Source organism: Tenrec ecaudatus, chromosome 10 (genome assembly GCF_050624435.1).
Source record: "Tenrec ecaudatus isolate mTenEca1 chromosome 10, mTenEca1.hap1, whole genome shotgun sequence".
Classification (NCBI taxonomy): Eukaryota; Metazoa; Chordata; class Mammalia; order Afrosoricida; family Tenrecidae; genus Tenrec; species Tenrec ecaudatus.
The window spans coordinates 84,090,920-84,227,866 of NC_134539.1; the positions used below are offsets into that span (position 1 = coordinate 84,090,920).

At 52.3% G+C, this 136,947-nt stretch overlaps 9 protein-coding genes and 1 pseudogene across 18 annotated transcripts; 3 read left to right on the forward strand and 7 right to left on the reverse strand.

Moving 5' to 3' along the window:
• Positions 1–7,555: 7,555 nt before the first annotated feature.
• On the reverse strand, positions 7,556–10,849 carry LOC142458054 (asialoglycoprotein receptor 1-like). Of its 2 annotated transcripts, XM_075559108.1 has the most exons (8): positions 10,780–10,849; positions 9,238–9,354; positions 9,003–9,098; positions 8,528–8,599; positions 8,252–8,338; positions 8,015–8,166; positions 7,835–7,941; positions 7,556–7,712 (listed from the first exon to the last, which is right to left on the reverse strand). In XM_075559108.1, the coding sequence occupies exons 1-8, from the start codon at positions 10,847–10,849 to the stop codon at positions 7,556–7,558; spliced, it is 858 nt and encodes a 285-aa protein (XP_075415223.1). The 2 variants fall into 2 exon arrangements, with proteins under 2 accessions (XP_075415223.1, XP_075415224.1); XM_075559109.1 differs by lacking the exon at positions 9,238–9,354.
• A 17,491-nt stretch (positions 10,850–28,340) lies between these two features.
• On the reverse strand, positions 28,341–51,786 carry DLG4 (discs large MAGUK scaffold protein 4). Of its 5 annotated transcripts, none has more exons than XM_075560796.1 (20): positions 51,328–51,786; positions 42,350–42,514; positions 39,207–39,260; positions 39,001–39,051; positions 38,662–38,786; positions 38,405–38,574; positions 38,168–38,304; positions 37,876–38,020; positions 33,956–34,251; positions 33,700–33,802; positions 33,478–33,592; positions 32,085–32,261; positions 31,735–31,771; positions 31,609–31,636; positions 31,455–31,502; positions 31,277–31,378; positions 30,791–30,963; positions 29,814–29,923; positions 29,250–29,341; positions 28,341–29,135 (listed from the first exon to the last, which is right to left on the reverse strand). In XM_075560796.1, exons 1-20 carry the CDS (start codon positions 51,355–51,357, stop codon positions 29,029–29,031), a joined length of 2,265 nt encoding a protein of 754 aa, XP_075416911.1. In that variant the 5' UTR covers positions 51,358–51,786; the 3' UTR covers positions 28,341–29,028. The 5 variants fall into 5 exon arrangements, 4 of the variants coding, with proteins under 4 accessions (XP_075416911.1, XP_075416910.1, XP_075416913.1 ...); XM_075560795.1 differs by having other exon boundaries at positions 39,001–39,059; positions 39,206–39,260; positions 51,328–51,785; XM_075560798.1 differs by having other exon boundaries at positions 42,449–42,514; positions 51,328–51,784.
• A 2,343-nt stretch (positions 51,787–54,129) lies between these two features.
• Positions 54,130–59,661, forward strand: ACADVL (acyl-CoA dehydrogenase very long chain). The gene is made up of 20 exons (XM_075560804.1): positions 54,130–54,280; positions 54,363–54,438; positions 54,641–54,706; positions 54,816–54,888; positions 54,976–55,040; positions 55,126–55,260; positions 55,714–55,858; positions 56,046–56,175; positions 56,266–56,391; positions 56,907–57,105; positions 57,467–57,571; positions 57,971–58,057; positions 58,144–58,206; positions 58,327–58,428; positions 58,508–58,605; positions 58,691–58,763; positions 58,851–58,923; positions 59,013–59,085; positions 59,191–59,266; positions 59,348–59,661. Exons 1-20 carry the CDS (start codon positions 54,219–54,221, stop codon positions 59,486–59,488), a joined length of 1,968 nt encoding a protein of 655 aa, XP_075416919.1. The 5' UTR covers positions 54,130–54,218; the 3' UTR covers positions 59,489–59,661.
• A 79-nt stretch (positions 59,662–59,740) lies between these two features.
• DVL2 (dishevelled segment polarity protein 2) lies at positions 59,741–68,759 on the reverse strand. 4 transcript variants are annotated; one of them, XM_075560803.1, is made up of 15 exons: positions 68,325–68,759; positions 65,815–65,884; positions 65,398–65,543; positions 65,182–65,261; positions 64,913–65,048; positions 63,647–63,737; positions 63,435–63,504; positions 63,219–63,358; positions 63,064–63,140; positions 62,261–62,328; positions 61,962–62,090; positions 61,752–61,883; positions 61,444–61,623; positions 60,844–61,062; positions 59,741–60,726 (listed from the first exon to the last, which is right to left on the reverse strand). In XM_075560803.1, exons 1-15 carry the CDS (start codon positions 68,516–68,518, stop codon positions 60,278–60,280), a joined length of 2,181 nt encoding a protein of 726 aa, XP_075416918.1. In that variant the 5' UTR covers positions 68,519–68,759; the 3' UTR covers positions 59,741–60,277. The 4 variants fall into 4 exon arrangements, with proteins under 4 accessions (XP_075416918.1, XP_075416917.1, XP_075416915.1 ...); XM_075560802.1 differs by having other exon boundaries at positions 65,170–65,261; positions 68,325–68,758; XM_075560800.1 differs by having other exon boundaries at positions 65,182–65,279; positions 68,325–68,758.
• A 454-nt stretch (positions 68,760–69,213) lies between these two features.
• On the reverse strand, positions 69,214–73,824 carry PHF23 (PHD finger protein 23). 2 transcript variants are annotated; one of them, XM_075560805.1, is made up of 5 exons: positions 73,598–73,824; positions 72,000–72,031; positions 71,734–71,826; positions 70,072–70,912; positions 69,214–69,961 (listed from the first exon to the last, which is right to left on the reverse strand). In XM_075560805.1, exons 1-5 carry the CDS (start codon positions 73,629–73,631, stop codon positions 69,747–69,749), a joined length of 1,215 nt encoding a protein of 404 aa, XP_075416920.1. In that variant the 5' UTR covers positions 73,632–73,824; the 3' UTR covers positions 69,214–69,746. The 2 variants fall into 2 exon arrangements, with proteins under 2 accessions (XP_075416920.1, XP_075416921.1); XM_075560806.1 differs by lacking the exon at positions 73,598–73,824 and adding an exon at positions 72,595–72,615.
• Positions 73,825–74,954: 1,130 nt separating this feature from the next.
• Positions 74,955–77,053, reverse strand: GABARAP (GABA type A receptor-associated protein). Its single transcript, XM_075560809.1, has 4 exons — positions 76,818–77,053; positions 76,122–76,200; positions 75,897–76,015; positions 74,955–75,450 (listed from the first exon to the last, which is right to left on the reverse strand). The coding sequence occupies exons 1-4, from the start codon at positions 76,905–76,907 to the stop codon at positions 75,385–75,387; spliced, it is 354 nt and encodes a 117-aa protein (XP_075416924.1). The 5' UTR covers positions 76,908–77,053; the 3' UTR covers positions 74,955–75,384.
• A 1,137-nt stretch (positions 77,054–78,190) lies between these two features.
• On the reverse strand, positions 78,191–84,742 carry CTDNEP1 (CTD nuclear envelope phosphatase 1). The gene is made up of 8 exons (XM_075560808.1): positions 83,936–84,742; positions 80,924–80,990; positions 80,708–80,826; positions 80,455–80,526; positions 79,889–80,005; positions 79,569–79,680; positions 79,080–79,164; positions 78,191–78,654 (listed from the first exon to the last, which is right to left on the reverse strand). Exons 1-8 carry the CDS (start codon positions 84,035–84,037, stop codon positions 78,594–78,596), a joined length of 735 nt encoding a protein of 244 aa, XP_075416923.1. The 5' UTR covers positions 84,038–84,742; the 3' UTR covers positions 78,191–78,593.
• A 188-nt stretch (positions 84,743–84,930) lies between these two features.
• Positions 84,931–90,929, forward strand: ELP5 (elongator acetyltransferase complex subunit 5). The gene is made up of 8 exons (XM_075560807.1): positions 84,931–85,309; positions 85,475–85,535; positions 85,625–85,705; positions 87,019–87,239; positions 88,930–89,111; positions 89,568–89,657; positions 89,785–89,885; positions 90,561–90,929. The coding sequence occupies exons 1-8, from the start codon at positions 85,264–85,266 to the stop codon at positions 90,673–90,675; spliced, it is 897 nt and encodes a 298-aa protein (XP_075416922.1). The 5' UTR covers positions 84,931–85,263; the 3' UTR covers positions 90,676–90,929.
• An 864-nt stretch (positions 90,930–91,793) lies between these two features.
• Positions 91,794–93,923, reverse strand: CLDN7 (claudin 7). Its single transcript, XM_075560811.1, has 4 exons — positions 93,281–93,923; positions 92,418–92,582; positions 92,229–92,313; positions 91,794–92,135 (listed from the first exon to the last, which is right to left on the reverse strand). Exons 1-4 carry the CDS (start codon positions 93,501–93,503, stop codon positions 91,973–91,975), a joined length of 636 nt encoding a protein of 211 aa, XP_075416926.1. The 5' UTR covers positions 93,504–93,923; the 3' UTR covers positions 91,794–91,972.
• A 40,663-nt stretch (positions 93,924–134,586) lies between these two features.
• LOC142458055 (BTB/POZ domain-containing adapter for CUL3-mediated RhoA degradation protein 3 pseudogene) lies at positions 134,587–135,503 on the forward strand (annotated as a pseudogene).
• Positions 135,504–136,947: the final 1,444 nt, after the last annotated feature.

Sequence of the window (136,947 nt, forward strand, 5' to 3'; positions counted from 1 at the left end):
CAATTTTCAGCCAAATAATCGAAATCACTCATGATATAACCCAACCTGATGTAATCAGCTCCCCTATGGGATCTGCTGTGAGCAGCCAAGCAATTGTAAGAAGGTTAGCATGTCACGAAGCCATCCACACCTTCCTCCGGTCAGCAGTCCTGAAGCAACTGGAAGTTTTCCTCAGGAGCATGGCATACTTCCTATGTGTACGAAGACACTGTGGGGAAGCTTGCTTGGTTTTTACTGGGTCTGGATCCTCCATTTGACTTGTGGACGTCCAAGTCTTTGGACTTGAACCCCTAGGCTACCGTAATACCTGCTAATCCCTGGAGTCATCAGTGGCCTGCCATCTGACCTTCCAGCCTCGGATCCATTCACCTCTCCAGTCACAAGCCTGGCTTGCTGACCTTGGATCCATCCACCTCTGACGGCTGTGGTGTTCCTGTCAATCCTGCATTCTCCAACCCCCAACGCTGTGCCAGTCAAGGGAAACCTCCAACCGAACATCTGACCCAGGACTTGAACCTGCATTGCACTCAATGGCTCTACAGCTGTGTGAACCAACTTCTTGATATACATTCTTCTGTTAGAGTAGATAGACAGACAGACAAATAACCTCACTGAGTCTGCTTCCTAAAGTTATATACCTGTTTTCTTTTTCCCCTCCTATATGTTTGTTTATTGAACCTTTATTTCCCTCCCAATGTCATCATGTTGTACTCTTAGACAGAAGCAAGACTGTTTTCATTTTGCTTCAGGCTCAACTTTCAAACACAATTATATACAGAATGAGAAGAGTAAAACTGAAGCCTTATTGGCCTTTTCAAAGAATTAGTTTCTCTTTTGTTGATATTTACTGTCTTATTTTCTATTTCATGAAGTTTTGCTTTTATTTTTATAAGATCCTTCTATTTTGTTCTTTGAAAAACTCTGGTGGCACATTGTTTAAGTACTCAACTCGTAGCTGGAAGGTCCATGGTTCTCATCCACCAACTTCTCCAAGGGATAAAGATGCAGGCGTCTGAATAAAGATGTTTAGCCTTAGAAGGGGATAAGGGGGAGCTGATGGCATTGATGACTGTAGAACCCCAGTCTTTGGACTCAAACAACAGAACTGTGTGTGAATGGATATGTGGGATTGTGTAAGATATGGAAATATATCGATATATATCCGGTCTGGTGGGGGAGGGAGGGAACAAAGGGGAACCAATATCAAGAAGAACTAAAATGTTTTGAAACTGATTGTGGTAGCAATTATACAGTACCGCTTAATGTTGTACAGTACTCCTTGATGTTGCACAGTACTCCTTGATGTTGCACAGTACCGCTAGATGTTGCACAGTACCGCTTGATGTTGTACAGTACTGCTTGATGTTGTACAGTACTCCTTGATGTTGCACAGTAACGCTTAATGTTGTACAGTACCGCTTGATGTTGTACAGTACCGCTTAATGTTGTACAGTACTCCTTGATGTTGTACAGTACAGCTTGATGTTATACAGTACCGCTTGATGTTGTACAGTACTCCTTGATGTTGTACAGTACCGCTTGATGTTGCACAGTACCGCTTGATGTTGTACAGTACTCCTTGATGTTTTACAGTACCGCTTAATGTTGTACAGTACTCATTGATGTTGCACAGTACTCCTTGATGTTGCACAGTACCGCTAGATGTTGCACAGTACCGCTTGATGTTGTACAGTACTGCTTGATGTTGTACAGTACTCCTTGATGTTGCACAGTAACGCTTAATGTTGTACAGTACCGCTTGATGTTGTACAGTACCGCTTAATGTTGTACAGTACTCCTTGATGTTGTACAGTACAGCTTGATGTTATACAGTACCGCTTGATGTTGTACAGTACTCCTTGATGTTGTACAGTACCGCTTGATGTTGCACAGTACCGCTTGATGTTGTACAGTACTCCTTGATGTTTTACAGTACCGCTTAATGTTGTACAGTACTCATTGATGTTGTACAGTGCCGCTTAATGTTGTACAGTACTCCTTGATGTTGTACAGTACCGCTTGATGTTGCACAGTACCGCTTGATGTTGCACAGTACCCCTTGATGTTGCACAGTACCGCTTGATGTTGCACAGTACCGCTTGATGTTGCACAGTACCGCTTGATGTTGCACAGTACCGCTTGATGTTGCACAGTACCACTTGATGTTGCACAGTACCACTTGATGTGATTGAACTGTGGAGTGTTATGATTCCTGTAAGAGCTCCCAATAAAATGGGGGGGGTTGAATTTTTGTCTTGGAAACCCTGTGGGGCAGTTATACTCTGTCCTATGAAGTCGCTGAGTCAGAATGAACCTAGTGACGGGTCTTTTGTTGTTATTGTTTTGTTCTTTGAGGTCCCTAAGTTCACACGCCATCATTAACGTAACAGTTGGCAGTTTGAACCCCCTGAGGAGCACTTCCAAAGAACACAGACTGGTTGATATGCGTCTGTAAAAATTACACCCACACACATGCTCACACACACGCTCACACACAAATCCACCCCTGGCACATCCTCTCAACTCGTACACAGTGCTCCTATCATTAATCCTAAATCCCTTCACTTTTTCATTTTGGTTTTTTCCTACACTCAAAATTATTCAAAAAGAAAATGAAAATGTTCCGTGTTGATTTCTCTTTGGGGGCTGGGTCCTGTGAGCGTTCCCCCTGCTGTGCGCGCCTCTTGTGGGGATGGGCTGAGGCTTCTTTAGGGAATCACACGTGCTTGCTCATAATCTTGTCAGCGTCTGTTAAACCCAAAAAGAAAAGAAAAGAAAGAAGATTTGTTTTGTTGAGTTTTGTTTCTTTTGCCCATGAGGCCCTTGCGGTAACAGAAGATTGCTGTGCGATGGGGTGCTGGAAGATGGGCACCCCACGCTTGGAAGGCGCTCAAAGTACTCCGAGATGGACTCGAACAGACCAGGGATCCTGAAGATGGCACAGCAGGTGGTGATGTTTCATACGGCTCTCTGTGGCATCTGGAGTCCCTACTGATGTGAAGGCAACTGACAACCACAACGCCCTCTCCCCATGTCGCCCACTCCCCAAGTCTGAGTCCAACCAGAACCTCGCTATATGATGACTTCAAAAGAAGACAAAGGGTCATTTATGTCCTCAATGTCTTCTCTCAGACTACGCGCTCCCTGCGTGGAAAATAGAATTCACTTACTGGGCGTGCAGAAGAACCTTCAGCCATTTGGGATAAAACCCCAAACTGGACTAATCATGTGTTCCATCTCCTTGGGTCTCTGACTGGGCTCTGCGGAGGAGGGATTGTCTCATGTTGCTGGGCACTCTGCCTTGAAAGGACTCCAGGGGGTGGGGTGAGGCGGAAGCTCAACATGTATTGGCTGACTGGGGAGACACTGCTCCTGTGCAGGTGAGAGGGACCGGGACTAGTCCGTCAGAAAGCTTGCTAAGCACCCAGGACAGAGACACTACTGTGCCTGGCCAGGTGAGATAGGGCGGTGAGACCCTCCTGAATTCACCGTTCATAGGCAGCAAGCCAAATAAGCAAATTCTGCATTTAGAAAACCATGAAGTCCCCAGAAACTGTTTCGAGGGAATGAGGAGCTCTTTCGGAGCAAAAACAGAGGGGCTGGAAGGATGCATCGCTAGCAGTGCCGGAGGGCTGCTGCAGCCACGTTTGGAAAACCAGGTGGCTTTGAAGAACACAAGTTTGCCTTCTCACAGAGCTGGCGGCTAGTGGTCCAGCCCAGCCCAGCCCATCTAGGGAGGAGCCGTGACCTCTTTCCCTTGCCTCTCTCTTAAATAAATACCTCGCTCAGATTGGATTAGGACCCACCCTGCTCCAGGCTGAACTCATGGTACCTGCACTGTTCATCTCCTCTCAAACCCTGTTTCCCAACAAGGTACAAAGTGCACGAGGTTAAACTGTCAACATCAATTTGCTTCCCTCCCCTTCAACCTAAGTTTTGTTTGTTTTGCTAAATCTTCATCTGTTTGTCCCTCACCTCTGCTCTCTGGTGGCTGATTCTGTTTATTTGGTGCTTCCTGCTCAAGTGTGGCATCGTTCTTGGGTGGGGGTGGGGGGCTCTCTCCGACTATCAGGTGCCCTGTGACTGGAGACTGCCATGCATTTCGTGTGGGGCTTTGGCAACACTCCAACCTGGGCGGGACTACAGGTAGGACGGCAGCAATTTTACAGCTGAGTCCCAGAGAGCAGAGTCACTGCTCCTAACTCACCAACAGGAAATAACCAAACTGGCATCTAACCCAGGCCACCTGGCTCAAGCTGGGGCAGTTCTTATGACCCCGCCTGCCTTTCCAAGGCATCTATCCCAGACCACTCCCAACCCTCAGAAATGCAACCCTCAAACCCACTGCCAGCGAGTCACTTCTGACACAAGCCACCCCCATAAAGCAGGTAGAACTGATGCTCACCCTCCTGACACAACTGCTGAAGCCAAAGCGGGTGAACAAGTAAATGTGGTGAAGAAAGCTGATGGTGCCCAGCTATCAAAAGACATAGTGTCTGGGGTCTTAAAGGCTTGAAAATAAACAAGCGGCCATCTAGCTCAGAAGCAACAAAGCCCACATGGAAGAAGCACACCAGCCTGTGCGATCACGAGGTGCCAAAGGGATCAGGTATAAGGCATCATGTAAATATATATATATATATATATGTATGTATATATATATGTATGTATATATGTGTATATATATATATATATATATATATATATATACCATAGTGAATGAAGGGGGGAGTGTGGAGTGGAGACCCAAGGCCCATTTGTCAGCCACTGGAGATCCCCTCATAGAGGGGTTTAGGAGAGGAGATGGGTCAGTCAGGGTGCGATGTAGTACCAATGAAGAACACAGCTTTCCCCCAGATCCTGGATGCTTCCTTCCCCCAACTACCATGATCCGAATTCTACCTTGCAGGGCTGGATAGGGCAAAGGTTGTACACTGGTACATATAGGAGCTGGAGGCACAGGGAATCCAGGGTGGATGATACCTTCAGGACCAGGGGTGTGAGGGGCGATGCTGGGAGAGAGGAGAGTGAGTGGGTTGGAAAGGGGGAACTGATTCCAAGGATCCACATGTGACCTCTTCCCTGGGAGATGGACAGCAGAGAAGGGGGGGAAGGGAGACTCCGGATAGGGCAAGATATGACAAAATAACAATCTGTGGATTATCAAGAGCTCATGAGGGAGGGGGGAGCGGGGAGGGAGGGGGAAAAAAGAGGACCTGATGCAAAGGGCTTAAATGGAGAGCAAATGCTTTGAAAATGATTAGGGCAAAGAAGGTACAGATGTGCTTTATACAACTGATGTATGTATATGTATGGATTGTGATAAGAGTTGTATGAGCCCCTAATAAAATGTGTTTTTTTTTAAAGCAGGTAGAACTGCCCTGTGGGTTTCCCAGACTGCAACTCTGTTTTTTTCTTAATCTTTTTTCTCTTTTTAAAATCATTTTATTAAAGCAACAAAGCCCACGTGGAAGAAGCACACCAGCCTGTGCAATCACGAAGTGTGGAAGGGATCAGGTATCAGGCATCATCAGAACAAAAAATCATATTGTGATTGAGGGGGACAGTGCGGAGTGGGGACCCAAAGTCCATCTGTGGGCAACTGGATATCCCCTGACAGAAGGGTCACGGGGAGGAGACGAGCCACTCAGGGTGCAGTGTAGCAACAATGAAACATACAACTTTCCTCTAGTTCTTTAATGCTTCTTCGCCCCCCCACCCCCACTATCATGATCCCAATTATGCCTACCAAATCTAGCTAGACCAGAGGATGTACACTGTTACAGATAGGAATTGGAAACACAGGGAATCCAGGGCGGATGATCCCTTCAGGACCAGTGGTGAGAGTGGCGATACTGGGAGGGTGGAGGAAGGGTGGGGTAGAAAGGGGAAACCAATTGCAAGGATCTACATGTGACCTCCTCCTGGAGGACAGACAATAGACAGGGCAAGATATGACAAAATGATAATTTATAAATTATCAAGGGTTCATGGGGGGGGGGACAGGGAAGGAGGGGGAAAATGAGCTGATGCCAGGGGCTTGGGTGGAGAGCAAATGTTTTGAGAATGATGAGGGCAATGAATGTACAAATGTGCTTTACACAATTGATGTATGTATGGATTGTGATAAGAATTGCATGAGCCCCTGATAAAATGACAAAAAATAATAAGCTCAAGAAAAAAATAATTTGCTTAGGGGCTCATACAACTCTTATCACAATCCATCTATCCATTCATCCATCCACTGTGTCAAGCACATTTGTACATTTGTTGCCATCATCCTTTTCAAAACATTTGCCTTCTACTTGAGCCCTTGGCATCAGCTCCTCATTTTGCCTTTCACTCCCCCACCCTCCCTCCTTCATGAACCCTTGATAGTTTATAGATTAGCGTTATTTTGTCATGTCTTACACTGACCGATGTCTCCCTTCCCCCACTTTTCTGCTGTCCATCCCCCTGGGAGGGGGTTCTTATGTAGATCATTGTGATCGGTTCCCCAGTTGCTGCCCACCCCACCCCACCCCCACCTTCCCCTTACCCTCCTGGTATGATTACTCTCAATATTGGTCTTGAGGGGTTTATCTGTCCTGGATTCCCGGTGTTTCCAGCTCTTATCTGTACCTGTCTACATGCTCTGGTCTAGGCAGATTTGTAAGGTAGAACAATTGGGATCAGGATAGTGGTGGGGAGGAAGCATTAAAGAACTAATGGAAAGTTGTATGTTTCATCTGTGCTATACTTCACCCTGCCTGGCTCATCAGCTCCCAAGACCCTTCTGTAAGGGAATGTCCAATTGCCTGCACATGGCCTTTGGGTTTCGTCCACTCTGTGCTCCCCACTCATTCACATGTCTTTGGTGCCTGATACCTGATCCCATCAACACCTCATGATCACACAGGTTGGTGTGCTTTTCCATGTGGGCTTGGTTGCTTCTGTGCTAGGTGGCCGCTTGTTTATCTTCAAGTCTTTAGGACCCCAGACTCTGTATCTTTTGATAGCTGGGCACCATCAGCTTTCTTCCTCATGTTTGTTTGTCTTCGGCGATCGTGCTAGGAAGGTGAGCATCATGGAATGCCAGGTTAATAGAGCAAAGTGTTCTTGCGTTGAAGGAGTACTTGTGTAGAGGCCCAATGCCAAGACTGTGACTCTGGATGGGAGTTGAAAGCCCCATCCATCTCCCTCAGAGCAGCTGGTGTTGCGGCTGCAGGCTCTGTGGTTGGCAGTCACACATGACACCGGGGCATCACTCCCAACTCTGGTCCCCAATAACCAGACAACTCCTAGAATTTTCAGGTCAATTTCTCTTCTTTTTACTCTTTAAAAAAAAGGGGGGGTTGATCATAATAGCCTTTATGATGGATTACAGAAAGTGACTGGTTTTAATTTCCCCACACCTAGACACATCATTCTACATTCCTCAGATATACTTCCTCCTTCCCTTCAAATGGTAGTGGAAAATCCCTGAGAAGGTGGAGGAGGCTCCCAGAGGAGTCCCACTCCTAGACCCCTTAGGCAAGTCAAGACATGGAGGAAATAAACAAGGGGGAGGTGGCTCCTAGCTGCCCTTGTTCAGCGCCATCTCGCAGACCCAGCGGTAGGGCCTCAGGCAGACGTCATCATTCCAGTCGCCATTCGCAGTGAAGTGAGCGCAGTCCTCGCCTCCGCCCAGGCCGTGCCCGTACCAGTTGTCCGGCTGTTCTGGCATCCATTTCCTGAGGACACGGAACAGATGTGGGCTTCAGGAGATCCACCCTTAGCTAATTCCCCCGGGAGTCCCTGGGACCTGCCAGGCCAAGCAGAGGGAGCAGGGCTGTGGGAGAAGACACACACTCACTTGAAGCCTGACTCATAGTCCGTCCCATCCACCCATTTCCAAGGCCCGTGTTCATCCGTGAGGCCCATCCAGGTGTTTATGGAGCCTGTGTGATGTTTGATAAAATTCTGGGGAGAGAGGACAGTGGTGGTAATTTTTGCCTCAGCCAGTCACCCTCCTGGGGTCTTCTGGGGCCCTCACCTGCTCCTCCAAGGAGGTAACAACCACGAGGTGGGCATTCTCCAACTTGCAGTACTCCTGTGCCTCGTGCCAGCTACTCCCAGAGCGAGAGAACCAGTAGCAGCTGCCTTCACGCTCCACCCAGTTAACAGGGCAGCAGGGTTTTTCTGTGCCTGAGAGGAGAGGAGAGGGGCTGCAGCAGTGCCGAAAAGGGGACTCGGGACAGGCAGAAGGGAACTGGACATCGGACCTCCTCACCATTGCCTTGAAGAACAGCTATCTGGCAGCTCAGGCTGCGCAGGTCAGACACAAAGTTCCTCACGTGGAGCATCAGGTTGGAGTGATCTGAGGAGACAGAGGGCAGCAGACTGGGTGCCAGGAAGAGGAATGGAGGATGAAGTCAGGATGGACATGGGGAGACCAGACATGTTGAAGAGCCAGAGGTCAATGGTTGATGGCCCTGCCCCAAGACCCCTTTGACTGGAGGGAGCCCCCACACCCTTCCCACACATGTCCTCTGGCTGTCCATCTGACCTTCGCTCATGGCCTGCTGCTGCTTCAACACCTGAGACTCCAGGTTACTCATCTTGCGGCCCACAGTGCTTCCTGAAAGAGAGACTGGTTCAGTGTCCCCATAGCCACACCAGCTCCAGGTGCCCAGCCAGTCACATAGCCCTGGGGTGGGGGGATGGGGGTGGACATTGGGCTGTTCAACACCAGGTGAGTGGTTCAAACCCACCAACTGCTCTGAGATTATCTAATTCCATGGAGGTGGATCTAGGAGAGTTTGGAACCTGATTGTGGTGGCAAATGGACAATCCTGCTGGACTGGACATTTGATTGAAATATGGCAATGATCTGATTAAGCCCAATTCATCATCATCATAAGATCGCCAGGAGTCAGAATCCACTGAGTTGGAATTGACTTGGCAGCGGTTCGCCCCAGCCCAGCCCGCGCGCGCGCGCACACACACACACACCATCCCCCTCGCCCAGCGCGCTCGCTCACCATGCGAGCTCAGGGCCTGAACCTCGGACTCCGTGCTCTTGGTGAAGTTGCTGAAAGTCTCTCCCAGGGCCCGCAGCTCCTTCTGCAGCTGGGAGTCTGTGCGGGGAGAGGGCGTGTGCACATCCAATGAGAGGGCTCCGTCCACACCCCAGTGCCACTGCTCCTACTCATCATGTCTCCCTGGAGCCTCCCCCCATCACTGCCCCTCCTCCCTGCCCACCCCTGGGACCCTCACTTTGGGATCGGACCACAGAGACGACCACCAGCAGCAGGAGGCTGAGGGCCAGGGAGAGCAAAAGAAGACAGGGTACCGAGCAGAGGCGCTTCCAGAGGCCCTGGCGAGGAGTGGGCCCTGCGAAAGAAGAGGGTGTCAGGGAGCTCTGAGCAGCTTTGGGGTCCCGGGAGGGGTACGGGTCAATGTTCCTCTGATCGGCTAGGGAGACCCAAGGAACTGCTATTGAGTCAACTGCAATTCACGGCGGCCTCACGGGCACCACCCAGATAGGGGAAGAAGCCTGGGGCTACTAGAGCCGGGGAGAAGCGGGCGACCCCCTTCTCCCTCCCCCCCCGCCCCCAGACCCTGGGCTTTGTCTGCCATCTCGTGGCCTGACTGTGTCACTGCAGCCGATGAACCTCGGACCCCGTGCCCATGCGGGAAAGGTTTGCAAACTGGGCGAGACTGGAGGCCACCGGGGTGTCGGGGTGTCGCTGCTCCCACACCACGAAAGGGCACGAGAAGGATTTCTTTCTCACCAGGAATCCCTTCCCTCCTCGGCTGAGGACAAGAAGACAAGGCAACGTAGGCAGATTCCAGCCCCCTCCTGTTGATCTCAGGCAGAGAAGAGACCGACCTGTCTCCCCTGGCCTGGGGAACCCGAGGGCGGAGCCTCGCTTTCGGGGCGCCTTTGCTCTTCTCTCTCCTCCCCTCCCCCGCGGCCCCTTCTTCCTTTCACTGCCCACCCTGACACCCCAAAAGCATTGTCCTCGCCCAGCCAAAACAACCTTCCCTGTCTGTGTGAGGTGTAAGAGGGGCTTGTTTGGGTTTGGTTTGGTTTTTTCGTTTTTGTTTCTTTTGTTTTGAAGGAGATAGAACTTTATCTCTGTCGCATACTAATCTGGTGTTTCTGATGAAGGAGGGCCTCATCCACCCCCAGATCAGAGGCCCCAGGAGACCTAGCTCTCCTCCCCAACTCCACCCCCGCCCCTTGAAAAGTTGGTCCAGATCCCTGAAGCTGAATCGTCCACCTCTAGGTCTCTCTAAGCCACTGCCCAAAGACCCCTCGGGGAGTGCCCCTTTCCCCTGCACCCCTGTGCTCTAGCCTCTCCCTCCCTGACAAGGGTTCCCTCGTTCTGTCTTCTGCCTCCTCTCAGACACACCCCGCAGCAAGTGAGCCCTGATCTCTCTCTCTCTCTCTCTCTCTCTCTCTCTCTCTCTCTCTCTCTCTCTCTCTCTCTCTCTCTCTCACACACACACACACACACACACACACACACACACACACACGCTCACTGAGTCTCTGAAGAGGAGCGAAGTTGGGGGCTCACTTTTTCACACTAGGAGGTCAGGTCATCTTTCCAGCTTCCAGCTGCCCCATACCCATGAGCGCACCCTCCCCGGTGTGGGTGTGCTGAGGTGGATGCCAGGCTGGTGGAGTGACCAGAGGCCTGGAGCACCCGGTACCCAGAAAGAGACTCCAATCCCACTCTGCCCAGAAAGAAGCCAGCCCGGGAGCGGACCTAGCAAGAGCAACAAAGGCTTGTCTCTCTGTCCCCTCACCTTTTCCGCGCTGATGGGGGTCAATCTCCTCATTGTCCAGATGCTGAAGGTCTTGATACTCCTTGATCATGATTGCACCAGCGGCCCTGGCCTTGGCTGAGGTTGGAGCAGAGAGTGGGGCTGAATGGAGCCAGAGCTGGAGTGTAGGGACTTACTTCTAAGGGGCTCAGGAGACACCGTCCTCTTCCCTCCATCCCCGCCCCATTTGAACATCCCCAACACACCCTGATAAACTAGTGCAATACAACCCCCTCCCCACGCCTGCCCCTCACCTACTCCCCCTTGCCTTGCTTCCCACGTTTTACTGGAGGAAGATCTCGCGGTCTCTCTCCTGCGTCCCGTGATGCAGTGCAGGTCCCAGGCTAAAAAGAACACTAATGGTGGAAGGGCGCAGAGGCCTACAAAGGCCCTGAGCCTGCGAATCTGTGTCTGCGTGTCCCCGTGCACACCTAACCAGCAGCTCCTATGCCCAGGACTTTGGACAGTAAACAGAAGGGGAAATGCAGTTGGTACTTGGGGGTGAGTGGGGGTGGAAGTGGAGGAGGGGAGTGCCTCTACACTCCCCTCCTCCCCCTCCCCCCCAGGAGTGCTCCCTGGTCTATGTTCCCCCACTCCCACATGCCCAGTCTCTGCACCCTTATTGCCTGACTTGGGGAAGGGGGCTGGGCCGGGAAGGGGGTGGGGGCACGGGACCAGAGAACAGTGTGCTCTTTGCCCTCTGCCCTCCCCCCGCACGTCCTGCCTCCGGATTTCCCAGAATGATCAATGCCTCCAAACACAGCTGGCCAGGTTCAGAGGATCCTTTTCTGTACTCTTGCCCAATCCCAGCCCTGTGACCCTAGTATCTGAGGCCAAGCCCACATTTTCCGGAGGGACTCAGCCTAACCGCTTGGGCCTGACCACTTCCCTCTCAGGAAAGCAAGGGGCTAGGGAGACAGGGAAGGGGCCAGCACACCTCCCCTGGTGCCTCCAGTGAGCTCAGGGTGAATACCTTTCCTCCTCACTGGATGCAACTCAGCGCACAGGTGAGGAACCTGAGGCCCTGGAGGGTGGGTGTCTGCTCCGATCCCAGAAGGAATGGAATTGGGGCTTCCCTGAGAACCACCCCCCGAAACCATCCCCTCCACGCCACTGAGTCCCAGAGATGCTGGAACATGGCGGGCCGGCGGTGGGCAGTGTCCGGGGTGGGGGGAGCTCAGCAAGGAGCCCATGAATTAGAATGATGCTCACTGGATGGTGTCAAAGATACTAACAAGTCTCGCCCGCCCGCTTCTGGTCCCTAACGGGAGCCAGGCCAATTCCACCTGGCAGTGATTCCCGGGGGAAATCGAACTCTGCCAGCACGGTGCTAAAGATTCAGGAACATGCCCCTGCATCCTGTGTGGCCGCGTGGGTGGCCCAGTTCATTGGGGTCGTGGACACCAGGCTGTTGTTTGTCTCCATGCTTGGGATGGGGGCCAGCCACACTGGTGACCCCTGGGCTGTTGGTTTAAGGTTCTCTAGCACGAGTGCTTGAAGCTAGTGTCCTTCGGCCAAGGCATCACACGGTCAGCGGTCAGTGCAGCAGCGGGGGTTGGAGGGGCCACAGCGGGCTGAGGGCTTCCGGTGATGGATATGTCTTGCTTCGTGAACCGGATGCTGGCTCCCCAGTGTGTTGTGTTTGGAAACGTGCAGAAAATTGTCCACTGTCCACATTGTACCGATGTGATACTGGAACAGGAAGTTTTAAAAATCTGTCCAGTACCCATATAATCAACCCCCTCTAAAAATCAAACTCACTGCCAATCAAGTCCATTTTAATTCATGGTGACCCTATAGCACAAAGTAGAAGGACCCCCGAGAATGCAAATATTTACAGGACGAGAAAGCCTCATCTTTCTCCTGGGGGAGCAGCTGGTGGTCCCAAACTGCTGACCTTGCAGCCAGCAGCCCAATGTGTAACCACGACACCACCAGGGTCCACAGGCGGGACAAACCGTTTGCACTGTAGTGTTGCCACCAATGTTTGAAATCCCCCAGGGGCCGCGTGGACGATCCCCTGGCGGTTTGCTTCTATTGAGATTACACCAAGAAGCCAGGATCGGGATCAACTAGACCAACAATCACAAATGTCGTCTGCAGTGCAGGTAGTTTGCCCCGGAACGCTGCAGCCAATTCACCCACTCCCAGGCAGGGGAGAGGAGAGGCGTGTCGGCCAGCGAGGCGACCACAGCAGTGCATAGCAGGCGGTCTTTGGGTGTCTTGTTTGAAATCAGGACACACAGAGAATCTGTGCCCTGGCCCTGGAATGCACACTTCGGGGAGGCCTGTAGAGATGGTTTACAGTAAGTCAAGTTTCAGGGAAACCGCTGCTGACCATGAGCAAGCCAACAGAATGAAGGCTCAGTAACCCCTAGCCCAGTGGCAGGATGTCTTGGCTGACAAGCCAGATAGCGGGGTCCAGCTCTTAGCCCCCAACAGTCAGGGAAGTAAGAGAAGCCTCTCAGCAGTGTCTGGCCTTTTGGGGTGATGTCCACAAGCAACCCGTCTGCTTTGGAGCATGTGGTGAGTTACACAGATTCCCTAGAAACTGCCCTCAGGAAAGTGCCTCAGGCAAAGTGGATCTTGTAAGAGGGATCTTTCAAACTACATTAAGTAAGGTAACCTAGGCTACCTAACAACAACCCCTATAGCCACGTTCCCCAAGCTCTGTGATTAGGGACAGTGTATATGATGGGTACCCCAAAAAAATACGGAATTGTTATTTCAAAGCTATGTATTTAATTTTTTTATACAACAACCTTATCATCTTCAAAGTACTCTCCATTACACTTCACACATTTGTCAAATCTGCGATTCGTTCTTAGAAACATTTTTCAGACTCATCTGTTTGGATGGCTGACAGCGCCGCCTTTGTTTTTTCTTCACCTCTTCTTCGTCCTCAAATCGCTGTCCTTTCATGTCCCTCTTCTTTCGAAGAAACAAAAAGAAGTCTCATGGAGCGAGATCACATGAGTAGGGTGTGTGGAGCAGGTTTTTACCAAAAACTGGTGCACTGAGATGGCTGCATGAGCAGGTGCATTGTTGTGGTGGCAAAACCACTCCCCCGGTCTGCCACAAATCAGGCCTTTTTTGTCACACACTGTTATGCAATCTTTTCCGAACCTTTACCTAGAAAGCTTGATTAACAGTCTGACCTGGTGAACGAACTCCAAATGCATGAATCGATGTTGTTTTCTGTTTGGGAAGTTGTCTAACATCCAATGGGAGTTTTGTCATCAGTCAGCATTTTACCTTTTTTGAAATGAGAAAACCACTTGTACACTTGGATTTTTCCCCATAGTGCTGTCCTTGTAAGCTGTGTTCGACATCACAACAGTTCCTGAGGCATTTTTCCCCAGAAGGAAACACAATTCCACAGCTGCACAGTTCCCTTAAATCAGCCATCACAAAAAATGAGGTTCGAGCGAAACTGCTTCTATGAAAAAACTCACTGTGACCAGAGAGAACCTTCCCAGGCGACACCACTGGGTGCACTAACTCAGAGTGAGTTGCTTGATGCTCGCGTAGCAAGGAAAAATGCAATGCATACTATGAAACCTCTGCCCAGTGGAGCCTTCTTTCGTTTTGGGGGGAGGTAACTCTCATCGACCATGGGTGAAAGACACCTTCTAGCACCAATAACTTTAGAATGGGAGTTCGAGGTGATAAAACCTTAGGGAAAGTCAAACACATAGCATAATACACATATAATGTCCTAGGTCGCCATTTACAAGTAAACCTCTCTGCGCACTCCCAGAGATAACACTGGGAAACAAAAAAGTGACTAAAATTGAAACTATGCCCCCAGTGGTGGTAGATATGTCAATACCAAACACTGCCATCAAGTCGATTCCAACTCATAGGCACCCAACAGGATAGAGTAGAACCCCCCTGGTAGGTTTCTGAGGCTGTAAATCTTTAAGGGGTTAGAAAACTCATCTTGCTTCCATGGTTCCAAACCGCCGACCTTGTGGTTAACTGTCGCCCAGCATGTAACCCACTGTGCCACCAAGACCTTTACAGATAACTATCCTTTCAAGACACCCACCTGGGATTGTGCAGGGCTTTCAGGGACAGTGCCTCCCACCCTCATTTCCTGACGCTGAGTAACAAAGATTTACAAGCGGAGTGACTGAAAACAGCACCCATTTATTAGCTCATAGTTCTGTGGGTCAGAAGTCCAGGGCGGCTCGACTGGCTTCTCTGCTCAGGGGCTTACTGGGCTGAAACCAAAGAGATGAGGACCCACCCTGGTCCCACCCCTGTCGGCAACAAGTTCTTTTATGATCTAGCTGCAGAAATAACACTCCATTGTTTCTACAACATCCTACTTGTTACGCCATAAATAAAGATAATCAAGTGGCCATCTAGCTGAGAAGCAACAAAGCCCACATGGAAGAAGCACACCAACCTGTGTGACCACAAGGTGTCCATGAGATCAAATACCCTGAGCAAAGTCATATGAATGTGAATGAAGGGAGTGCGAAGTGGAAACCCAAAACCCATCAGTAGACAAACTGGACATCCCCTTACAGAAGGGTCATAAGGAAGAGATGAGCCAGTCAGGGTGCAGTATAGCACCGATGAGACATACAACTGTCCTCTAGTTCTTTAATGCCGCTCCTCCAACTTTCATGACCTCAGTTCTACCTTACAAACCTGACTAGACCAGAACATGCACACTGCTACAGATAAGAGCCCACAACACAGGGCATCCAGGACAGATAAACCCCTCAGGACCAGTAATGAGAACAGAGATACCAGGAGGGGAAGGGGAAGGTGGGGGAGAAAGAGGGAATCGACCACAAGGATCGACATGTAACCCCCTCTCCCCACGGAAACAAACAACAGAAGTGTGAAGGGAGACAGCAGACAATGTGAGATGTGAAGATAATATATAATTTATCAAGCGTTCAGGGGGGAGGGAGGGTGGGGGGAAATGAGGAACTGATATCAAGGGCTCAAGTAGAAAGAAAATGCTTTGAAAATGATGATGGCAACATATGTACAAATGTGCTTGACAATGCATGGATGGATGGATTGTGATAAGCGCTCTAAAAGCCCCCAATATGATTTCATTTTTAAAAAATCAAAATATAAGATCCACTGCCGTTGAGTGAATTCTGACGAACAGTGATCTTAAAAGACACAGTATAAATGTTCCTTGGGGTTTTCAAGACTGTAACCCTCTTTGGGAGCAAACAGCCTCATCTTTCTCCCACGTAGCAGCAGAGTTTGAACCACCAACCATTAGGTTAGCAACACAGCACCATCAGGTCTCCCTAGGCCAGCCCTATGGACTGTGGGTAGGGACCACTCGGGATGGGAACCACAGCAGGAAGCCATTGAGGGGCACCTTAACGGCTGGTTGCCACAGGTATGTGTGAATAGATGAGGAAACATAGATTAAAAAACAAGTCACCATTGAATCAACTTCCACATAGGGCGACTCCATGTGTTTGTCTTCGTTATCCGGAGCTACTTGAACAAGAATATCACACGTGGTGGCTTCCACAAACCGAAATCATAATTTGATCATCGTTTAGGAAGTAAGTCTGAGGCTTGGGCAAGGCTCAAGGAGGTGGGTTTCTATCCCTGTTGGCTCTGCAGAAAGGTCCTTATCTCTGCAGACTCTGCTTCCTGGTTCCTAAGAGGTCTCCCCGCCTGTCAGCACTCGTTCCCCATCTCTGATCACCTAGTCCTACTTCACCACCATAAAGAAAACACATTCCCAAGGGAATTATAAACTCGGGCATAGAGTTAAGGATTTACCACACGTATTTGGTGGTGGTGGTGGCAGGGTGGACCCAATTCACTCCATAATGTTGCACCCTTTGCCCCCTCCCCAAACTCACATCTTTATCACATGCAAAACGCAATCACTTGATCCCCTCATCCCAAAGGTCGTAAACCAGCTCCAAGTCCCAAATCTCATCTTCTGAATCATCCAACTCCAGTATGGATCACGGGCTAGGTGTGTTCCCACCTTGCAGCAAAACCCTTCCCCTGGGAACCTGCAAAATCTACAGTCCAAGCTACCTGTTTCCAAAGGTCCCAGGTGGGGCAGAAAGGAGGCAGACATAGGATAAGGAGGGATCATGATAACAACAGGCACCGGACAAGTTCAAACCCAGCGGAACCATGTTGGCGCTCCAGGTTTGAAAAGAATTCGCCCCTGTGAGATCACGTGGGCAACGGACCGCCTGACTCAGTGCTGTGGTCACGCCCTCAGCCTTCTGGGTGGCGGCCCTGCGCTCACCACCCACCGGGCTCAGCGGGTGCAGGTGAGGGTCATTCCTAGTGACACTGTCAGAGGGGTGACACCAAAAGGATCGATAAATGTTTTGTGTACTCTTTGGGCAGAAATCTGTTGGTTTTTTTTTATTAAAATGACCCTGTAGTTATAACAGCAAAAGCATTTGTGGTGGAGGACTGAAGATTGGGGGCCCAAGACACATCTGTAGGCAACTGGACATCCCCTTACAGAAGGGTCTCGGCAATGGGGAGGGGGGGAGAGAGAAGTCGGGGCGATGTAGCAACGAGGAAACACACAACTTTCCTCCAGTTCTTAAATGCTTCCTCCTCCCCCACTATCATAATCCCAATTCTACCTTACAAGTCTGGCTAGACTAGAGGATGGATGTACACTGGTACAGATGGGAACTGGAAACAAGGGAATCCAGGGCGGATGATCCCTTCAGGACCAGTGCTGAGAATGGAGATACAGGGAGGGTGGGAACCGATTACAAGGATCTACATATAACCCCCTCCATGAGGAATAGACAACAGAAAAGCTGGTGAAGGGAGTGTGTAATATATCACAAAATAATTTTTAAATTAACAAGAATTCATGGGGGAGGGGGAGCTGGGAGGAAGGGGGGAAAATGAGGAGCTGATACCAAGGGCTCAAGTAGAAAGCAAATGTTTTAAGAGTGATCATGGCAACAAATGTACAAATGTGCTTGACACAATGGATATAACGTGTGGATTGTGATAAGTTGTACAAGCTCCCAATAAAATGATTAAATATATGTGTGTGTGCCAAGTTTATAAGAATTGTATCTAAAAAAAAAAAGCATTTGTGGTAAGCCCATCTTACATGTGCAAATATACCTGCAAGACTAGAACTCTTTGCTGATTTGCTTTTCAAACCTGGGGTCAGAGCTGTTCCAAGGATGCCCCAGTCAGGGGCTGTATCTGTGTGCACTGTACACTGCGGCCAGCGCTCTTCCTTGAGTTGCTGCTGGTTTTTCATCACATTGTTGCTATTGAGTTATCAAGTTTTTAAAAATCAAACTTGGATTAAAAATGGACATTTTTATCAATAACGTCGTTTTGACAGGTCGCTGGATCAGGGGCTACATTAGAGAGACAAAGAGGGGGTTGTCTTCCCGAATGCCTGAGCTAAACGAAAATTAGCTGTCCATGCCACAATAAAGGGGCTGGAAAAGAGTCAGACACCCATTAGACACCTACAGGAAAATCCAACCTGGGCCCCCACACAACGCTAAGCACCAGCGACGTGACATCACACAGGTGCGCTTTAACAGCCAATGAGATCAGCCAGTACCCTCAGCCACGCCTCCCAAGTCAGTAGGGATACAGGCCCCGCCCTTGGCTCTCATCTGCCTTGTTCCGTTAGCTTGCAAGCGGAGGCTTCTACGCTGTCCTATAGGGCCACTGAGTCAGAATTGACGCCGAGGTCAGTTGAAGGAGCCTTCTGACTGTATTTTTTTTTCCAAGCAGAAACCACTGGTAGCAAGGCAGGCTCCATAAAACCAACAATAGCAAAACTATTGCTTTGAGACGATCACTTTCATAGCAATGGTCTTCATTGAACAAGTTTTCATTGAACAAAGGGAAGTTTCCTGGGCTGTTTGCGATGCTTTCAAAATAGGATGCCGTGCTGAAAGGGCGTGTGATGAGATTAAAGCGAAGCACTGGTCTCTGACACCCCCAACTCCAATCAAGTTCAACGGCACACCCAACATATCACCCACTGACCAGATGTCCAAAGCAATCTGACATGTAAAACTCGGTAATAAGTTAAGGCGGATGAGGGGGGCGGGAAGCTGCTGGCGTCGATTGACATTTTTTTAATCATTTTGGGTTCATACAACTCTTATCACAATCCATACATACATCAGTTGTGTAAAGCACATCTGTACATTCATTGCCCTCATCATTCTCAAAACATTTGTTCTCCACCCTCGCATCAGCACCTCACTTTTTCCCCTCCCCCCTCCCTCACGAACCCTTGATAATTTATAAAATTATTATTTTGTCCTATTTTACACGGTCCAACGTCTGACATTTTTAAAGCTGGAAAAGTGACGGTGTTGCTGGGTGCCACAGAGTCGCATCTGACTTCTGTCCACCATGTGCGCAAGAGAACGGAGCTGCCAGCCCACAGCAGGCCCATCATCAGTGCTACATGCAAGCCCATTACTGTAGCTGCGGTGCCAACCTAGCTCATTCAAGGTCTTTATTTTGCATACTCTGCCAAGTACGGGTCCTTCTCCTGGAACTGGACCCTCGTGAGACCATCCAGAATGAGGAAGACCGTCTCAGCACCTCACGTCTGAGGAGCACTCTTTCTGGCTGCGCTTCCTCCAAACTCCTCCATCTCCTGGCCGTCCACGGTCTGGTCCATATGCTTCACCAATGTAACTGGGTGTAATGGTGGGTGTACTTAAGAGTCACATATGACAGTGCTGTCGAGATAGCTGAAAATAATGGAAGGGTGCAGCCATTCTTAAAGGAAATGCAAGAAAAGGGGTATTTTTAAGGAATATGTAGATCACCTGCTTTAGCCTGTGTGGGTCAGCACTCTTGTGCTGAAAATGTACTGCGTGTGGCATTTGGGGGGGACTCTTAAGAAAGCAATGTGTGGTCTCTCTGCCGGCTTCTACCCATCGATGGGATGTGTTAATAGACCATGCAGGAATGTCTTTGAAAAGCCAACATGCCAGAATGCTCATTGTGCCAAGCAAGTCAATGAGAGTCGATAGGTTTCTGGTGGGGTTTGAAGCTTTGGTTGGTGGTGATCCAACTAGCAGGCCGAGGAGCAGCAGCACAGGCCTGTCTGCCTGCTACGCGTGGTGTCACTTTCCTGTGCTACCTGGACTTGTGATGTCATGCACGCCAGAAAGTTCACCTCCCCTGTAGACGAAGGGCTTGCACCTCCCCTGTAGACGAAGGGCTTGACTCTCGACAAGGCAGTGACAAAGCTAGAGGGACCAAGACTTTTTGTGCACCAGGAGCGCAGTTACTTAGTGGAGCATGCAACGGAACACACATACTTAAAAGCAGACCAATGTGCAGTCGCAGAAGAGAGAAGACCTCGTTCCAAGATGTTAGGGGAGAGGGGCACGGGCAAGCGGTGCTTGAAGAACCCACGAGGACATCAATTGCTGTCCTTCTGAACTGCAGGTCAGATCAAAGCCACCAAGGAAGTGGCAGCCATGCTGGAGTGGAAGGTATCCAAAAGCGACCACTTTCTATGATGAGGTAGCCAGGGGCAAGCTCTTTACTAGAAATGCCAAGGCTGAAAAAGCACCTGAAAGCAGCAGAGTCTGATCTGGAAGAAGCCCAAGGTTGGACAATGGAAGGCATTTTGACCATTCATAGCTGAAGGGGACTTTCACTAAGCCCAAAATGATGGCTGGTAATCGATATGCCTGACTTCATGGGAAAGTTTATAAAATGCTATTTGCGATCTACCGTGGGCAAGTCAAGGTTTCTCCATCTTGCAGTATCACCAATTGAAAGTGAGTTGCCCAAAGGCACAGCTTTGAAGGCCACGAAAGTCAAGTTCGGATCTGGTCCCAAGATGTTCACTGAGGGCTGAAATACTTGTGCACTTGTTCCTGTATGTTTGTATGGGATTATTCAGTTTTTGAACATATTTCTACAACTTCTACATTACATGAGCCATGATTGATTCTGCAAACCTAATCCATTCATGTATCTCACAGAACGGTAACGTTTAAGGTTTATTACTTTAGAGGAACATAATTTTGGTGTGATTCTTAAAAGGTTTTTCTTTTGAATTGTTTCTTTGCTGGTTTCTCACTTTTAACAAGAGACTATGTAAATATAAATAAGTACGTTCAGTCTGTACCTAAAGGTGTCACTTAAAGGCCAACAACTTAATTGTGCTGCTATGTCACTGCTATTGCCTTTATCTTCGGTGGCACATAGGAATTATGAGTTACAGGTAACAGAAACACACACAAACAACCTGGGGGCCCTTGGTGAAGGAGCAGGGGCCCTAACACCAGGGGCCACTACACTGCATCGCACCAGCCCTATAGTGGCACCACTGTCCAGGTTCCTCGAGTGGGCGACTCTGCCCCTGCAGGTTTGGGCAGCCCTAGCCTCCTGGTGCATGTGAGTGGTGACCCCACCCCCTCAGCCTTGGCAAGCCCATTCTTGGGGCTCTTGAGCCCAGCAGCAGCAGCCCCTCAGCTTTCGGAGGTAGTCTCTTCTCCCTGGGACACCTTCACGGCAGCCAAGATTCGACTCTTTGACACCTAGGCAGCCGTGTCCCCACCGTTTGAGGATCAGAAGCCCACGGCGGACCCCCCTCTGGGACCTAAAAGGCCTTGCTTCCCACACTCCTTCCAAGAGTTTTGCTCTCTCGGAACTGTCCCAAGGATGGCTCCTTGCTTTCTGCGGAGATGAACAGAGGTGGCCCCGGTTCCAGTTTGCCGCCTGTAGAATTCCAAGAGCGTGCTTTCCTTCCACTCCTCCTGTGCCCTCTTCGGACTGAGGGTGTGTGTGTGTGTGTGTGTGTGTCTGTGTGTGTGTGTGTACTGAGGGTGTGTGTGTGTGTGTGTGTGTACTGAGGGTGTGTGTGTGTGTGTGTGTGTGTGTGTGTGGTGGTGGTGGTGGTGGTGGTGGTGGTGGTGGTTAGTCAGAGCCACCTGTCACAGGCTTGCTCTCTAATAAAAGACGGTGGGGCCACTTCCCACGTGAGCACTCTGGGACACATGTCCTTCATTTATGCAACAGAACGGTCCATGTGGCTTAAGTTTGGTTTTCCATTCCACCATCCATTGTGAAGTCTTCCTCTTGCTTCTTGGGTTTTACTGTCAACGCCAGGGAGAAACCACATGACCCATGTGAAGATCTTCCTCCGAAGTCTCATCACTCATCCATTAAGGCAGTGGTCCTCAAACTTCCTCATGCCAAGACCCCATTTTCGTTGCTACTTCAGAACTGTCATTTTGCTACTGTTATGAATCAGGAAACCCCTGCTGATCTAAGGTCATCGCTTACAAGGTCTACTTTCCACGCAACAATTACAATTCAGACAAGGCTTTGGTGTCGCTGCACAGAAAGGCTTTCCCTTCTTCCATGGTCCCATTGCGCATTAGTTTCCCTTCAAAGCCTCCCCAGAAGCACATCTCATGTCTACATTTCTGGCAACATCCTGTCGCTGGAACTGTAGGGATTTCAAAGATGATGGAGGCTTTCTCTATCGTCCTCGCTTCCCTCTGAGTTTTCGGCAGCAATGCCTGGGAGAGCCGTACTTCTTCCAACAGTCTCAGGGGAAATCTCGGCTTTCACGATTAGGCCTCTGAACTCGTCCAGCCCTATCCATGACCCAAGCCCAACACTGGGTCCACATCTTAGGCATCTGTCCGGTGCCAAAATGTGTCCCCATCATCTTGTGTTGCTATAACAGAAACACCACACTGAATGGCTGTAGGGAGCAGAGCATGGGAAGAGGGTGGACACGGATGGATGGATCCTTTAGTCTCATACATGAAGACGCCTGGCAGGCTGGGTTTCTGGGGTGGAGGGAGGCCTTCACCCTCGTGAGTTGGAGGTGAGTCCCAATCATAGTCTCATAATGAATCTAGTTCCCCACTAGATCCTCCCATAACAGTGCTACCTTAAAGTTACCGCTTACAAGCACACGGCCGATTGCCGTGTAGTCGGCAGCTTTCTCGATAGTAGATGTGTGCTGTCCTCTTAGTCTCTGAGGACAGCCACTCCCCTTACCTGCCCCAGGCACAGGTGTTAGGTCACTCCTCCAATATACTCAGGGGCCTTTAGGGTTAGGGTACAGCCCACTTTGTTGTTACCTGTCATAGGGGGACTTGCACACCTGAGTGTATATAAGCCTTGGTTGGAAATATCTCCTCTCTCTCTCTCTCCACAAACCTGGCTCCTGAAGTCATGGGAATCCCAGAGGTGAGTACTTGCACACTTTATCTTGTCTGTCTCTTTAATTTTACCCTCGATTACACAACTGCCCCCTTGGACCCAATCAATCGTGGAGGCTGGTACCCCACAAATGGCTTCGAGCAAAATCTTTTCTCACAGCTTAGGGATCTGGAAGGCTGAGCTTCTCTCCTGTTGACTCTGCAGGAGGGTCCTTCTCGCTTCCGGCTTCTGTGGAGGGTCCCATGTGGCTTGGCATCCATCTTTCCCGTTTGCTCACCTAAGGAGCTCCTTTGTTTCTTTTAAGAGCATAACTCCAGACACACGCTACACTTGTCCTGCTTCTTCCATGGAAGAGACGACTCCTCCCCCAACGAGATTATAGCCTCAGGCGTACAGGCCAGGATACACAACACACACAACCCACTACGGTGTCAAAACAGAACACTGTGCTACAGGATCCTCGGGGGTTGATTTTTTTATTTATTTTTGGCAAGTAAACTGCTAGGCTTTTCTTCCAAGGTAATTTTAAGTGTGCTGAAACCTCCAATATTTCATTTCGCTAAGTATATATTTTAGGAGCCTCTGTGGGGTACAGAAGAGTTTAGTGCTCAGCTGCTAGCCAATAGGCTGGAGGTTCAAATCCGTCCAGAGGTGCCTCAAGAAGAAAGTCTGGCCATCTACTACCAAAAACTCAGCCACCGAAAGCCCTCTGGAGCACAGGTGTACTCTGACCCGTGGGGTCCCCCTCCCCCATGAGTCAGAATGAGTTCCACAACACTGCGTTTTTTTCATTAAATATGTACTGGAATCGGGGAGCGCACGCGCTGTGGTTCAAGGCCACCAGAGTCTGAGAGAGAGGAGCAAGCAAGCGGGCCAGGGAGGGGAAGCAGTCCTCAGGCTGGTTAGGCCCGAGCGGCCGGCCAACAGGAAGAGCTGGCAGGAGAGCGCATCTGGTTGCTGAGAAGGAAGGAGGTATCTGCAAGCTGAGGTCTCGGGGAGGGATAGGGAGGGCCGGGGTGCCCAAGACTGGCACAGCAGCAAAGGCCTGGAGTCTAGCATCATCTTAACCACATGGGAAAGCGGGCTTGGTGTCCACTCTGAGAGCTGTCCGGGTCAAACGAGAGAGTAAGAGATGCTTAGCCCAAGTGCCTGGCGCTTGCCAAATGCCCAGTGACTGTTACCTGCCTTGCTCTTCCCTGCCACCGTTGGCAGTACACGCCGAGTTAAACCGCCAGGGCCTCTGAAGAGGGCACGGGGAAGGAGGGAGGTTCCGGTCAGGAGAGACTCGAGCATTTCTCTCTCTACTCCACGGGATGGTTAGCAACTTCCCTGGCACAGAGCTCAACCAGCCGGTAGCTCGGCACATGCAGCTCCCCCCACCACCACCCCCCCCCCCCCGCCTCAGCCCCCACCCTAAATTCTGAGTAATCCTATCCTTTGGGCACCTCCCCCCTCCCCGCCGAATGCTTCTGAGCAGCCTCACAGTAAGCCCTAAGTGTCTGAGTGGAACGGGTTTCTTTGCACCAGGAGGTCACCAGAACTGTCTGCCCACGTGCTCGGGGCTGCCCGGGGCCACCGAAACTCTTCCCAGCACCCAGGGTCTTGTCCCAGACCTGGAGAATTGGGACCCCCCCCCCCACGACCAGCCCCGCAGAGGGCCTGGCCCAGCAGATCTCAAGAACCAGTGCGTGCACACAGGGCCGGGAGACGGAGAGGAGGCCAGACGCTGGCTTCACAGGGGCGGCCTGTGCGTCCATACACGGACAGCAGAGGCGTGTTGAGATGGACCAGAGCAGAAGAGGAGGGCTCAGCACCTGGGGCACTCACACCGGAAAACCCCCACCCACCCACCCCAACACACACACAATCTGTTTCAATGTCAGCTGATACAAGTTTCCATGTCCCCATCTCTCAGACCTGGCCTGTGGCGGTGGGGGAGACTGACACATCCCCTTCCACTATCTTTCTCCACCCTCTCTCCAGCCCCACTCTGCACTCCCCAATGTCTCAGGGTTGGGGACACTAAGACTGTGTGTCCCTGGACCCTCTGCTCCAACTTTGAGAATTGTTGAGCTCCGCACGTCCCGGCTTACCTGCCGCCTGCCACAGGTCCTCTCCGTTGGCATTTCCCACCCGGCACCAGGTACTGGTCTCATGGCATTGCGTGAACGAACACCTCGGAAAGCTCTTTGCCCCGGGATGACGGCGCCTCCGCCTCACCTTCACCTCGGCAAATTACCTAGCTCTCCATGCCCTGTGCTGTCCGCTCTCCACCAGCACCCAAGAAGAAACCAACCAGACTCCTGCCACCAGGCGATGCCCACTCATCGGAGCCTACAGGACAAGGCGGGGCGACCCATGAGCATCCAAGACTGCACCGGTCTCCGTGGAGTGAGCGGCTGGTGATTTCAAACTGCTGACTCTGCAGATCACAGCCCAACCCGTAACCACTATGGTACCAGGGTGCCTACCAACACCTAGGGGAAACTTTCCTGGCACTGAGTCTGTTCTGGCTCACGGCCACCCTACAGGACGAGGCAGAACGCCCCTGGGGGTTTCCGACACTGTAACTCTGTACAGGCGTAGAAAGCCCCGTCTTCCTCCCACTGGGCGCTGAGGGGCTTTGAACTGCTGACCTCGAGGACCCTGAAAACCAAAACTTCAAATCTATTGTTGTGGCGTCCACTCCAGCTTGACAGCGCCATGGGACAGAACTTCCCCCGTAGCACTTCCAACACTGCCACGTCTTTCTCCACGGAATGTCTGGGGGGCTTGAAGCACCAACCCTGTAGTCAGCAGCTAAGCAGTTCATGCAGAACCACTGTCTCGGCAGACTAACCTTGAACCCACTACTACCAGCCAAGTCAATTCTGCCTCACAGTGATCCTGCAGAACCGAGCCGAGCTGTGCCTGTGGGCGTCCGAGGCTGTAAACTGCCACAGGAGCTGACGGCCTCATCGTGGAGGAACGCTGCACCCCAATCCCTTCGCTCCCTCAAAGTGCTCTGGCCGCCTCCCCTGGCCCTTGACCATAACGCAACACTGCACGTCGTCCCACCGGACCATGCCCGGCCTTGTCTCTCCCGCTGCCTCTGCCATCCCACACCACCCCAGGCCCACCAACGGCCTTCTGTCCTCCGGTACTCCCAAAGCACTCCCGCCTGGCCACGCCTCTTGCTCCCTGCACAATCCTTCCACCCTCATCTTGCCTGCCTGCCTCTGGTGGGCCTCTTCACCACCAGCCGCAGCCCCCCCCACCCCCACAGCGAGGACGTCTCTCTCTCCCCCCGCAGCAGTTTCTAGAGAGCACTCCTGGGTGTACAACGAACTCCACCGTCTGGCACCCCCCCCCCCATGTTCCCGGCACTGAGAACAAGGCCCTGCACTACGGAAAATCAAATTAAGTCATTGCTGGAAAAACACTTGGGAGAGAGGAGGCAGAATCTGAACCCAAGTCTGTTTGGGAAGCCAGGGCTCTTGCGCATGGAAGCACCTTACGTGGCCAGGGAAGTGCGTCGTGGATTGGTAGACCAAGAGCGCCATCCAACTGCGACCACCGAGCTGCCTGCTGGGTGTGAGGGATGAGATTAGGTGTTGTGTTGGACTCTTGCTAAGGTCCATGTTTTGTTTCATACATGGAGACATACACATGACAGACCGCGAACAAGGGGGATTCAAGCAATTCAGTCCCTTCTAGCTTCCCTCACGCCTTAAATGCAGAAACGGTACCTGCACGTCTTCCTCAGCTCACAGGTTGTCTCCTTCAGCCAGCGCTGGAAAACAGCCACACAGCCTCAAACACCTGCTGCTTAAGCATAACCCGAGCTGAGGGGAGGTTACAATCTCACAAGCATCCTCTCCAACAGTGCTTCTCCACCCGGGGGGCGGGGAGGGGGTTTTGGGGCCCCACCCAGGAGCCAGTGGGCAGGATTCTGTTGCCTACGGTACTGGTACCACCAAGAAATCCACGCAGAGCAGTCCCCCACGGAGGCGCGCAAGCTTAAGCGACCCACTTTCCGCTTTCGGAGCTCTGTCCTTGGGCCTGTTGAGGCCAGGCTGGAACCACTGCACCCTCCGCAGAAGCGCTGCCTCAGGGGCTTTCTTGGCAGCAGGTAGCTACAAAAACGGCCGCTTGCATGCTCCAGACTCCCCGACAACTCTTCCCCCGCAGCCCGGGGTGGGGAGGCGGGAGGGGGCTGAATCCTAGACAAATGGGTGCCATCCCAGCCCAGACTTTCATGACCCAAGTGTCCAGCACAACACGGACAGTGACAGATGCAGGCTGATACTCTACACGGCCACGTGGTCCCACAGGGCTGCATCTGAGGAGCCGAGGCCTTGATGAGGGGGAAGCTCACTTCCCGAGGGAACTGGAATCCCTCCTCCTGGGTCATCTCCGTCTCCCCCTCGGTCCGTATGCAGGAAGCAGAGATGAGGACCCTGCCTCACTGGTGCGCTTGTTCCTGCCCGTCTGTCCAGTCCTGAGGTTCTTTCCTACCCTCAGGCTGAGCCTCCTCGCATCTTGCCCACAAAGACGTCCACTCAGTCCATGTTTACAAAGCGCACCAGTGAGGGCCCGGGTGGCAGTGGGGAAGCACCGCGCTGCCAGTCTCAAGGCCTGCAGTCCGAGCCCACCAGCCGCTCCTCCTTGGGGAACAGGAGACGCCCTCCTCCCATGAGTTAGTCTCAGGGACCCCATTAGTGTCCCATTAGTCTCCGGGATCCAGAGGCAGTTCTCCCTGTCCTTGAGGGTCCTTAGGAGTCCGGATCCACTCGCTGGCAGGGGCTTGGTCTTCCTTCAGTTTCTCGGTCAGCCAGCCTCTCCAAAAGGCATCTCCGGTCAGGCTCTGGGTACAAGTGCAGGGACATTAACGCACAGATTCCTCTCATTTCCTGCAGGAAGTGGTTCTGCTTCCCAACAGGAGGCCGTCCATCCAGGGGAATAGTCAAGGTGGGGATACAGTGGCAAGAGAGGGCTCTCTTTCAGTGGAGACCTCTGACCAGAGCCTGCCGACCTTCCCACACCTGTTCTGCCCTCCACCAACATGACACCCTTGATTCACAGGGTCCCCGGAGTTCCCTTCAAGTGCCCTCTGTTCTCCAGCATGGGGCTGAAATCCCATCTGCCGGTCCCAGCCCCACACCTGCAGCCCCTCCCTGTGCCCCTGCACACCACACCGGGGGCCCCAAATAACCAGGCCGCACACAGAGTTTCAACTATCCATCTCTTCCATTCACTCTCTCAAAAGAAAAAAATAAATAAGTTGCAGAAGGCGGCAGCATTTCCATCTTCTGGCTCCCAGACCCCTGCCCCTGACCCCTGGTCCCCCCACCCCCTCCCCACAGTCCCACTCCCTAGACCTATCCCTCCCCTTTCCCCCAAAAAAAAGAAAGAAAAGAAAAGAGAAAAAAAAAAATCCCAGGAAGGGGAAAAAAAAAGCCACAATTAGACCTTCCACTCATGCAAACCAGCAAAGAAAAAAGGTGGGGGGGGGCATGTGGAAGGCAGGGGGCCCACAGTGGAGTCCCCCCACGTAGCCCCCCCCAAAAAAACCACCTTTGAGGGGGGGGAAATGGAAAAATAAATGAGAACTCAGGGGTATGGGGAGTTATGATGGGTGCAGGGGGGACCCCCAGACCCTGCCTCAGGAGAGAGTAGGGGCCTGCAGCCTGTGTCCCTGCAGTGGGCGCTCAGTGTCGGGGGTTGGGGGGTGCTGACTTCTGGAATGTGTGGGAGAAGATGGGGGAGGGTAGGCGGCCCCCTGTGGGTCTGTCTGTGCGTTGGGGGCGGGCAGGGATGGGCGTCCTGAGGAGCACAGGCTTGGGACCAGAAGCCCGGCTCCCCGCCAGACCCCAGGTTCCTGGGGTTCAGGAGCCCGGCTCTGGGGTGCAGGGTACATGCAGAGGCGTTCTCCCCCTCCAGTGGGCTGGATCCAGTTAGAAAGGAAATAAATAAGAAGGGGTGGAAGGAGGCAGGGGGCACGAAGAGCGCGCGGGCGGTTCAGTCCAGACCAGCGGCCCGGGTGGTGGAGGCAGGTGAGTCCAGGCAGGGTCAGAGTCTCTCTCGGGCTGGGACCCAGATGTAGGGTCCTGAGAGGTCTTCAATGACACGCTTCACCTTGTGGTAAATCTCCTCGAAGCTGTCGCCCTCCACGATGGCTGCGGGCGGGCGAGCGGGTGGGTGGGTAAGGACTTTTGGCCAAGTGGGTGCCCCCACCATGCACCCAAGGATCTGCACCCACCCAGCGGGGGCCCCTGTTCTCCAATGCACACCTGAGAAGCACTCGGTGAACTCCTGCTCCAGCTTGGCAGCTCTGTCGAAGGCTTTGCGGGCTTGCTCCTCCGTGATCCTCTTGTTAATCTCTCTGTCAAAAGACAGGGAGCCCCAGGCGCTCATCCGGGGCCCAGCCTTCCTTTTACCACCCCCCTCCAAGCACATTAGGATGCAGCAGTGTTTTCTTATTCAGAGCTCACAAAAACAACATACAATTCCCAACAGTTTCTGGGGCCACAGACCACTCCCTATCCACAACCCACCCAGCCAATGCAGCTGGAAATCAGATACTAATGCCCAGGGTCCCAAGTCCTGACAGCTCAGGTGGTCTGAGGCCCAGAGGCTGCTGGGAGTTGTAGTCCGGCCTAGCCCAAAGCAGGGGTATAAAGGGAGGCTGGGATTCCCAGTCTCCTCTGGGTTCCAGTTCTCTGCGCAGATCCCCCTTCAAGGGCTGCAGGAGTCGAGATCAGGGGTTCTGAGAGGGCAGGTCAAGGAGCAGCTTTCTGAAGGCCTGGGCCTGCGGTGTGGGGGCGTGGAGGGGGCACCCCCGGGGCCATACTCACAGCACATTCTCCAGGGAGCGGGGACGGATGAAGATGGCGATAGGGTGCAGGTGGGCCGCCTGCAGCCGCCGCACGGCATTGGCTGAGACATCGAGGATGCAGTGCTTCCCCTGGGGCCAGCGGGGAGGGGGGAGCAGGCAGGCAGGTGGTGGGAAAGGACAGACAGGACACAGTGGGAGGCGGGCCAGAAGACAAGTGTCAGGGATGCCCAGGAGACACGAGCACAGTGGGGTGGGCAGAGACAGGGACAGAGAGCAGGAGAGAGGAAATGGGGGAGGAGAACCAAGGAGGCCAAAGCCCAGGGGGCCGGGGAGAGGAGGAAGCCCCCGAGAGGGCAGAGATGGCACAGGTGGGTAAGAGCCAGGTGGAAGAGAAAGGAGGATTGAGGCGGGAAAGAGGGCATGGAGGACAGACAGAGGACAGACAGATGGAAGAACCGGGGAGAGACAGATGGGAAGGAGGGGAGGCAGATGGGGAGGAAGGAGCAGTGGAGGGCAGGCGGAGGGTGGGGAGCAGGGTGGGGAGCAGGAGGGAAGAGGTATCAGCAAAGGGGTGGGCGAGGGGACAGGGACCCCCGGACAAGGTAGAGGGCAATGGGAAGCAGACCAAAGGGAAAGCGGAGAGAGGAGGGAGCCGGGGGGGTGGGGGGTGATCAGCCACCCAAGATAGGGCCGCAGGAGAAGAGGAGAAATGGGGCACAGTGGGGGGACCCGGGGTCGAGAACAGATTTGAGAACGGGCGTTGGGGACAGATGGTGTTGGGGAGTTTGGGGTCAGGACAAGAGGGAGGCGAGGCATACGGGAGCAGGCAGTCAGACAGAATTGCCCAAGAGGAGGATGAGAAGGTGGAGGAATAGCACGGAGTCCAGACCCAGCCAGGAAAGAGACAGAGAGAGAGAGAGAGCATTAGAGAGCTGGGGAAGACAATGGGGGGAGGGGGGAGGAGAGTAAGAGGGCCGGCTGCCCACCACACCCTACCTGCTCTGCCACCTCCCGCACAGACTGGACACTGGTCCCGTACAGGTGGCTGTTGTACTGGCCAGCCTCGATGAACTTGTGCGCCTGAATGTCCTTCTCCATCTTCTCCCGGGACGACACAAAGTGGTAATCCCGGCCATCTATTTCATACTCGCGCTTGGGCCGTGTAGTATCTGCCAGGAAGTCACCCCCACCCCCACAGATCTAGCCACCGGTGGTCTCCAGCCCAAGCCCTCCCCCACCAAGCCCACCCTGCCCAGCTGGCTCCACCGGGGTTGCTAGGGAAGATGTAGACCAAGTGAGAGAGAACCATCTCGCCCAGAGCCCTGGGGTCCCTTGAGTCACTGGTCTGGGGTCAGTCAAGTTGGCTAAGAGGCACCCTGGTGTCCTCCTGAAGCCCAATGCCCACAGATGACTCTGTCTGCAGCCCAAGAGTGGGGCTCCTTGCCCCAGGTGGGCGTCTCCATGCACAGACCCCGCACTCACGGGGAACGCAGGATCCAAACTTGTCGGGGAACTCGGAGAGAAGGTCGTCGTTGGTGCGGTCCTTGGTGGGGCCGAGGATGATGATGGGGCGCGCATAGTGCACTGAGGACAGAGAACCACGCTGCTCAGCAGAGAACAGCGTTGGGGGGGGGGGAAGGGGGCCGGGGTCGGGGCTCACCTTCCATCTGTGTCACTGTCTCATAGCTCAGAACCGAGTCTTCTCGACCTGGTGGGAGGGAGGCCATCTGTGAGGGGCTCTGCCTGGGGGACCGGAGCCCCTGAGGACACGGAGAGACACTGAGGGCTCCTGTCCCCGCAGGTCCCCTACCTACCCTGCGATCCGGAGCTGGAACCCCAGTCCTAGAAGAAAGAGCGGCTGTGAGGTTAGTGAGACCTCAGCCCCACCAGCCCCCAGCTCTTCCACTCCTCCGGGCTCATTCCCGCCCGCCGGCACCTACCTTGGCCTTTAACCTCGACCACTCCCGTCGCTCAACCCTGTGAGATACAGAGGTGGGGGGGGAGCGGGGTGGTGGTGAAGGGAGGGCAATGGCAAACAAGGAACCCTACTGGCCCCCACCCCCTAGACCAGCTGGCTACCCCCACTTCCCATCAGCCCCTAAGCTCCCTAAAGAGGAGTCATCTGGCCCAACGCTCCTGGGAACCGTAACTCCCACACGATGGCCCTGCAGTCAGACCCTCAGGAGGACAGAGGGGCCATCCATGCCCTGCTGGCTGCCCGCTACAGGGGGTCTGGCCACCACAGTGCCTGGGGCAGGGAGAGGGGTCCGGCCAGGGCCCCGAGACTCACCGCCGTTTGCTAGGGACAAAGCCAATGTCGTCGGTCTCGCTGTCGGAGTGCACGCGCCGCGCCTGCCACCACTCCTCGTCACTGGCGTCAATCACGTGCAGCACGTCTCCAAAGCGGAAGCTCAGGGCCTGGCTCAGGAAGCCGCAGTCCTTGGTCTTGTCGTAATCAAACAGGGCCCTGGAGAGCAAGAGGGTGTCAGTTAGAGCCTGGCTGGGGCTGCTGGGGCGGAGAAGAATGGGGTTCCGGATATGCTGGCTAGAGGTCTCGGCCGCTCTGAGAGGCGGCAGCTAAGCAGGGCCAGCGCCGCCCTAACAGGTAACAACCTTTAAACCTCGGCTCCATCCACGCCCCGGCAGGGATTGGACAGGCTGTTTAGATCGGGAGAGCTAGAGCCCCGCCCTCTCGGGAACCATCCCTGTGACAAGGACAACCTGGGGCCTGCTCGAAGGCATCAGGTAAAGAAGATGATCAGCCCACCCCTGGAGAGCCTCGGTCGCCCTCATCGGGAACAGATGCCTCGGGCCATCACAACAGAGGTCCAGAGGCGCGAGGGGCACCCTGGGAGGCAGCCCAGGCCCAGAGTCCTAGCAACAGGCTGGGGAGGAGGGAAGAGACCCCAGGGTCATAGGGAACCGCCAGGCGTAAGAAGTGGATGGCCCTGGAGTGGCTGGGTCCCAGCGCGGTGCGAGGCCCAGGCCAGGACTCTGGTGGGAGGCCGACACACCCAGGAGGACGATGACGCAGAAGGTGAAGCGCATGTTGCATGGGGAGGGCCCGAGGAGCGTCCCCGTGGAAACATCCAGAAAGCAGATGGCCACACCTACCCGGTCTGGGCTGCCCGAGCAAGCTGCTGAGGAGCAGCTGCAGGGCGGGTGACAGCAGATGGGCTCTAAGTGGACAGTGTCACAGAGAAACGAGGTGCTGAGGGAGGTGGCAGCAACAGAAGGCCGGCGCCTCCAGCTGGGAGGTGAGGGAAATGGGAGTCGGGACAGACGCAGCAAGTCAACGCCCGAGAGGCACGAGGCAGGGGCAGTGGAGCCTGGGCAGCCCTTGGAATGCAGACGCAGAGCAAGAACCAAAACAATTCACCAGCACAGGGAGCCCCTAGGAAACCCCCGTCCTGCCGGGCATTCACTTTTTAGATGCCAAATTGTGGCCCTTGGAGAAGTACTGGGGGGACCAGGGGCTAGAAGACAGTTGGAGCAGAGATCTGTTTTTTCAATCAAAACGGTGTTCCAAAATGCTCAGTGTGCAAAGCGGCGTGCACACAGCTGAACACCTGGCCTGGAGGGAAGCTGGACCCAGGGAGGGTTTAGAGGAGCTGGCTGAGGAATGGGAGGCGGGCAGGAGGGAAGAGGAGTCATGGGGGCCTAGAGCCCAAGAAGCCTCTGACCTGATGTAGAAACCCCTCTTGGAGTTGCTCCGCAGAGAGGCCGTCCCTGAGCCCAGGCTACTGTTCATGAGCTGTTCCCGAAGATCATGGATCTTGGCCTCGAAGCGGCTGTACTCTGAGGAGAGCCGGAAAGATCCCCTGAGCGGTGCCCCTGTAGCCCCCCGACAGAGGCCACAGCAGTCTGAAGGTCATCTGAGCCCCCATGAGAAGGGGGCCTGGTACCTTCTGGCTTATACTGAGAGATGATGGTGACCGTCTGACCCGCGTTCTTCAGGGCGATGGCAGCCTGCTCGTGGCTGGCATTGCGGAGGTCCACACCGTTCACCTGTAGAGGGGAGCAGAGGCTGAGCGTGGGGCGACAGAGCCAAAGGGAGGGGAGAGGAGGCCAGCCCGGGAGGCCTGAGGCCCGAACCCCCGCCCCCAGAACCGCCGAGAGCTCTGGGCTCCTTGTGGCCCTCAGGCAACAGGTCTCCCTCACCGAGAGGATCTGGTCTCCTTTCCGCAGCTCCCCACTGAGGTCAGCAGGGCCCCCGGCCAGGATAAAGGAGATGAAGATGCCTTCGCCATCCTCGCCACCCACGATGTTGAAGCCCAGGCCCGTGGAGCCCCGGTGGATCACGATGCGCCTCGGTTCTCGGGGGATGTCCTCCTCCCCGAGCAGGTCCTTAGCCACTGGGGAGTAGCGCTGAGGGGAAGTGGGGGTCATGGCTGTGGGGTAGTCGGTGCCCAGGTAGCTGCTGTGACTGATCTCATTGTCCAGGTGCTGGGAATACGCTGAAGGGAGAGGAGAGAGGGAGGGTGAGAGGGCCAAGCATGGGTGGGGCAGCCACCACCCCAGCTTCTCCAGGGGTGACCAGACACAGGTGGTGGGCAGTCACTCTGCCACAGGTCCTAAAAGGGGGGTGGTGAAGGAGCCTGAGAACCACAGACACGTCAGGGACCCCTGGGTGACACGGGAGCGACGGTCCTCAGAGGTACGGGCTCAAGCATGGTGGCAGGCAGTTCCATGGCACTGTGGGCATTGTCTTTTGGTTGCTGTGACTCTCAAATCTCTAAAAATTGTCTTTTCTCCCCGCCTTGGCTATTCATTTGCTAAAAAAAAACAACTAGGTCATTTGTCAACTAGGGGAATTCTAATAGGAAAATCACCGACTGCTTCCATTGGTACTGTTTACCATGCTCTGTGCCCCTCGTCTCCAGTGAAATGCTCGGCAGTTTATTTACAGTCTAGAGACTTCATCAGATTCGAATCTCATTTGGAGACAAGAAGACTTCACAGGTGATGTGGTGTGGTTTTGTTTGGGGGGAAGAACACACGTAAGGTGCAGGGCACGCACAGGAAGCTCAGGAGCAGGCAAGCTGCACGTCTTGCAGAAAAGCACGGCGTGCCCATTGTTTGCAGAGCATGTGGCACCGCCTAGCACCCTCATAGGACTCAATCCTGTCCGGCAGCCTGTTCATAAAGCTAGTATTCATGGGCAGGGGCGGCGATGGGTGCTGTCGGGCCGAACCACTCATCCGGGAGTTCCCCTTCAGTCTCGCTCCCAGGGTTAGCGGCCACGGAGGACCAGCTGCCTGCTTCCGCCCTTGCACACACAAAAAGCCAAACCCAAAGTCACTGCCATCAAGTGGATCCTGACTCAGGGTGAGCCATGGTTGCGCAACAGAACAGCCTGCTGGGTCCTGCAAGGCTGCAGCCTCGTGGATGGAAGCAGCTTGCCAGGCGTGCCCTCCTCGAGGCCCTATAGGTAGTTTCCCTCTGCCAAGCTTTCTCTCAGCTGCCAGGCGCTGCCCCATAGCAACCATTGCGCTTACTCCAAAGTACAGTTAAAAGCGGGAAGGATGGAGACCTGCCTCTCTCTCTCTCTCTCTCTCTCTCTCTCTCTCTCTCTCTCTCTCTCTCTCTCTCTCGCTGCTCGCTTCCTCTAGTACACTCCAGAGGCACTCAATGGCTGCTGAGTGACAGTGATTTCAGGGACTTTAATATATGAGTTTGGAGGCAAGGAAATTAATATTCCCTTTATACTCTAATCAAAGTCTCCCAAAGTGGGCCAGCCATACCGTCCCCTGGAAGGTGCTGGAATGATCCAGGGGGGCTTCCGAGGCAGATACCTACACTTCACGCGGGCTGTGGGCTCTCCCCAACCAAACTCCCTGACTCACAGCGACCGGGTGCGGGTTCCCGAGACGGGAGTAAAAGCTGTCCTTCTCCGGGGCTGGGAGGCTACAGTCCAGAAGTTTCTCATTGCCGGGGGAGGTTGGAACAGCATCAGTAGTCTTTTTTTCCCCTGAAAAGGGGGTGGTAGGCCAAGTTTGGGAACCCATGCTGTGGTTGTTCCATCCTGGCCAGTCAGGACTCCTTCATTTTGGCTCCTGGGCCAGTGTCATGGTTAACTTGTCACCTTGGATGACTTCCTTCCTTTCCGGTACGATGAGATGCTACCAGCCCGCGCTGCTCCGGAGCTGGCCCTTTCTCCAGGGAGTCCAGCTCCTACAGTTCCATGTCTATCTGTGATTCTACAATGTGATCTCGGGGCAATGACACCTCACTACACTCCTGAAAATGTCTTCAGTGATCACACTTTTTTTTCAACTTTCTTAGCTGTCCTCCCAAATGTTATTTTCCCGATTGCACTTTAGGATAGCACGCCATGCTCCGGCGGGAAGGGGACACTCAAACTTCTGCTTAGACTGTACAAATACATGGTTAATTTGGAGATGACCGAGATCTTTGGCACATTAGGTTTTTTCCTTCTACAAACACGGGGCCGCTCCCCCATCTTTTCCAGTCTCTGCTTTTTTGTTGTTGTTGTTCTTTAGTAAAGCTCCAACATTTCCCCATAGAAACTGTATACATTTCTTAGGAATTCTGTATTCCTACAGACGTGTATACTACTTTTTCCCAATAGTGAATGGGGTCCTTTTTCCCATCACATTTACTACTGCTTGGGAGTGGCAAGTTCTTGGTATTTATCTTATATATGGACACTTTGAAGCTCCCACATTAATTCTAAGTTTTTCAGTAACTCACTTAGGCAGTATTATGATTTACAAATAAGGATAATCCCAGTTCTCCCTTCTCAAATATAAAATCCAACCACCCACTGCCACAAGTTGGTCCAAGTCACAGCACCTCTACAGGGCGGAGAACTGGCCCTGCAGGCTGCCAGGACTACAGCACAACTCCTGAGGGGAGCTGAAAGCTTCATCGTCCTCCCAGAGGGAGCTGGTGGTTTTGAACTGCTGACCTCTGGCGAGCAGCCCAACTCGTAACCCACTCCACTACCACCCCACCCCACGCCACCAGGATTCCTTCTCAGACACACTCTGTATTTGCTCTTGTTGTCTTGCTCCGGTGCCTGGAGTCTTTAAAGCAGTGTCTCTCGACAAGGGAGGATCTTGCTCCCCATGGGACAGTGGACAATGTCTGAAGACCTTTTCTGCTGTGATGACCTGACGTGAGCGTGGAGGCGTTACTACGCTCTCTGATGAAGAAACAGCGGGGAGGCTGGCCTCCTGATAATCCATGTGTGTCGGGGCAGAGGGTTTTTCGGTGGCTGGTTTTTCTTGTCAAGGCACCTCTGGTAGACTTGAACCTCTAGCCTTGTTAGCAGCCGAGCACATTAACCATGCACGCCCCCCAGGGCCTCCTAGTTCAAAGGTCAACTTCTGGGCACACTGCTACAAGTAAACCACTATGCAGTACATCTGGCTTCTGTGAAACCTACTCTCCATCACCATGGGAAAGGAAACGTCTCTATGGGCAGTTCCCAAAGGGTCTGACCTGAAGAGACTTTGCACTGCGCCACATGCCTGTCCCCCCGCACTCTGAACCGATCTTAACTGCTTTCCTCACTCACCTGAGCACAGCGAATCCCAATTACGAGGGTTCCTAATATCGAGTCGCCTCTTTCTGAAAAAGACCCTACTCTGTGGTAAACCTCAGTCTGTGACAATGCTGTTCTCTGGTTTGCCACCAAGTTGTATTCAATCTGTGCATCTCTACCCGTAAGTAAACTAGCCATCCTTAGCTGGTATGACGTTCCCCTTTGTCCACATGTGAACTGGCCATAGAAGAAGACATGCAAAAATTTCCATTGTCTTCCTGTGTTCTGAAAGAGCCTCAGAATCGTCTCCTCATTCAAAGGTTGACCACAATTAGCTAGGTGATCACAATCACCTGGGCCTTGTGCTTTCTGGGGAAGAGAGGCCGACCATCTTTCCTAGTTCTTCTACGGTGACTGGTTTTCCATCTCTTCTCCCATCACAAGGACTATCAGAGATTAAAGGGAGGACATGGGGGTCTATGTGACAATGAGCAAGGGCTGCCGTGGCCTCGGAAGCCACAGGGTGCCAGGGGTTGGACATGACAAGTTCAGGGGGTTGCAGGGCTCTCACAGGTTGTGATGTCAGGAGGGACATAGCTGTCACTCAAGTAGGCATTGCTGGGCTTGGCCACCTTCAGGTAGACAACGTCATACGTGTTCTTCAGGGCGGCCACGGCATCTTCATGCATGACATCCTCTAGCCCCACGCTGTTGACCTGAAGTCGAGAGAAGCAGAGCTCAGACAGAGCCACACGAAGACCCCAAGGCAGGTGTGCAAGGTGTGACAAGGAAACCTGAGCCTGGCCAGGGCCAGCAGGTGAGACTCGACTCAGGTCTGGGCTGGAAAAGAGGGGGGTCCTCACCGCTAGGATCTTGTCCCCAATCTGCAACCTCCCATCCTTGTGGGCAGCCCCTCCTTCGATGATCTTTGTCACGTAGATGCTATTATCTCCGGGGATGTGCTGGTTCCCCACACCCCCTGCGATGCTGAAGCCAAGACCTGCGAGGAGGAGGAGAAGGAGAAGGCAGAGGTGGGTGCCCCGGTACCTTGGCAGTAGGTGCCAGGGGCGCAGACAGTCAATGCGGGGGCACACGACTACCTTTAGGCCCCTTGATGAGCTTGACCTCCATGATCTTCTCGGCGGGTGGCTTCCGGCGCATGACGTAGAGGCGAACGATGGAGCCTGCCTCCTTGAGGGCCTCCACCGCCGCTGAGTGGGTCACCTCCCGAACGTCCACTTCATTTACAAACAGGATGCTGTCGTTGACCCTGTGGGCGGCAAGGTGGGCCTGAGCTGGGAGCGTCCTGCTGCCCTGGCCCTCCCTTCAAGGGAACCAGCCCCCTGCTTCTCCCCACCTAAGGCGGCCATCCTGAGCTGCAGCCCCGCCAGGAATGATCTTGGTGATGAAAATGGATGGGTCGTCACCGATGTGGGGGTTGTCAGTACCTCCTGCGATGCTGAAGCCCAGACCTGAGTTACCCTGGGCAGAAAGTGGGGAAGAGGGTCAGGCCTATTTCCGGTCAGCTGAGTACGGAGGGGAAAGGCTGAGGAGCGGTGATCGGGGCAGGAAATAGCTGGGGTATGAGGCTGATCCCCTAGAAAGGGCAGGCTCAGAGAGTCCAGATGGGCGGCCAGTGGGTGGGCGGCCAGTGGGTGGGCGGGCAGGGGGAACCTGGGTGGAGGCGCCTGCTCACCCTTTCCAATGTGATCTCCTCGTACTCCATCTCCCCCTCCGTCCCGTTCACCTGCAACTCCAGCACGGGCCAGAAACACAAACACAGTGAGACAGACATCCCCTGTCACGTAGCTGCCCTGAGCCCACTGTAGGGACCAGGCCTACCCTCTCCCCTCACCTCCTTTGCAACAGCCCCCACCACCCACCAAAATGTAAACAACTCACATATCCCGGGGCTTCTAGGGTGTCTGTGTTGACAATCACAGGGGGAGAGTTGGCCTGTGAGGGACAAGAACGGGATATGCTGCCTGCGCCGGGGCTTGAGAGGGTCCCATCAGCTGGCTCCCCGTTAGCCTCTTAGCTAAGGCCCGTCTAACACCATCAAGCCATCTCCCAGACACACGCACAGCTGCACACGTGCGTGGATCCTGCGCCGCCCCGCCCAGGCCGGGAAGGAGGTGGATGAAAGCGCCAAGGGAGAGAGACAGCCAGACGGCGAGGGGACCGGCAGATGGTAATGAGTAGGGTGGGGGGAGGGAGGCTCGGGGGAGGGGGGAAGGGAGCTTCTCACCGGATGCAATACCACAGGGTGTTACATGCCTAATGTGCTCCACTATGCCCCAGGGCCAGTGTCCACAGGATCTGGCCGCCCTTCTTGTCTCCACCTCTGTCCCTGTCCCCTCCCCCTTACACCCAGCTAGCTCATAATCCCTTCCGGATTTGTCCCATCTCCCCGCACATTTGCCCTAAATCCTGGGCTCCGGGAATCTGGGGTTTCCCCAGCTGCAGGCCCCTCCTTCCCTCTCACCCACCTGCCATCCAATCCACCCCTTCCTCCAAGGATCCTGTTGCCTAGCAACGGTATCTAAGCCCAGCTAAGGCCTGGGGAGACCCACCTCCGGAGACCCACCTCCTGGAGGCTCTGTCGTCAGGGCAACGGGGCGGGGTGGGCGTGGCCTCGGGGCGACCAGCCTGCTATAGGAATTCGCTAACCCCGCCTCTCCTTCCCTGGGCCCCACCCTCCCGTCAGCCAGGTCGAGGGCAAGTCCAGCCTGATGGGGTTTGTGGGTGCGGAGCTACCTGAATCACCTCCCTTCCTCCTTCCTTCCCCCATGCCCCTCACCCAACGCAGTGCAAGGGCCGTCAGGAGGGTGTGGTAGCAGACATCCGGGTCTCAGCCTCCCTCCCACCCCCTCCCCACGCACACACACGCACACGCGCACACACACACACACACGCACGCATTCAGGGAAGGGTTAAAGTGGGACGTGCCCACGTCCCTGACGTCAGTTGCCTCGACGCACGCACTAGGGGCTGTAGACCAGGGGCGGGGCCAGCTTCTGGCCGGTCGAGGGGCTTCCCCAATTGGCAGGGTAATGGAAGCCACGTCTCTATGGCAATGGAGGGAGGCGGCCCAAAGCCGCCTTCTGGGGTCCCTAACCTATTTCCTCCTCACGCAAATATTGATTTGCAGGCAAGCAAGCGCGAGCCTCAACAGATTCCCGGGTCTCCTTCTCCAAACCACCGTCTGTTCACACCAAAACTTTCTGAGCCCTCAGAGCTCAACAAATACAGATGCCCGACCAATATTCCTTCCTTGGCTCCAAAACCTCGTCCCCATGTCCACCTCCTTCCCCATCCCCATGCTTCTCAAGTCCCCTTCCTTCCCCCCTCCCCAACCACGACCACCTCCGTCTGCTCCCCACCAGTCTCCACCCCACCCCACACTCTCATTCTGCATCCCGGTCCTATAAATCCCCATTCCCCTCCCCTTTCAACTCTCACCTAGCAACCCACCCAGCCTCCACTCTCCACCCCCATCCCTGAGCAGGTCCCCATCTCACCCTTCATCCCTTTCCCTGACCCTCTCCCCGCCTCCAGTCCCAGGCTTGATCAGTCCTCATTTTCCATCCCAATTCCTGAGCCCCAGGGAGGTCAGCACCAGCCACCCTTTGCCCATGCCGAAACCTCCGGAGTCCGTCCCCAAGTCACAACCCACACTCCATCTGCTCCGAAAACCGGGGCTTCTCCTTCTCCCGGCGCAGGCCGGGCCTGAGGCTTCCCCCCACACTTTCGAGCTCTGGACTCCCGCCCCCTCAAACCTCCCTCCATCCCTCCCATTCTCCTCCCCTCAGGAGGAAAAAGCATCCTTCCTCGGCCTTTCCTTCCTGTCCACAGCAGCAGCACCCACCCGCCCACCCGTTGTGTCCTCACATGAACATCAGTGCTTTGCTTTCCTGATTCCAGTCCATCTCCTGTCCCCGTCCATCTCCTGCCCCCGGACCTCACACCCCTCTGTGCTCCCCCATCTTTCCAAATGTCCAACGATGTTCTCACCACCCTCTCCGACCACGATGGCTCTCCTTGCCCCCTCCTCCTCACACTGGACCCTGCAGCTGCTGCCACCCCCCTCCTTCATCTCCTCCCCCTCCCAGGGCATCCCTGACACCAGGAGACACCCCACACACACACACACACACACACACACGTGAAGAATGGAGGGTCTCAAAGACAAGCCCTCCCACCCCCACCCAGAGCGGGCAGAACATCGACTATGGGCACCGAGAAACGATGGAACTGGGTTGACATAAAAACAGGCGGTGGGCATAACCATGCAGGGCAGGAGGGGGCACCGGAGGCGGCGTTGGCGTGGAAGACGGTTCAGGGCGGAGGAACGGAGAGAAGAGGAAGGGGAGTGGAGCGGCGGCGGCTGCAGAGGCCTGAGCTGGGATCAGGGGAGGGAGAAGGGAGGGCGTGCGTGGGAGGAAGAGAGAGACAGCCTGGAGAACCAGCCAGCCAGTGCGGAGGGAACCGCGGCAGAGGGGTGCAGGGAACCAACCGCGGAGGAAGCAAAGGCTGGGACAGTGGACGAGGCAGAAAGGGCCCCCCCCCCGCACTCCCAGTCTCAGAAGGGACTGGGTAATGCGGGGGGGGGGGGGGGAGGAAGGGGCAAAGGGCTGAGCCAGGCCTAGAGGGGTGGGGGGCGGGGAAGGGCAGGAACTGGGGGCCACAGTGCCGGACACAGCCAACCAGAAACGGAGGTGAGGGTGTGAAGTAAAGGAGAGATGGGAGTGGGGAAGTAGGGGCTCCCGGGACGGGGGCACATCTCAATACGCACACCACATCAATTGGAGGCTCAGCAGCCCCTCCCACTCGCCTGGCCTGTCTCTCTTCTGTAGAACCAAGTGGCACCCCCCCCATGCCTCTCTCCCCCAGGCGTCCAGGCCCCAGACAACCCCCACCCCAATTCCCCACCTCCCTCCCCTTCCCACGCTCTCGCCCTTGCCCTACCGGCCAGCCCTGGGGGCTTGCTGTAGCTCCTAGGCTCCGAGGGCCACACTGGGGAAGGGGCCGCCAGGGTCTCCTACCTTGAGGGGAGAGAGGTGGGCGTGGCCCACGACCCCGTGGACGGCCTCGAGGTGGGACAAGTTCCTCTCCAACACGTGCACCAGCTCGGGGGCGTTTACCTGGTTGGGGAGGTGGGCCGGGCTGTGCTCCAGAGGGGGCGTGTCTTCATCTTGGTAGCGGTATTTCTGGGGATGGGGATGGGAGGTGTCACTGGGGGTAGGCCCGGTGCCTCAGGCTCCAGGCTGCCCGCCCAGGCAGCTGCCTGGTGCCACAGCCAGAGCAGTGCAGGAAGGCCCTGGGGCCTGACCAGCTCCTCCCCCTCCCTCTTCTCCAGCCCATTGGCTTCCCTCTCTCCATCCTTCCCTCCTCCAGTCCCAGCCCCAGCCCCCAACTCTTCACATCCTAGGGCTCTAGCCCTCCACCTCCATAATCCCCCTTCCTGAGATTTCGTGAACCTTTCTCCAAGCCCCTCCATCCTCCCCAAGCTCCAGCCCCTCTGTCGTCACCTGCGCCCCATTCTTGAGGTCTCACCCCCAACAACTTTGCTTCCCTCATCTTGATTGCAATCCGCTTCCGAACGTTCACTGTCCACCTCCTCCCAGAGTCCAATTGCTGCTCCAGCCCTGCATTCCACTCCTCCCCCACCTTGGCTGCCTCAACCTCCCCATGGCAGCTCGGTGTCCTCATGAGTCACTGTATCTCCAGCACCTGGCACGGCCCCCCCCCCACCTCTGGCAGAGGAGGCAATCAAGCCCTTCAACCAGAAAGAACTTGGCCTCAGGCCCCTAGGCAGGGCAAGGATAAGCCTGCCCAGCTTCCCTCCACTGGCCTCCATCCCTTCAATAGCCCACAGCTCAGCCAGCTAAGCTGGAGGTACTGGAAGAGGGTGGGAGAGACAGAAGCAGCAGTGGGCTCAGAATGAAGGCAGAAATGGGTGCCAGGTTCTCTGGCTGGAGTAGGGGGAAGAGTCCTAAGCTGCAGAGTGAATTCCCAGGTCTCCCTCGGCCTTATGAGATGAAAGACCCAACCATGCGCCTTCACTCTCTGCCCAACACACCCCCTGCAATCTCAGGGATCTCCAGCAGGAACTTCATAGACACAATGAGTAAGACTGAAGTAGGGGCCACAGAGAGGGCAAGATAGAGCATATGTAAACAGCAGTGAAGGGGTGGGCCGGGGTGGGGCCTGGTTGTTTTTTTTTTCTATATGGGCCTCTGCCCTACCACCGCTCGAATTCCATGCTTAGCAAAGGCTTCTGGAGGGCACCACAGCCAGGACTCCCTCAGGGGCTGGGGAAACCAGAACTCACCCCCCCACCACCACCACCCCCCGGTACATATGCCTAAAGAGAGAAGGCAGAATTTCAGTCCGCCAAGTTCCAAACCCAAAGTGGAGGATGCTCATCAAGCTCATGAATGCCCGATTCTAGACAGTGGTTTTGAAAACTCCGAGGATGATGAAGGCAGGCTGAGGAGGCTCCCCCACTGTGGCTAGAGACTGGAGGGACAGCAAAAAAGTAGGAAGGACACAGTCCTGTGCCCACGGCGATTCTCAGCCCTATGACAGAGTGGCCACTGGAACTTAGAAGTGCTTTGATGACAGACCCTTCAGGAAGAAGAACGTGCCATTCTTTGTGCGGCAAACCTGGAGGGAGACGGGGGAACTCCCAAGTCTCAATACCAAGGGCACAAGAAGTAGTAATGCAGGAAAGCCAAACCCACTGCCGACCCAAATCAATCCCAACTCCTAGCGACCCTATATAGGATCTCTGCGAGGGCAGATGCCCTCACCCTTCCTCTCACAGAGTGGGTTGGGGTTTGAACCCCTGACCTTAGGGCAGCTGTCTAACATTTGCCTGACCACTCTACCAGAGCTCGCCCCTCTAGAGACAAGGGGGAGTTCCGGTCAAAGTCAGTTGCTGACGCATGGTGGATCCTGACTTAGGGCAACGCCACGCACAGCAGAATGTAAGGATGGATGGTAGCCGTGAGGTACCGTCAAGTCCATTCTAACTCATAGCGGCCCTCCGTGCAACCAGGTATTCAGTGCCAGGTCCTGCACCGTCCTCCCAATCACTGCTGTTTGAACCTGTGTCAGCTCATGCCACTGAGTCTTCCTCTTTTTCTCTGACTCTCTACTGAGTACAACATCTTGGGGACCCATCCCTCTTGATCACATAAGACTAAGTCTCTCCATCCTTCTAAGGGACATCCTGGCTGGACAAGGCCCACACGTGTGCTCTTCTGGCAGTCCACGGCACCGTCAGTATTCTTCACCAGCTCCAGCTGCCAACCTCAGGCTGCCGGGTTTCTTGTTCAGCTTTGCACGCATAGGAGGCAACTGAAATACCATCGCTGGGGTCAGGCGCTCCTTCCTCTTCAAAGCCACATCTCTGCCTTTGAACACTGTGTCGGGGGTCTTTTACAGCAGATTTGCCCAATGTTTTATGTCATTTTATTTCTTGATCACTGCTTCCATGATAGTGCTTCCACTGTGGAGCCGAGTAAAAGGAAGGCTCGGAGTTGAAACTCTTCTCCGTTGATCATGATGTTGCTTCGTTCTTCAGTTGTGAGGATTTTCTTTTCCGCTGAAGTTATAATCCATCAAGGAGGCTGGAGTCTTGGATGTTCATCGGCAAGCATCTTAAGGCCTCTTCACGTTCAGCACGTAAGATTGTGTCACCTGCACCTGGTAGGCTGTTAACCAGTCTTTCTCCAATCCTGACGTGCTTTTCTTCTTCACATCGCCCAGCTTCTCGGATTATGTGCTCTCCCTACAGATGGAATTAATATGGATACGACCCCACTGCACACCTTTCCTGGCCTTAAGCCACGCAGTATCCCCTAGATCTGTTTGAGCGACTGCCTTTTGGTCTATGTACAGGTTCTTCATGCACACAACTGAAGTGCTCTTGAATCCCCATTTTTCAAATGCTGCCTGAATTTGGTCTTTCCCACACAGCCGAATGCCTTTGCACAGGCAATGAAACAGGTAAAGGCCAATAGCTTTCCTCAAAGTTTGCACTGTCTGGGATTATAGATCAGGCAATCGAAAAAGGTTTTTCATGCCCCATGCTGAGAAGGTGATCCTCAGCCGGACACAGCACAGCTGAGGAGAGGTGCCCCAAAACTGGGGGGGGGGGGGGGGAGCGCTGTCAGGAGAGAAAAAGGATTGGCTCTTCTTTCTCACATCAGCAATTAAAAACCCATTGCTGTCTAGTGGAATCCAACTCACAGTGACCCCAGGTGGTATGGAGTAGAACTGCGCCACGGGGATTTCTTGCGGCAGAGGTCATCTGTGGGATAGCAGTTTGCCAGGCCTTTCTTCTGTGTGTTAGTGACTGATCGCAAACGATTTGCACCACCCCGGAACTTTTCTTACCGCATCAAACTAATTCCTTATGTGAACACGAAGCAGGATTCGCAAATTCTGAAACCTGGGGTAAGGTATGAGCCTAACCCGTCTCCATTTTCCACCTACTTCACAGAGAAAATTCCTACATCTGAACAACTGTTAGGGTGCACCTAAGGAATGTGGAAGCGTGAAGAAAGGCACTCATTCTGCCTAAAGAAGAAATGAAGGCAAGCTTTTATCTTATCAACAGTGAGACGCCCTCTACACACACACACACACACACACACACACACACACCTCTCTCCCACCCCATTCCCAAGGTGGGGAGGGCAGGAACTCAGAAAAAGGCTGCTATGAATCTGGGGACAATGTGAGGGAAATGAGGTACCAAGGATCCCAAAATGTGTCTGGAGACGATTGGGGCCTACGTTTAATCCATGGAAATTTTTGATGTACAAGTAGTAAGGATTTTTTTTAAAAAACCTGTGAGGGTGGGGCAGAGTCCATCTGAACTTGGGGGTGCCGGTAGCTCAGTCCAGCACCTCAATCCTGGATTCCAGGGCTGATCTAAAAGCAAGCTGAGTGGGCAGGGAGGACCCTCGCTCTTTACCCACTGAAACTCAGGGCCCTGACCGGAGACAGCTCAGATGCGGTTTGAAGCAAGCCTGCACCCCCAACATATTAAGGCATAAAACAAGTAAAAGGTCTGGGGGACACTCACAATTACTGCGGTCCTTCCCCCTGGACCCCATCCTCACAGGAGCCCCGGATGCACATAATGACCTGGAAGCTAGGCTTGCACCCTCAACAGAGGGGTGTGATTAAAAAAGTGGATGATGAGAAGAGGGGCGACCCACTGCATCTCTCCGCCAGAAGTTGAAACCCAGAGACCCCAGCCAAGCAGAGGGAAGAGCGACAGCACTTGAAGCTTACACCCCGAGATCTGGGGACATCCGGGAAGAGGGGAGCGGGGCCGGAGCCCATACCGCGGCACGTACCACGCAGAGACACATGGAGGCGAATCTGTTCCGAGCCGACATGGAGAAGGGGAGGGGGGCTGAGGGGAAGGGATGGGTGGGATAGCAAGGGTCCCGGGGTAGGGGAGGGGGAGGGGCAGAGGGGCGGGGGCTGCGGCGGCCGAGGCGACTGGAGGCTGCGGCCAGAGGGGGGGTGGGGGGGAGCGGCGCCTGCGCAGTGCGGGAGAGCGTCACGCTGGGCGAGAGTTGAGGGGAGACCCTCAGAACCACCAGCTTCCCTGGTGCCAGCTCTTTGTGGGTTTCGCATTCCACAGCACACTCTTGTTGCGACCCCTCTGCGAATAAAGACACTCCTGAAAATGACCGGTTCGTCTCTCTGCTGCTCAGGGGCTCCTGACTTCTTCCACCCCAAATCACTACGCTCCGCATCAGGCACACCTCCCCGATCGCTCACCTCTCCCAGACTCCGGAAACAGCAGTCTCCCTCACTGCATAAGGGTCCCGGGGCGTGGGGGGCGGGAGGGGGGATCTAAACTACCTTTCCCATCACCCCCCTGCAAAGATTAAGGCGGACCGCATCCCCTCGGGTGGGTTATAAAACACCTCCCATTCACACTGCAGGTCTGACGGCGGGAACAATGCTTCTGCGAGGTTTTAAGGGCTCCCAGATCCTTTTTGTGCGCTCAAATTAATGTCCTTTGATTTATCCCTCTCTGAATCTTCTCTCTCCCCTAATCCGTTAGCTGAGATCCACTATGATCTCATTTTAATGGAAATGTTCAAATAGGGAGTCCTCAGGATTATGGCAGGTACCCTGTCAAAAGTTCTGGGTTTAATGAAATATTCATGACTTTCTAATATACCAGGCCTCACTACCATCAGACTCGTCTCGGGGATTACTTACTCTGATTCTTCCACTCCAAATTTAAGTGTAATCTGTCCAATGTCTGTATTCCCAAATTAAGAGGTGTTTATGTACGGCCCTGGAATGGAAAGATACGTCCCTATTCCTTTGCTCTAGCCCTGCCCCGAAATCCCTGCGATATTCCCTTTTCCGGTGATTCGGATCCCTTAATTCGAGATGCACCCAAGTATGTCTCCTCCAGATCCGAGTCTCAAAAATACACACCAAAGGCCTGACTGGCCTGCAATTAGCACTGACCTACAAAGCATCCACACACAAAACCTTACGTCTTAAGTCGCTGTGTGACTTCCATTAAAAAAAAGTGGGGGGGGGGGGGGGCTTGAAAGCCTCTCCTGGAAATGTATTCCCCAGAAAACACCACATCTGGCCCCTACAGCTCGGTAAATGGTCTCTTCAAATTTGCCTGTCTGGCTTCCCTAAAATACCCACACATGCATGGAAGTCACAGAACGGGCAGCTTCCCCCACATGTCCTCTGCCCCTTAGTCTGTAACTGTTAAGATGCGCCCCACTGAAAAACGACGCCCCAGTGTCCTAGTTTCTTATCTGGATAGAACGCTTGAATCCTATCAGGAAGCTGCTAAAGGGGCTGGACTGGGAAATTCTTTCTAGAATGGAAAATGCGGAGATCTTAGCTCCCCACCAGTGGGCGCTAAGGCCCATTGCGACGGCCCCCCATTTCCTTTTTCCCTCCATTTTCCGTTTCCCCGTTGCCTGGCAACGCAGCAATCAAGAATTTTTTTGCTGTTGCCTAGCAACCGTCTCCCTGGAACATAGTGCTAAGGTAAGAAGGGTGCTCCTATGAAATCTGAACAGGCCTCCCTCCATCTTAGGGACATTGAGACGTCAGATGTCCCAGCTCCTGGATTCTCCTTTCCGAAGACCCCCGAGCCCCACAGTTGCTTAGGCAACAAGCCCCTCAAATCTCCTTTTGGCACATGGGGACCACGTCACGCCCCTCAGATCAGCCCCGCCCTCATTTGGTCAGGTAACCCAGCTCCACGCCCCGCCCCTTTCCAAAGCGTGTTCTCCCCGCCTCCTTCGATAGAGTAAGACAGACTCCGCCCACCTGCCTACAGAAAACCACGCCTCCGTCCACTTCCCGCCCATTCGCTCCCCGGCCCCGCCTACACAGTCCCTCCGCCACGCCCCTGTCAGCCAATGAATGAGGCCGGTGGCCACACTGCCCCGCCCCCGGCATCTTAACTTTGCCCAATAAGGACCACCCGGAGGGTTTAACCATTGAATTCCAAGGGTTCTAGCCAAACTCCATGGGTCTTCCCCCCCCTCCCCCGCTTTCCCCCTCCCCCCGACTTGTTCGGCTCCACCCTCCGCCACCCTCGCCCGGCCCTTAAGTCAGCCACGCAACTTCAGTCATCGCCGGTTACCATGGCAACGGCGGCACAGCGCGGAGAGAAGAGGGGAGGGACGGGGGCGGAGTGGGAGAAATAGATGCTCAGAAACCAAGAGATATGGCAAGAGATATAGGCACGAAGTTAGCATAAGTAAGAGCTATAAAAAGGCATGAGTTTGCACAGGGCCTGGCACGTAGTAGGCATTCAAAAAGTGTACCTTAAAATTCTGCGGCAGGAGCCTAAATATAGTCAATGAAAGATGGAGTGCTCTCAAATGGAGCTGGGGAGCGCCACAACCGCAAAACCGGGCTCTCCCTACCCCACCCAGCTTGGGGGGGACGGGGGGGGGGGGGGGGAGGTGGTAGAAGCCATGTGCCCCCTGCTGGCTCTTCCTGGCCTACCCTCCATTGCCCTGGTTAGTCCTGGACCACAACCCCCAAGAACCCTACAGGCAGCAACCTTCTAACACCGAGGGAGCATTCGTCTCAAGGCCTTCTGGGAGTTGAAGTCCCCACCATCCCACGGTTGACAAGTTTTTCGGCCAAGAAATGTGGCCAGCCTGAGCACTGGAACCCCTCAGATGCATGAACCCTCTCTGCGAAAGCCTACTTATTCCTTTGCATAATACCCAACCCTGCACTCCATCGCAGAAGTCGGAGTCTGGGGAGGTGGGGGTTGAATAGTCCCCTCTGAAAACAGCTACCAGTGCAGGCGAGCCCCTGGCCCTCACCCGCGTATGTATGTTCCTGTGTTGGAAGCAGAGCCCACACATTCCAAGTGGGTTTCCTATGAACACCAGTACACAGAGGACCACAGCCAGGGAGCTTGAGACCAAGGGGCAGGCTAAGAGCAGGGGACAGGAAAATTAGAGGGTCAGACAGGAATTAAAGGCAGCCTGGGCCACAGAAGCTGAGGCCCAAAACTACTGAAGCGGGTGAGAGACTGGAAGGTATGGATAGCAAGCAACCTGGGAGAAAGCCCTCCCCACCCCCAATTGGGGGATTGAGGGAAGAAGCAAATGGCCCTGGTGAGGGGAAAGGGGCTCTGGACAAGACACGCAACACATATGTACACGTGTGAGTTTGTGACCAAGAACATGTGTGTCCTCAGCTCCCTCCCTTGAGAAGCTGCAGTTCCCACTAAATATAACCCCCTCCCCAGCCTGTGACTCACTCGGACCCCGCCTCCCCCGGCCCCCACTTCCTGTCCCACCCTCCAGCCCCCAGCTGCCTGCCAGGAGCCGAGCCCCAAACCTCCCTCAACACACCAGCATCCAGCTCTCCAGTCCCAGAGTCTCCCATCAAAAACCTACCTAGGCATTCTGCATCACCTCAGAAGCTCACCTGCCTTCCACCTCCAGGGTTCCCTACCCTTTGCAGGGACACTTTGGCATTCCCTGGATGCTGCCACCCTTGCCCGCCTCCTAATCCTTCCCTCCCCCCCCCCCCCTAGTGATCTCAGTGAGAAGTCATCAGGGACCCTAAACGCCAGGTGTCCACCCCACCTTGATCCTAAGCATCAGGACTTCCCTAGAACGTCCCCCTTCATCTGCTTTTCCTCATTCTCAACCAGGAGGAGAAGCCAGTGTGGGAGGAGATGCAGATACTGGGCACCTGCCTGGGTCACCCAAAATTTCACACCATTCACCTGGCCCCACTCCTTAAAGCCCCTCTCCCCTAACCTCTCATCCTCAGGAGCTGCTACAACCTCCCCGGGTGTAGATCTTAGACCCTAACCTCCCCTGGTCCATTCCCCCTGGTGATCCCAAGTCTGGCCTCAGCCTTCGGACAACTCCCAACTCTCCCCATTCCATAGGATTTGATCCCCAAATGAGTAGTGTCTTTGCATTGAGGGGCACCCCCAAATGTATCTTGCTGGATAGCCTGAAGGCCTAACCCATTCCATTCATTCCCTACCACCTGACACCCCCCAGTTCAGTCAAGCACTCAGAACCAATAACCTTCTGCCCCTCCACACAGAAGCCCCCCCAAAATTAGACAAGGCACCTGGAAGCCAGGTTGGCCCCAGAGGGGAAGAAGACCCTACCACTCTTAGCCCCTAGCCCACCTTCCACCACACAAGAGCAAGACCGCCATGGGAGCCAAGCTTCTCCTTAAATAAGTCCTCCTCAAGCATCATCGGTGACCCCCCCAAATACACAAGACCCCCAAACCATGCAACACCCCGAATTTTCCACATCTCCACAGGTACAAAGAGATCACTCCAGAGGGCACCTGTGGCCAAACCCAGTTATTTCTAATATGTGAACCCCCAAACTAAACCATGATTCCCCAAGGCATCTTACTTCTGATGCTCTCACTCTAAGGCCCCCCCACTCCCAGATTCGGGTGCACCTCCCCTGGTTCAGATAGCCCCCATCACGCTTACCTTGGTTGTCACTATACAGAGACAGTCCATGTTGGGGGGCCTGGCCGCGTCGGCGGGTAAGGGGCTCTGACTTCATCGGAGTTTCCTTCCTCCCCTCCGAGGGTTCTCACCCCTCCCCCCTCCGCACCCCACTTTTGCAGGGGGGGCCAGGATGGGGGGAGGGGTGAGAGGGTAAGGAGGAGGTTGGAGAAGGGAAGGGTAGGGGCGCGTGGGAGGGAGGGGAAAGGGGCCTAAAAGGGGGTCCCCAATCGAGGGGAGGGGGCTTGGGGAGCACACCCCGATAATTCTCAGGAGGGGCGGGGGCAGCGGGGGCTGGCAGCCCCGGGGCTCGGGGGCTGGGGCATGAGCTAGGATGGGGGAGGGGAGCTGGATTTCGGGGAGCCCCGGGGTGGGGAGAGTCTCGCCCAACTGCCAGGGCCAGGGGCTAGGAGCCGTGGCGGGGGAGTGGGGTGGGGGTGGGGGGTTGGAGGTGGCAGCGGCGGAGGGAGCCCGGGAGCTGAGGAGGGAAAGGGAGAGAGGAGGAGAGAGGAAGCAGGGGGAGGGAGGGAGGGAAGAGCGAGAATGGGGGGGGGGTGTGCCTTGGCAGAGTTAACTCCTTCGGTGCTGGCAGGAACCCGGATAATGGGAAAGGCGCTAGCAGCGGAAGCAGGGAGGCCCTACAGCAGACGTGGAGACCTGGCCCGACAGGCGAAGAAGAGGCCTTGCACGTATCTGGGGAAGGAAGCACTCAGACGTGGCTGGACGCCTCCATGGTTGTTTGAATACTGGAGGAAGATCACGTCCCCCCACCCCACTGGGGGTAGAGGTGATAGTGCAAAGGAGGGACAGGAAGGAACCCTTGGGGTCTGATTGTGTCTTAAGACTTAAACTCTTTGGTCCCTGAAATTGGAGAGCAGGAACCTTCTCCAGTGTCCCCAAGCCCCTAGGCTAGACTCTGGTCTTTCTCTCCTGAGAAACCCTTAGCCCTGCCTGGTGCCACCCTCTTACCTGACTCTCTGATAGGGAGGATTCGTAATAGTCCAGGATGTCTGTCACAGAAACAGAAGTGAGTTAGCCTCCTTCCTCCACCTTCTCAGGCCACCTGTGCCGACCTCTTGCTCTGTGGGTGAGGCTGTGCGTGGTGGTGGGCAACACCGGGGAAGCTCCACACGAGGCTGAAGTCCACCCAGGACCGCCTTCAGAGGCCCAGGCCAGCCCCTTCCATGGCTGTCGGAGTTACTCACCCAGCAGGGCCTGGAAGAGGTCACTGTGTAGTACGGTGAGGAGTGTGGGTGCCCAGCGCAGTAGTGGAGGGGCCAGGAGCCAGAGAGCTGACCGTGGAGCTAGTGGAATGCAGGTGAGGGAGGAAAGGAGTAAGGCAAGAATCGCTGGTCTTTCACCCAGATCCCAGGGAAAGGCTGTGGAGAAGTATCACAGAGTCCTCATTCACCCCATCCCCCAAGTCCACTCCAGGGCCTATTCACAAAAAACCTGTCTTTCACCTCTTGCTCTCTTCTCTCACTCTAATCTCCCTAATCCCCCAGATTGGAGTTGAGCTGCCTTCACCCAACCCAATTTTAGCTGTTCAGTGACTTGACTATCTCAGAACTGACCTGACCTGCTGGTGGGTGATTCTACTCTTCCCCAAGTCTCCAGACACCACCCCAGGAATTCCCCTCCCCGCTATTTCTGTAACAGAGCATCATTCAGTTACATTCTCCTGAGGGCTTGAGAAAGAGGGTCTCCCCCACAAAAAAAAAGTGGCTCATGTGACACCAAAGAAAAGAAGCCTCCCCCAGCTCACTTTCCTCCTAGGCTTGTGAAAAGGAACACTCACTACGGTTGAGTGGATGCCGACTCCTAGGCAACCTACAGGACAGGGTAGAACTGCTCCGTGAGTTTCCGAGACTGCCACTGCTTATGGGAGTAGACTTTCTCTGGAGAAAGTGTGTAAACACTGTGGGCTATAAATTATCGGGGACCTCTTGCTGCAGAAATGGAGACACATGGGAGGAGGAACTTGCTCAAAAGTCTGCCCTGACAATGAATGGATGGATGGATTGTGAAAAGAATTGTATGAGCCCCCAATAAAAATGATTCAATTTTTTTTTAAAGTCTGCCCTGGGCACAGAGGTTTCTGAAGTACTGGAGGGCAGAGAGAGAGAGAAAGAGAGTTGAGTGGAAAGTCTCGGGGACCCCACAGAAGAAGCAGAGGCCATATGGGTCTGTCTACTGTACCATGTTAGGTGTTTCAAGAGTTAGTTCAGTCCTGAAACTGACTTGTAGTGATGATTGCGAAACTCTGCTGAATGATTGGACGATTCAATGGTATGACTCGGTGAATTATATGCCGATACGGCGGATTACAAATAAAAAGAGCTAGACCAGAGGAAGATGCATAAACTGGAACACTCACACTGGGGCTGAGTCTCCCGGCTACCATTCTTTCCTTTTGCTTCGACGGCAAGAGATGGATTTCACGGCTCCTTTAAAGTCATTTTCCCTGCCTCTGTCTATCATGCACAGCTCATCTCTCCTTCCTAACTGCTCCTGGGAAGTCCTCCCTCAGTCTACCCTCCATCTCTCTAAACACAGTCCACTGAGCTCCTCCCTGGGCCGTCCCGTGCAGTCGCACCATCCTTTCGGAGGGCTCCACCGCCTGGCCTGGGCACGTCTGGAAGCGCGCCAGGTGCACCAGCAGGCGAAGGTTCGGGCGGTGGGAGGTGGCTGCGGAACTACCACTCCCGGCATGCCCCGAGGCCCGGAAACCCCACCCGTCCACCCGTTGCGTTCGGGAGTCAGTCCCGCCCGGGGGCGGGGCCTGGCCGGGGGCGGGGCCCGGCTCGGGGAGGGGGGACGAGAGCGAGCGGTCGGCCCGCCCTCCAGACGGCCGCGGCCCGTGCAGCGCGGAGATGCAGGCGGCTAAGATGGCCCCGGGCGTGGGGCGCCAGCTGCTGCGGTGGAGGGGCAGCAGGTACGGGTCCATCAGGACGACGTTGGCGGGAGGCGGCAGCGGGCCTGGGGGCAGGACCAGGACTGAAACCCACTTCCCACAGCTCGCGGCCCAGCGCGTTCCTGGGGCAGCCCCGGCCCGGCCCGGCCCGGCGAGCCTATGCCAGTGGGGCCGCTCAGGTAGGGGTCAGGGTCCTGGGGGGCGGGGCCGCCCCGGCGGGGTCTCGCCCTTCGTCCTAGCCCCCTGCCACCCGTCCTGGCCCTGGGAGTCGGGCAAAGGGCCGGCCAAGGTGCCCTGTGGGTAAAACTAGGGGAAAGGTCGCCGACACACCCGTGCGCTCCTTGGCACACCAAGTCCCCTTTCCCCGTCGTCCTTCCCCAGGCGGCTGTGCACAAGACCGATTCGCCCTCGCCGGATGCCCCGGCCAAGGAAAGCCAGGCCAAGTCGGTATGCGGCTCCCGCGGGCGGGGGGCCGGGGTACGGCCGGAGCCGGCCGGGGTACGCCCACCCTCACCCTTCCCAGTCCCCGCCTCGTAACCGCCCTCTCCCTCCCCAGGAATCCAAGTCCTTTGCTGTGGGCATGTTTAAGGGCCAGCTCACCACAGAGCAGGTGTTCCCCTACCCGTCTGGTAAGGAAGGGTCGGAGTCATCGGAGTTGGGTGGGGGCAGGGCAGCGTCTCCTCATGGTAGTCTGACCCGCCCTCCTCCTCCTGCAGTGCTCAACGAGGAACAGTCGCAGTTCCTGCGGGAGCTGGTTGGGCCCTTCTCTCGCTTCTTCCAGGTGAGGAATGACCGGGGCTGGAAGGTGCAGGAGGGTTTGGCGGGGCATAAAAAGAGCCTGGCTGTGGAGCCCTGTGCCTTCCCAGGAGGTGAATGACCCTGCCAAGAACGACGCTATGGAGCAAGTGGAGGACAGCACCTTGAAGGGCCTCAAGGAACTGGGAGCCTTTGGTCTGCAAGTGCCCAGTGAGCTGGGTGGTGTGGGCCTCTGCAACACCCAGGTGAGGGGCCCCAGGCCTCACAGGTTCTACACTACCCCCCACCCACATTTCTGACAACTGCTCTGGGGCCTGTGTTCCCAACCAAACCAACATTCCCTGCTACCCATGGAGTGCTCGGAGCTGTCCCCATTGGTGTTTCCAGACTGCAGACTGCCTCCTTTCTCCTGGGGAGCCACTGGGGCCATTCCAATTGGCCTGGTACCACCAGTGCCCACCGTATACATTTACACAACAAAAGGGCGTGCAGTGCAGTCCCCTCACACTTCCAAGGTTGGAGGCCAACCACCTGGCAATGGGTGGGAACGGCCTTCCTGCCAGTACCTTAAAAGTAAACAGCATCCACTCTGCAGTGACTTCTCCATGACCACCACCACCCCCAACCTTGCTGTGGTGATGGCAGAGGGCCTGCTGCCAGGCAACCACTTAAAACCCCTCTGCCTGCTTTTCCTCCAGTATGCCCGCCTGGTAGAGATCGTGGGTATGCATGACCTCAGCGTGGGCATCACCCTGGGGGCCCATCAGAGCATCGGTTTCAAAGGCATCCTGCTCTTTGGCACAAAGGCCCAGAGAGAAAAATACCTCCCCAAATTGGCATCTGGTGAGGCAGCCCTAGAAAGGGCGGGATGGGGGGTGGGAGGGTGTTTGGGCTGGTTGGCACTTAGACCAGGGCACTTCTGCATGTTGGCTGGGGCACTCTTAGCACGCTCGTGAGGAGATGCAAGGGAGGATGCTGGGTGACTTTGATGGGCAGCAGAACCCACGGTAAAGGCTCTCCACCCCAACAGGGGAGACTGTGGCCGCCTTCTGCCTGACAGAGCCTTCCAGTGGATCTGACGCAGCCTCTATCCGGTCCTCGGCTGTGCCCAGCCCCTGTGGGAAGTACTACACCCTCAATGGAAGCAAGATCTGGATCAGGCAATCATCGTCCCAAGTCCCTCAACTCCAGCCCCCACTGCTCCCACCCCTCCTCACCCTGACTGACAACCCCCCTTCACTCTTCCACAGCAATGGGGGGCTGGCAGAGATCTTTACAGTCTTTGCCAAAACGCCAGTTAAAGACGCATCCACAGGCGCCACGAAAGAGAAGATCACGGCGTTTGTGGTGGAGAGGAGTTTTGGGGGCATCACTCAGTGAGTGGGTAGAGGAGGAAGCAGCAGGGTCCAAGGAGGGGCTCCTACAGGGCAGGTGCTGTGTCAACATGAAGGGGTGGGGGCCAGCATATGCTGCTGTTCATTAGAATAATCTGTCCTAAATACGAAAATGGTCTAAAACGGTGGCTCTCCATCTCTCTAATGCTACAACCCTTTCATAGTTCATGTGGTGACCTCCCAACCACACAATTATTTTTGTTGCTACTTGATAACCGTCATCTTGCTTCTGATAATGAATCGGGCAATCCCTGTGAAAGGGTCCTTTGACCCCCAAAGGGGTCACGACCTACAGGTTGAGAACCGCTGCTCTAAAAGCTTGGCCTCCCAACCTCGAGCTTTACCCAGGCTCCCGTAGCCTTCTGGCCATCCCAGTGCCAGGGCCTGTCTCCTTGGAGTCTGGGAGGATGTAGTTCTGCCTTGACTGGGAAGGGGCAGTTTCCTTTCCTGGTGGCAACCTTTTGAATATAACCTGTTTCATCTGCACCCCATCACAGTGGAGCCCCCGAGAAGAAGATGGGCATCAAGGCCTCCAACACAGCTGAGGTGTACTTTGACGGGGTACAGGTACCATCCGAAAACGTGCTGGGCGAAGTGGGGGGCGGCTTTAAGGTCGCCATGCACATTCTCAACAACGGAAGGTTTGGCATGGCTGCGGCCCTGGCAGGCACCATGAAGGGCATCATTGCTAAAGCGGTAAGTCTCCCTGCCATGACAGTTGCTGTTGAGTTGGGCCCGGCTCATCTCTGACCCTTTCAACACCCAACCCACTGCCACTGAGTGATGCCAACTCACAGTGAGCCTCTTAAAAGTTCCCGAGACTATGGAGGCAGACAGCCTTCTCTCACATAAGAGCTGGTGGTCTGGACCTTGTGGTTGGTCAGCAGCCTGCTGACTGTACTGCTTAAACCCGAGTCACGCTGTCCTTTCCTAGAGTCCTTGGTGCCATGCAAGCCCTTCCCACAAGCACTTTCCCACCTGCTGGTTCAGGGCTGTGCCCTGCTGCCCCTCCCCTGAGATCGCAGAGCCCCCATGCCACCCACTGGCCCTCTTCCAGGTGGATCATGCTGCTAACCGTACCCAGTTTGGGGAGAAAATTCACAACTTTGGGCTGATCCAGGAGAAGCTGGCCCGGATGGCTGTGCTGCACTATGTGACCGAGGTGAGTGCCCTCTGCCCCCTCTCTGGAGCCTTCTTTCCCAGTTGTGTTAGACTACAACCCCCAGCAGCACCTGGGGCAGTGGGTCTCCAGCTTCACACCAATGCCCTAGGGGATGCGGAGAGGCATAGCCAGCTTCTGCAGTGAGCCGTGTCTGAGGTTAATTCCACCCCTACCCCAAGCCTTCTTCACTACGGGCCCATTTCAGGCAGTCAAATGCCCGAGAGTTTGGACAAACTGACCCGGAGACCCAATGTAGAGATGTGTAGGCCACGTGGCCATAGTAGGTGGAGTGTATGGGCAGCGTGGAGCTCGGTCAGAGTTGGTCTTGGAGAGTGGGCAGTCGGGGCCTGAAATGCGGCCCCTTTCAGTGTTCTTTGTTCTGGTCCCGCAACTGTGCAGTCCATGGCCTACATGGTGAGTGCCAACATGGACCAGGGATTCAAGGACTTCCAGATAGAGGCCGCCATCAGCAAAATCTTTGGCTCGGTGAGTGAGGTCCCAGAGCATGCCAGGAGCATCCACTTTAGGAATTGGGCACCCAAACCAACCTCTCTTGGTCCTTTGTCCCCTAGGAGGCAGCCTGGAAGGTGACAGATGAGTGCATCCAAATCATGGGGGGCATGGGCTTCATGAAGGTACAGGAGGGTCCTCTGTAGGGGTGGCCTTGGCTGAGCAAGGTGGAGGGCTACATGACAGTTCAGCAGAGGCCTGCCTTATAATCTGCACCCGCCCCGCCCCCCCCCCCCAAATGACAGGAGCCCGGGGTAGAGCGAGTGCTCCGTGATCTCCGCATCTTCCGGATCTTTGAGGGGACAAATGACATTCTCCGGCTGTTTGTGGCTCTGCAGGGCTGTATGGTAAGGGGGTAGGAGTTGGGGGCAGGAAGACATGGAAGACAGTGAGTCCTGACTGTTGGGTGGACTCTCTTCCCTACAGGACAAAGGAAAGGAACTCTCGGGGATCGGCAACGCTCTGAAAAATCCCTTTGGGAACGCCGGCCTCCTGCTAGGAGAGGCGGGCAAACAACTGAGGCGGTAAGGGGCTTGGAGGGCAGGCCCCACCCGGGCTGGGGAGCAGGGTAGCAATGTGGCCACTGACCAGTCCTTCTCCCTTCCTCAGGCGGACAGGGCTGGGCAGTGGCCTGAGTCTCAGTGGGCTCATCCACCCGGAGTTGAGTCGGAGCGGTAGTTTGGTAGGCTGTTGTCAGGGGCGGGGTGGGGGGCCCCTGGGTCAAAGGCACTGAGAGGGCCCCTCTGAGGATGACCCTCCACGTCTTCAGGCAGTGCAGGCCCTGGAGCAGTTCTCCACGGTTGTGGAGGCCAAGCTGATCAAACATAAGAAGGGGATTGTCAGTAAGTGAGCTCTAACCCAGCCCACCTGCACCCCCACCCCCACACCCCGCCCCTAGCCACACGCTCACCCGCCCCCATCTACCTGACAGATGAGCAGTTTGTGCTGCAGCGCCTGGCAGACAGCGCCATTGACCTCTACGCCATGGTGGTGGTGCTCTCCAGGTGAGGAGCGGCCCGGAAGTCAGGGCGGGGGGGGGAGGCAGGGGATGTCACGGACCAGGCTCACAGCAGAATGTTCACCACCACCCCCCTTCGACCTCCCACCAGAGCCTCAAGGTCCCTGAGCGAGGGCCACTCCACAGCCCAGCACGAAAAAATGCTCTGTGACAGCTGGTGTATTGAGGTGAGACTCGGGGCCATCTAGGGCAGGTGGTGGCGGAGGCTCAAGACACACCCCCAACACCCCTTTTTCTGCACTCCACAGGCGGCAGCCAGGGTCCGAGAGAGCATGGCCGCCCTGCAGTCGGACCCCCAGCAGCAGGAGCTCTTCCGAAACTTCAAGAGCATCTCCCAAGCCTTGGTGGAGCACGGTGGGGTGGTCACCAGCAACCCCCTCGGCTTCTGAGCACGCACAACCAGGGCCTGGCCTGCTTCCTTCCGTGCCTTCTCTCCAGCCTCCGCCTTAGGCCCCTCCCTTCCGGGCCCTGGCCCTGCCTTCAGGGGGTCCTCCTGCCCCCAGCACTGTGCCTGCTCCCCCAGGGAGCTCTGACTGCCTCAGAATAAAGTTTCTGGCCCGTGCCACTCTGCGCCCTGGCTCCTTTTCCCGCGGCTGCCTGCCTCCCTCCCAAAGAAAGGAGCCGGAGGCAGGGCAGGGGAGTTGTTGGCCTCTATTGCTTTATTTGGTGTGTTAATAAACAAGTGGCTAGAATAAATAGAGTAACAAAGGCAGCTACACGGCCCCCCGAAACCCCAGCTTCCTTCAACTGCTGTCTGGGGTGACCAGCCCCTTTCCTCTCCTCCCAGGGTGCCGCTGACCACCCACCAGCCCACACAGGGCGGCGCCGACTGGGTGGCTGGAGGACGAGGGGCCCAAGGGATTCTTCATATAAAAGAGGGAGCGTCTATAAAAAATATTCCAAAAAGTGTAAGAAAGTCTTATTTTTAATCCTCAAAAAGGCTTATAAAAAATAATAGAGCTAAAAATAACCAAAGGTCCCTCGTACACCCCCAAGAAGAGAGGGAGGAGAACCAGGCACTGCTGGGAAGAGTCACAGTGGCAGGAGCCTCCTGGGAGGCAGCAGCCCGGCGGCTGAGCCCAGGCAGCCCAGGCAGCCCAGGCGTGTGAGCACTTGACTGCAAGGATGCCATCACGGGGCCAGGCCCCACAGGGCACGGAGAGGCCCCACTGTGGGGTCTACATCACATCCACAAAGAACTCACTGGGGTTGCCCATGGCCATGTGGAAGCTTTGGCGGCTGGCTGTCAGCTCGGGGGGCACAGAGCCCAAGTCTCTGATGGGAGGGGCCCCTGGGGGCTGGACTGCTGTGGGGACAGGGGGTGGGGGTGGGGGCATCATCACCACCATCATGGGGTTGTAGGGGAGGGCCATGCCAGGGGGTGGTCCATAGGGATGGAGCCCTGGGTGGGTTCGAAGATTAGGGGCACCACCTGATGAGCCCCTGGATGGAGGAGGGCCCCCGTCACCAGCCCCACTCGGCTCCCCACCCCGTCGAAGGCTGCCCCCACGACTGGAGGGCTCGGACTCACTGCCGCTGCCGGACTTGGACTCGGGGGCCCGCTCCTCAGACCTCCCTGTGCGCCCTGCCCCCCCATCGCTCCGAGTTGATCCACTGCTCCGGCTCCCTGTTGGGGTGAGAGGGGTGGACGGCTGAGCCCTGGCCCAGGGTCCATGGTCCTCCCAACCCGGCCCTGCCCTCCCCTTTCAGACCCTGGGCTCAACCGTCTGTGGGGATGACTTACCCTCACTGTGTTGGCTGCTGGCACTGCCCCCACCATAAGTGTAGGAAGAGAGCTCATGGTAGGGTGGGGGCTGGGGGCTGTATGGGTGGGGAGCCGGGTACTGATAGGAGAAGGTGGGCAGCAAGGGCCATGGGGTGGCCCCAGGCAGAGGAGCCAGAGTGTCCTGGTCAGAAGCCCCGCTGGAGCCGTCGTTGTCATTCAGAGACAAGTTGACCAGGTCTGAAAGGAAGAGATGACCAAGTGACTGCTTCGCAGAAGCCTGGACCCTGAAGTGGAGTCAAACAGCCCCGATCTGAGCTGCTCAGACAGGGAACTCCCTCCCCACTGTCACTGGGGAGCAGAGCTAGTGGCCGGAGCCCAAGGGCATTTTCCTGAGGCTCAGCCAGGTGCCCTTGCTGCTGCGGCTGAGGCCCTGCGCAGGCGCCCTGTTGGCCCCCAACACAGCAGCCCCCTGTATTTCTGCTCCACTGCCTGAGGCCAGGGACCCCGAAGGCTCTGCCCAGCACAGTGGTCTGGGCTGGGTCCGGGGTTGAAAAGGCCGGCCAGCCAAGCAGCCCAAGGCTATCCCTCCCTCCCCAGGGAGCAAGGCAAGGGACTCACAACGGTCACAGGCACCACTGAGGTCCCCAAAGACGTAGTAGCACTGCTCAGAGAAGGTGATCTTGTTCACGGTGTGTCGGATGAGGCCCGCCTTCAGCAGCCCACTGGCGTACTTGCGGGCCTCGCGCCGCTCGGGAAAGCCCTCCACGTGATGGTAGAGCCAGTCCACCACGTCCGAGCCTGGGTGCCAGGGGGAAAAGGCCTCGCATTCTCCTCACAGAGGGTTTCGGGCCCTCACCCCTCTGCACCATTCCCAGCCTGGGGCACCTCCCACTTCCAACACCACCTGCCCAGGGGCTCAGTCGTACCCAGAAAGGCATTTGGGATCGTGATCTTAAGCCACATGCGGTCCCGAACTTCCAGCCCTGACTCCGGAGCAGCCATGGCCTTGGTCACAGACGCCATGTCCGTATGGATGGAGAGACCCCGGCCCTCGCAGCCTGCCACAGGAGACAAAGGGTGTCAGGGGTGGGCCGCCCACTCATGCAGGGGATGGGAGTAGGCGGGGCGCTGCTCACCGTCAGGCAAAGAGGACCCGGATGTAATGGTGCTCATGGACGAGGAGCCCGGATAGGCTGGGAAAGTGCCGGTCAGCGCAGCTGAGTGGGACACCCAGGCAGCAGGGTCAATGGGCTGGATGGGCTCGTCTGGGACAGGGAAGACCACCAAGATGATCAAGCCAGCCCCACCCCTCCTCCAGACCCACCCCACCTCAGGCCTGGGCCTCCCTTCCACCCTCTACCCTCCAGTCCCAGCCCGGCCTCCCAGCCCTACCCTGCCCTCCCAGCCTCTGGTCCTATGCCTGAATGTCACTCACTTCGAGGGAGTGTGAAATAGGCCTGTGGAGAGGGGTCCCAGCACTTGGCCACGGTCAGCACAATGGGGCTGTGGGGAAGAGTAGAGGCCAGTGGGAAAGGGGGATGGCAAGGGTGGGGGGCTGACGTGCACCCCAAGGGGCTCTGGCGCATCACAAGTCCGAAGGTGTGAAGAGAAGAGCTGTCCTCTAGGGTACCGAAGCTGAACACAGCGCATTGCAATCACTGACCTATCAGCTAGCAGCCAAGAGCTAACTACCAATGCTCCAGGGTTCCTACGGAGGGCAAGAAGAGACAGACTGCCAGGCCCAAGGAGGGTGCAAGAGGCCTGGAATGAGAATGGGGGGGGGGAGAGAAGAGGGAGAGGAAAGCACCTGGCTGGGCCAGAGGCGAGGGTGAAGGCGCCCCAGAGCTGACAATGCCATGGCATGGAACTATGACAGGCTTGCAGTTAGCTAGGTTCACCCTAGGGGGTCAAGTGTACACACCGCACAGTTCTGCTCACAGGGCGTTCAAGACAAATCAAGGCTGAACTGGGGGGATCAACAAAACCCTCACCCGGCCAACCTCTTGTTCCGGTGAGGGCAGCAGCTGGCAGAAGGGCTGGCTGCAGGGGCGTGAGGAGCGGGAGCAGGAAGGGACACTGGAGACAGTGTCTTGGGCATGGTGACGGGCGCTCTTGTGCATAGGCATTCTCGAGACACTTAAGGCGCGCTAGGCTCTGGTGCTGGGTTCCGAGAGCTTCCCCGAGGGCAGAGAACACAAGGTGAGAGGGGCACAGATGGGGAAGGCCCCCGGGGCTCACCCTGGCTTGTGCACGATGTCCCTCAGCACCCGCACGGCATCATCATTGCTCATGTTCTCAAAGTTCATGTCATTCACCTGGACGCGAGAACCAGTGTGGGTCAGGACCCTTGAGTGGGCCCAGAGCACCTTCCCTAACGCCCCACCCAACCGCACCTGTAACAGCATGTCTCCAGGCTCGATGCGCCCATCGGCAGCCACAGCCCCGCCCTTCATGATGGAGCCGATGTAGATGCCGCCGTCTCCCCGCTCATTGCTCTGGCCCACAATGGAGATGCCCAGGAAGTTGTACTTCTCTGTAGAGGGAGTCCACTGTGACCCGGGGGACGCCCCCACCCTGTGTCCCCGAAGGAGCCCAGGTTCCCGCCATACCCATATTGAGTGTGACTGTGATGATGTTGAGAGACATTGTAGAGTCAGTGACGCTGCTGAAAGATGAGGTCTGCATGGGGAGAGGGGGAGAAGCTGAAGGCCCTTCAGCAAGCCTTGGGCCTCTTTCTCACTGTCTGGGCCCTAGGAGCCAGCCCAAGTCAAGGTCGTGCCCCAATGTCTTCAACGCCCCGTTCTCCCACAGGCGTCCTCACCCTCTCCAGGCGGGGTGGCCGCTGTTTCCTCCGCCGCCGGTGACGCTTGAGGAGGCGAGAGGCACTGCTCTGCTCCGTGGAGCTGCTGAACCTGACAGGAGGGTGGGTTATTTGTGCGTCAGCTTGACCTGCATGGGGTTTGCCTAAAGATCCGACTCACTGCTGCTCTATAAGGTAGCGTCGTTCCTCAACTCACTGCCTCCAAGTCTACTGCGAGTCCTAGAGGCCCCACAGGACAGGGTGGGCCTGCCCCCGTAACTCTCTACTTGGAGTAGAAAGCCCCGTCTTTCTCCCACAAAGCGGCTGGTGGTTTTGAACTGCTGACCTTGCAATTAGCAGCCCAGTGTGTAACCACTGCACCACCAGGGTTCCTTACATATATACTTGGAGAAATTTGTTAGTTTGCGCTAAGAAATTAACATATGTAATTATGCACACGTGTGTATACATGCATAAATGAGCTTAACATGCACACACGCATGTGTGTACATATGCATGGCCTAGGTATGAGAAAGAAACCTTGGTGGTCTCATCCTACATTAAGTGTTGGGGTGCTGACTGCAAGGTCAATGCTTCAAGCCTACAAGCGGCTCTGCACGAGAGAATTGAGGATTTCCACTCTGATAAAGATTCACAGTCTAGAAAGCTGGAAGGCGTAGCAGCGAGTCAGACTCAGCAGTGGGAGGGAGGACGTATGCCATAATGCCAAAACCCAGTGCCACTGAGGCAGTTTCACCAGACAGCGGCCCAACGGGACAGAAAACTTTCTGAGACTAAATCTTTGTTTCTCTCCTTCAGAGTGACTGGTGGATGGGAACTGTTGCAATCTCCGAAGCCCCTCATAGATCAAGGCCTACTGTCCTCCAGTGATTCCAACTCACAGGGACCCTGTAAGGCCAGAGTACAACTACTCCTTAGTGTCTTCTAGATCACAAGTCTTTACAGGAGCAAACAGCCTCAGATTTCCCTTGGAGTAGCTAGTGGGTTTGAACCACTGACCTTGCTGTAGGTGGTCCAATGCTTAATCCACTGAGCCACCACAAAATGGGGAGGGAGGGAGGCTTCAAAAATTCATGGACAAAAAGGAATGAAAAGCCAGTGGACTTTTCCACTAGGTTTTTGAAGCCCCGCGCATGCATGCGTCTCAATTCTGTTTCTCTGGAGGACCCTGACCAGGACGGATGGTGTGCTGGCAAGCAGAAGTGGTCATGGACCAAGGGGAAGGAGGAGAGTGCAGACTGGGGGGAAGGGCCGGTGAAGCTGTACCTGCTCATGGTGTCCTCCTCATCCGAGTCCCCCAGGCTGGTGCTCTCCAGCTCACTGGTCATCAGGGTGGAGGAGCTCTCGTACCCAGCCAGGTGGCGCTCCAGCCTCGAGGGGCCGCTGGGCCTGTGGCCCACACCTGAGCATAACAGGACCCTCAGGAACCCGGCTTCCTGTTCCCTACCCACAGGGAAGCCTGGCTCTGGTCGAGCTACTCCCTGCTCCCGCTCTGCCCAGCCTCCAGGGCCTGGTCCCCTCACCGCCATGCTCACTGCTCTCTCTGCGGCGAGGCCGCTCCCGCCTCAGCGACACAACTGACTCCGTCTCCGTCTCCGGCTCCAGGTTTTCCCGGCTGCTGGACACATTGGGGCTGGGTGGACAGAAATGGTTTCCACCCCTGTCGACAGGACAGTGCCCCAGACACCTCTGGTCCCCTCTGAAGGGGCTGGCACACACAGCCCACTTTAGCCCCCTTCCCTGGAACTCACTGGAAAGACGGCGGCCTGGAGTCCCCAATGCCACTGGTCCTCTCCGGTGGCAAAGGGGGCAGTGGTGGGGGTGGAGGCACCAGTTCTGTGCGAGGCTCATGGGCAGAGGGCACCCCCTCAGGCTGGGGGTTATCCGATGACACGAGCTAGAATGGTGCGAATGATACAAAAGGGCTCAAGTGAGAGGCGGGACCTACGTGAGGTGGGGGAGGCTCGGAACACGTACGGTCCGAAAGCTCACAAAATCAGTAACAAGCAGTAGAGGCTCGAGAAAGAGAAGGCTGCGGGCTTCCAGCCAGCACTCCAGGAGAGTAGGAAGGCGAAGGGAGGACCTCCGCCACTGGGTCGGGGCTGGGTGTGCAAAACCAGACGGAGGCTTGGTAAAGCTTAGCAAGGCAGAAGGCCAGGGCCCCTTACCCAGGATACCACCCTTCCGTTGAAGCATGGAAGGCGAGCATTGTCGTCAGAAATCTCTTCCTTCACCACCCTGCCAGAGACAAGACAAAGGTCAGTGAGGCTGAACGAGGAGCCCCAGACTCATTCGCCACCTGCCAAGTTCCTGCCACATGCCAGCTTCATCTAGCTCTGGCTCGTGGTGTTGGCTACTCTGTTGAGACAGGCCCCTTCTACCCTGGACCAGGCTCCAAATTGCAATCCCCTTTCTTGATTTTTCCTTGTCTTCATAGTTCATCCTCAGGGACCTGATGCTGTTCCAGAGACTTCCTAGAATCTACTTTAAACCTGTCCATCCAATTCCAGGGGAGTCCCGGGGACCCTGTGGTTCCATGTGAGGCTGCAATGGCGAACGATGGGGCTTTCTACCCCATAGAGCTACAGCTGGGAAACCCAAAGAGCAGTTGGGCCCTGTCTACAGGTCATGATGAGTCGTCAGTGACCCATGACTACGACCCGATGGTAGCAAGTTTATTTTTGTTTGTTTGCTTGTTTGTGGGGGGGGGGGGGAGGGCGCAGTGTTTGGTATCCAATTCCAAAGGCCATCCCCTATAGTTTACCCAGCTGCTCAGAATAGCCACCTGTCCTTCGCCTTGCTGGTAGACTCCCCTCACCTGCATTCCTGCCCCTCACAAATCTTCCCTTAAAAGGCTTGTGGTCCTCACCTCCATCTCCTGCAATGCACGCATCCACTCCCTTCATCTTCTCTAGCTAACTCGGGGAGGTCTGTCTAAACGGAATGTCTTGGTCTTGATACAAATGACCACTAGACCACTGCCCGAGGTTGCAAGCTCCCAGGAGCGGGGAGCAGCTCATCTTCGTGTCCTCTGTGCCTCACCAAGGCAGTCTGCTCAAGTCTGGAGGGTCCAAGTGGCAGATCTCAAGCCCACTCGTGAGGGTCCGTTTTCTCTTAGGATCCTTAAGGTGAATTGGACTTGCCCTACCTATGCCCCACACCCTACTCAACATCAAGCCCCGTCCATGCAGCATGCGTCCTGGCCATCAGTGGGTATTAGCAAATCTGTGGACTAAAACAGTAAACGTAGGTACCACCACACTCTCTTAGTTTGGCTCCTCCTCTCTCAGCATACACCCTCACCCCCAAATTAGGACATCTTTCCTTCGACTAGTATAGTTCTGAGTATAGTTCTGCATCTATCCCAACTCAGTCCATTTGCTATGATTGTGATCCAGTCCCTGCCAACAGAAAGTCACTGCCCGCTCAACTTCATCCCGTCTCAGCACCACCCATCCCACGTAGCTTAGTTATGGACTAGTCAGCCTCAATACCAGTAAGTGCGGGGCTGTGAACTGTACTGCATTTACAGAGAAGGAAATTAAGGCGCAAAAGTTCAGTATAACCAAAGAGCTTGACTTTAAGGGCAGTTCCCTGCTCCCAAAGTAACTTAGCCCCTTTTCAGAGTGGCCTGGCTACCCTCAATTGAGCCCAACCTGCCTTCGGAAGAGCTGTGGATAGGAAGTAGCATGCTCAGTTTCAAAGGCTCTCCACATAAAAGGGTTTATGCTGCGTTACAGAGTCCCAGTTAGACCAGGACAATCCCCAAAGTTCCACATTAACCCAAGACAGCTCAAACGATTCTGTATTTTGCCGCAGGCTAGAGCGTTCCCACCCACAGCTGTTGGCATTACTATCCCAATACAGGTAGTCCTTTATACTCGGGCCTCAACAGCCCAAATAAAGCCATGTCTGCTCCAATAAAAACTAGAGCAGCCACTGCAATCCAGGATGGCCAGTTTTCCTAGGATGGCCTATTCTACCTCAAGCCAGCCTCGATAAGGTCCTGCCCATGCTCCTGTACAACAGACTGTCCAGTGCCTGGGGAAGAACACCACTCTTGGTAGAGGGTTGCGGAAAATGAGGACGCCCCTCAAGAAGCAGGACTGGCACCATGGCTGCAACAAGGAGCTCAGACACACCTGCTGGCCCAGGGTCCAGGAACTAACTGCATGTTTTGTTAGACATACAGTGGTTTTGCATCGGAACTGACTGGACAGCACCTAAGGGAATGTCCACAACAGCCCTGCCTGTCCCGGTATAGGCTGCAGTGACCAAAACCGCCCACCCGATCAACGTCGAGATTCCAAAGTACCCCAACCCCTCCATAGCCCGTGTGCTACAGAACGGCTCGTCAAATCGTTATCAAAGTACCAAAAGCCAGCTCCACCTGGCTTACTAGAACCCAGAACACCCCTGAATATGCCAGTGTACCCCGATGTATTTCAGTAAAGCCTAATCTCTGCTAATCTGGTTTAGCACAGTCCCGTTTGTCCGTGTGGCTCAACCCTCCCAAGCATAACCTTGCCAGCCGCGGGGCAGTCGATCTACCCCATCATATTACACTCTGCCCACGATCGATCAGAAAAGCCCAGCATGCACCGGAATAGACCTGCGCCCCTCGGTATTGTCCAACCCACCCCGGCACAGGCCCCGCCAGTGTAGGCCGCGCGCTCACCCGAAATCCTGATCCATAGACTTGAAAAAGTACTTGGCTCCCGCGGGCCGCTGCAGGACGCTCTTGAAATCGCCGAGGGTGATGCGCTCGGCGGGCACGGGGATCTTCACCAGGTAGGGAGTCTCTTCCTCGTCCAGGTGGTAAATCACCTTCGTCTCCCCGACTCCAGCGCCCCCGGCGCCACTGCCCGCCATGGTCTCGCCCGCGCGCTCCCGTGCTCCGCCGCCCACCGAAGGGGCGACTCACCCCGCCGCGCCTGCGCACACCCGCACAGACGCGCGAGCGCGGCCCGGCCGCGCCAGGCCCAGCAAGAGGCTCCAGGGGAAGGGGCTCAAGGTGGGGGCCGGCCGGGTGGCGGGGTGGAGGGCGGGGGCGCCTCGTGGGGCGCGAGCCGAAGCCGCGGACTCAGCCGCCGCCGCCGCGCGCCACCACCGCCAACGTCGCGAGCGCCCTCCGGGGCCCCGCCCACCCCACGTCACGCGGCCAGACCCCGCCCACCGCGCCCCCAGTGCCGTCCCCCGCACCACGTGAGCTCGCCGGGTCACGTGACCCCCGGAGCCTCCCCGCGCGCCTGCCACGTGACCGCGGCTTCACCAACGGTGCCCCAACCCTCAACGGCCCCGCCCCCCGGGGCCCCCACCCTCGCCCTCCCAGCGTCCAAGCCTAGGCTGGCCTCTCTGCCTTCTGGGAAGGGCAACAGGTCCCCCACCTCAGCAGGGAGGCCGCTGGGGCCGCTGGAGGAGGGGAGTGGGGAGGAGGGGAGTTGTGGGATGCCAAGGCTGTGGGCTTGGGTGAGGCATGCCAACTGTGGCCTGAGTGTCCTAGGATGGGACTAGGTGGTGTGGTCCAGCTATCCCAAAGCTTCCCTCCCAAGCAGGACAGTCCGGGCTATAAACACAAAAGAGCCCACTCTGCTTTATTTACAACATCCGGACAAACAGCCCATAAAATGAAAAAAGAAACACCACCTTTCTGCTTTCCTTCCTCCCTCAAGCAGGCCGTGGTACTTCTGAGCTGCCATGCCCAAAAGGGGAAGTCCAAAATTAAAAATACAACTGATGTATAAGAAAATAAATGAGTGAGAAGAAATGAGGGAGGGGAGTGCTATATTTACACTAGAGTTTTATAGACTCTGTAAAATTCCATCCCAAGTCCAACCCTGACCCAGAAAGTGAGAGATGGCAGGTCCCAGGAACAGGAAGTGTGTGCCTTGAGACCCAGACAGCCTCTCACCCCCAACTGCGGTGGGTCCAAGATCAAGTCCAGAGGTTGGAGGGTGGGGGTGGGGAGAATGGGAAAATGACACACATTTCTCCAAGCAAGTCTCCCGTGGGAATTCCTGCCTCAGATGGGACAATGTCCCCTGAGGTTCAGTCCCCAGTCATGTTGTCAATTGGAGGCTCCAGTCTGGAGTCGGTGAGGTCAAGGCTCTCCCGGTTTGGGGGGGCCTCCTAATCGACGGGCCTCTGGTCGAAGTTCCTTGCATTTCTGGCAGTAAAAGAAGTCAGGGACATTGGTCTTCTTAATCTTAGCACAAGAGAGGTGGATCCACGTCCCGCACAGGCTGCACTCAATCATGGGCCGCCCTGCAAAGGGCTTGCGGCAGTAACACGTGATCAGGTCCCACGAGTCATCACCTAGGGAAAAGGAAGGTCGTTTGATCACCTACCTGGCTTCTTGGGTCCAAGACACCTTCCCAACCCCTTCCTTCCCCCCCTACTCTCCCTGTACAACTCAACTCCCTCACCTGATTCCACCATTATGTCCTCATCCATGACCCGCATCTCGCCATCACTCGAGCTGGCGTCTCCATCTTGGCTTGTTTCAGTGCTGCCCACCTCTTTGTTTTCATTGTCAGTGGATGTGGCTCCTTCAGGGGTTCCCGTAGCAGGTGGCCTAGGAGCCTCAGGGGGCGCTGGGAGCACAGGCGCTGGCGTTTCACCCCCTACCACTGTTGACATCTCTTCGTCCTCCTCTTCCTCCTCCTCTTCCTCCTCCTCCTCTTCAGAGTCTGTATCACTAGGGGGGGCCCGGGGAGGTCCAGGAGGGGGGAGCCTATCCCCCCGCTCTGCCTTTTTCAACTTCCGTTTCTTGCTCTTCTTGATTCGAGACCTCTTTTCCCCATCACCCGGGGCTGGCCGTGCTCTCCGAAGTACCCCAAAGCCAGCCCCGCCTCCAGGCCCCAGCTTTCGGTTCTTTCGGTCCTTCTTTCGAGGCGGCTGGGTGAGGTCCCCCTGGGAAAGGGGCACTGGGGTGAGAGCAGCAGGGGACCGGGAAGTATGTGTCAGGGATGTAGGGGACAGGGGAGATGCCACTTTCGGGCTATCCAAATCAAAGAGAGAGTCCTTGAGCTTCATCTTCTCAAGCAAGGTGGCGCTGTCTGGGGCCTGCAGGCGAGAGAAAGTAGACCTTGGGGGTCCTGGCTGGGTGGGGCCTGATTGAGCCGCCCTTCTCTTGGAGGACTTTGCTTTCTTGACAAAGGTCTGGATTGTTCGGAGATCTGAGGGGGCTGAGTCCCAGCCATCACTGTCTGCTGCACTCTCACCTCGCAACGGAGAGCTGGAGCCAGAGGCTGGCCAATCACTTTCCTTAAGAAGGAAATGAGAACCAAGGTCAGCGGGAAGTTCAAGACTCAGCCTATATGCCAAAGGCATACCTCAATATTCTGCCCCAGCTGGCAAATCTCACTTTACCTACTCAGAAAAAAGGATCCACACCCCAACTCCTCCATGTCACCCTTTGCGCTTAAATTCTAAGCCACCTCCACCCTGCCCCGGCAACGGCTATTCCACAGACCGGGGCCACTTTCCTCATGCTGTTCGTGTACGGCCTCATTTACTACCATTTCCAGCTCCCTAAAGTTGATCCAAGGATTCCCTAATGGTGGTGCAGTGTGCTAAGTGTTGGGCTGCTAACCACAAGGTAGGTGGTTTGAACCCATAAGCCACTCCGCAGGAGGAAAATGAGGCAGTCAGCTTCTGAAAATACCATCTCAGAAAGCCTTCAGAGCAGTTCTACTCTGTCCTATAGTCACTGTGTTGAAATTGCTGAGTCAGAATTTTTCCAGAGACAGCTCCCATTAACCAAACTCACTGCCATCAAGTTGCTTCTGGCACAGCAACCCCAAATCGCTCCAAAGCCATTACTAAGGATCCAAGAGCCCCGCCCTCTAGCACCGATCCAATTCACCTATAACCAACTTCCCAACCAGAATGTTTTGTTTCCCCAGCAGAGCCCTCAATTCTACTTGCCCTGGTTTCACACAAAAACAAGTATTACCCTTCACCTCCAACCAGGATCCTCGTTTTCCCAACACAGCCTTCAATTTCACATATAAAGGAATAGATTAATATGGCCTCATTAATATGGCCCTAGGACATCAGCCACAAGCCAGTAGTTCTGTCCCTACCTCTTTGCTGGGGGGGATGTAACCAGCATAGGCCAAGACAAAACTACAGAATTTGTTGAAGTCCTCAATTGTTCTCCGCCGTTTCTCTGGTGGCTAAAAGGAAAGATGGATCACAGTGAGACCAGACGTTGTTGTTTTCAGAGGGGCATTTCCCAAAGGCATAGTCCTTAGAATGGGAAAGCTAGTAAAAAAGAATGGGGGGCTGGAGGGGGGGGGGGGGGACAGGGACGAATGCAGTATTGACCTGCAAAGATAAGGGAACTTACCTGGGTTTCTGGCTTAAGGGTCGGAGGTGGATCTGTAAAAGCAATAACAGCTGAATCAAGGCTCTGGAACAGTCCATGCAGAATCCCTAGTCTACACCTTGGCGGTCCAAAGTGAGCGCCCTCCGGTGCCCGTCCCTCGCCCGCCAGCAGGCCCCCGGCTGTGCCAGATCCGCCCCTGCGCCCCTCCCGTCAGACGAGGGGCGGAGCTTGGGCGCGGGCCCTCCCAGGCCTCGCTAAGGCGCTCCCCCTCCCCCTACCGGAGGCCGGGCGTCCCGCCTCCCCCCACCCCGCCCGCCGCCGGCCGCCACTACCACCCAACTCACGGTTTCCCTCGACTCATCGGCTCCGATCTCTTCGTGCCCCGCCCCGCCCCACCGTACTGCTCCAGCGGCCGCCCGGCCGCCCCCTCAACGTGCCCAGTGTCCCGAGTTCCGAGCCGGCCGCGCTCCGCCGCCGGGTCCTCGGGGACCTCACACGCCACCCGCTGGCCTCCGGGGTCCACGGTGACCACGCTGGAGCGCTCCCCGCCCTCGGGCCCCTTCGGCGAGCACGAGGCCTGGCGCGCCCTCACCCCCACCCAAACGCACACGCACACGCATTCACCGCGACTTCGGGTCCCGGACGGCCCCGCGAGCTCTGACCCGGCCGCGGGCCCCCCCGGCCCCCCCCACGCCGCTCTCCCCACAATTTCGCCGTCCCTCCGCCCCCATCCGGGGCCTTGGCCCCTCCCAGTCTCGAGCTCCTCGGGTTCCCCGCCGGGCCCCCGGCCCTGTTCCGAGCTCTCTCCGGTCACCCTCCCTCCGCCCCACACTAGGCTACAGACCCCCGAAAACTCTGGCGCGCCTTCCCCCAGCCAGCGACTCCCTTCCACCGCAGCCGCCCCCTTCACCCTCGGCTTCTCCCGGGCTAGCTGTAACCCTGGCCGAGCAAGCCCTCCTCCCGCGACTCGCGGCCGGGCTTCCCTCCCCGCCGGCCCCGCCGGCCCCGCCGGCCCTTGCAACTCCCCAGCTCTCTCCGCTTCCCGGCCGTCCTCACAACTGCCCCCAGGACGGGTCTTCTTCCCGAAGACAATACCCAGACCCTCTCCCCCCCACCCCCCCAACTACCTGCCCAACCCTCCAGCAATCACCCGGCTATCTCTGGCGGCAACTACCGGGAGCCCGAGAACCGCCGCCACAAACTCCCCCACCTCGACGAACTACCGCGCCCCTCGCCCAGCTCTCGTCCACATCCCCCTCCGACTAACAACTCCCGGCCCCAGGTCCCCCCAACCTCCCAGTTCGGGGCCCCAACCTGCCGGAGGCCCTTTCAGCTCCTAACCTCCAGGTTCCTGGGTTTCGAGCTCTCCAACCCCCGTCTTCCCGCACACACAGCACCGGATCTCCAACTAACCCCTGCCCAGTCCCCTCACTCCTCTTTCTCCAGGGTCCTTCAACTCGTCGCTCCTCACCCCCAGGGCCAGGCCAGGCCCCCGACTCCCCCGCCCCCCCACTGCTTTCTCCCGCTGGGCTCCAGAGCTCGACCTCCAAGTTTGCCAATTGATTCCTCCACCCACCCACCCCCACCGGCTCGGTAATCTGTGCCGGTTGAAAGCTCACCTTCGGGACTGGGCTCCGCCATGGCTTCCAGCATCGCCCCCTCCCCTCCTCCCGGCCCGGCGGCCCCCTCCCCTGTGCCGGGGATCCCGGTGCCGCCTCCGGTGTTCGGTGCTCCTACTGACTCGCTCCACGGAGGTGTCTGCCTCAGCCCGATTGTGACTCGAGTCCGCTAGTCGTTGCCGCTGCCGCCACCTCCCTCTACCACTGCCTCCCGCACTCCCGGACCGGGCCCCCTCCCCCCGCGCCGCCGGCCGCCTGCTCCCTCCTCCTCCTCTTCACCTCCCCTCCCTCCTCCTCCCTCCCCCAGCAGGACGCACAATGCATCAAGGGACTTGTAGTCTGTTCTAAGGCAGCGGAAAGGGGACTGTATAAACGTCAGGAACTGCAGTACCCAGAAAGCCATGGCTTGGCGCAGGCGCACTGAGCCACCAGCCCCCCCTCACACGGGGAGTGGCGGTGGCGGGGAGACAGGGAGCAAGAGGGTAGAACGGAAGAGCGCGCGAAGACTCCTGGGAAATGTAGGCTGGGCGGGACCAAGAAAGAAGAGGAAGAAGGGATTAGACCTCTCGGCCACCGTAGGCCTCATTCCGCATCTTGCTTCTCCCGCTTCATTTCCGGCCAGGGGAAGAACTGATTGCTGGGACGTGAAGTTCTGATAATAGCTCCCTCCTCCTACCGCACTCCCTCCACAATCCACTTCACTGGGCCCCACACATTTGGACAAAGTCTGGTCAGGTGACATACAACTAAGGCCGGAGTCCTTTTACCAGCTCCCCCACACGAAAATCTTGTCTTCCTTAATCCAGAAGATTGTAACAAACTTGGGCCTCAGTTGCCTAAAATGGGAATTTTCTCTTTTTAACAGGACCCCCACAGTAAATTAAAAAATAAAAACTTTCCACATCAGGATCCAATAAAAAAATTCACTGCCATCAAGTCAATTCTGACTTATAGCGACCCTACAGGACAGGGTAGAATTGACTCTGTGAGTTTCTAAGACTGGAATCATACCAGAGCAGAAAACCCCGTCTTTCTCCCCAGGAACAGCTGGTAGTTTCAAACTGCATACTTTCGAGGAGCACAGCCCAACCCTTAACGCCTGCACCACCAGGACTCCCGGGACACCTCCTACATTATATTGAAGTTTCATAAAATGATACAGTATCCCCTTTCATCACGTATTGTAACAAACGCCAAACATCAACAGAAGACACCAAAATGTATTTCTACTCCTTCCCCAAGTCCCCATCCCTCTTCTTCCCAACCACTGAAGTCCATGATGCTTGAAGAAAGCTAAAAATCAGAAGGGAGTGTGTGTCGGTGGGGGGGGGGGCATGCAACACAAGGCAAAACTCAGTTCAGCTGGGTGGTTTCCTCTTTATTGATGTGCCTAGATCTCCCCCATACAATTTTAGTCCCTTCCATCTATCCCCCAAAGAGAAGGCAATGAAAGGCAATGTTGGGGTTCTGGGCCCCTTGGGTAGTTAGAAAGGGTACAGAAACCGAAAACAATCACTGGATGTAAGACTGACAACCAAGAAGTCTGAAGTGGAGTGGGAGAGATGGCAGAGAAAGGCGCAGAGGAAGAAAGAAAAGGAGAGCTACTAGGGGCCATTTCCACCATTACTGCTCCTGCTAGGAAAGGCTGGGGAGAAAGCCGCAGACATTAAGTAGTGCAGGTCCTGAAGAAGGGAGGTGGTATTTGAGCCTGAAGGAGGGACAGGTCAAGAAAGGGGGGCCACCTTTCTCTTTGCAGAATGGAACACCCCAGCTCCAGGGCAGCAGCTTCACAGACCGTAGACACTTTCGTCACTGTAGGCAATGTATAGAAAGAAGTCTTCTTCGTGGTGCTCCTAGGTAAGAGAAATGGATGAGGCTTAGGCTTCTGCTATTCAAACCACTGTCGGTCTGACATTCTTCAAAACCCAATCCTGTTGAGCCAAACCAGTGCCTAACTCCCTTGATAGCTGCTGGTTCTGGATGTGGGACAGTATTACGCTTAGTAACAATCCTTTGTAAAAACTACCACCACCACACACACACACAACCCCCCCCCAAAAAAATTGGTATCTGCTGCCTTAGAATAAGGAGACAAGGATGATTCCCCATGATGCTCACCCTTCCCTGTACTCCAATTACCCTATCCAAAGGTTCCACCTAGAACTATTTTGTTACTTTTAAGGTCAAAAGTAAAACTGAACCATAAGCAAGCCCAAGAACTGCTGGTCTAAAATTTTCACCCTAGCAAGCTCTTCCGAAAATCCTGCCCAAAGCTCCCACTACTTCCTGGTCCACATACCTGGTATAGCTGACCCATTGTGGCACTGGTGGGCGGAATGACATTGTTGACAAAGAAAAACAAGGCATCTTCAGCTCGGAGATGAATTCGCTTCCGGATCAAGAAGTAGAATTGACCAACTGCCAAAGATACAAGGTATAGAGTCACAGAGGGCACAAAGGCTCAGGTCCGAGGTTGCACTCCCACCCACAGAGAGCCAGTGGGGATCTTGGGTCAGGTTCCCACCTGTGAGATCAGACGGTACCAGGTATTTCTTTTTGTCCAGATCACCTATCCGAGCTTTGGGCGCCTTTTCTACTATCACCTGATAAAAGGGAAAATGAAATTGTGATATTAGGTAAACAGCCCCACAGCTCGAACTACACTATTCCTAGCTCCCAAAGCTCCCCCGATTCCTTTCTCTTTGTCTTTGCACACGCAATACAACACTGAGCCTAGAGATCTTGACCCTACCGACTCCAGTTCACCTAAACAAACCACATCCCTAATACATCATAAACAGCTCCGATCTTTATCAGGGGTGTGTGTGTGTGTGTGTGTGATGGCTTGTGTGTGTGTGGGGGGGGGTGGTGGTGTGTGTGTGTGTGTGTATGTGTGTGTGATGGCTTGTCGGGATCGACCAGTTCTCCAAGCTCCCAAACCTAGACAGCTAAAGCGACGCCCTGAGCTGCTCAGACTGTCAAACTCCCTGCCATCCTAACTCACAGGAACCCCAAGGTCTCTCTCCCTCCCACCCACCCACGAATCCCATGGCCCTGTTGCTACCCCCAGTCCTTTCACCGCCGACCCTAGGGACAGTGGTTTCGGGTTCCCTCCCAACCCCGACCCCGCCTGCAGTCCAATCCCAGGTTGCCCGCCAGGGCCCCACAGTCCAGGCTGTGGCGTCAGCGTCGCGTCCGCGGCCCTGTCCACTGTCCTTACCGGGACCCGGTCCGGGTATTTTTTTCGGATCTTCTCGCCCTCAGAGCGGCGCTTCTCGAACGGGTGCTCCTCTTTATACACGAACTTCATCCTCCCGGGAACCGGGCTGGACCGGGTGGGGCTGAGGGAACCCGGGGGGGCCGGGGCAGGGGGCGGCGGCGACGGAGGCGACTCGCAGGCGGATTCCGCGGAACGATCCCTAGGCCTTGCGCCACTTCCCTATTCACCAACCCCGCCCCCGGCCACCAAGGGCCGCCCCACCCGCCGGAACACGCCACTAGCGCAGCGGCCCGGACGCCGCTGGCGTAGCGCGGCCCGCCCCGCCCCGGCCTTACGCTGCCAGCGTAATCGCTTCGGAATCAGTTTGTACGCTACGCAGGCAACGTAGCAAAATTAACTGAAAATGCCTCTCCCAACTTCCCCCCACGAAACCAGGGATGGAAAGAGGTAGGCGAAGATCAACATAATTGGAGAGTTCGGGCCTCCCAGAGACTTAAAATGCAGCGATGCCTACAAGAAACATCCACGAAGTGCGTTGGTACGCCAGCGGCCGTTGGCAACCAAAACAAAGTAGTGCCCCGTGGAAGAGGCGGTCTCCGGCCATAAAAGAGCGTATGGACTTGCAGACAGGGCAGGAGAAAAGGTGGGGGTGGGGAGCTGGGACTCCAGAGATGAGCACCAATGGGGCTCCCGGAGAGGTCTGAAAGGTAGGGACTACGTCGGCGCGGAAGGACACCTTGGTGACTGCACTAATCATGTGACGCCCAGGAGGGCGGAGCATCACGTGGCGGGCGCACGGAAGTAGAGCCGGTTTGCGAAAGCGGCCCGGGGAGGGGGAGCCGGCCAGGTGGGAGCGGTGAGTGGGCTTAGGCCCCACTTAGTTCCGGGCGAGCACCCCAAATAGCTTGTCCACGGCAGCCACTAGTATAAGCACGGCTTTCCCCAAACGTCTGCCTTGCAGGGAGTGGTTCCTCATCATCCCCTAATTGTTGGGCTGTTAGCACAGGTTACACCGCTCTCTCTCACTTCCCACTCGCCCACTGCCACTGTTCCCTGCCCTATTCCACAAAGCCAGCCACTCCACACCACCTTCCCTTCGGGCCCTGCAGTTCTTTCTGCTGTTAGCCACAAGGTCCATCTCTTCCTTTACCAAACCCCAGAGAAGGGCCTAGGGCAGCTTTGGTTTCAAAGTTATAATGCACGGCTTGAGAGAGCAGAAAGGAAAATAGAGAAAGCTGGTTACAGATCTGAGGAAATCTAGGAAGAGAGAAAAAGAGAAGAGAGGGAGGGACAAGTCTGGGATAACCCAATGGCCCCAAATCCCATTTTCCCACCCACAGCCCAGCCCTTGGAGAAGTGAAGAGTTAGATCAGTTTTGTACAAGAGTTTTTAAAAAATCAAATCACAACAAAGCTGGTTTGGCTTCGCTTTGAGCCTCCAGGATCACCGTCCGTCTGTCTCTGTGTGTCCCTTTCAATCTGGCCAGTCTGGCCTCTCCACCACAGACACTGTTTCTGCATTCCCAGGCCTCGGCCTGCATCCCAGTCTGGGTTTTCAGGGAGTGTGAACACGACGTTACAGTGAGGCTGCTTCAGAGTCTGGCCCATGTGTCCATCCAGACTCCAGGTGGAGTGTGTGGCTCCCAGGGCAGAGAGGGGTGGGAGGGCCAGACCCTGCCCAGGCAGTCCTCACCATTGGACAAGGGATCAGACGGCATCCCAAGGGCTCACCCTCCCTCTCCCCCCCACCCCAATTCAGGTGGAGGGGGAGCAGCTGTCACCAGAGCCTATGTTGGTGAAGGTTTCGACTCAGCACAGAACGTACATCAGCGGTGAACCTGGGATGAAAACAGCTTGCATTAGTAAAGTGCCATATTTATATCCTGACAACTATCGCGAAAGACAGCCTCACTGGATGTACAGCGCAGAAGCCGTCGTCATTTTTCAGAGGAGAATGAGTTTCAGGTTTGCCCAAAGGCCAATACCTAAAAGTGCTAAGCTTTGGAGCACAGACCTGCATTCAAGTACTCAGTTCTAAGGGAAGAGCCCCCAAACCAAACCCACAGGCTTTGAGTCGATTCCAATACCAGGTGTCCAAAGCTTTAAGGTACCAGATAATGTCACTGTCACGGGGTTGGGGGGCGCGGGTTGGAGGAGGAGAGCAGTGAAGCACCAACCATGGGGTTAGTAGTTGTAAGTAAAAACAGACAACCATCTTCCCTTGCGACCCACAGTTATCCAATGCAGAGGATACTTCCTTTACCTGAGGGCATCTAGCATTGGGAGCAAGTTGAGAAGAGCCGTGTCACTGGGGTCACTGAACCAGGACTTGATGGGGATGGCATTGTCTAACAAGGGAAAATGCAGATGGGAGAAGCAAACAATTCAAGAAAGACGGAGTATTTTTTAGGTCAGAGGGAAGGTCATTTTTAAAAAGGTAATTCCACAACAGAAGTAAACCATGTCTAATTTCCCCTCCAGATTAACTTTTAAATTGCCTATTCAAACGTATTGTCACGTGCCCCATTGGAAACAAATCTGAGAAATTATTTATGAAATGGGTATATATAGGAGGGGAGAGTGTCCCATTTGAAATAGGAGAAATAACTTGCATCCTGACTCCTAGCAAACCAGAGAAACCCCATTCTCAAGGACTGCTTAAGGCCTCCTGGTTCCTAGTTCCATGCAATCAGAATGCCTTCTCAGAACCACTTCCTGGTCCTAGCGGCCTCACCACCTTCCCCCCCCATACCTGGATGGCTCCTGTAAGCCCCTGGGGAGTTATCCAGGATCACAATGCTGGAGAGGTCACTGTGGACCACAGAGAGGTCCTTAATGTAGCTGCCCAACTCCAAAGTGCAGTGCTGGAAGGCAGGGTGAGCTGGGCATCAAAAGGGAGACTCGCCCTCGGTGGCTGCTCCCCCAATCCGAGCTGAACACCCATCAACAACCAACTCCCAAAGGGGATTATACATACTCCCCAAACCCCCATTCCAAGGCAACTGCCTCAAATGCAGGTCTCTCCCCAGTGGCGTGCCTCCCCAATCTCCCATCTAGATTCCAGCCCCTTACCTGTCTATAGTACCTCCTCTTGAGAATGCTTCTGCTGTTGTCCAGCTTGTCTGCCACAGCAGAGCCGTAAATTTCCATGCTCGCTGTGAACACCACTAGCTCGTACCACTGGCTCACCTGAAACAGATTAGGGGAGAGGAAGGGGCCAGAGATAAGTAATGCTTGTTATCTCTACACATACAATTCTTTTTCTCTAGGACTCAGGCCTAGTCCTTCAGGGCTCCCGCAATATCAAATGTGTCTCAGGACCCAAAATTCTGACTCCCTCTCCAAAACCCTAAATTCAGCACCTTAGGCATCCTACACCCATAAGAATCAGAGATCCAAGAACAAAAAAAAAAAAAAAGCAGGATGCCTGTGGACTAATAGAATTAAACCAGGACAACAAAAAATCCCAAACACTGTCATGCAACTCCCCTATTTATCATCCTGCAAGTGTTTCCCTTCTCCCAAACTCCCCTTATCCATTTTTTTCTTTATCCTTAATTCCTATAAGTTTCCTAAGTTCCCAGAGCCTTAAAAGCACTCCTTTATCCCAAAGTTCCCTTGCACTCCCACAAACTCACCACTTCTAAGAAGAAATCCACATGAGGCCTCTTATGTACAAAAAACCGGACAGGATGTTTGTCTATTACCACCTATAGAGGAACAGCGAAGGGTAGGGAGGGAATCCTTAGCACCACCACACACAGGCCTACAAGAAACACCCACCTGCCCTTCTCTAGGGGGATGCTGATGCCAGGGGATGGGATGAAATGCTCTCAGATGGGAAGAAGAGCCTGCCTACGAGCAAAGTCATGGTCACCCCTCCCCACAAACCTTGAGGATGAAGTCAGGAGGTGTTCCAGGCCGGACTGTGGGCCTCAGAACCCCGTCATGGTGTGAATGAATAAGTGTCTCATCCAGATCCAGTACCAGGATCTTCTTTTTCACTTGGCCTGAACCACAAAGGCAAGGGATAATACCAATACATCTCCAGCCCAGAGGCTGGAACCCTCTTCACACTGATGAAATCTTCCCAGCCAACAGACTCACCTAGCCGATTCCGGGACACAGGGGATAAAGGAAGGATGTCATATCGAACAGTTTGGTACTGGATTACCTAAGAATAGCAAGGGAGAGAAGGAGGCCCTTGACAAGGAAATCTTCACCAATAACAATAAAAACAAAAAGGTGCTGATTCTGACTTATGTCAACCCCGAGTGTGTCAGAGTAAACTGTGCTCCACAGAGTGGTCAATGGCTGTGATCTTTCAGAAGTAGACTGCCAGACCTTTCTCCCAAGGCGCTTCAGGGTAGATCTGAACTGCCAACCTTTTGGTGTCAACCAGGGACTCCTGATAATGATAACTGATATCAAACATCATATATGCCAGATGTTATGTAAATGATTTAGGATCATCTGACTTAAGCTTTAAAACAAGCCTAATAGAAAATAAAACAAGCCTACTAGTAATCATGCTGTTATTCCCAATTTTTAATGGTAAAGAAGCTGAGATCGCACAGCTGGAAATTGCCTTGTCTCCCAGTTAGAAGGAAAACAGGCAGTTTGATCTTGCTCACCACTGTATTCCTAGTGCCTAGAGCAGTGTAACAGGAGTTCCTAAGAGTTAGGATCTGGCAGCTAACCAAAAGGTTGGTAGTTCAAAACTACCAGAGGTGCCTTGGAAGGCAGGCCTAGAGATCTCCTTCCAGAAGGTCGCAGCCTTAAAAAACTCTGTGGAGCAGGTCTATTCTGCAAACCCAGGGTCACCAAGAACGCACCTAACAAGAACTATGTAGAGTTGGAGGCTGATAAATCAATGAAGTAGGGGAACCAGGATTGTCCCCACATAAGCTGACCAAGAACCTGCGTTCTTAATTAACCATATTATCCTGTTATGCTGAACCAAGAAACCGTGCCACCCCACCCTCTTCCCCAAGGGTGCTTTGTGCCAACTCCCCACTCTCAAGATGAAAATGCAGTCTCAGATTTCTCAGTGGACAAGGAAGTGTAGGGGTCAGAAGGGGAGAGCTTGGACCCTTAAAGGGAAGGGGAGGCTGAGAGAATCCAGAGGTGGTCAGGTCAACTAAGTCCCTGTGGCTGAGGAACACCAGGCCTATTTTAATCAACCACCTGTCCACTTCTGTCTCTACTAGCCAAGTCACAAGTTGCAGAGAACCTCTGCCCTCCGAACAGTCAGGTACTTAGGGCAAAGCGGAGAGCATTGGAAAGCTCCACTTGCCGGGACAACTGACAGAGTATGGTGACAGCCAGGGTGAAGTAAGGGCTGAGTGAGAGGTGAGGACAGGACAAGAAGTTCACCTCTGGCTTCAACCTTACATCCCTGTTTCTCCAAGCCTTCTCTTCTATTTCTTAACCCCCACAGCTCCCCATAGAAAGCCTGGCCACTCGCTCCGCGCTGCTCTTTCCTTCTAAGACAGACATATGTTCTTCTGTCCCCTGCTAGACCCTGAGCCCCACCAACACCAGGCTCCCCACTTGCAAACCAAAGGTCGCTCTCCCCTTAATCCCAAGGCATCTGCCCTTCTTCATTTCTCCCTGGGCCCTGAGGGCGGAAACAGCTCGGGTGCCCTGCCTGCTATCTCGGGTTGCACACTGGGCATGCAGGGAATGCTCCACACATCTGCCAGAAAAGGGGTGGGGGGAGAAGCAGATTGGAAGAGAGGGCAAGACAAAAGGCTGTGGGATGGGTCAGCACTGCCCAAAGGGGGACACTTTTGGAAGTCATCTCAGGATGGGCTGAAGTCCTCCTTGCCGTAGCTGGGCCAGGGAATCGGTGTATTTGGGAGTGGGGTGGGTATGCCAAAGGCCTGCTCAGGGCAAAGCAACCCCCACGACACACGAAGACCCCCAGGGCCAGACCCACACACACTTAAGCAGACCTGACCCCCAGTTCCTCTTGGCTCCTAACCCAATCTCGGGGGAAAGCCCCTTGCTGCAGCCTTCATCAGAACACTCCTCATCTTAAGCCTGGGTTTGGAAGAGGCCGACTGACACACAGAATGAAGCAAAGCCCAGGCCTGCCTCACTTCCTCTTCCAAGTCAACAAGTCAGCTACCACTAGCGTCTGGGATGTCTGGAAATCCAGTTGATGTGAGCAGGCCCTACCTGGGTTTAGTCCAGCTTTCACTGAAATGTGCTAGGAGAACCAATGGTATCTGTACCCCAATTCCTCCAGGATTCTCCCCAGTGCTGGTGAGAACATAGGGGCACGTTCATGTTGGCCTAAAAGGAGCTTTGACCTTGAAAATGAGGAGGAGGGAACAGAGAAGTCTGGGAATATGCAGTCTACATTCCCAAGCAGTTTCTCCGGCTCTCCTGAATAAACTGTGCCCTCAGAATAAACACTGAGAGCCAACAAGCAGCTTCTTTGGATAGGGACACCCCAACTTTAATGTGCTTCCTCCCACAGCTAAATAAGCTAATCATCAAGGTACCTTGTAGAGTCCCAGGGTTTCAGTACAGACTGACAGACACACACACCCCACCCCCACCCCCAGGAATTAAGCTCCAGAGCTTTGGGAGGTGTCCCCTAGCAGTAGTTTCTCCTTCACACCCAGGGCTTTTCCCAAGTTGCCATCCATGTCACACATGCCCTCTCACCCACCCACCCCCCGGACACATACGTCTGTGTCGCCCTTGTTAAACTTCCAAGCGCAGAGATCCCCAGTAGGAGGGTCTCTCACAAACCCACATGAACCAGAGCTGGATGCCATCAAACAGGGGTTCGGAGCCTCTGGGGTTCTTTAGCAACAACTTCAGCTTTCTTAAGGTGCGCCTCATCCAGCACTCCAGCCCACAAGAATTGCCGGATTCTGCCCCAATCTAGGCCCTCAAAGTCCCGCACATCTGTGCTCCTAATTATCAGGGTCGCCCTTACCTCTCCACCCCACCCACACCCTGTTCAAGGCGCCCCAATTCTCTAGCAAGAGAAACCCTGGCAGGACTCCCTTCGAGGCCTAAGCAGAGGCCCACCACTTCTCGGAAGCCTGTGGGCATCGTGGCCAGAGGTCCCCACCGCCACCAGCGACCACCCAGGCTCACCGTGCGGATCTGCCTCCGCAAAAGATAAATGAAGAAGCTCCAGAGCTTGGCGGCGAAGGCCACGAACGTGCGCAGCCCCAGCAGACACTGCGTCCGCATCATCCCGATGACCCCGGCACCGCCGGCCCCGGGGCCCCCGCGGCCCAGCTCCGCCAGCCCCCCGGGGGCAGCCCCCCGCCGCCGGGAGGGGGTACGGGGGCCCCGAGTGGCCGAAGAGGCTGCAGAGAGGGACACGGAGCGGGCGGCTCAGAAAGCCACCCCCGACGAGGGGAAAGCCCAGCGGAATGGGGCGCTGGGGGACAGGCGTGGGCAGCCCGCGGGGGCCCACATGGACGGGGAGCGACACCGACGGCTTCACAGAGGGTGCAGGCCGAGACAGGTCGGGCTAGGACGGGGTCCTCCGAGACCAGAAGGGAAGGGGATGGAGAATTGGGGGAGGGGGCAGTGGGGGAGGGGGCCAGGGAGACGGGAGGGAGGGGGAGGGGAAAGGGGGAAGCGAAGGGTGGCCCGCTGCGCAGGCGCGCTAGGGGGCTGCCCGCGGGAAAAGGGCGGGCGGGGGCACAGGCGCACGGAGGGCCGCGGCGGCAGGAAACGGGCCAGCTGAGCGGAAGGACGGGGCAGGCGGGGGAGGGGGAGCCGAAGGGCCCCGAGCGCTGGCTGGAGCGGCCTCCCCCTCCCCGAGGCCGGGGGTGTCTTAGCCGCTGGGGAGCGGGGTCGCAGCCTCTGCAGCGGAATTTGCCACTCTGACGGGCGCCATTTTACCGCCCAGAGGGCTTCCCTCCTCCTCTCTTCCCCCTCCTCTTCCCCTCTGACACTACTTCCGCTGGTGACGTGTACTCGCTTCCCCGGGGGTAAAGTACCCCTACTCGGTCTCGGGGGGAGGGGGGAAGAGGCGGAGTGTGCCCCGAACCAGGCCTCCGCAGCACGCACGCGCCGGGGGCGGGGCCGGGCCTAGGGCGGGGCGGGGCCTGGGGCGGGGCCGGAGGGCGGCAGGCCCCGCCCCGAGCGAGCGAGCGGGCGGCCGGCCGGCCGGGCGTGACGCCACGGCCCCGGGGTTCGGACCGTCGGGCGGGCTCGAGTAGCCTCGTCCCCCTCCCACCGACAACTGACCCAACGGCTCTTGGGGCCCCAGTGGCGGCGAGGCGGCCGAGGGAGGGCGCCGTGCCTGCGCCTGGGCGCCGGGCCTCCGGAGCCGACCTTCCGCGCGAGCCCCACCCAGGGAACAGTGAGCCTAATCACGGCGCCGTTCCAACTGGGCCCGCCTTCCGGGGACAGGACTGGCGACGCCCCCGCCCCTGTCGCCCGCGGGCGCGGGACGGAAGCCTGCGATGTTGGAGGCTCTGGCGGCCCGCGGGGGCCTGGTGCTGCTTCGCGGTGAGCCCCGGCGGCGTGCGGAGGTCGGGGGTGGGGGGCCTCCGGGCACGGGTGGAGAAGGGGGCCGCGCACTAGGGGGGAGATGGTGACGAGCTGGCGACCGCCGCGGCTTTCACGCTCCGCGTTCTCACGCGCTGCGTGTCTGTCCGCCCTTGGCGCTTCCAGATTCCGTGCAGTGGGAGGGGCGCAGCCTCTTGAAGGCGTTCATCAAGAAGGCTGCACTCAGGTAAGGAAGGACTCGGTAGCAGCTCCCTGCCCCACCCCGCAAGGGAGCATGGGCTCCCCTTTTGACACTTGCCCTGGTCTCTGCTTCAGGGGGGACCAAGTGCACATTCTGGGGTGTGAAGTCAGCGAGGAGGAGTTTCGAGAAGGTTTTGAGCCCGATGTTAATAGCCGGTAAGTCACAGTGATCTAAGTCGAAAATCAGATGACACCTACCAACAAACTCAAAAGAAGTATTTAGCTGGGTGTAGGATCTCTATTGCTAAGAAACTTCGCTTACAGCAAAACAAAACTTGGTACCCCTAGTACCAGGTACTAAAACACTCCTTGAAGGAAGAGATACAGATTTTCTAGAGGAAAAAAAGCCATGAACAGTGATGAGTGGTGAGCATCGCAAAGCAGAGACCACAGAATGGAAGAGACAGGACAAGTAATAGACCATACAATAGGCGTCTTATTGGAGCTCCGGAAGGAAACCTCGTGGCCTAGTGGCTGTGTATTGGCCTGCTAACTGCAAGGACAGCAGTTCAGAACCACCAGCCTATCTGGGGGAAAGAGTCTCAGAAACTCACAGGGGACTTCCACCCTGCCCTGTGGAGTTGTTGTGAGCCAGCACTGACTGGGCGGTGGTGAGTTTCTGTTTTGTCCTTTGAGGGGAGGAGCTGTGGTAGTGGTACAGGTTACATGTTGGGCTGCTAACATGGTCAGCAGTTCAAAAGCATCATCCATTCCAGGGGGGAAAGAGATTTTCTACTCCCATAAAGATTTACAGTTTTAGAAACCCATGGAGGCAGTTCTACTCTCCTAGTTATGGGGTGGCTGAGAGTCAGAAACCAACTCGATGGCAGTAAGTGACTCTGAATCTAGTGGTGCTTAATCCGAGATGGATCTCAAAGCAACACTGGCTGCAGACTCCTGAGGTGTTTGTCCTCGAGGCAGAAGGAACCATGTATTCAAAATTAGGGAGAGGAAGAGAGACCTAGTAAGACAGGCCACGTACTCGGTGATCAGAGCACTTCATTACCCATGAAAATTAGATGATTTTAGAAATGAGGTTTGTGAACCTGTTGCTGCAGTATCCTGCATCCAGGCTGCCCTCTTCCAATATGGTCTTTGCATGCTTGGGTTTTCAAATAGACCCCCCACACACCCCTGCCTTTAGGGTGACACGTAAAATTTTAGCAGATGGCATTCCCAGCACTTAACTGACATGAGGCCCAAAGAAAGCGTTTAAGATGTGTCGAGCACTGCTGATTGTCAAGATATAAATCTATTAAGTTACAAATGCAGAAACTAATGTTAACTGATGTAGCACTTGGTGACCGTCGACAAATACACTTGGAGTTCAAGACTGCTGACATCAGAATCTGTTCTCAGACACTATGTTCTCCCTCTCAGGATTCTAATATTAGTGAAAAACCAGAAAACAGTTATAAAGATGAGGTTGGAGGAGAAATACTGCATTGTCTCCTGTTTTCCCTTGGCAGACTGGTTTACCATGACCTTTTCAAAGACCCTCTCAACTGGTCAAAGACTGGAGAAGCCCTTCCTGGGGGACCCCTGGGTGCCCTGAGGGTGCTGTGTGAAAGGACACAACCTGGTCCTGTCACCATCGCCCTAGATTCACTCAGCTGGCTGTTGCTTCACTTCCCCTGCACCACCCTGTACCAGATCCTGCATGCTCTGAGCCATCAGAACGCCTGCCCAGGTGAGATCCCCCCTCCTTCCTCTTCCACTGCCAAGGAATATATCCCCTTTTCACCCTAAAAAAACACACACATCAAAGATCCCCAGTTGTTCAAGTGTCTGATTAAGGCACCACTCTGATGTAGCCCCCAGTGCAGCAGTTCTCAACTGTGGGTCACAACCCCAATGAGGGTCAAACAACCCCTTCACAGACCATCGGGAAACACATATTTCCAGTGGTCTTAGGAACCAAGACACCACTCTTCTGTCTCCAGGTGGGTCCGCCCACATGCAGATACACCAATATGTCAGTACCCGGCGTGAAGACTGTCACCCATGCCACACCATGCTTCAAGACAACATTTCATTTATTTATAACGGGAAAAATTTCACAATCTATAATGGCATTGTCTTGTGATTAATCGCTATGCTTTAATCATGTTCAATTTGTAACAAAATAACATCCTGCCTACCAGATATTGACCTGACGATGCATCACAGCAGCACAATTACAGTGATGAAATAGCAATGAAAATAATGTTATGGTTGGGGGGTCAGTACCACATGAGGAACTCTATGAAAGGGTGGTGGCCTGAGGAAGGCTGAGAGCCGCTGCCCTAGTGGCTCTCAGGATGGTATTGATATGCACCATATGTACTCTGCTTGCTTTCCAGCTTTCTCCTTCACGCCGCCGCCTTTGTACAACTTGTCCCCTCTAATCTTTTTCTCTTCCACTTCACCCATCAACACACACTAGAATACACACAGTCTAGGAAATGGGAAAATACAGACGAACTGCATAGTGGAATACTGTCCTTCCAAGAAAAAAGTCCCCCGTTAGATAGAGCCAAATAAGAAGGCTGTTACAAGATAGTCTGATGAGACCGTGATGGAAAGGAAGTGCCAAGAGTGCTTCAAAGTAGCCATTTCCTTGCAGAGTCGGCCAGGCACCTTTGCCCTGGGCAGAGATGCTGGAGACAGCCCTGAAAAGCCTGTGGGGACGACAAAATAATAATAATAATATACGGATGGTGAAGGGCTCATGGGGTAGGGGGAGTGGGGAGAGAGGGGGGAAATGAGCAGCAGATATTAGGGCTCAAGTAGAAAGCAAATGTTTTGAGGATGATGATGACAACAAATGTACATATGTTTTTGACATGATGGATGTATGTATGGATTGTGATGAGTTGTATGAGCCCCCAATAAAATGATTTTTTTTTTAACTTGTGGGTAAGTGAGGGTTTTCTGTCACATGCTTTGGACATGTTATCAGGGAGGGACCTGTTCTGCAGAAGGACATAACATTGATTGTACAGATGGCAAAAGTAAATAAATAAAATTGTCGTTTTTAGCGGTTCAAAAGAGTGGCATATCAGGAATTTCATGCAGTTTTTACCTAAAAATGCTGGCCTTTGTATGCTTAAGATTCCTTATTAAAAGGACGGCATCTGGTGCTGTAAATACCCCCAGAGAAGGGGAGAAGTCAAGTTAGAGCCAGAGACCTTGGGGCAAGGTCCCAAAACTGCAAGTCATTTGTTGTGAGGTGAGGCTGCAAAGTGGCTTCTATCCTGAAAGCCAGGCAGGAGCTAGTGAAGATTGGCGTCGGGAAAAGCGAGTGTATGGAAGACTAGATCCGGATTGTGGCAGTGTTGCCAGGGAATGGTGGTTTTCACTGGTTTGATCCCAAGGCCTACATTTCTGTTTGTCCCCAGATGGCAGCACCCCTGTGGAGCGGGTGCATGTGCTGGGCCTACTACATGAAGAGCTTCATGGGCCAGGCCCTGTGGGGGCACTGAGCAGCCTTGCACAGGCAGAGGTGACCTTGAGCGGCATGCTGGACCAGACCTCAGCCCACATTGTTCATCGGAGGCTCCGACAGTGCCCAGCCCAGCAGGTCAGGAGAGCTGGGGGTTGAGGACCTCAGATAAAGGGCAGCCTGATGGGAAGAGCAATAAGAAAGTAGGTGTAACAGAGCGTTTCCCTGGGCGTGCCCCATTCCTCCCCGTCCATCTTCAGAGCTCTTCTGGGAGCTGGGTTGCCTGCTAGTCCATGTTGGGGAACAAGTCCTGGGAAGTGTAAACTGAAGTTCCTGACAAATTAGAGAGCAATGGGAAGAAGGTGCCTGGCTGACTCAGTGACTGTGAGCTGAACTGCAGAAAGATACCGTCTCCGAAGCATCCAGAAGAACAGCCTGGGGCTTTGCCAGAGGGACGAAGGGTTAGCAGTTGAGTCAGGAAATGAAAGCTGCCCAGTGATTAGAGTCTGGGAGTTGTGTCCTGAGTTGTCCTCTGGTTTTATTCAGAAAGATTTTTTTAAAACTTGAAAAACATGTTTATCTTTTTCACTTAAGACGCAGTGGTTCTCCATCCTGCCTGACTTCGACCTAAATCTCCAGTGGGTGCCTGCCTTAGAGTCCCAGCCCTGCCCTCCCCCCACTCAGGTATCTAAAAAGGATCACTGAGGAATGAATGGAGGGTCTCCTGAGAGTAGAATAAAACATGCAGATTGTGGGGAGGGGCCGGGACTCCAGCTTAGGAGCAGATTGACCGCATTCTTTGTACCCACAGGTGGATCCCACAGCTCATTTAACCTTCAATCTTCACCTGTCCAAGAAAGAAAAAGAAGCCAAAGACAGCCTGACTCTGCCCTTCCAGTTCAGCTCTGAGAAGTAAGGTTGGGGCCTGTGTGCCCCAATCCCTAAGCTGACCCTAGTATCTGAGCCAGAAAAAAGGTGGGGTGATTTCGTGTTATTGTTTAACCACTCAGACTTTTTATAGGGGCTGAAGTCCATCTCCAGAGATGCTTCTGGGGCGTGGCTCCCCACCCACCTGGCCTCACCATGGCAAAGGGCCTCTGTGTATCTTTTCTCTCCCTTAGGCCCCCCTTGTCCCAGCTCAACAATTATACCCAGAGCAACCTGGGCCTGGGCTGGGCCTGACCAGACCAGCCCAGACCTTGAGGAAGTGGCCCTATCTCCAGGCAACAGTGCTAGGGTGACAGGAAGTTAGATGGGTGTGGCAAAGCAGTTTAACAAGGGCTTGTATATTCCTGCTGTTCTGTGCTCAGTGTGTGGGTAGATGAAGTAAAACAAGATCCTTGCCCTCAAGCTGCTAAGAATTTACGATAACTGTTAAAACAGAGCAAGTGAACTATCTATCCCAGTCACAGTGTGCTTCAGCACTAACTAAGCGTAGAGAGGGGTGAACTAGAGCCAAGAAAACAACATACAAACTTCAGAGAGGGATTGCCCAAGTGCGAGTCAGTCCGTAGGAAGAGCAGTATCCAGAAACTACCCTGTGATCCCTGCTCTCACCAGAGTCACTTTCTCTCTCATCCCTCTTAGACAACAGGCTCTACTGCGCCCTGGGCCAGGCCAGAGCACCAGCCAAATCTTCTATGAGCCAGATGCTTATGACGACTTGGACCAAGAAGATCCAGACGATGATCTAGACATTTAATTGGCCCGGAGATTTGGATAGACCACGATTGGCACTGGAATTGGCGAAGAACCTGGGCCCAGAACTTACATCCTTCTTGTTTGTGCTGGCCTGCCTCCTGCGCCCCCTTTGTTCTCTGTCTATAGAGGCCCTGTCTTGTGTGTGACCCCTTTGAGTCAGAGGAAAGGCTGATCCGGACAGAAAGTGGAAAGTGAGACAGACGAGGAGTTTCCCTCTATGTCTAATAAAGTGCTTTATTTATTTATAATTAAAAAGCCACTCAGCAGTCGAGGCAGGGGTTCAGAGCGGAGATTGGAGGCGGGAAAGGATGAGAAAAGGAGATCACCTGGGTCTTTGGAGTCCATCTCCAGGGTCTGGAGCTCTTGAAGTACAAAGGGGTGGAAACAGCCTCCAACAACATCACTGTAAAGCTCCATACTTGATGCTGGCATAGAACCACACCGGGGATTTCCAAGACAACAGTTTACCGGAGAGTAATAAGCTTCACCTTTTCCCCTTGGCACACTTACTAGTTTTGAACTGCTGACCTTGTGGCTAGCAGTCTACTCTTTAGCCACTACCAATTTGGTACCCAGTAAGCGGTTGGTTGGCACTTGTCATTTGGGTGGGAGTTTACAAAGCAGCTTGGTTTTCCATCCAGCGCTTAATGCCCATTTCTTCTCTGTGTTCACGGTTCTGCCCCGTTCTTTCCTGTGCCCTTCTGCTCTCCGTGGTCCTTAGGCAGGTGCTGCCCTTTTCTCCATTCGTTGATTGGTGGTGGTCACCTGACAGGTTTTGCTGAAAGTTGACCCACCAGGGTGAGTTCACTTGCTAGCCTGACAGGTGTCTAAGGGCCTGAGCTTGAAGGGTTCCATCAGTCAGTCTGTCGGGCCAGTAAACCTGTTCCTTTTGAGTTTCCCTCCATACTCCTCTACCCCACCCCCCCAGTCTTTCCAGGACCTTCTAGTGAACCCTTCCTACAGAGCTGCTGGTAGTACCAGGAAGTGTTTTTGAGCAGAGCTAAAAATAGGTGCACTTAGGCTCCAGACACCCTGCTGGATCAGAGATAGACAAGGGGCCCTGAGGCCATGGCGGGAGAAAAAGTGAAGCCTATTTTGCAAAGTGTTTTTTATTACTATACAAAAAAACATACCCCTCCCCTCTCCTCCGTCTACCCCCAGAGAACTGTGCATCATGTGCATGCAGCCGGGCTGGGTTGACCGGGCACCTTGCCCACAGGCTCAGCTCTCTGACCCAGGCCCTGTCAGGCTTCTGGGCACACCCAGGCCCTGTCAGCCTGGGGCTTGGAGGTTGCATTTTACACATACTCTTTGGCAGAGTTTGGTGCGGTGTAGGAACGGGGAACCCGGTACCCAGGTTTGCTCTCACTGGCTGGACAGGAGCACGAGAGCAGGGCGCCCCCCAGCAGGACCAGAGCAGACCCTGCCCAGCCAATAAAGATGGCAGGTCCAAACTCAAACCTGTGGAAGAGGAGGAGTTGGGATTAGAAACCCTGCCTGCTCTGCCCTCCATGATCCCCAAGCTCCCAACACCCCCACCCCCACCAGACGTACTTGAAATTCACAGGGACCAAAGGGTTGTAAAAGTCTGAGACAATCTGATGGCCCTGCCAGGAGCAAGCTACCAAGGCAAGCAGACCTGCAGAGAAGGGAGATTCGGATGCAGTGAGACCAACCACGGAACACACTCGCTGCCCGGGAACGGGCATAGGAGGGCCCTTGGGCCTTGGTTCTGCGGCTCACCTGCCACAATGAAAACTATGCCTCCGGTCATGGCTATGCGAGCCTTCTTCACTTTGTCTTCCCCTCCACAGCGCGTGCACTTCATGCCCATAGTGGCCACGAACATGGCAAAGAAGCCCAGGACCAACGACACAACCATGAGAGCCCGAGTGGCCTGCAAGGCCGCTGCCGGGAAAAGGGGAGGGGGGCGTCATTGCTGGTGGTCAGCAGCTCGGGCCTTGGCGCCACCACTGTCGCGTCCGTAAACCCTGAACCACAGTCCAGCGGGTGCCGGGTCGCTGTGGTGGCCACGGTCGGCTGGGCCCCGCCCCACCCACCAGACGCCGCGGCCTTGCACCGCCAGGCCTGGCCCGCCCTCTCGATCAGGGAGCCGCCCGGGGCGCCAGGGTTTCGATGAAACTGCCCCGGGGAGGGGGAAGGGTGACTAGGGGCCTCGAGGAGGAGGAGGCCGGCGGCCGGCAACGACCCGAGCCCGCGCACCGCCACGGGTCAAGCCCGTGACCCAGCTCCGAGCCCGCTATCGAAGCCACCGGGTTTGTGGCTTTACCTAATCGGCCGATAAGATTAGAGGCCACGGGTGGCGGGTGGCGCACACCAGACCGCAGCGCTCCCCAGCCGTCGGGCCACCCCAACGCTTTTGTCGGGGGCCGGCCGCGGCCCGTCGGGGCAGTGAAGGCACGGGAGGCCTCGCCCCCCCCCCCCGCCCGTGCCCAGCTCGAGGTCCGGAGGCGCCCCGCCGCCGAGGGCGCCCCGCATGGGCTGCCGGACCCCAGGCCCGGCCCGCTCCGGGCCCTGCCCCACGCGCCGCCCCGCGACTTGGACCCTGGGCGCGGTGGCCCCGCGGGGGAGGGGCGCGGCCTTACCTGGCAAGGCGAGCACCGAGTCATATATTTTGCAGCTTACCAAGCCAGTGCTCTGCATTATGCACTCCATCCACAGCCCCTTGTAGGTGGCCTGGGCCGTGATGATGTTGTCGCCTGCGTACGTACTGATCTGCCATTGCGGGAGCGCGGTGCTGACCACCAGGCCGATCCAGCCCAGCAGGGCCAGGGAGAAGCCCAGCAACTGCAAGCCCGAATTGGCCATGTCCGCCCTCACGACAGACGGGGCTCCGAGAGGGCGACTCTACAGTAAACAAAAACTTGCGGTGGTGGCGGGGGAGCAGCCCAGCCCCACACAAAGGCAAGTTGGGGTCGTTTCGGCCAAAGGAAGAGAAAACAAGTGTTTAGTCCGCGACTGCTAATCTTCTCGCCGCCCAAAGCGAACAAACCGATTTTCCCGGCGAGGCGAGGGTCCCTGGGCAGAGAAGACTGGCTACGCCCGGGAGGAGTGGCCCCAAACGAACGCAATCGGCGGTTCCCTCCGGCGCCGTCGGGCTGACCCACCTAGAAGGGTGGAGAGGGTCGTTGTGGGCGCGGGCGCGGCCCCGGGGGCTGGCAGGCCCCAAAGTGTCCCCCGGCTGCTGGCCCGAGGATAGAGCGCGCGAAAGGAGCTTCTGCTGTCGGCAGGCAGGTGCAGGCGGACAGGTGCGGCGCACCTGAGTATTTGTAGGGCGTCGGGGGCGCGCCCCGGCGGGCTCCGGGCGCGCGGGAAGGGAGAGGCGGGACCTGAGGGGCGGCCGGGGGTGACTTGACGTCACCGAAGGGACACTCACCTTAACCGGAAGTCCTGTCCTCTATCCCTCCTAACCCAGGTAAAGAGGAAGAAACCTGAGCAGTAGGGTCACGCCCCTCCGCTGGCTCGGCTTTCTCCTGTGGGGAAGAGGCGGTGGCTTTTCGGGATTGCAGAGCGCAGCGCCTGCCCCGCCGGACTGCACCGACTGATTGCCCTCGGGGATCAGTGTCCCATTCCCTTCTCCGGAACAGGTGCGCCAGCGACGCTGCGGAGCCGGAGCTAGGGGACGCCCCCTCCCCGCTCAACTCCGCCTTCTCGCCCCCGCTGCCAATCTCGGCTTCGGCTCCAATGCTTTGGGTCCTGCCCAGCTTTTCGTGCCCCCCTCTGCTGGTTCCCTTTTTCTTCCGCCTCCTTTCCTCGTGGTCATACCTTCGGAAGGTGGCCCTGACCCCACGTCCTCAGAACGCCCGCCCGGCCGCGCAGCACTTCTCGCCCGCGGTCGCTTGCCGCTCCCTGACCTAGCCTTCCATCGGACACCCAGTTTCCGGGCATGCCGTCGTGAGGCCATCGAGGGGGTTCCGGCTCCGAGCCACCCCGTGCACAGCGGACAGAAAGTCCGCGCGGACGCGCCCCTTCCCCGCCATTGTTCCCTCGGCTGCAGGCACGGCGTCAGTCCGTCTCGTCGAGAGCCCTCCTCGTGTCCTCTGACCTCCACTTTACAGGCATGATGCCCCTTGGCAAGGACTGGTCTCTCCCGACCCCAGGTCCAAAGTACGCGAGAAGAAGTCTCCAGCCTCTGCCCCTCGAGACTCCCCATGTTTCAGGCACCCCGTTCCGATCCCTGACAAAGCTTCGCGTCCGAGTCCTTTTCCGCCGCGGGTCCAGCTGGTAGGTTAAGGGCTGGGCTGCTGACCCAAACCTGGCCCGTTCAAACCCAGCCAGCCTCACCTCCGCGGAAGTAAAATGAGTCGTTCTGTTCCCTTAAAGGTTGTCCCAGAAGCGCCACTTTCTCCTGGAGGGTCTCTGATGGCAGGGAGTTTGGTTTTGGGTTATGGCGCTTGTCGCTAGCCCCCTCTCCCACCTGCATCAGTGTCCCCCGTGTCCCCCTTCACGCAGAAATGAGCAGCTCACAGGGGGGGGGGGGAGAAGGAAAAGCTGCCCCCAACAAACCCCTCCCCCACTCCAGTTTCTCTTCCCTTCACTTTGAGCCTGGACTTGAACTTGTGTACATTCTCCCACCCCCTCACCTTGATGTCCTGGACTCTCAGATAGGACCTTTGAATCAGCCTCCGGCCCTCACCGCACCTTTGCCCGATTGATTCTTCTTTTTCTCCCCCACCCCCATTCCTTGTCTCAATCTCCCCACAGTGGCCGAGCCATCTCGCTTCCACACATCCCTTCCAAGCACCCCATCTCTCTGTTCCTTATCCTGCTGTAATCTTTTCAGCTCTCAACAGCTCCACATCCCACAACCCTTTCTTTTCATCTACCTGGGCCCATCCCCACCTCCAACCCCTTTGGAGCCCAGCACCACCAATTCATCTCTCTGTTCTTCTTGCCATGTGCATGTCCCTGGCCCTATCACCCTGCCTCTTCGGGGCCCCTCTCCTATCATGGGATCTCTCCAATCCCTTCCTCACACTTGTCAGATCTTCACCCCTTAAGGTCGCTCTGGCTCCATCGCTCACTCGCTGAATTTTCCTCTCTCCTCTTTTTCCACGTCAGAACTTTTACATTTCCCATCTTAGTCCCTCCATCTCCATGATTTCTCCCTGAATCATTCCTTCCTTTATCCTGTAAGCACTTTAAAGGGCCCACACTAAACTGATGAGCCTGCTTTTCTATAACAAGAAGACTTAAAAAAAAACTCCGTATTTCTTGGTGTTCTTGATGTACTTTTGATTAATACTTTATTTGTTTTGTTTCCTTCTTTGAGGTGATGGACAAATTTGAGATTAGCCACTGCTGGTGGCTGACAAGATGATGAATACATTTAATTTACTGGACTGTAGGTGTGGAGGAGGTGGTTGAAATGTCAAACAATTTATTAGCTAAATATCTGCCCATTTAAAAATATATATTTTAGAAAAGTGTCTTCCAACTCCAAAATCCCATGTTTCTCGTTACCTACGTATAATTAGCCTCTCTCCACGTTCGCTCCCACTATCTCAGGACAAGCCACCACCCTCTCGTATACAGACCCCACTAGTATCTCCAAACCAATCTCCCTGCTTCCAGCTACAAACCATTCATTCTCCAGAGGGATTGTTGTGCCAGGAATCATTTCTCTGTGCCTTTTCTGGCCATGGTCTTGTAAGTCCCTGACTGGCTGGGACTACACAAATAAGTGCATAGAGCCCTTGCAGGGACGGTACAGCTGGCTAATGCAAATAAGCTACATGAAACTCTGCTGGGGCCTGCTGATGCAAATTCGGTGCATGGAACCCTCCTGGGGGCTCTGGTTGGTGAGTTCAGGCCTCCTGGAGGGTGGCTTGGTGAGGAGTTTGCCCGGTCAAGGTGTTTGAGTGGGACCCCAGAACTCTAACACTGAAGACAGTGGGAGCCGGCTCAGGAGCAGCAAAAGCAAGGGACAGCAAGGACAGCAGCTGAGACACCCCTATCCTGATCAAAACACTGTATCCTGAATGATTCCTCTTTGCTTCTAGGTGGATCCTGATCCCCAGCTCTAGCCTGTCACTTCCCTAACGAACGCCATAATGCCTGGAAGCCCCGTTGTGAGCCCTCCATGCGGCGGCCATGCGTGCATGAGTGGCAACCAGAGGTGAGAGGCAGAATGCGAAGGTGGGGGAGCAGGAGTTTTGGGCGATGGTGGAATAGCGCAGCAGCACTTTGGGGCAGTTGGGCATGTGCAACACGGTGAGGGTTAAGGGTTCGGTCCACTGGACACTGCTTAGTGAGGGTGGGGCAGGACCCGACCTGTCAATCGGGTCTCAGCCTGAGGGCACCTCCTGTGTCAGCGAGAGCCAGAGCTGAAAAGAACTCTTTGGCCCTTTGCGTGTTCCCATCTGGTTTCTCAGATCTGGTTTCTCATGCTGCGACGCCTGCCCGAGAGCCCAGGAGCCGTCGTGGATTCACTGGGCTGACTTTGGATTCATGCTTAACCTCTGCGTTCACCAACTTGTGCGCCCCTACCCCCACCTCTGTCTTGGCTTTGTCACCCTGCTGCCTGGTGGTCAGCATCTCGCTACAACACACACAAGCGTCTCTGGTTTTGCTCTCCTCTGGAGAACGACCCTAACACAGACATCTTGTACATCTGCCTCATAGGAACCAATTTACGCTGATTCTCCTAGAAGAAAGTAATCCACACATCTTGTCACCTACTGTTTAAAACCCTTAAAATCTTTCAATAGCACCCTCGGGCTCATTGCTGCACCTACACGGGGAAAACTGTTCCCACCACATCCCTCCCCACAAAGTGCCTTTGCACGTTATGTTCTTTATACCTGAGCGCCCTTTCTCATCTCTCATCCCCTCCTTCCACCACCACCTTCCAATGACCTGATTCATTCTTCAGTTACCAACTCCAAGATCACGTCTGTGGAGCTTGGCCTGACCACTGCACACTGATTCATTCGCGCAACTTGTTGAGTGAGTCGGAACTTTTCTTTCAAAGCTCTAGTAGTCATCGGTGTTATGGCCTGAACTGTATCCCATGCTCCACCCCCACCCCTCTCAAAAAAAAAAGTGCTGTAAAACCTAACCTCTCTACCTGTGGTTAGAATCCCATTTAGGAATAGGTTGCCTTTGTTATGTTAATGAGACAGGATTATAGTGTAGTTTGGTGTGATGGATCGCTCTTATAACTTCTTTCTAGGCATGGTCTTACAATGCCCACCAAATGACTGAGTAGGGCTATGCAAACAAGGTGCTTGTGGTCCACCATCCACCGAGGGGAATGGACCACATGCTAGGAATTCATAGAAGGTACATGGCACCTTTGTGGAGCTGAGACCCAAACAAAAGGCTGGGCCGGTTTTGCCATCCTGCTAGGCTTAACATAAGCCATCTCAGGAAGAAGGACCCTCCCTAAGGCCAAGAAAGCAGATAAGCTGGGCGTGGAGCTTATCTTTTGGACTTGGGTCCTCACTGAGAACCTCCTAGTTCTATCCAGGACACATATGTAGAGTGTGTGTGTGTGTGTGTGAGAGAGAGAGAGAGAGAGAGCACTGACTCCCCAGAGATAGTGCAAGATGACGAGAAAACGCAGCAGCAGAGCTACATCAGCAGTGACGATGCTGTGGGCTTCGTGACCCACTGAGTGAGAACGCTGAGTGTTGGGGAGTATTGCTGGCAGAATGGGGTGCTTCTGGACACTTGGAGAAGATAGACTTACCCACCCACTCAGCAGAGCACCTCAGAGAAGGAAACTTATTGGTAGAGCGGGTGCCTCTGGGCACTCACTGGTGGAACTAAAGAGCTTTGGCATCCTGATCCAAACAAGGCAGACTCTGGCCTTGCTCAAGAGGGCTGCAGGGCCAATTGGCTATGGGCCAAGATGTCCAGGCAAAGAAAGACCTGTCCACGAGCTGTCCTGACTGGAGAACTGTACCCTGAGTTGTTCTTGGTCCTGAAGAATAACCTGTTACTTCCCTAAGAAGCATCATCATCATGAGTATTCATTGTGAGTTAGTTCTGCGAGTTCGTTGCAATGAATTATCAAACCCAGCAGAGAAGCAGAAAGTATCATGAGAGGGATGTTTGGTGTCAAAACTGATATAAGTCTGGAGAAAGGGGTATGTCTGACCTCCAATTCATAGGAAGCAACCGTGCACCAGTGACACTGATTCAGCCACCTAGGAAGTTAGAGGAAGAGGTCAGAAAATGACCACCCTGCCCCAACACCATTATTATTTTTAATGAAATACTGTTATTGGGGGCGCTTTCATCTCTTATCACAATCCAGACAGTCATCCAGTGTGTCAAGCACATTTGCCCCTATGCTGCCATCATCATTTGCAAAAGCACCCCTTCCCACTTGAGCCCCTGATATCCGCTCCCCATTTCTTCCCCTTCCCTTGCCTGCCACCCACCCTCACAAACCCTTGGTAAGATATAGATTATTATTGTCATATCTTACATCGTCCTTCATCACCCCTTATCCACCTTTCTATTGTTCATCCTCCTGAGAGGGTGTTATAGATGGATCCTTGTGATCGATTCCCCCTTTCTCCCCCCACCCTCCCCTAATCCTCCTGGTACCTCTACCCTCATTGTTGGCCCTGGGGGGTTATCTATTCTGGATTCCCTGTGTTTCGGGCTCTTTTCTGTAGCAGTGTGCATGTTCTGGTCTAATCTGATTTGTAAGGTAGAATTGAGGCCATGATAGTGGGGGGAAGGAAGCACAAAAGAACTAGAGGAAAGTTGTGCATTTCATGGTGCTATACTGCACCCTGACTGGGTTATTTCTTCCCTGTGACCCCTCAGTAGGGGGATGTCCAATTGTCTGCAGCTGGGTATTGGGTCTCCACTCCATGCCGCACCCACCCTTCACCTTGGGTATGATTTTGTTCTGAGGCTTAGATGCCTGTTACCTGATCCCATCAACACCTTATGGTCACATAGACTGGTGTGCTTCTTCCATGTGGGATTTGTTGCTTCTCAGCCAGATGGCTGCTTGTTTATCTTCAAGCCTTTAAGACCCCTTAGACGCTATATCTTTCTATAGCCGGGCACCATCATCTTTCTTCACCACTGAGGTAGTTAATTTATTGTGCCAGTCTGGCCAATAAACACATGTGGGATTAATTGAAGGACAGAGAGATAAATGGCTCGGAGAGCCCCGTCTTTCTTGTCTCGCTCTTTGATCATCGGACCAGTATGTGGCTGTCTTGCTTGTTCTGGGCCTCAATTTGCAAGCTGCACTACCTGTGGGACACCTAACCTGTGTACTGTGTTGCTGTAATTTGAGGTTCCTTTAAGACCTGCTTCGCCACACAATTGGAATTTACATCTCTTGAGCTGGGGACTGACTGTTGGTGACCTGGTTGACTGTTGGTGACCTGCCTTGCTGTTTGCTGCCTGTGCCAGGATAGCCTGAATTGCTCTACAGAGGACTACCTGGCAGCCCTCAAGACTTGAAGGACTGCCAGTGTCTCACAACTGTCTCACGGGAGTGAGTTGCACTGAGCTATTTGTACTGCTTTATCATTTAACTGTTTATATCTTGTGTTATATATCTGTATAACTCCTTTCTAATTTAACTGTTTATTTCTTGTGTTCTTGTGTTATCTCTCTCTCTCTCTCTTTCTCTCTCTCTCTCTCTCTCTCTCTCTCTCTCTATATATATATATATATATATATATATATATATATATATATATATATATATATATATTAGCAATCTGATTTTATCTCCCTAGAGAACCCTGTCTAACACAACCACATTTACTTAAGCACCCATTTTGTCTTCAGATCAGGCCGGGTAGGTGAGCATCACAGAATGCCGGATTGTTAGAACAAAGTGTTCTTGTGTTGAAGAGTACTTGAGTCGAGACCCATTGTCCATCTGCAACCTTAATTCTTAACATATAGATGTAAGTAAATAGATATTTCCCCTCTCATTATATATCAATACATTTACATGTGTACATGCCTGTATTTAAATGCCCTCTGTAAATGTCCTTTGCCTCCTGGCTCTTTCCTGTGTTTCCTTTTACTTTCCTCTTGTCCCACTCTCATGTTCGGCTTTCATTCGGTTTAGTAATTCCTCGCTGCTACATTGCCCTTGATTAAGCCCCTCTAGGCATCCTGCGCCCTTCTCTCCATTGAGTTTAGTTCATTGGTTGTTTCATTGTCCCTGGGTTGGTTTCCCCCCACTTCCTTTCTCCCACCTCCCCTTCTCCCGTATCCCCCCGAACCATTGGTCCTGTTTTTTTCATCTCCAAATTAGTTATCCTGCCTATCTTATCTTGATAGACATGTAGATACATTAATAAGTGCAAAAACCAGGAAAAGCCAAATAAAACAACACAGGAAGTCAAGACCAACAAAACAATAACAACAGAAAGAAAACCACTCGCAAAAATGAAAAGGCCTGTAAATAGTTCAAGGTTTGCTTGTTGGCTTTTATGAGTTTTTCAGTCCAGTCTGATGGGGAGCCACACTGTGTCTCCAAAGTCTATTTTTGGTATTCCGTGGGGATTTCATCACTTTTCTCCCCTTGCTGCTCTGTTGCACGCCCTTAGTGTTTCACCCCAGTGCCCAACACCATTTTTACAGGTAGCATTTTAAGTAGAGAAATAAGATTTCTCACAATGACTTCAGACTCAGAGAAACATGGGTTTATTTATAAGAGAAAAAATAAAGAGGCGTAGGGAGTGGAACTTCTGATTAACGAATGGTTAGATTGGTGGTGGTTGTCTGCAGTGGGGCCCTGGTGATGTAGTGGTTACACGTTGGGCTGTGACCCACAAAGTCACCAGTTCGAAACCACCAGCAGCTCCACAGGAGAAAGCCTGGGCTGTCTATTCCCATAAACAGTTACAGTCTCAGAAGCCCACAGTGGGTTGCTGTGAATCAGCCTTGACTCGATGGCAGTGAGAGAGCAAGTAGTGGCTGAAAGGAAAGACAGACATGTCATGCTGCAGCTGAGTAGAGAAAAGCTGAGCTGCTTGAGGCCGCAGCTAGGCTGGAGGAGGAGATGATTGATAGGGTGACCTAGGTATTCTGATGTCACTTAGCCAGAGGCTCAAGACCATATGCATCTGAATGTATAAATACACAAAATATAGAGAGAAAATAAGAAATTGCAATTTTTTAAAAGGCTTTGTGGCAACAGAAAAGTGGGTGAAGGGAGACACCGTACAGTGTAAGATATGATAAAATAATAATTTATAAATTATCAAGTGTTCATGAGGGAGGGGGCAGTGGAGGTGGGGAGGAAAATGAGGAACTGATTCCAGGAGCCCAAGTGAAAAGCGAGAGCTATGAGAATGATGAGGGTAACGAATGTATAAGGGTGCTTTACACAATTGATGTATGTGTGGATTGTGATACGAATTGTATGAACCCCAATAAAATGATGATAAATAAATAAAAGATAATTGAAAGACCCCCCAAAAAGGTTTTGTGTTTATTTGCATGTACTATGAATATTTAAGGTCTCCCCTAATAATATTGCAAAACAGGACTACCTATGATGAAAATGAATAATAGGTATAATATAACCGAGAGCATATACCAGTAACTCGATATTCAGCTAATGCTTGATAGGATATGCCAGAAGGGGAAGTAGGGTTTGTTAATCAGAAACAGATTTTTAAATTTGAATGTAGTAGCTCTGAGGGTAGAGCAAAGATTCCCAAACTTATTTGGTCCCCTTTTCAGCAAAAAAAAATCACTCAATGCCCCCCCCAGAAATTTAAATTTTTCCTACTACAGCCCATAATCCAGGATAAAGTATAGGTATATATTTTTGAAGCTCCTCTGAGTTATTCCACTGCTCCAGTAGGGCCTATCTAGCCCACTTTGGAAACACTGGTATATAGTATGGGGTGTAGTCAGGAAATTTACATTTCAAAAGCCATCAGACCTCCCCAGAACTTAGGAGAGAACAGGAGCTGTGCATTGAAAGAAGGGACCTACCGAGATGAAGAAGGAAAAGGGTGACTTTGCTTTTTTCAGTAGGAGCCAGTAAATAACTATAGGATAGTATCTAGGTAGGAAGTCAGTACCCATCAGAAAAAGTGGTCCTTCCCCCCCAAAAAAAAGTCCTTCCAGGGCTGGAAGTTCAAGGGAGCTAACAAGTAGGTAGTATATGCATTTGAGGTAACCACCTGGACTTATAAAGTGAGTGTGAACGGGGGAATGCAGCAGGGAGGAGAAGGGCTGAGTTTAGACATGTTGGAAAAGGGCTTGGTGGGTGGAAGCGAGGGATGGGAGAAAGAGAAGGGGCTGTTCTGAAGCACAGGGCAAGGCAAGAAGGCCCCAGGCCCACAGCTGTTGCCAATTGGCTGAGCCTAACTAGGTTGAGAACTAACTGATCACAACCAAACAGAATGAAAAGAAAGACGCTTGATACCACAAAATGCTGTAGATTGCTGCAATCGATGGCTTTCTCTTCAGTGGATTTTGCAGGTATTCAACATTCTAACCCAAACAGAAGACCCTTGAGATCAAGGAACATGCTTATCTCCTCAGAGTCCTAGTTTGATAGGAAAAGGCAATTTGAACACTATCTAAAATAAGGTGAGACTTCCATATACGATGCTGAAGACAAAGCGGGTGCATAAGCAAATGTGGTGAATATATGTATGTATGTATGTATGTATGTATGTATATGTATGGATGGTGATAAGAGTTGTATGAGTCCCTAATAAAATGTTTTAAAAAAAAGATACAGTGTCTGGGATCTTAAGGGCTTGAAGATAAACAAGCGGCCATCTAGCTCAGAAGCAACACAGCCCACATGGAAGAAGCACACCAGCCTGTGTGATCACGAGGTGTCGAAGGGATCAGATATCAGGCATCAAAGAACAAATAATCAAATCGTTGTGAATGAGGGGGAGTGCAGATTGAAGACCCAAGACCCATCTGAAGGCAACTGGACACCCCCACGGAAGAGTCACAGGGAGGAGGTGAGTCAGTCAGGGTTCAGTGTAGCAGTGATGAAACATACAACTTTCCTCTAGTTTCTAAATGCTTCCCAGCCCCCCACTATCATGATTCCAATTCTACCTTACAAATCTGGCTAGAGGATGTACACTGGTACTTATAGGAACTGGAAACACAGGGAATCCAGGACAGATGATCTCTTCAGGACCAGTGGTGAGAGTGGTGATACCGGGAGGATAGAGGGAGGATTGGGTAAAAGGGGGGAACCGATTACAAGGGTCTACATATAACCTCCTCCCTGGGGAATGGGCAACAGAGAAGTGGATGAAGGGAGATGTTGGACAATGTAAGACATGACAAAATAATAATTTATAAATTATCAAGGGTTCATGAGGGAGGGGGGAAAGAGGAGGGAGGGGGGGAAATGAGGAGCTGATACCAAGGGCTCAAGTAGAAAGCAAATGTTTTGAGAATGATGATGGCAACAAATGTACAAATGTGCTTGACACAGGGATGGATGGATGGATTGTGATGAGTTGCATGAGCCATCAATAAAATGATTTTAAAAATAGGGTGAGATCCCTATGTTTGATCTTTATGATCCACTTAAATTTGCTCTAGTTTTCCATGTTTTCTGCTTTCTTTTCTCTTTCTTTTTTTAAACAGTTTTATTGGCACTTCATCCACTCTGGTTTCTTTTTGACTGAGGTGTGTATGTTTTACTTTGCTATTCTTGCTTTTGTTTGTTTGTTAATGTTTTCTATAGATGAAATCCAGGACACGTAAATCCAGAGAGATCGCGACTGGATTCGTGGTTCCTTGCTGATCTGGGAGAAGTAGGAGGCTAATAAAGAGCACAAGACAGAAGAAAATGTTCTGAAATTGGTTATGGTGATGATTGTACAATTCTTCTTGATGTGACTGAGCTATTGAGTTGTATGATATGTGAATTATATGCCAATAAAAATGTTTGGGGGGGGGAGAGATTATAGAAATAAAATGGGACAAAGGCATGAGGTGGCCGGCTAACACACTTGTGTGGGTATACTGATACTCCAAATGAGGGAGACAAGGACTAGTTTCCTCTTTTCCAGGTAGGTATGGGGAAGAGGGTGGGGAAGGTGGTGATATGGTCATATGATTCAGCTATGAGTAACAATTGTTAACAGGCTCGACTGTGATCGTAAAAACTGGAATTGTAGAAGTTGTAAATGTGAAAGAGTGGACTAAGTGGGAGGCACTGCTAGACTGGAGGACGATGGCACAACAGAATGATCTTCTCTCTTGGTTAAATTTTACCTGGCCGGTCAGATGGGTCCCAGCAGTAGGTCAGAATGGTTAGTGCCCAAGTAAGCTCGCCCTGAAGACTCTGCCCTACTGAAGGAGTACGTGTGAATGACTGTTTGGACAGGAAAAGTGATTGGAGGGTGGGAATCCTTCAAGGATTCTTCTTTGTGTGTGTTTGTTTCCTGCCTGCTCCACCACGTTCATGGGCATCTGAGTGCTTGTAGCACAATTAAATACACAGGCAGAAATATATCCATGGCTCCTCTCTCCTTCCACCCCTTCCGCCTGAAAGTCCACCCAAGCATCCGCTTGTAGGTCATAAATTATTTATGTATTAAAAAAATCATTTTATTGGGAGCTTGTACAACTCTCATCACAATTTTATTTATGTATGTAACCTTGGGGGGGGATGCAGGGACAAAGAAGCTTATTTATGACTGACTTTACATAATTTAAGGGAACTCTGGTGACAGAGTTAGCACCACTGCTAACCAGAACGTCAGTGGTTTGGACCCAGCAGCCTGTACGTGACAGCAGCCTTGGAAACTTGGGGCCAGTCTACCCTGTCCTGCAGGCTCTAAAGGATCACTATGACCTGGGGAAAACGGACAGGAGTAAGTTGATACAATTTACTGTTGAAAGGCTGAGTTCATTTTTGTTTCCTTTAACAATATTTGTGTGTCTCTTATGCCTGCTTTGTTCCTCTAAAATACAAGCTGCCCTCGTCTGTTTCATTCACACTTTATCCCCATGTTAGACATAGTATAGTACAGGCACTGAGAAGATATTTGTTGAAGGAATTAAAATATTGTTTATTTGTGATTTATGCATTCATTCAGCAAAGAATCATTCTATTAGTTGCCTTTCACTCAATTCCAACTCATGGCCACCGTACATATCAAATAATTGGTTGATGCCATCAATAACTTTGGATGAAAAAAGTGAAATCCAGACATATCTCTATCTTGTTGGAACCTATAGTTCAGTAGAGAGACTGACAGTGCATCAATAAGCACACAAAATAAATGGCTTCAAACTGTTCTTAGGTCATCTTTAGATTAGCTCAGGCTGCTCTGATGGAAATCTCGCCAGTGGAAGGCTTTGACAAACCCACACTGACTTTCTCACCCTTTCGGGGGCTAAGAGCCCTGATTCGGAGCACCTGCTCCCAGGGCAGGCTTTCTGGTTCTGTGGCTCAGCGGAGGCTCAGCGGAGGAATGTCAGCGCTGCAGCCTCTGGTGTGCTGGCATCGATCTTTCCCCCACCACTGCTTGTTAGCATGTGTTTAATCTCTTATATTTCAAGAAAGGTTGACCCAGACACACTCTCCGTGTTAAAATGACACAGCAGCCGTATTGTCATCTGACCTCTTCATTTAACTAGCCATTCCTCCCCTGTCACTATATTCTCTGTTGGGTATGATAATTTACTACCATGGCTTCATGGAACTTGCAGGCAAAACTCTTGATTATTGGGAAATTAACAGGTCACCATCCAGGATCAAGAAAAGCTCAGGATACAGGCCTTCCTTCAGGACTCTTTCCCAGATGTTCCCAAAGGTACATTTCTCTCTGGGCCCTAGTCCTTTAGCCCTTCGGGTCTGTTGGGCCAACTCAGCCTCAGCCCTTCTCAGGTAAATGTTACAAAGCTCTTTAGCGCCACCAGTAAGTGTCCAGGGGTGCCCCACTCCACCAGGAAGACTCTTTCTTGATGGTGCTCAGCTCTCTTGCTCTAAGTTGGACAAGCCTAACTCCACCCAGCACCCAGAAGCACTTTGCTTCCTGCCCAAAGATGCTCAGCTTCCCTGCTCTGTGGGCTGGAAAGCCCACGACACTTTTTCCTGCCTGTCTCCTAGTGCCGCTGCTGCCAGTTCTCTGTCACATTCGCCACTGCTTCTTGTTATCTTGTACTGTCTCAGGTGCTACAGCGCTCTTTGCTGATACTCAGTGAAGTGCCTTTCCACGTGTGGTTTGTGTTACCTAATTTGCTAATCTCTTGCCCAAATAAACTTAACATATAGATTTTTTACCTCCTCTAGGTTTCTTTTGGAAGTTTTTGGCATTAGACCTGGGCTTCTGACAGAGATCCCAATAGACCCTGATGCCTCTGGGTACAGGCCATGGTGCCTGCAAAACCATTGCCACTTTCTGTCTCCTCACTGGTCAGGGAGGCTGCCCAGTAGGTTTCCTCTCGGATCTGAACTCCACTCTGTCTGTGTTTTACCTGGACTAGGGCAGACTGAGTCTGGCCTTCCTGGGAAACTCATTTTGTTTGTTTACCTGATGAACACTTGCAGGTATGTAATTCAAGGGGTCCCAAAGACCAAGGAACACAAACCTAGTATTGAAAAAGTGGATGAAACTGACTAAGAACAATTTAGAACTGCTGTGTCTAGGAGCCCTGGTGGCACAGTGGTTGTGCACTGGGCTGCTAGCTGCAAAGTCAGCAGGTTGAAACCACCAGCAAGTCTTTCTATTCCGGAAAGAAGTCTCAGTCTCAGAAACCCACGGGGGCAGTTCTACCCTGCCCTTATAGTGTCACTATGAGTTGGAATTCCCTCAATGGCAGTGAGGTTAGAGGTAGCTATTATGCCTAGCCCTGGCAGCCGTGTCAAGTAAGCAATGTGTTGCTTACCATAAGGTTAGTGGTTCGAGATCATCAGTTGTTCTGAGAACGTGGAGACGATCTGCTCCTATACATATGTATTGCCTCTGGGACACTACCTAGGGTCACTATGATTCAAAATGGAATTGATAGCAATTTGGTTTAGGGAAGGGGGATGGCTACTCTTTGGAAGTTTTCAGATAGAGAAGTTAAAGCGTACAGAGGAGACCTCCAGAAACATGGAATTCTTTGGCTGGGATTTGGAAGCTTCCCAATATTTAGGGCAGTGGTCCTCAGCCTTCCTCACGCTGTGACCCTCTCATACAGTTCCTCATGTGGGGTGACCGCTTCCAACCATCAAATTATTTTCGTTGCTACTTCTTCACTGTCATTTTGCTACTGTGGTGAATCGGGCGACCCTGTGAAAGAGTCGTTCAATCCCCAGGTTGAGAACCGCTGGTTTAGAGGATTGATTAGTTGCCTCTCCTAGATTTACCTAGTAGATGTTATTAACATGACACCACACCCACAGCTCTACTGCTTCTCTAGCCGACCTTACTTGCTTACTCTTTGACCTACTCATCTGATTCCAAGTCTGTGATGTTCTATGTAAGCTAGGCTAGGCCATGATTCTCACTGACTTGGCAATTGTGAAATGATGTAGCTAATCTCCATTTTGTGGTATCCTCATGGAATTGCCTCAGATCAAGGTTCTCAGTTCACAGAAAATGTAGTGTGGCAGGAGGCCTGTGCTCCTGGAATTCACTGGTTTTGTCACCTCACTACCTTGATACAATGAAGGAATGGCCTTCTAAAGACACAATTATCATGTCAGCTGGATAGCAAGACCACGTAGAGTTAGGGCAATCTCAAACATAGTCCATCTAAAAGCTATCTGAAACATATGGTCTAAAGCAGCATCCAACATGAAGGTAAGTTTACAAATATTTCTTTAAAATCATAGATTGCTTTATTAAACAAAAATATCAAAATGTGAAGCTATGGTTTCTCTACATTTCCTCCACCTAATTCTGTACATTTCTAAAGGTAGTGTTTTCATCTCTCTAATTCTGTAGCCTCCAATTTATACCAATCAAAATGGCTCATTAGAAACAAGGATGGCAGGTATCAGACATCAAAAAACAAAAAATCATATCAGTAGGTGCCCACCTTCCCGATATGATCACTGAAGACAAATGTGTGCATAAGCAAATGTGGTGGAAAAAGCTGATAGTGTCCGGCTATCAAAAGATATAATGTCTTAATGTAACGAAGAGGTATAGCTGTAACCCAGGTGGGGACAGAGCATGCTAGTGGGGCAGGAGGAAGGTCAAGGGAAATAGAGGAAAGAGCTAGGATGCAAAGGGCATTTATAGAGGTCTAGACAAAGACATGTACATGCAATATATATGAGAATGGGGAACTAGATCTATGTGCCTATATTTATAGGTTTAGTATTAAGGTGGCAGAAGGACCTTGGGCCTCTACTCAAGCACTCCCCCAATGCATGAATACTTTCTTCTATTAAATTGGCATTCTATGATGCTTACCCTCCCGACACAACCGCTGAAGCCAAAGTGGGTGAACAAGCAAATGTGGTAAAGAAAGCTGATGGTGCCCGGCTATCAAAAGAGACAGCGTCTGGGGTCTTAAAGGCTTGAAAATAAACAAGCGGCCATCTAGCTCAGAAGCAACAAAGCCCACATGGAAGAACACACCAGCCTGTGTGATCACGTGGTTCCGAAGGGATCAGTTATCAGGCATCAGAGAACAAAAAAACATCATTGGGTGCACACCTCCATGATACGATCGCTGAGGACAAACGGGTGCATAAGCAAATGTGGCGAAGAAAGCTGATGGTGCCCAGCTATCCACAGAGATCGTGTCTGGGATCTTAAAGGCTTGAAGGTGAATAAGCGGCCATCTAGCTCAGAAGCAACAAAGCCTAAATGAAAGAAGCACACCAGCCTGTGCGATCATGAGGTGTCTAAGGGATCGGGTATAATGCATCATCAAAAAAAATCTTACCATAGTGAATGAAGGGGGAAGTGCAGAGCGGAGACCCAAAGCCCATTTGTCAGCCAATGGAGATCCCCTCCCAGAGGGGTCTAGAGGAGGAGATGAGTCAGTCAGGGTGCGATGTAGCACTGATGAAGAATAGAGCTATCCTCCAGTTCCTAAATGTCTCTTCTCCGCCCCACTACCATGATCCAAATTCTACCTTGCAAGTCTGGATAGAGCAGAGGTTGTACACTGGTGCAGATAGGAGCTGGAGGCACAGGGAATCCAGGGTGAATGATACCTTCAGAACCAGGGGTGTGAGGGGTGATACTGGGAGGGTGATACTGGGAGGGGTGATACTGGGAGGGGTGATACTGGGAGGGTGAGTGGGTTGGAAAGGGGGAACCAATTACAAGGATCTACATGTGACCTCCTCCCTGGGGGACAGACAACAGAAAAGGGGGTAAAGGGAGACGCCGGATAGGGCAAGATATGACAAAATAATAATAATTTTTAATAATAATTTATAAATTATCATGGGCTCATGAGGGAGGGGAGAGCGGGGAGGGAGGGGAAAAAAGAGGACTTGATGCAAAGGGCTTAAGTGGAGAGCAAATGCTTTGAAAATGATTAGAGCAAAGAATATACAGATGTGCTTTATACAATTTATGTATGTATATGTATGGATGGTGATAAGAGTTGTATGAGTCCCTAATAAAATGTTAAAAAAAAAAGATACAGTGTCTGGGGTCTTAAAGGCTTGAAGATAAACAAGTGGCCATCTAGCTCAGAAGCAACAAAGCCCACATGGAAGAAATACACCAGTCTGTGTGATCACGAAGTGTCGATGGGATCAGGTATCAGGCACCAGAAAACAAAAATCATATCATTGTAAATGAGGGTGAACGCAGAGTGGAGACCAAAGCCCATCTGTAGGCAACTGGACATCCCCTTACTGAAGGGTTGTGGGGAGGAGAAGAGCCAATCAGGGGGCAGGGTAACAACAACGATGAAACATACAATTTTCCTCTAGTTCTTAAGTGCTTCCCCCCCCCCGCCCCCGCTATCATGATCCCAATTCTACCTTACAAATCTGGCTAGACCAGAGGATGTACACTGGTACAGATAGGAACTGGAAACACAGGGAATCCAGGACAGATGACCCCTTCAGGACCAGTGGTGAGAGTGGTGATACCAGGAGGGTGAAGGGAGGGTGGGGTAGAAAGGGGGAACCGATTACTAGGGTCTACATATAACCTCCTCCCTGAGGAATGGACAAAAGAAAAGTGGGTGAGGGGAGATGTCAGATAGTGTAAGATATGGCAAAATAATAATTTATGAATTATGAAGGGTTCATGAGGGAGCAGCGAGGGGGGAAATGAGCTGATTTTTTTTTTCTCTTTTTACATTTTATTAGGGGCTCATACAACTCTTATCACAATCCACACATATACACACATCAATTGTATAAAGCACATCCATACATTCTTTGCCCTAATCACTTTCAAGGCATTTGCTCTCCACTTAAGCCCTCTGCATCAGGTCCTCTTTTTTTTTTTCCCCTCCCTCCCTGCTCTCCTCAATGAGCTGATATTAAGGGCTCAAGTAGAAAGCAAATGTTTTGAAAGTGATGATGGCAACAAATGTACAAATGTGCTTGACACAATGGATGGATGTATGGATTGTGATAAGAGCTGTACGAGCCCCCAATAAAATGATTTTTTAAAAGAGAAACAATATGGCAGGGCTTTGGCTTGTTTACTTAGATTAGACTCCATCATCAGGAAAGGCCAATTGCTGTAACAGGACGTCATCTGTCTGTAGATGGAAACAGGGAAACACACAATGAGATGGATTGAGGTGACAGTTGTAACAATAGACTCAAAGATACCCAGGATGAGGAAGATGGTGCTAGACTGCTATTTTCTTTCATAATATACAAGATCACCGTGAGTCAGACAATGAAAATTGTCTTGGAGCTGGTATTTCCTCCAGGGAGCTTTCCCTCCATCACTGCTTGTTAGCATGTGTTTAATCTCTTCTATGTCTCATAAAAGATTGACTAAAGACACACTCTATGTGTAAAAATTACAATTAAGATTTTTTAATTTGTCTTGATTTGGAGGTTGTTTGGTTTAAACAGATGTGTACAGACACCAAGTTAATAAGAAGCGGACTGTGATGCTTAAAGGCATATGCCAGTTTGACTGGACCATTCCCAGTGGTTGAGTCATATAATAATGTAGCCTGGGAGTGGCTTAGACCAGGCTGACTAGAGAAACAAATCCAGAGACATTCATATGTGTGTAAGAGAGAGCTTTAGGGAGAGAGGGAAGAAAATGAGGAGCTGATACCAAGGGCTCAAGTAGAAAGAAAATGTTTTGAGGATGATGATGGCACATATGTACAAATGTGCTCGATGCAATGGGTAGATGGACATATGGATTGTGATACGAGTTGTAATAGCCCCAATAAAATAATTTTTTAAAAGAGAGAGCCCTTTATATCAAAGAGCAATTAGATAGATAGATAGATAGATAGCAATTATATATTGAGAAAACATCCCAGCCCAGATCAGATCCAGTTCCTACGTTCACAAATCAATACCTAAACACCTTCGTGAGCATGGATTCACTGTCAGCAACTCCAGGATAAGCGAGGACTGCTCCATGATAGAGAGAGGAGGCTGTGTGCTCTTCTAAAGATTCGCAGGCTTGGAAACCCAAAGGGGCAGTTCCAACTCATCCTGTGGGGTCACTGGGAGTCAGAATTGACTCATTATAAATTAGGTGTTTTTCTCTGGTGTTTTTTGGGGGGTGGGGTGGAATTGGTTAATAGTACCAGGAATTAATGAAAGTGAATGCATTCTGACAAAGGTTTTTAGGTATTGTACAATGCCAGTCTAAAGGTTATTTCTAAAATATTTTAAAGTAACTTAGGCAACATTTAGAAACAAGATTTTTAAACATGTTTTTTATTAAGGAAAAAGGGGGTAATTTTTTTAAAGAAAAAATTGGGGGGGAAGGAAAGAAAAAACTTGGTAGTTACAAAATGAGAAAAAGGTAAGTATAGACCAATAGATGGAAAAATAGTTTTAAAGTCAGATAAGATTTGATAATTTTATCTATAAAGAAAGGTTATGCTAAAAGTGGCTAAACTGCTTATCAAGAGAATAATAAAGTGCCAGAGAACCCTTCTCGCTCTAACTGTAGCGGCCTGAGGTGACCTGCCAAGATGGTTCGCTACTCACTCGACCCAGAAAACCCTACAAAATCCTGCAAATACAGAGGGTCGAACCTCCGGGTCCACTTTAAGAACACCCGTGAAACTGCCCAGGCCATCAAAGGCATGCACATCCGGAAAGCCACCAAATACTTGAAAGATGTCACTCTGCAGAAGCAATGTGTGCCTTTCCGACGGTACAATGGTGGTGTTGGCAGGTGTGCCCAGGCCAAGCAATGGGGTTGGACCCAGGGTCGGTGGCCCAAAAAGAGTGCTGAATTTTTGCTCCACATAATGTTAGGTAGCTTAGCCTAGGGAATTGGAAGTCCATTTACGCATGCCCAGGAGAGCCAGCAAAGGACAAAAGCTGGATTTTCCCATGGGTGGGCCCAGATGGGCGTTACACCTGGAGCAGCCCACCTGGGCCGGGTGATTGCAATTCAGCCAATGGGATCGACCTGGGGTCGTTCGCCACACCTCCCCTGGGAACCCTTAAAAGGCAGGGACCTGAAAGGAGAGGGTCTCCTGGGCTCTTGGGCTCTCTTGGGCTCTTGGGCTCTTGGTCTTGTCTTGCCTTGCCTTGCTTGGGTGGTCTGGTTGTCTTCGTGGGAGGGGAAAGATCCTTGCGTGTCCCGGATCAGTCTCTGCCAGGCCGCAAGGTCAAAGGAATCCAATGGGTGCCGTGTAAAACCTGATGCTTCTTTGAACTTTCATTAAATTCACTTGGATCACGAGCCCGGCTTCGGCATGAAATCTTTCTCGCGCGGAACCAAGGACCGAGGATGAGATTTAGGCCTGAGAGAGAAACCTAACAATGCTTAAAAATGCAGAAAGTAATGCCGAACTTAAGGGTTTAGATGTGGATTCTCTGGTCATTGAGCACATCCAGGTGAACAAAGCCCCCAAGATGCGCCGCCGGACTTACAGAGCTCAGGGTCGGATCAACCCATCCATGAGCTCCCCCTGCCACACTGAGATGACCCTGACTGAGAAGGAACAGATCGCTCCCAAACCAGAAGAGGAGGTTGCACAGAAGAAAAAGATTTCCCAGAAGAAACTGAAGAAGCAAAAACTCATGGCTCGGGAATAAATTAAGTTTAAAATAATAAAAGTTAAAAAAAAAAAAAAGAACCCTTCTCAACCGGGTAAAGCTCTTTTTAAAGTGTTAAAAAAATAAAATGAGGTGAACATTGAGACTAAAGCATGGTGGACACTGTTTTAATACTGTACGGGTATCATTTAATAACCATTCCTGCTTTGCTAGGAGAAAACTAACTAGAGACATGTCCAAAGAATTCTAATTGTAGATGAACAAAAATCATCTCAAAATCATGACAGGTCACTGGCACAGGTGGGACTGTGGTAGTGGACGAAAGACCATAACCTTGACACAGCATTGCAGATTTAGAAGGTTTACAACGTTGAAATCAAGGCCCTTTGGCCACCTGCCCATGTGGTAGTTGAGGTATGACTCATGATCATGTAACCCTGAGTCACCTCCAGGCTGCATCCCATACTTTAAATGAAATGCATATGTCAATCACCAAGGACACACCCATGAAAGTTCTGTTCCATGAGGGCAAGAAGGCCCCTGCCTGGGCTGACCAAAAATAAAGTCCATGACCTTGAGAAAACTGTCCTCTGCTCTATCCACTAAAGCAGTGGTTCTCAACCTTCCTAATGCCTTGACCCTTTGTGGTGACCTCCAGCCATAAAATTATTTTTGTTGCTACTTCAAAACTGTAAGTTTGCTACTGTTCTGAACATGGCAACCCCTGTGAAGAGGTCATCTGACCCCCAAAGGAGTTGTGACCCACAGGTTGAGAACCGCTGCCCTAAGGCTATTTCAGCTTGAAGTCCAAACCAGTGGTTCCGTTCCGTGAATCTGTGACAGCTGTGTCTAAGATCGGACACTTCACTGTTTGGTTGCATGTAGATGGTAAAGAGAACCAAGTTCAGTCTCTATCAGTGGGGTTCCAAGTGAGTCTTTTACCAATGTTTCCTCCAAAAAGATATTGTGTGTGTGTAAAACCAAGCAGGCTGTGTTCGAGTAAACCAGCCTCTAACATCCATCGGGGTCTGTAGGAGCAATTGTACGGTGATAGTATATAAAGATCATAGTACAGTCATGGAAGATAGGAGAGAGAGTGAAATAAAGGAGTCAGAGACATTTCATGATCGCATGCTCCCCTCCGACGGCCATGATCTCAGCAGCAGCTCTGCACAGAGAGCAGGAGCAAAGGAGGGAGGAGAGGGTGTCTGCCTTGACTTCTGACTAAGGCCTATGTATACTTAGGGGCGTGTTACAGGGGACCACACATGTCACAGGAAGGGGCTATCCAATAGGCATACGCATCACGGGAAGGGGATGAGCTAGGGGTGTACACGTAATAAGGAGAGGGGCTGAGGGTACACACGTGACAAGAGGGGCGGACCCTAGACTCAAGATGGAAGCCTAACCTTGGTCCTCCTTGAGCGGGCTCGACCTTGTCTCTGGCCTCTCCTGCAGGGAGACCATCACTATTCTTATCAGAAGGGAGTGGGCCCTACTTAGGGTGTGACAGACTGCACAGTGTGATTGCTCTGGATGGCCGATAACCCTCGGGGAGAAGAACCTCTGAGCAGCTGGTGTTGACCTCCAAGCGTAGTCAGTCACCATGTGCAGCAAGCAGCGTCTTGGGTTTGGCATCTATTGGGGGGAGACAACTTGGGGGAAAACTGTTTTGCATGCCACAATTCCACCTTTTGTTGAGCTCAAGACTCTCTCCTCTGTGATCATCTAAAGTCCCAACAGGCTGAGGCATGAGGTCTCCTGGACCATTAACAGCAGAGGGGAAAACACCACGGTACAAGAAGCTAGGCCGCAGGGAGAACGCGGCGCTACTGGAGGAAGGCTCCGTAATGGCCTGTCGTGTGCACGCCAAACAGCTGCCTGCTGACGTGGACGACTGGAGGCCCTTGCTAATGATGGATTACAACTCCTGTAGAAAAACAAAAAGAAAAGTCCTCACAATTGGACCAACAAACCATATCATGAGAAACGGAGAAAAGATTGAAATTGTCAAGGAGTTCATTTTACAGGACAGATAATCAATTCATTCTACTTGGATACACAATCAATGCAACAGGGCATGACTCATGCAACCCCCAGCCCCGTCCATCAGGGACACACCCAGGCAAGCCCCCAAGGGAGGCTCCTGGAGAGGCATGGAGGTAATTCACCTGGTGCACTCTGCCTGAGGGCAGTCTATTCACATCCCTGGTCAGTGGTCAGAGGAATTTAATGGGGGCTCAAACCATGGGGAGGTGGGTTTGGGGACTTTCTTGATCACTCGCAGCCTTCTGAAAATGAGTTGCTCAGAACTTCAGCACCCTGTTAAGACTTTTCAAAAAAGTTTCCGAGATGACACATACTATTCTTGCGTACAGTGTCACATATACCAAACTATGGAGTTTCTCAACATTTGGGAAAAAAAAGCTTTATAGGCAAGTGAATTATCTCTCCTCATTAAATTAACAAGTTTCTATGTGACTAGATTAAAAAGAAACAAAGTTGTGACTATGTTATCAATTAAAATAACAAAAAATTTGGGACATCATATGTAGCTCCCTAACATTAGACAGAAGCATAAATGGAAACATTAACAATTTTAGTCCCAAACAGAATCAGTCACATCCCTTGATCCTGATCTACAACCTATTAAATAAAGTGTTTCAGTACTTTGTTCACAGAACAGAAACCAGTATTGTGACTTGTCAGAAAGTTTCAAATTGTTGCCAACACAGGCCTTCCTCCCCTGGCTGAGAAGCAGACAGGGAGCATGACGGGGCAAAGGGCGAGCTTTACTTTGGTTGACGAGCAAGGAGCAAGCTGGGACTAACTCTCTACAACGAGCTCACTGGGGGATGGGGGCCGGAGACGGTTACAGTTTCATTAGTCTACAGTAGGAATTAGATTGAGCGGATATGAATGTGTCACAGATTTCTCTGGAGCAGCCATGAGTGTGCATCCAGGCAGGGTTATGATTCTCAAAAGAATAGGTGTGAAATATCACACCATTCCAAAGGTCTTCCAGGTTGGTCAGGTGACTTCTTTCCTCTCACTTCGGGTTCTTGACCTAAGTAGTTCTGTTCGAGGGTGACCTGAAGGTGTCTTTTCTGCATATGCTCAGTGGGCGGGGTCTTGTGGTCACTGATGAGAGGGGCTTAAAAGAGAGGTTAAGAGGAAGGAACCCCAAACCACACTCACTGCCAGAGTCGATTCCAACTCAAGGCTCACAACCCTTAGGACGGGGTAGAAGTGCCCCCTCTCGGTTTCTGAGACTGTACCGCCTTATGGGAATAGAAAGCCGCCTCTGTCTTTCTTTTTTTGCCTCATCTTTCCTCTGCAGATCTGCTGGTGGTTTGGAACTGCTGACCTCACCATGACAAGCCCAGACACAACCCCCTACAGCACCAGGACTCCTCTCAGGAACGTGCAGGTGAATTATGGACAATATGTGAGATAAGCACATCCCAACATCCTGTGACAGCATCTCATATCCTCAGGGGAGGTTTGTTGGGACAGCGGTGGGATTTACCGTGAAATCCCGGGCTAAACAGGTTGGGGGTGGCTTCAAAATTGTCAGACATTTAGAACAATTACTGTACCTGAGAAGCAACATCTAAACTATTTTAACGACAATCTTAAGCATTAGGTTCTTCAAAACTTTTTGATTTTATGAACCCCATGGACCCTTGGCCTGGAGGTATATATATAAAAAGAATAAATTAACTCTTCAAACCAGTAATCAAAGAAAATATTGTTATATTGAGGGCGAGAGACCCAATACCTTGTTTAATACTTTAAAAGTCCCTCATAGTATATATAGTTCAACTTCTAAAAAGTTTATTAGGCCCAGTTATTAACGTAAAGGCTATTCAAGATTTTCATATTTTTGTTACCCATTTTATTTAGCAGTCTTGCTACTCTAAATCTATCCTATAGATGAAATTGTTTTATTAATTTGCATCTTTATCTAAAGTGTTACATTTATTTATTTATTTAAAAGATTATTTTATTGGGGGCTCTTACAGTGCTTATAACAATCCATACATCAGTTATATCAAGCATATTTGTACATATGTTGCCATCGTTCTTTTCTTTTCTTTTTTTTTAATTTTCTAAACATTTGCTTTCTATTTGAGCCCTTGGTATCAGCTCTTTTTTTCCCTCCCACCCCACCCTAAGAATAATTTTAAAATAAGCTATTAAACTTTAACAAGATGGATAAAACTTTAACCATATCAAATAAATTCCCTTTTAATAAATAATTTAAACATTACCCCTCTTCTGTATCTCTTAATATCTTTTAAATGGTAAAAATAAACACAGATCTGAATGTATACATCCTTTCTGTAAAAATCAAAAGCATATGGATTTCAAAATATAATGGACATATATTTAGGTCAGCAGTTCAAAATCACTAGCCACTCCTCAAGAGAAAGATAAGACTTTTTATTCTCATAAAGATGCTCAATTTTAGAAACCCACAGGGACAGTCATACCCAACCCAATAGGGTCATTGTGTGTCAGAACTGACGCCGTGGCAATGAGTTTGGGTTTAAAGTATAGAAAGATCTCTCTTATTTGTAGACCTAGGAAACTAGCATGGAGGCCACTTCTGACCTCCTCTGAAAGAGAAGGAGAAACCAAGTCCCTCTCCAGCCTAATGCCAATGACCACAAAGCAGAGTACAGGCATGCCAACAGCCCCCATCCTTCTCCCCTATTCTGACACACCTGATGATCCCTGCAGAAAAATGCCTCTGCATAAGCAACAAAACACAAACAAGTCTCTTTCTGATAGCCTCCGCTTTCAGGCAAGATTCCATCTGACATCAGCGATGAAATGCCGTGCACCATTGCCCTCCTGAATCTGGTTTGGATTTCTGGCAGCTTCCTGTCCATGTTCTGTTGAGATCATTGTGGGAGAATCTTCAGCAAAGTTGTTTGAAAGTGATATTAATGAAATTGTTCAATAATTTCTGCCATCTGCTGGGTCACCGCTCATTGTAATGGCTACAACTACGAGTCTTACAGGGCTTTGGTAGGTAGCTGGGTCAGTCTGGGTAGATTAGGGAAAAAAATCCACAAAACTTAGATGTCTAAGAGAGAGTTTTATACAAAGAGTAAGTGTACATTAAGAAAGTATCACAACCCAGTGCTGTCCAAGGCCATAAGTACATTAGCCCATAGGTTGGACACCAATCTACAAAGTCCTCCTCAATCTCACAAAACACACAAAATGATGCCGACTGCAGGAGGAAAGCTGAATCAGTGAACATGTAAGCATCTCAGCACTGGCAAGGGTCTCCACATGGCTGCTCCAGCACCCAGGGCTGCATCGGGGTACGTCCATGTGGCTTCTCCTCAGGAATGTCTTACAGGAAGTGAGCCTTGCCAGCTGAAGCAGGGAACTGGCTAAAGCAGTTGCACCCTGGTCTGACCATCAGAAAGCAAGACCTGAGAACTAGAAAGGCGAGGCTCACCAAGCCATTTATCTCTCCACCCTTCAATTAACCTCCCATGTGTCTACCAGCCAGGTTGGTACAATAAATTTTAACTATCTCAGTAGCTGTCTTCCAAATTCTTGGTGTAGTCTAGTGAGTGACTCCAGTACTTCATCAGCTTGTTGAAACCTTCCATTTGGCATTCTGTCCATTCTGGAGCTTGTTTATCTCTAAAGCCTTCAGTGTTGCTCGCATTTCTTCCTTCATGCAGTCTCTTGATATGGTTGAATGTTGACTTCTTTTTGGTACAGTGACTCTGTGTATAATTCCATCACTTTTTAAAATTATTATTTTAAAAATCATTTTATTGGGGGCTCCTGCAACTCTTATCACAATCCATCTATCCATCCATTGCGTCAAGCACATTTATACATTTGTTGCCATCATCATTTTGAAAACATTTTCTACTGAGCCCTGGGTATCAGCTTCTCATTTTTCCCCTCCCTCCCTCCCTCCTTCATGAACCCTTGATAATTTATAAATTATTATTATTTTTTCTATTTCATCAACTTTCAATGCTTCCTGCATCTTCAATATGTTGCCCCCAGGATCCTTTATTATTGCAACTCAAGGCTTCAATTTTCTCAGCAGTTCTTTCGGCTCGAGATATGCTGAGTGTGTTCTGCCTTTTGGGCTTTCTACTTCCAGGTCTTTGCACATTATAATACTTCGTTTAGTCTTCTCAAGCTGTCCTTAGAAATTTTCTTTTCAGCTCTTTTACTCCCTCATTTCATTCACACATTTATTTTATTGTGAATAGAGTGTGTGTGTGTGAGTGTGTGTGAGAGTGAGTGTGTAAGTGTGTGTGTGTGGGTGTGTGGGTGAGTGTGTGTGTGAGTGTGTGTGTCTGTGTCTGTGTGGGGGGAAGGGGTTGCATTTCAGACCATCTTTTTTGTGGTCTGAAGACCACTCTTCTTTCAACAGTTCAAACAACTGATCAACTCTGCTCCGCACAGCCTTTATTCTACCCCACCTTCCCTCTTCGGATTTCTCTTCTCCTTCTACGACCCTTCATCCTCTCTTTCACCCAAGTGAAAACCTGTCAACTCTAGTCTGTCGCATCATCTTCGCTCCCTTGCCCTCCCCACAGCCCTTGGTGACCTCCAAAGCCTGTTCCTTTAGTATTGAAAGTCTTTGTCTTGGTTTTTATCCTTCTCAAAGAATACTTGTGTTTTTGTGTTGACTAACTTTACTCAGCGTAAGGTTCTCCGGGTCCAACCATGTCCTTGGGTATTTATGGTTTTGTCATGGATTTATAGCGGTGCATAGTATTCCATTGTGTGTAGGACCGAAGTTTCTTTGTCCTTTCTTCTGTAGATAGGCATTTGGACTGTGTCCAACTTCTTGATATTGTGAATAATGCTATGACGACCATGGGAGTGCATACATCTGTTGGTGCTACATCTCTTACCCAGCAAAGGTATTGCGGGATTGTATATCATTTCAATTCCCGATTGCTTGAGGGAGCACCATTTTGCTTTCCACGGTGGTTGTATGCACGTCATCGTTTCCTCCATGTGCTTTAGCTACTCTATGTCCAAGAGCAACTTGGACACTCTTCTGACATCCACTGGAACCTCTTCTTTCTTTCCTGCCTTTTTCATGACCTCTTGCTTTCTTTGTGTATGATGTTATCTTACAGTTCATCAGGTCTTGTGTTATTGGTGTTCAACACATCAATCTATTCTTCAGATGTTCTCAAAATTCAAGTGGGATATATCTCAAGATTGTATTGAGTCTTATGACTTGCTTTAATTTTTTTCAACGTCAAGCTGAACTTACATCTGAGCAATTAGTCTGTTCCACAGTCAGTCCCTGGTCTAGACTTGGCTGCTGGTACTGAGCTTCTCTATCACCTCTTTCCACAGAAGTCGTCAGTTTGATTCCTGTGTATCCCATGTGGTGACATACATGTGCACAGTCCCTACATATGTTGTTGAAAATGTATTTGCAACGAAGAAGTCCTTGTCCTTGAAAAATTCTATCATGCATTCTCCAGCTTCATTTATATCATCAAGGACATAGTTTCCAACTATTTTCCTTCCTCTTTGTTTCTAAGTACTGCTTCCCGATCGCCAATAATTATCAATGCATCTTGTTTGCTTGCTTGATCAATTTCAGATGGAAGAAGTCGTTGTTGTTTGGTGGCATCGAGTGAGTCCTAACTCACTCTGACCCCGTGACAACAGAATGAAACACGGTCCTGCCCCAACCTCACAATGGTTGTTATATTTCCTCTTTGCCTCTGCCCTCTATTTTACCAAGCAAACGTGATGTCCTTTTTCAGAGACTGGTCTTTCCCAATAACAGGTCCAAAGTACTTGAGATGAGCTCTCACCATCTTCTCTTCTAAGGAGCATCTGGCTGTGCTTCTTCCAAGACAGATGTGTTTGTTCTTCGAGCAGTCCATGGTACTTTCAATATTCTTCACCAGCACCATGATTCAAATACATTGGTTTTTCTTTGGTCTTCCTTATTCATTGTCCAAATTTCATGTGGACATGAGGCTATCGAAAATACCATGGCTGAATCACTTTATTTCTTGGCTGCTGCTTCCATAAACACTGATTGAAAAGCCAAGGAACTTCCATTTTTTTTCCTCTGATTATCATGATGTTATCCATCAGTCCAGTTGTAAAGAGCACAGCTGGTAGAATTCTTCCATTTCTTTGATAGCTTTACCACTGCTGAGGAAATTTGAATAACAGTTGTATTAGCTGGACTTCCTTGTACTTGTGTAAATATTACCCCCCACCCCAAATAACATGGTACTTCAAGATAGATCTTTAAAATGTTCTTTTTAATGATATGTTAGTCTGGGTACTTTAGAGAAACAAATCCACAGAAACTCATATGTATAAGAGAGAGTTTTATATAAAGGTACGTGCACATCAAGAAAACATCCCAACCCAGTGCTGCCCAAGCCCACAAGTCCAACATTATCCCATATGTCCAACACCAATCCACAAAGTCCTCCTCCATCTCACAAAACAAACGCAGTGAGGAAAGCTAAATCAGTGAGCATGTAAGCATCTCAGCACTGGCAGGAGTCTCTGCATGGCTTCTCCATCATCCAGGGCTGCACTGGGGTAGGTCCATGTGGCTTTTCCTCAGAGATGTCTTGCCGGAAGTGAACTTTGTCAGCTGAAGCAGGGAACTGACTAAGGCAGCTGCACCCTGGTCCAACTATCAGAAAGCAAGAGACCTGAGAACTCGAAAGGCGAGGCTCACCGAGCCATTTATCCCTCCACCCTTCAACTAACCCCACAGGTGTTTATCGACCAGGTTGGCACAATCAACTTTAACTGACTCAGACGATGAATGTGATAATGTTTCTCTTGAGTTTGCCATTCACAACATAGTGAACGATATGACTGTCTCCATCCACATGATTATGGTTGACACGACCCTATTTTGAGTGCCCTGAAGGGTTCATCCTCTGACATTATATCTGACAATGTTCTGCTGCTGTTCATGACATCTTGTCGTGGCTGATCTCTCAGTAGCAGACAGCCTATTCCTCTTCATAGTCTGTTCTTAGTCTGGACGCACTGCTGAAACCTGCTCACTCTGAGTGACCCTGAAGATTTTTTGTTTTTAGTACCCTGAACCAAAGGCTCCTTTTTCTTTTTAAGAATAAAATAACAATAATACAAATAGTGAGTAAGAAAGAAAAGACCACCATCAATATTTAAAAAGCCAAGGAAGAAATGTTTGTCAAAGAACAAGCAAGAATACTTGCACCCAGAACAAATTCAGGTTGGATCAAAAGGGAGGTCAACTGACCCAGTATCAAGTTTGATCCCACATACTCAAGATTACAGAGGTCTCTTTCTGTTGGTGAAGCTGTTCAAGACCCTTGCTTATGGCCAGAGGGGGTCTGCCAGCGACTTAATCTGACTGGAGGCTCTGCAGATGGGTTTGGGGCTCCTGCTGTCCTCCATAGCCTACTACAAATTGGGTGTTCACAATTTAAGCTCTGATTCTTTTCCCTTGGTCATATTTGAATTTTGTCATCTTTGGATCACACAAGCCAGTGTGCTTATGCCATGTCGACTTAGTTGACTCCTCACTTAGATGGCTGCTTGTTTGAATATAAACCTTTAAGACCCCACCACTATTCTAATAGCCGGGCACCATCTGCTTTCTTCACCACACTTTGCTGTAATGCCCTAATCTTCAATGATCATTTCATGAATGTGAGCATCCATCGAGCAGGACCATGTTCTCAGAACTAACTGTTCTTGGATTGGCCCTAGAGTTAAGTTCTGCTGGCATTTGAAATACAGATAGCATAGCTGCCAACATTACAACAGCAAGCAAGTCACCCCATACTATCCCTACTACTCAGCAGGGTGGAAACTACAAACCAGCAAACGAAATCCCAGGAGTTTTGTCAATGGGGTCTTAAAAGCTCATAAGAAGCCACCTAAAGTGTAACTATTAGTTTCTCCTTATATGAAAAAAAAAAAGAATGGTGAAAATTGCAAGACATCTGGAAACATTGGCCCCCACAACCCTGGGACCAGAATTAAAAGACCCAAGACTGTGGTCTTTAGTCTCACATAAGTCATCCCCGTGTAAAATAATCGACCACTCAAGATTAAAGGGTGCATTTTACCTAAGGACCAAATTCCAAGGATGAGGAAAGAAGGAGACATTGAAAAAGCAAATGTGGGGAGGATATGGGTAACGGACAATGGAGGGGTCTATACTGAGGTAATAGCAATGATGAATCGAAACAATTGTTTGAATTGTTGCATATAAATCTATGATGGGGGGAATAAATAAATCTGTGATCAGCTCTATAAACTTTACCCTAATTCACAATAAAAAGCTAAAAAAATGTAATTAAAAAGAAAACAAAAACTCAACATATGTACAAATATGCCAGATACAATTGATGGATGGATTATCATAAGAGCCCCCAATAAAATGATCTTTTACTATAAAAAAGAGAGAAAAAGAAAAAAAAACTGAAGCTCTAGACTTGCTCTAGGCCTCTAGAAGTACTACTTTCACTTTCACAATCATCTTTTTAAATGAAACACCTTCCGTAATTCCTCATTTAAGTCATTTGGAAAATATTTATTTTTAGGTTATTAGAGACACAAAAATATTTGACAAAGTGAAATCATGTCATCAATACTTTGCTTAATTCCTTGTGAATTGGATGAAGGTTTAGAGAGCAAAAATCCGTTTTCCATTCAACAACTAACTCTTGAACATTTGTTTCATTGCATCCATTGCAATCCCCATTTAGCTCACTTCCTGCTGGGTTACTGGTTTCTACTCCCCCTTTCCTGGTCTTTCTAAATGCCGTCTTAGGATAGTCACTGCCGTTTTGATCTCAAATGACCGATTATTCTGAAGTATGAACCCCTCACCAGTGCCGTTGTTTCACTGAAAATGGAGCCCGACCTCAAAATTCAAAACTCATTGCCACCCAGTTCATTCTGGCTCATAGCAACCCTGCGGGGCAATGTATACCTCCCCCAGGGAGTTTCCAAAAGTATAAATTTTTTTTAAGACTATAAATCTTAACAAGAGTAGAAAGCTTCAGCGCCCGCAGGCCGGCTGGGCAGGGGCCTGGGCGCTCGGACGCCCACTGGCCTTGCCTTAGGCCCACCGCCCAGCCCCAGCCCGCGCGGCGACCCCTGTGCCGCCCCTGCTGTGGTCCTGCCGGGCGCCCGGTGTCCCTGGCGCTGGGCACGTGGGCCACTGAAATGGACCCCACCTGCTCAACCCCTTCGTCTGGGTTTCGTGCCCTTCTTTAAACAGTTCCTGGAGAGTCAACTCTGCAAAATCACCCGTATAGCAGTTCACCAGATGATGCTACAGCAATACCAACCTTTCCACCCTGTGCCAAGCCAGAACGCCCAGTACTCTGCCTGAAAAGCCCCTCCCCTTGGTCTTCGTCCACTACCCACAGGAAGCAGTTACAGAAGAAACCAACTCCACCCATTTTCACCATAAGGCAGAGTCTGGTATGCCTGGTCTTGGCACAAGGGACTCCATTTTGAGTTCGGATGCCTCCACCTTAGCTCTCAGAACTCAGCCCTCGCTGAACCGCAAGTTCTGAGAACCAAACATCCCCAGAGCCAGGACGTTCTTTGAAGATATGGTCACTCCACCTGTCCTTGACATTTAGATAAAATTAACGACCTTCTCCCTTCTGAAGCACCTGTGTGCGCAGACCTTCCCCAGCTTTGATCCTTCCCAGCTGTGCCTGCCAGCAGTGGGCATAAAAATGCTGCCAGGATTTTTTTCCCAGGCGCGGTTTCAATAGCTCAATACCCTGAGTTGCTGAACCCGCCCGCAAGCTTCTCAATAAAGCCTGCTTCTAAAACATTAAAATAAATAGATAGATAAATAGTAGGAAGCCTCAGCTTTCTCTAGTGTAGCAGCTGGTGGTTTCAAACTGCCAACCTGGCATTTATTTCCATAGCTGAAGGATGACGGAGAGTCGTAGTTGTGGGAAACTCACACTGAGGAAAATATGACTAGGACTCTAGTCCCTAAGTTATGACAGAGGGAATCTAGAAAGCTCGTATTCCACGGTAGGAAAGCCACCACTTTGGTTAAGTCAGAGACAAAGTCCAAGTACATTATCCTGCTTTAAATATCGTTCCCACAGCTTCTCCTGCCTTAAAGTGAGCACATGGTTGATCACATCTCCCTACAGAAGCAGACATCCTGTTATCATCTCTTCCTGCCATGTCACCCACCCCCCTCATACCTTCCCCCAATGCAAGTATTAAGCTTCCTCACCAATGAGCTTAGGGACCTTACTGTAGTTGCCACCCATCTTGTGACGTATGTAACTACTGGATATGCATGTCTTATGACTACCTATAAATATCCCAAGACAGTAAAGATTCCCCTCTCCTCCTAGTTCCACATGGAAATCAAGAGGGACTGGGGTGAGAGTGCGACTATGAAATATGCCTGACTCCTTCATTGTACTCTCTCTCTCCTACCTTTCCCATCCACTCTGACTTTACTACGATCTTCACATATCATCACCATGCAATTGCGCCTACTGACCCTTCAGTTGTTAGAGGCTGACTTCCTCTGACACATAGTCTCAGGGATTCCATCAGTCTTTATTCAAAAGATAAACCTGGACTTTTCTATGATTTTGAGTTATATTTCACATTCTTCTTCCAGCCTATGTAGGGCCTCTTTTTTTTTCCTTTTTTGTTTTAAATAATTTTATTGGGGGCTCTTACAGCTCTTATCACAATCCATCCATCCATCCATTGTGTCAAGCACATTTTTACATATGTTGCCATCATTTTCAAAACATTTTTGTTCTACTTGAGCCCTTGGTATCAGCTCATTTTCCCCACCCTCACTCCCTCATGACCCCTTGGTAATTTATAAATCTTTTTTTTTTCATGTCTTACACTGACTGCTGTCTCCCTTCACCCATTTTTCTGTTTTCTGTCCCCCTGGGAGGGGTTTATATGAGACCATTGTGTAGGTTCCCCCTTTCTCCCTGAATCTTCCCCTTACCCTCCTGGTATCGCTGTTCTCATTATTGATCTTGAGAGGTTTATCTGTCCTGAATTTCCTGTGTTGCAAGCTCTTATCTGTACCCGTGTACATGCTCTGATCTAGCAGGATTTGTAAGGTAGAATTGGGGTCATGATAGTGGTGGGGGGTGGGGGTCAAGGAAGTATTAAAGAAGTAGAGGAAAGTTGTATGTTTCATCGGTGTTATACTGCACCCTGACTGGCTCTTATCTTCCTTATGACCCTCTGTGAGGGGATGTCCAGTTGTCTACAGATGGGCTTTGGGTCTCCGCCCTCCCCCTCATTAACATCGATATTATGTAGGGCCTCAATGTGATCCCTTTCAGAGCAGTTAGTAGGAGTCGTTGGGTACTATCTAGTTCTTCTGAAAACCAAAAAACCAGAGCACAGCTGTCCCTGTGGGTTTCCGAGACTAATTGCTCATAGGAATAGAACGCCTCATTTTTGAGGCTAGTTGTTTCAAACTGCCAACTTGGCGCTTTAGCAGCCCAATCTGTAACCATGATGTCACAAGGGCTCCGCACTTCATCTGAAGATGCACTGAACCGTGGAGTCGGTGCTGACTCACACAGGCCCTGTGGGTTTCCGAGACAACTGGTGATTTTGAACAGCCGACCATGCAGATTGCAGCCCAACGCTTAACTACCACACCACCAGCTCCTGAGTTCTCCTGAAGCCACTGCCTGTGGTTTTCCCTATGATTTTCTCTTTGATGCCAATTAACATGTTGAAAGCAGTAGAATACAAACAAAGGAACACTCATACATGTACGACAAGTTAGGTAACTTCAAGTTTGTTCAGTTTGGTCAACCTATCTTAAAATGACTGGCGATCTCCCTAGTCGGCGAGCACGTGGCTCAAATGCAGTTACTGATTTTCTGAAGAATGTTTGACAGTTGCATGTAGACGACGTCTACTGCATTCGCAGAGGCCCAGCTAGATCTTTAGAAGTGGTATTGCTACCTCTTACCAAGCAACAAACACAGGTTTCAGAGTTTCTGTAAAACAGGTCAGCTTACTCCTGTGAATTTTACAAAACAGACTAGGAAATGTTGTCAGTTCCCCTCATGCATATCTTGCAAGACTTGGCGATTTCATCCCAAACATGCACGCCAGAAATGAGGCGGCAACACTCGGCAACAGTGAAGTGGTGCCTTCAGTTTCTCAAAATGTTGGTTAAAAACCAGATTCCGCATAGCGCCACTCATTGACATCGTACACGAGACCCTAAGGGGCCAAATCGGAGACCCAGCTTAAATGTCTGCAGGAAGGCAGACCAAGAAATAGCAACAGTGAATGTATAATTGATCTAGGACTCACGAGGGTGGGAGGGCGAGGGAGGGAGGGGAAAAAAGAAGAGCTGATACCAAGGGCTCAAGTGGAAAAGGTTTTGGAAATGTTGATGGCAGCGTATGTGCAAGTGTGCTTAATACAATTCAATGATAGATTGTTATAAGATTCATAAGAGCCCCCAATAAAATGATTAATAAGAAAGAAAGAAAGATCAGGATTTGCAGACACAATAAAGAGAAGCACAGTTGTCCTAAACCATACAGCACAACATTAAACAAGGTTTTCAGGGACAAGGAAAGACAAATGGGAGAGACTCATTTTCTCAAAGTGATCACGGAAGTTCTAAACTAGTTCCAGTGTATTCATTTTAAAACGGAAACCTCAAAGCAGCATCCTGGTGGGGGGCGGGAGCAGAACATCAAAGCCCAGGCTCATTTGTCAGAGATATAAAGAATTAGACTGAAACTTTGGTTTCTGTAAGATATGACAAAATAATACTAATTTATAAATTATCAAGGGTTCATGAGGGAGTGGGGAGTGGGGAATGGGGGCGGGGGGGAGCTGGTACCAAGAGCTCAAGTAGAAAGCAAGTGTTTTGAGAATGATGATGGCAAAAAAAAGAAAAAGAAATTTCAGTTTCTGAGTCAACTAATATTCCTTGCAGAAAGTTGATCTATTGAGATTTTAATCTACAGCACAGAGAATTTTTAAATGGCCACATTTGTGTCTCTAGACTGTTCTTCACAAAACTACGCTAAGCAAATATATAGACAAGCAACCACTTGAGCCCCATCAGGGAACTCTATGATCCCCGTACATGGCAGATTCCAATTTCCGAGAAGGTTTGTGTTTGTCCAAAGTTTAGGACTTTGGGTTTGAGTTTGTCCAAAGTTTGGGTTGGGTCATTGAAAAATGGTTTGGGAGCCACATCTGACCTCCTCTGCTGCACGAGGGAGGAGAATTCATCTCCATGCCAACCCAAGGCCAATTGCCACAAGGCAGAGGTCAGATAAGCCTCTCACCTCCCATATTTCTTCATCCTGTTCTGACATCAACCATTCCTCCCATGACACTCTACTTCTTTGTTGGATTCGAACATGTGTTGCAATGGCTACACAGAACTCACATGCAACCTTCACAACGATAGGGAAGTTCACATCAGCCAGCATTAGAAAACATTAAGAATACACTCACTGATCCACAGCAGTGCCTCTCTTCAGCCAGCAGCCAAGTCTCTCTCGTGCTCTCAGCCCCTTAGGCGGGTGGTCTCTTGGCCTCTGTAGGCCAAGAAGCTCCCTCACTGCCTCACAGTCTTTGCACTGTCCCCCTGCGCTGTTGCATGATCGCCTTGTCACAGCCTCTGGTCTCGATGTGGCGTGACGCTGCTTCAGGCAGAAATGTTGAACGTGATTTGCTGCTTGCTCTTCTTCCTTAACGGTCTCAGGAATTTTCTCTTCTTGCTTCTGAGCCGGCTTCCCTCTGAGAGCCAAGGGATGGCAAACCCGACCCATACCCGAGTGAGCATCCTCCACACTTGTCTTGCACAGATCCACTCAATCTTTTGGTAGGGGTTGTAGAGAAATGGACAGAGGAGCCATATCAAGACATTTCACTTTATCCCAGATCAGTAAAGTCCCGATGGGGTTTGGACAGTGTGTTATTTAAACGGCAGTGCATGCAATTGCAGAGGTACGGCAGCCTGACCTCTGCTCCAACTCTCACCATTTGTGACACCATTCATCCTCCCATGGGTACATTTCTCAGCTCCTGCAGCCATCCTGCCACCACTGTCTCATGCCATCCTTTTTTTTGCTCCTCCTCCCCCTCTATCTTTTTTTTTTTTTCTGGCTTTGACTTTTCAGTTTGCTCAATGTTTTTTTTTTTAATCATTTTATTAGGGGCTCGTACAACTCTTATCACAATCCATACATACATCAATTGTGTAAAGCACATTTGTACACTCATTGCCCTCATCATTCTCAGAACATGTGCTCTCCACTTAAGCCCCTGGCATCAGCTCCTCATTTCCCCCTCCCTCCCCCCTCCCTCATGAACCCTTGATAATTTATAAGTTATTATTTTGTCATATCTTGCACTGTCCGATGTCTCCCTTCACCCACTTTTCTGTTGTCCGTCCCCCAGGGAGGAGGTCACATGTAGATCCTTGTAATTGGTTCCCTCTTCCTACTCCACCTTCCCTCCACCCTCCCAGTACCGCCACTCTCACCACTGGTCCTGTCCTCCATCTTTTTTCAGCAGTTTGATTAGCACGTTATGCAGATGTCATACAATTCAGCGATTCCATCACACCATGAAGAGTTGCGTAGGTGTGACCCTCGTCAATTCTAGAACACTTTCTCCTTCCTTGTAATCGTTGTAATTATTTTTTCTAATCATGCCCAAAACTCTACACATCGGAATATTCTACTTGTATAATTCAGTGTCATTGATTAGACTCTCTGTGCTGTACAGCCACTATTGATATCCTTTTCCAAATGATTCCGCCACCATTGACGTAAACCCAATGCCCCTACACAACCACTCTTTCCTCTTCCCCTATGGTAACCGCGGGTCAAGTTTGGTTTCTTTCTTTCTTCCCCGTGGTTTTCTTGATATAGTATTCACATATCATACACTTCCATGGCTAAATTGCTTTTAAAATCACAATCCATTCTAGTGCTCCCTCCTGCATTCATTGTTTGCTCCCAAAATGTCCTTACCCTTCCTCTCTCCCACTCCCCACCGGTGCATTCCCTCTGAGCCCTGGCTGTGTTATTATCTCTATGCCTCTGCTCCTCCTGTGCTTCACAAGCTGGGAAACCCACTGGAAACAATAATAAAAAGCCAAAATAATGCGGTAAGGATAAACTACTAATAATAGAAAGATAAAAATACAAACAGTGAGTAAGCTCACCATAAACATTTTAAAAACCAAGGAAGAAATGTTTGTCATGAACAAGCAAGAAATACTTGCGTCATCCCTAAAAAGCAGTGATGAACGCATGAAGCACATCGCCGCACGGGAAGAACTGGAGGAAATTATGCAAGTGAAGTCAGCCAAGCACAAAGGACAAGCACTACATGAGTCCGCTGAGGTAAGCTCAAAAAAGAATTCAAAAGGGGCACAGGGAAGAAGATGCTGTATACACACGTCCCTGGGGTGAGGCCCAGGTAATATGGCAGGGGCCAGATTAAACCCAGGTATACATATGGGATATATATGGTAGCCCATTAAAAGGGAGGATGGAAAAAGGTATGGGTAGCCAGGGGAACAGGGCACTAACCCACACAGGGGGAGGGTGATGATTGTGTCTCCACAGGGAAAGAGAGACAAGACTTCAACCCGGAGCTGCAAGACAAGAACACAACACATTGACATGAAGCAGGGAACCGATAGAGGCCTGAGGGGCCAGCCCCATTACTAACTCAGTGGACAGCACCACCCGCCCCCCAAGAAGAATTCGCTTCAGAGGACAGCACTGACGCTACAGCTCAAGAAGAGGGGTAGAGGACTGCTTTGGTCAGAGCACACAGGAGCCAACCAGGGGGCATAGGGGGGGGGGAAGGAAAAGAGTGACGCACATCCTGGCTCATCAAGCCCTGAGGACAGTGTTCCTGCTCAGAAGAGCAAAGCACAGAGATGACCACAGGGCCGGCCCCAACATGGGACACAGCGTTCCTCATTGACCCATAGCACCATTGGGACAACACTAGAGACACACGGCGGGAATTGTGCCCGCCATGAGCTCACCACGCTGAAGCCAGCCTCTGGGGGCATCCAGCAGAGCAGCGGGAGAAGCAGAGCGATGAAGTCCCCAGGGATAGAGGCGGTGCCAGGGCAAGGCACCCCATCAGACTTGACTGGAAAGCACCTGTGAAGGAAAACAAACAAACAGACCCTGAACTATTCATATGTTTATGTGGGTATGTGTGTTGTTGTTGTAGCTATTGTTTTACTTTCTGTTGGTGCTTCTTGGTACTTGATCTTGTGATGGTACATAACATGTCTACCTGGAAGGGATAGGTGGAGTAAGCAGGCCAGAAAAGAGAACAGCGGGATGACAGTTCCAGGAGACATGGGGGTAGGGGTGACGGGGGAAAAGAAGAGGATGTTATGTTAACAAGCCCAGGGACAAGGGAATAACAAGTGATCCAAAATCAGCCTCAAGGAGGGCATGGGAGGTCTGGCAGGGTTGCATCAAGGGCAATGTAACTGACAGGAATTCCTAAAACCCTAACGAAGGCAGAATATGATAGTGGGACAAGAGGAAGGTACAAAGAAACAGAGGCAAAGGGTAGTCATAGAGATTTAAATACAGACATACAAAGATGTAAATACATTTATATATGACGAGGGGGGAATAGATCTATGTACATATATTTATGGGTTTAGTATTAAGGAAACAGATGGACTCCCTCAACACAAGAACACTTTGTTCTAACAATTTGGCAGTCTGAGATGCTCACCTGCCTGGCACGATCGCTGATGACAATGAGTGCACAGGCAAATGTGGTGAAGAAAGCTGATGGTGCCCAGCTACTAAAAGACATAGCACATGAAGTCTTACAGACCTGAAGATAAACAGCCATCTAGCTGAGAGACAATAAAACCCACATGAAAGAAGCACACCGGCCTGTCCCAACTAGATCACTGAGAACAAAGTAGACATAAGCAAATGTGGTGAAGAAAGCTGATGGTGCCCGGCTATCAAATGATATAGCACCGGGGGTCTTAAAGGCTTGAAGACAATTGGGCGGCCATCTAACTAAGAAACAGCAAAGCCCACAAGGAAGAAGCACACCAGCCTACCCTGATGCGAATGCTGAAGACAAAGCGGGTGCATGAGCAAGTGTGGTGAAGAAAGCTGATGGTGCCTAGCTGTTAAAATATATAGACTCTGGGGTCCCATAGGCTGGAAGATAAACAAGGGACCATCTAACTGAAAAATAACAAAGCCCACATGGAAAATGCACACCAGCCTGTGAGGTGACAAGGCATCAAAGGGATCAGGTATCAGGCATCAAAGACTAAAAAAAAAAAAATCATCGCATTGTGAATGAGGGGGAGTGCAGAGTGGGGACCCAGGGCCTATCTAGGGGAAACTGGACATCCCCTTGCAGAAGGGTTGTGGGAAGGTGACAAACCAGTCAGAGTGTAGTGTAGCAATGATGAAACATACAATTTTCCTCTGGTTCTTGAATGCTTCCCCTCCCCCCACAATCATGATCCCAATTCTACCGTACATAACCAGCTGGACCAGGAGAGGTACACTGGCATGGAGAGGAACTGGAAATACGGGGAATCCAGGACAGATGAGCCCCTCAGGAACAGTGGTGAGAGTGGCGATATCAGGAAGGTGGAGGGAGGGTGAGGGAGAAAGGGGAAACAAGTGACAAGGTCTACATGTAACCTCCTCCCTGGAGGACGGACAGCGGAGAACTGGGTGAGGAAGGCATCGGATGGTGTAAGATATGATAAAATAATTATTATTTATAAATTATCAAGGGTTCGGAAGGAAGGGTGAGGGGGGAGCGGGGAGGAAGGAGAAAATGAGGAGCTGATGCCAGGAGCTCAGGTGGAGAGTGGGTGTTTTGATAATGATGATAGCGACATATGTTCAAATGTGCTGGACACAAATGATGTATGTATGGATTGTAAAAAGAGTTGTATGAGCCCCTAATAAAATGATTTTTTTTTTAAAGAAAAGAAATACTTGCGTTTAGAACAAATTCAAGTTGGGTCAAGAGGGAGGTCAACTGACCCATTATCAAGTTTGATCCAGCGTAGTCAAGATTACAGTGATCTCTGTCTGATAGTAAAGTTTTCAAGAGCCTCACCTGTGGCTAGAGAGGACCGGCCAGCAGTTTAATCTGACTCGATACTCTGCAGATGGGTTTGGGGCTCCCGCTGTCCTCCACAGCCTTCTACAAATTGGGTGTTCACAATTTAAGCTCTGATACTTTCCCCTTGGTCATATTTGGATTTTGTTATTTTCATTTTTGGATCACACAAGCCGGTGTGCTTCTTCCATGTGGTCTTAATTAACTCCTCACTTAGACAGCTGCTTGTTCGAATACAAGCCTTTAAGACCCAGACACTATGCTGATTGATAGACGGGCACCATCTGCGTTCTTCACCACACTTTGCTGTAGCTCCCTTATCTTCAGTGATCCTTTCATGAAGGTGGGTATCGAGCAGGGCCATGTTACCAGGACTGTTCTTGGATTGGGCCTAACGTTAAGTGGGAGCCAGAATCCATCTGCTTGTCCCTGATTAACGCACCACTCAGGTTTACTTTGGCAGTCTTTTTATGGTGAACTCAAACCCCCATAAAACCAACTACCCCAAAGGCAGCAACAAACCAAGCAGCAAACAAGCAAATCATAAAACAAAAACAAACAAACAAAAGGCAGGAAAACAAAACCCCATAGAAACAAAACAGTGAGTCCGGTTGTGGAGACTCTGGCGTCCTACGACTTTTCATGGAAGAGATGTCAGGAGAAAGTGTGGTGAGCTAAGGAGTGCCCGCGGTCGCGACCGCACCACTTCCTTCAAGGGCAGAGCCCCAGCTCCAAGTACATGAAGCTGAATGTGGGCGGGGCCCTCCACTACACCACCATGCAGACGCTGACCTAGCAGCACACCTTGCTGAAGTCCATATTCAGTGGGCGAGTGGAGGTGCTTACCGACAGTGAAGGCTGGATCCTCATTGACCGGTGTGGGAAGCACCTCGGTACAATTCTCAACCACCTTCGTGACGGGGCAGTCCCCCTGCCTGAGTTGCTGCTGGCAGAAGCGAAGTACTACCTGTCCAGGGCCTGGTGGAAGAGTGCCAGGCTGCTCTACAAAACAAGGACACGTATGAGCCTTTCTGCAAAGTTCGCATCATCACCTCACCGGAGGAGGAGAAGCTGACCGCACGTCCAATGAACCCGCCGTGAAGCTGCTGCACAACAAAAGTTAATGACAAGCGCTCGTGCACCAGCAATTCTGACGACCGCATGTGGAAAACATTGAACTGTCCGCTACGCTGCCTCTGCGCTTCAATGGGAGGGTGCGCTTCATGTAGGACGTCACTGGGGACGAGATCTGTTGCTGGTCCTTCTATGGCCAGGGCCGAAAGATTGCAGAAGTCTGCTGCATCTCCATCGTCTATGCCACCGAGAAAAATCAGACCAAGGTGGAGTTTCCCGAAGCCCGGATTTACGAGGAGACCCTGAACATTCTGCTGTATGAGGCCCAGGACGGCCCGGGGCCTGACAACGCGCTGCCGGAGCCCAGGGGCGCTGCCGGCCTCTGACACCACCTGGGCGAGGATGAGGAGCGAGAGTGCATGGAGCGGGTGCGGTGGCGCATCCACATCAAGCGCCCAGACGACCGTGCTCACCTCCACCAGTGAGCCGGCCACCCACTGCCCCTCCCCGTGTGCGTCTGTCTGTCTGTCACGCCTTTGTAACGGGCCAGACTGTGATTGTGATGTTTCTGAGTAGTGCGTGATCTGCCTTTCCCGGTGAGTGTGCAGTTGTTGAACACGTGGTGTGTCTAAGGTTCTGCCTTTTGTGAGGACCCAGAAGCTCACGGAGCCAGGCTTTCGTGGTCCCCGAGAAGAGGGGCGTGTGGGTGGGATGTGTCTGAGAGCTCTGGTTTGCAGTGTTCATTTTTGTGGCTGTTGACTACCTGCTTGACCTCTGGGGGGTCAGGCCTGTGCCTGTGAGTCACTGCAGTGTGGAGGTGCGAGTGGACCCGGGTGCCTCTCAGTGGCTGGCTTTGAGGGGCGAGCCTGTGGCCCAGTTTTGTTAATGTGCTTGGTAAGGACTCTCCCTCCCGGGCACGGTGGCCGTCCACAGCTGCCCCAGGGAGCTTTCCTGGCCCCACTGTGAGCTCAGCTGCCGCTCCCCTCTGGCTTGTACACAGTAAAGTGTGGCAGTCAGTTAGCTGGTTGCCGAAGATGTGCGCACACCGTGGGGTGGGCCCAGAGGGCCCCCAGGTCTGGGACAGGTGGTCGTAGTTACTCAGCTCCGGCGGGGCCCAGAGTGCGCTGCGACGTGCGCACAGCGGTGGACACTAGAGGAGGTCCAGGAGTTAGGAGGAGGTGCGGAGGTGTGTAAGGTCATGCCCGTGTGTAGTCGGCTTCGAGGGAAACGTCACTGTTTTAAACCAAAGCTATTACCAGGGAGCGTGTCTTCCAGACCCGAGCTTTTCTATTTGGGGAGGGTTTTTGCAGCTTAGCCTTTCGTAGGCACTGCCCTCCCTGTTTCAGTGGTCTGCCTTTCCTCCGTCCCAGCAGTATGCAGTGAACACTTGAAAACAATCAGGACGGGACCCCCAGCCACATCTTGGCTGAATGCAGTTTTAAACTGTCCTGTGCTGAGGTTTTCGCTAAGGCCCAAGCAGAAGGGCTTACAGAAATAATGTTTTGTCGATTTTTATACGGTTTCATTTTAAAACACCAACCCTGCTGTTTGGGTTGGACTTTTGTAGGAAGTTTTTTAAGTGAATTGTCATGGGTTCCGATGTTTTCCTGTAGGAATGGAAAAGTCATGCCATGAAGAGTGCTTTCTAAATGTTGGTGTGAAGAGTAGGTTTTGTCACCGATTTGTTGTGGTTTCTGTGCCTTTGGACCTAAGGCTCCTGGCCCCTGTCCTTTCCCGTCTTGGCTTCCCCGGGACATTCCCAGTGACAGCATGGCGAGCAGGATACAGTTATTTAAGCGCTATCCCAGAGAAAGGTATTTGGTTTTTCTAATGAGCTTCAAAACAAAATGGAGATCGCATTTAAGGTCAGGTGTAAGTGAGCAGAGTCCCTGGGCCCTCAACCATCCCCCCAAGCCGGGGGGCACGACC

What these genes read in the sequence shown, in the direction of transcription:
- PHF23 (XM_075560805.1), bottom strand. Translation starts at nt 73,631, where the DNA reads ATGCTGGAAGCCATGGCGGAGCCCAGTCCCGAAG. An exon ending in GGCGGAGCCCAGTCCCGAAG is followed by an intron (nt 72,032 to 73,597) that starts GTGAGCTTTCAA and finishes TTGCTTTTACAG; the next exon opens with ATCCACCTCCGACCCTTAAG. An exon ending in CCCTTAAGCCAGAAACCCAG is followed by an intron (nt 71,827 to 71,999) that starts GTAAGTTCCCTT and finishes CTTTCCTTTTAG; the next exon opens with CCACCAGAGAAACGGCGGAG.
- DLG4 (XM_075560795.1), bottom strand. Translation starts at nt 51,357, where the DNA reads ATGGACTGTCTCTGTATAGTGACAACCAAG. An exon ending in TCTGTATAGTGACAACCAAG is followed by an intron (nt 42,515 to 51,327) that starts GTAAGCGTGATG and finishes CCCCATCCCCAG; the next exon opens with AAATACCGCTACCAAGATGA. An exon ending in GTTTGGATCCTGCGTTCCCC is followed by an intron (nt 30,964 to 31,276) that starts GTGAGTGCGGGG and finishes ACTTCCTGGCAG; the next exon opens with ATACTACACGGCCCAAGCGC.
- DVL2 (XM_075560799.1), bottom strand. Translation starts at nt 68,518, where the DNA reads ATGGCGGGCAGTGGCGCCGGGGGCGCTGGAGTCGGGGAGACGAAGGTG. An exon ending in GAGGAGGACACCATGAGCAG is followed by an intron (nt 63,738 to 64,912) that starts GTACAGCTTCAC and finishes CCCTCCTGTCAG; the next exon opens with GTTCAGCAGCTCCACGGAGC. An exon ending in CACAGTCACACTCAATATGG is followed by an intron (nt 63,359 to 63,434) that starts GTATGGCGGGAA and finishes CTCCCTCTACAG; the next exon opens with AGAAGTACAACTTCCTGGGC.
- CTDNEP1 (XM_075560808.1), bottom strand. Translation starts at nt 84,037, where the DNA reads ATGATGCGGACGCAGTGTCTGCTGGGGCTGCGCACGTTCGTGGCCTTC. An exon ending in TGTGTCCCGGAATCGGCTAG is followed by an intron (nt 80,827 to 80,923) that starts GTGAGTCTGTTG and finishes TTTGTGGTTCAG; the next exon opens with GCCAAGTGAAAAAGAAGATC. An exon ending in CTCCTGACTTCATCCTCAAG is followed by an intron (nt 80,527 to 80,707) that starts GTTTGTGGGGAG and finishes GTTCCTCTATAG; the next exon opens with GTGGTAATAGACAAACATCC.
- ELP5 (XM_075560807.1), top strand. Translation starts at nt 85,264, where the DNA reads ATGTTGGAGGCTCTGGCGGCCCGCGGGGGCCTGGTGCTGCTTCGCG. An exon ending in ATCAAGAAGGCTGCACTCAG is followed by an intron (nt 85,536 to 85,624) that starts GTAAGGAAGGAC and finishes TCTCTGCTTCAG; the next exon opens with GGGGGACCAAGTGCACATTC. An exon ending in CCTGCCCTCCCCCCACTCAG is followed by an intron (nt 89,658 to 89,784) that starts GTATCTAAAAAG and finishes TTGTACCCACAG; the next exon opens with GTGGATCCCACAGCTCATTT.
- CLDN7 (XM_075560811.1), bottom strand. Translation starts at nt 93,503, where the DNA reads ATGGCCAATTCGGGCTTGCAGTTGCTGGGCTTCTCCCTGGCCCTGCTG. An exon ending in CTCGGTGCTCGCCTTGCCAG is followed by an intron (nt 92,583 to 93,280) that starts GTAAGGCCGCGC and finishes TTTTCCCGGCAG; the next exon opens with CGGCCTTGCAGGCCACTCGG. An exon ending in TTGGTCCCTGTGAATTTCAA is followed by an intron (nt 92,136 to 92,228) that starts GTACGTCTGGTG and finishes CCTCTTCCACAG; the next exon opens with GTTTGAGTTTGGACCTGCCA.
- ACADVL (XM_075560804.1), top strand. Translation starts at nt 54,219, where the DNA reads ATGCAGGCGGCTAAGATGGCCCCGGGCGTGGGGCGCCAGCTGCTGCGG. An exon ending in AGGAAAGCCAGGCCAAGTCG is followed by an intron (nt 54,707 to 54,815) that starts GTATGCGGCTCC and finishes CTCCCTCCCCAG; the next exon opens with GAATCCAAGTCCTTTGCTGT. An exon ending in TGCTGCACTATGTGACCGAG is followed by an intron (nt 57,572 to 57,970) that starts GTGAGTGCCCTC and finishes GCAACTGTGCAG; the next exon opens with TCCATGGCCTACATGGTGAG.
- GABARAP (XM_075560809.1), bottom strand. Translation starts at nt 76,907, where the DNA reads ATGAAGTTCGTGTATAAAGAGGAGCACCCGTTCGAGAAGCGCCGCTCT. An exon ending in AATACCCGGACCGGGTCCCG is followed by an intron (nt 76,201 to 76,817) that starts GTAAGGACAGTG and finishes CCCTTTTATCAG; the next exon opens with GTGATAGTAGAAAAGGCGCC. An exon ending in CAATGGGTCAGCTATACCAG is followed by an intron (nt 75,451 to 75,896) that starts GTATGTGGACCA and finishes TCTCTTACCTAG; the next exon opens with GAGCACCACGAAGAAGACTT.
- LOC142458054 (XM_075559108.1), bottom strand. Translation starts at nt 10,849, where the DNA reads ATGATCAAGGAGTATCAAGACCTTCAGCATCTGGACAATGAGGAGATT. An exon ending in CCCCCATCAGCGCGGAAAAG is followed by an intron (nt 9,355 to 10,779) that starts GTGAGGGGACAG and finishes CTTCTTTCGCAG; the next exon opens with GGCCCACTCCTCGCCAGGGC. An exon ending in TTACCTCCTTGGAGGAGCAG is followed by an intron (nt 7,942 to 8,014) that starts GTGAGGGCCCCA and finishes CTCTCTCCCCAG; the next exon opens with AATTTTATCAAACATCACAC.